Source organism: Coenobita brevimanus, chromosome 37 (genome assembly GCF_032717465.1).
Source record: "Coenobita brevimanus isolate Jiangsu-jjx chromosome 37, ASM3271746v2, whole genome shotgun sequence".
NCBI classification, from domain to species: Eukaryota; Metazoa; Arthropoda; class Malacostraca; order Decapoda; family Coenobitidae; genus Coenobita; species Coenobita brevimanus.
In genome coordinates this window covers 9191076-9335254 of record NC_136990.1, presented here as the reverse complement: position 1 = coordinate 9335254, position 144179 = coordinate 9191076, and the positions used below count along the sequence as shown (strand labels likewise).

Below are 144179 nucleotides of genomic sequence, written 5' to 3'. Positions count from 1 at the left end.
GTGCATAACCAAAGCCTGACTGTGTCTATATAATATTGTGTACAGTATATACTTACTGTTTATTGTTAAAGATATGAATTGAGGCAATATATGTATAAGGTTAGACTGCTGAGTGTTTATGCCCTGTTCCTCTTGTAGTGTGTTCTAGTTCCAGTCTCGAAAGAGAACCCCACTCAGTAGCTAGTGTTCTTAGGACGAGAAGCGACCTAAAAACACCTAGCATAACGATATATATATATTTGTTAAACTAGGTGTTTTTAGGCCGACTTCACACATCCAAGAAATACTAGCTTTTGAGCCGAGGTTCTTTTTCAAGACCGGAACTAGAACACACAACGAGAAGAGCAGGGCATGAAAATTCTAGACAAGAGCCTTACACGTGTATTATCTCAATTATAACTCGCAGTACACAATATGAATGTAAGTAACACAGTACACTATTCAGTCTCAATTAACCCGCCCCATCCCGACATTTTTGGACCTTTTTTTTTGGCTCAAACATCCACTTTTGTTGAGAAACATCGAAAATTCATAAAGAAATCGCTCACCTGAGGTTTAAAATACTCGATTTAGGTACGAGTACTTCCTTACCTGACTGGGTTTTCTAACAGGCTGGCACCAATGAAAACGAGTTCTATGGGAGGGTAACTATTTTATCCACTCATAAACAGTATTTATTTATTTACTTGGTACGAATTTATATGTAGTACAAGAGTATATTGGTTTTCAAACAGTAATATAGGCATTATAAGCATTGTTTCACTCACTAACTCATCACCATTCATGACCTTTTTTTTCCCACATTACCTGATCATTATTTCTGACTGTTTCTTCCTCTAATGCTATGTAAACTTTGTCCTCCACATTGTCGTCGATTGGGGAATCACTCTGGCCCTGAATGTCTTTATTGGCCAGGCCACTGGTAACAGGTGAATTGCTGAGACAATGGCGTGCAAGGGGGGGGAGAGGTTATGCGGTGTAAGGCATTGTTCCTGCTTGGCATCTTGTAGAGGAATAGAGGAAGGTGTCCCGTGTATACGAGCCAAAAATCACTAGCGAAATCACTCGCGAATTGAAAATTGTGCAAATTAGGGACCTTGCAATGTTGCCACGTTAATTCACGTCGCCGGGATGGCGCGGGTTAAACTAGGCAGACTAGAGGGCTCCGACTGGACTGCGGTTGTATCGGTATCACACAGGATGCTATCCAGTCACAAGGACACTAGACAGACACTGTACATAAGATGGATATAAGTCTCACACAGTATACTATTCAGTCGCGAGTGCACAATATGTACATCGGTATCACACAATATTCTATGCAGTTATAAGGGCACTAGACACACACAGTACACAATATGAACATGACACACAGTATACTACTCAGTCACGAAGGCAGTAGTCAGGCACAGTATACAATATGAGCACCATTATCACACCATACATTAGACAGTCACAAGTACACTAGGCAGACTGGAGAGCTCCGACTGGGCTGCAGGAGTCTGGTGGCCTCCAGGTGTCGGCCAGCTGTGGGAAGGGTCCCATCAGATATTCCTTCTTGCAAAGGCCATGGAACAACCCTCAGGGGTGATGTCATCTTCTGTGGGCTGCTGCAGAGCATGGTGAGAGGCCCTCCACTTGAGAGGCCTTGTTGAGTGGTCTGGTCCTCGGGGCTCAGGCCAAACAGAGCAAGTAGGCATGCTTGTCTGTGCCCATCCTGGGGAGGAGGTCGCCATAGTCTAGGGCTGGGAAGATCGCACCCTGAGGTTGCAGGGGATCCTCAGGGAGTCTGGCGTCTGCGGCCTCCCTCCCATTAGGCTGTCATCAGGCTTGAACTGCGGTGTCACCTCTGGTGGGAGTCCGTTAGCTGGTCGTCTTGCCTGGGCACCGGCTGTACTGCACACATTCCCAGGGACAGCACGGGGCCTCGCCAAACCTCCTCCAGACAGGAAAGCTCCTGCTGGGGGCTGCCTCTGTGGGGAGAAAAGGATGAGCATCTCGTTCGGCTACAGGAGGGGTAAGCCACAAGGGTCGTCCTCCACAGAGGAAGACTCAGGGGATGAGAGATGGTTGTTGGGGTGTCTTTCCCTGGTGCAGCTGAAGGCCATCGCTGAGGTCCCATGGGCAACAGGAGGAGGGCGGCTGAAGGCTGTCCTTTTCCTGTTAGTGCAACTGGAGGCCATCATCAAGGCCCGACTTCCTGGTAGGACCGTGGGCGAGGTGCGGCTGAAGGCTGTCACTGCTGTCCTGCACGGGGAGTGGCAAGCAGTCGAGGTGTGGCTGCAGGCCATCACCTGCCTGTGGGTGTGGCTGAAGGCCGTCACCAGAGTCCGACTCCCAGAGGCAGCTGCAGAAGACGAGGGGACGTTACCATCTCTCCCCGAGTGCGGCTGAGGGCCATCACCGGTTTCTGCAGGGGAGACGGGGGGGGGGGTTTGCAGCAGTTGAGCGGCTTAAGGCCGTCTCGGTATTTGTGCAGCTAAAGGCCGCCACTTGTTTTGTGTGGCTAAAGGCCGTCACGGTTTTTGTGTAACTATAGGACGTCACTTGGGTGCTGCTTGGGACTGAGTATTCAGCCCCACCCCGAACCTGGCGAGGGCTGGTCCTGTTGGAGGGTAATGCGCTCGGACTGCAACGTTCCCGCTGGGTCCGTTCCAGGGAATAAGGGCGCAAGGTAGTCGGGGACACAGGCTCATACTGCCTGGGCAATGCGTACGCCCTCAGAGCCCCTCCGTGGCCTCCTCCTGTGGGGAGTGTCGCCATGTCCCGGTGGTGCTCGGTTGCCACGGTAGGTATTTCAATATTGTCCTTTCGGAAACCTCTCCTTTATGGAAAAAAAATGTCTCCACTCCATTTTTTGCCAACTCAGTAATTTTTTGATCGTCAAAAATAAACATGGAGGTAACCCCCCACCACCCACCTCCGGTCGGGCCATCCCTGAGCTCAACTATAAGCACATTCAAGCAGTGTTTTACGAACCCTAAATGGCAGGTGATCGGTATATTTGTGTGACTGGGTGAAGGTTTTTAGGGTGTAGAGCGAGAAGTGCACGTAGACAGCGCCGTGACTGTGTTTGTGCGTACATGGGTTTATCAAAGTTAAGTCTAATCGCCACAGCTCGGGGAAAAAAAAAAAAAAAAAAAACTCTCTCAAGCTCAACAGAAGTCTGTAAATAGTATGAATCTATAAAAACACATAACCGAATTAAAAGTTAACTTACGGCTTGAAGTAGCCTACAGCAAAATCTCGTCCACCGTCACACGCACTTCCTGTCAGACTGTCGCAGTAATCTCACTGAGTTGCCACAACAAAATACAGAAATATTGCTAAACTTACTCTAAAATTCGTTAAACTCTCACCAACAGCAAGCATTTGCTGAAATTCGCTAGAAAAATTACAAGGTACAACAACCCTTAAACTGTCTAAAAATCCTTAAAATACCGCTCTTGTAGCCAACAGTTAAGAACTGTCGCTAAATGAAAATATCTCCAGATTTCGCAAAAAAAATGCTCAACTGACAACCCTGATTTGCCGTCCAGACACACCACTTTTTAAAACATGTATTTTCTATAATTTTACAAGAATTAACATGTCAGTCAATAGCGCTAGAGATGTGAATACCTTGAACTAACAACAAAAGCGCTAAATTGACAACCTTGACTTTCAGTTCCTGATGATGCCAGACCGCCTATAAACTTCCTCTCAATAAATATTAGAAAATCGCCAAACCCAATTATTTCTCAGTAAATCGGTAAAGATTAAGCTAAAAATGTGAGTACTTTGAAAACTGTCCCTTTAGAGTGGAAATATATCACTGGAAAATCTAGCAACAAGCACGAATCTCCTGCATCATACAGCCCGAGGTGCAGCGTTACCATAAATGAATTTAACCTTTACTTTCTCTGTACCGGGCTAATGTATGGTCCGGCCTTCACTATAGGTGGAGGAAATCTTAAAACGAACGAACTTTCTCAATGTCATTCAAAATCACTGTCAGCAAGAAAATTGTGTTTATTTTGAAAGAGTTTTTTGGGTGTTAGCAGATTTTTTGTTTGTTTTCAAATTCCTTGGCGTACGATACGTTTTCCTTCCAATGTCAATGAGGAATTACGTCACCTTAATGATACGTCATCCTATGGTACTTCTGGTATTTCCTTTCCGGGGCGGTTACGACGAACTCCTATCAGCCACACATGACTTATTAACGCAGACAATTAATACCGAGTCCTAGTCTTCCCTCGAGGCCTAGATTATGACCCGAAACATTAGAAATTACACTCAGGTAGCCAGTTGTACTGCTGGGTGAACAAACTACTGTAAATCCAAGAGTCAGACCGGCCCAGGAATCGAACTGGTATTTTCCCAGGTGCGAGCTGGGTGTGCGAACCATTACACCACCTGCTGCCTCCAAAACAGCACAGACAGGAAAGAACGGAGGTGGAAGGTGCGGAGGGAATGACGAGTGAGTGGTATACAGTATCGCCTTATCAGAAGCTGATTACTGTGTTGGGCTGAGGATCATGTGACTACCTGTAATGCTAGGTGAAATTAGGCTCGACTTCTCGTTCCTATTACACCTAACGTGGAGCGGGGTCCTCTTTCGAGACCGGAGCTAGTGCAATAAAGAGAGGCAGGACACAAAAACTCTAGGCAACAACCTTTACACGTATATTACCACAGTCAGACACAGGACAAATCAGCAGATATTACAGCACAATACATAGCAATCTAAAACCTTATCTAGGATATGGGTATCTCGCAAGATACTTGCTTCTCTGACAGTAATGACAACACAATCAATCCCAGCGTATCAGGAGTGCAGTAAATATAGGCGCGCGCGGGAGGCGCGGGGGAGGAGGGAGTCTCACGAGGAGGAGATAGGGGAGGGTGCGGGGAGTGACTTGTGACGGCTAGGGGAAAGTTATGGTAATACTGGAGAGCGGCAGATATTAGCCGTGAAGTTTATACGGTTTCCACTAGCCAAGGGACTTTGGTAATTGATTTTATTCTTGATTCACACTTACTCTGGATACTGGGATGAGAGAGAGTAATAAACAAGATTTGTGGGCAGCGTGGAGGGGGAAGGGAATACCATTAATACTCTCCTTCATAATATTCCTTTAGAGCTCGCAGTAGTAGGGGTATGTCACTACAGAGGAATCTCCAGGCGGCACAGGCTTACTAATTGTATGTAAGGGACGTCACTCATAAATATAGTTCATCAGATTTTGTTCCACACACTCGTCCTTTAGTTGCTCACTGTGATCTCATTCGCCCCGATATTCACTATATGAAGTCCCTGCACAATACTTACAGTATACTAGGGGAAATCACACTTAACCTAAATCACTCGTGCTGCAGTATCACACCTATTCATCATGGGGATAGGCGGGAACATGTGGTCGGCGATCCTGCCGGGCTAGGGGCACCGCCAGTGTGAGGCGTGCCAAGAGGGCACGGGATAACTCGTAAGGGCGTCCTCTCGCGTCCTGGGCTACCCGTGGCTTCCGGGCTGGGCTCAGGAGTGTGGCCCTCGGGACTGGGGCCGAACAGCTCCAGGAACCTCTGTTGTAAGTCTCGGCCTGTAGCGAGAGCCTTACGGCGTCGTGGGGGCGTAGGGAGATCGCGCCCGGGTGTCCTGGGGAGAACCAAGAGAGACTGTGGACTGCGGTCTCCAGCATCTAGGGGCGCCGACAGAGGAGGGCTGCGGCAGCGACTTCCACTGGGGCCCGTCAGGTGCGTCTGCTCTAGAGCCAGACGTACGGAGCAGAGGCCAGGGGAGGCTGTGAGGCCTGTCTGGGTCACTCTGGGATGGGAAGCCTGGGCTCTAGTCTCCTGCCGTAGTGACGTCTCTCTCCTTACCTCTTTCTGCACACCCTCGGAGCGACAATAGATCGTCTCACGAGGAAGGGAGCGACAACAGGCCGTCTCTACCAAGACACTCTCGGAGCGACAATAGGTCGTCTCACGAGGAGGGGAGCGACAATAGGCCGTCTCTACTGGAGCACTGTCAGAGCGACCATAGATCGTCTCACGAGGATGGGAGCGATAATAGGCCGTCTCTACCGAAGCACTGTCGGAGCGACCATAGATCATCTCACGAGGATGGGAGCGACAATAGGCCGTCTCTACCGGAGCACTTTCGGAGCGACCATAGATCGTCTCACGAGGATGGGAGCGACAATAGGCCGTCTCTACCGGAGCACTTTCGGAGCGACCATAGATCGTCTCATAAGGATGGGAGCGACCATAGATCGTCTCATGAGGATGGGAGCGACCATAGGCCGTCTCTACCGGAGGGACGCCGTCTGGAGTGCCTATGACAACTCCACCCCTAGCTATTCCAACATTTTTATTTTTTTTTATTTTTTTTATTTTCTGGCCTATCAACCATTGGGGCCGAAGCCCCTGGTTATTAAGGCCATGTATATATATATATGTATATACATTTAAATATATATACATATATATACAAACATATATATATACATACACACACACACACAAACACACACACACAAACACACACACACACACACACACACACACACACACACACACACACACACACACACACACACACTCATACACACACACACACATACACACACACACATACACACACACACATACACACACACACACACACACACACACACACACACACACACACACACACACTTCCATGCATACATACAGACACACTTTCATGCAAACGTACATATATATATAATAATTTTACTCTTATTTATTTTTTTGTATTTTTATCTTTTTAATTTTTTCTTGGTTTTATATTTTTTATACCTTATATTATAAAGGAAAACTAATCTAAAGACCCTAAAACTAATCACCTAACAGACAAATCGCTAACCTATACTAAATCCTACAGAGACAAATAGCTAGACCTACACTAATGGTAAAAATACCTCAACTAACAGAACACCATCGACTGCAGATATGTAATGCCTTTCTACATTACATACCTGCACTCATCACCTGGTGACTGTCAGTCGAGGCACAACCTAATATAGGGGACATCAATATATGAAAGGGAACCAGACGAGTCAGGAACATTTCCATATACGTCAGCTGTCGTCCCTAATTAGAACAACTTAAGCAAGATAATATAATGTATTTACATAATTTGTACAAAAAGTGAAGAACCTCGCCCAGCAGACCACCATCGACTGCAAGTGCCCAATACCTTCCTATATTGCACACTTGCACTCATCAGCTGGTGACTGTCAGGCGAGGAACTTGGCTTAATGTAGGGGACATCTATATTAGAAATAGATCGGTGGGAGGAGGAACTATTTAAAATATGTCAACTGTCAACCCTAATTAATATTACAATATATACATATTTACTCTTCATAAAAACCATAACCACGCAGTAAAAAAGTCACATCACTCTGATCAGTCCGGTCTCTCTCAAGAAAGCCATCAATTATTTATCAGTCATAACAATGTCCCCATCACCCAGGATGGTGGAAAGGGTGAAGGGGACGTCTACTGCGCCGCAGTAATTTATAAGTGAAGCACGTTCAAGAATAAATCGCCGACAGCGCAGGATGATATGACTAATAGATAACACCGCATTACAGATGTCACAGTGCGGTGGGAAGCGTCTTTCCATATATGGTTTTATGTGGGTTAAAATGGTGGCATTAAGCCGTAATCGTGCCAACACTTTTTCTTCCAGGCGACTGGGACGGTTGGCAGTGTCCCAGTCGCCCAGGTACGGCTTACAAGTTGGAATATTTAGTCTGGTCCACTGACCTTGCCACAGAAGATTTATTGATTTCTTTCCGAGAGATAGACTCGACCGTAGATCACGAGGAACGTCCCAAGTCTCCTTGAGCTCCACAGCCGACTTTGCAAGTAAGTCAGCCTGCTCATTGCCGTAGATACGACAATGACCAGGCACCCAGATCAGCGTGAATGACTTGTTGCATGAATGCAACTTATTAACGATGCGGCCCTGGATCTCATGAGAGTCCGTAGTGCAAGATGCAATTGCCTGAAGGGCTGATTTTGAATCTGAAAATATGACAAATGAGTCATGCCTAGAATTGAGAGCATAGTCTATGGCTTTGTCAATAGCAAAAAGTTCTGAAGTAAACACAGATGTATGAGTCGGCAACCGATACCTGAGGGCACATTCAGTCGACCACACACTTGCACCCACACATTCACTCGACTTGGAGCCGTCGGTGTACAATTGATGGGACCCCAAGTGACGAACAATGATGTTACGAAACAAGTGGTGGACCTCCGCCTCCGGCGCCTTGGCCTTTGGTGCTGGGAGCCATGTAACATCGACTGTAAAGCCAGGTGGCTCCCAAGGCGCTATATTTTTAAGCACCAACTTGTCACAGTCACTGGGGTCCACATCAAGCTCCTGAGTCAGTAAGTGGAGGCGAGCGGCAAGTGGCCGATGCACCCCCCGCAGAAGGTGGTGGTATTGACGCAGGGGGGTACAGGCCACATTGCTGATATTACTTTTCCTTAGCGTCCTTATACCATAGGACAAGGCCAGGTGGTCACGGCGAATACGGAGGGGAGGCACATTCGCCTCCACTTCCATACGAGTCACACGGGTACACCGGACGGCTCCAAGACACATTCGCAAACATTTATTCTGTAACACATCCAATCCTTTCAGAGTGGCATCGGATGCCGAGCCATACACCTGTGCGCCATAGTCTAGCTTTGATCGAATAAGGGACTTATACACCATTAATAAAGATTTTCTGTCGGCACCCCAGGTAGTACCCGCTAGGTACTTGAGGACATTTAACGGTTTATCACAACGAGCAAGCAAAGTATTAACGTGAAGTTTAAAATTCATTCTACGATCAAAATGTATTCCTAAAAATTTTACAGAATTTTGAAAAGGTACCGCCTGATTATCCAAAGTTAAGCACAAATTAGGTACGTTACGATTAGTGAAAACTATTGCGGCACACTTACGTACGGAAAACTTAAATCCCCACTGCAAGGCCCATTGGTGGACGGAGTCAAGGGCTGCTTGAATCCGCCCAGCCGAAAATTGTGCATTACGGGAAGAGTGCCATATTGCACAATCGTCAGCGTAGAGCGAGTATTTAAGATTCCTCGGGATGGGAGCTGATGACAGAATATCATTGATCATAATACTAAATAAAGTAGGACTAAGCACACTTCCCTGTGGCACCCCGTTTTCCTGGATAAATATATCCGATGTTACGTTACGGGGCAATTTGACAGAGAAAGTTCTGTCCCTTAAGAAATTTGAAATAAAAACAGGTAAATTTCCTCTTAAACCATAAGCATAGAGCTTCATTAGTATACCGTGTCGCCAGGTCATGTCATAGGCTTTATGGATGTCCAAGAACACCCCTATCATGAATTCTTTATTGGCAAATGCCTCTGCAATACAATGCTCCAAATTCATTAAATGATCTAGTGAACTTCTGTATTTACGGAAGCCACATTGTTGATCATTTAACAAATTCTTCGACTCTAAAACAAAAAGAAGCCTATTGTTAACCATACGTTCCATGACCTTACATAGACAAGAAGTCAACACAATAGGACGAAATGAAGTGGGATTCATAAGACGACCAGCCTCTTTGGGTATCGGTATGACGTGCGCAAAGTGCCATGAGTTTGGGAACGTTCGAGACGCCCAAATCTCATTGTACAGTGCTAACATCTTAATCAGGTTGTCCTGATTAAGATGCTGGATCATACCGTACGTGATGGTGTCTGGTCCAGGGCTGGTGTCTTTACAGGATTTAAGGGCAAGGAGCAGTTCATCTAGCGTAAACTCTTGGTTGTACGGGGAGTTTACGTCTTCTGTGGCAAAGTCTAATATCTGTAGCTCAGCCGTCCGTTTATGATGTTGGAAACGCGGGTCATAATTGGCTGAGCTACTTACATGAGAAAAACTCCTGGCGAGGATGTTAGCAACGTCCACGGGCTCGTCATAGATGTTATTATTCACCTGAAGGGTGGTGACTGGGAAATATGGGCCTTTATTATTTAATATTCTTATGGTGGACCAGACTTTACGTAATGGTGTTGTACGAGTCACCGTGGACACAAAGGACCGCCAGGAGTCACGTTTGGCCCTTCTTATTATTCTCCTTGCCTCAGCCCGTGCCTGTTTGTATGCAATAAAATTTTCCTCAGTGGGCTGACTATCAAAAATCCTGTATCTCCTATTGCGTTTTCTTAATGCTTGTCGGCAATCCGGCGTCCACCAATGTGCTCTATGCTTCACATGAACTGTAGAAGTCTTGGGAATAGCAGCCTCAGCTGCGTATAATATGGAAGTAGTTATATTTTCGACCTTAACGTCTATGGTCTCCCCAGATATATCTAAATTGGCGATCCTTGATAAGGATCCCCAATCTGCTTTCTTATAGTTAAATTTTGGAGGTGGAGGGTCCGAAATGATGTCGCGTGTATAAGAAAGACAGATGGGTAAATGATCACTTCCCAAGGAGTCGTCGTAAGGGTCCCATGAGAGATCTTGATGTATACCAGGGGAGGCCAAAGATAAGTCAATGGCCGAAAAGTTACCAGTACGATCATCTACACGAGTTGCTCTACCATCGTTCAGAAGACAAAGGTTGGACTGTAGTATTAGGTCGGCTACTTGCTCCCCACGACCATCAATCCTCAAGCTACCCCATTGATAGTGATGGGCGTTAAAATCGCCCAACACTAACTTATTTCCAGGGAGATGTTCCACTAGTGAATTTAAAGCATCACTATCAATGGGGCCATGTGGAGGACAGTACAGAGAGCAAATAGACAGATACGTGTTATTAAATTTTACTCTGCACGCGACCGCTTCCAGAGTAGAATTTAGAATCACTTCCGTTTGTGGGTGTGATTTGTGTGTGTAAATGGCAACTCCGTGACCTTCATATCTTCTATACGAGTGATAGTGTCTGAACTGTGGAGGATCAGGGTGATCCTCCAGGCGCGTCTCCTGTAAACAAACAACGTCTGGCCTGTGTATAGAAAGCAAGATTGCTATATTGTGTAACTTATTCCCAATACCTCTACAATTCCACTGTAATACAGTGAAAGCGACAGTTTAAGATTTTCGTTGGGGGCCAGTGTGCTTTGTCTTTTTTTGTCGCCCGCCGGCCGGCGAGCGACTACCGGGGGACCTATCCCGGTGCTTGATAATGGAGACCTCCATATTGTCATCAATAACTAGGTTCCCAGCCTCCCCCGAGGAAGAGCTAACCTTTCTCTCCCTCGCTGGAGTAGGAACCGGAAGGACATGAGGACGTGACTGTTTCGTGAGGGTGGTCATGTTACTTTTACTAGACTTGTCCGGCTTCGTTTTAGGCTGTACCGATGGAGAGGCAGCAGCAGCCTGAGAGTAAGTTGATGCCTTAGGGATGTCAATGAGAGAGTTGGAACGGACAGGAGGTCGAGATGGAGATGTACTGTGAGTGGCAGGAGGGAGAAAGACAGGGTCAGTCTGGGTCTCTACAGAGCACATCACAGGACGGGACATTACCGCCGAAGCATAGGACCTATTCGGCGTGGGAGTTGCATGCAACTCCTTCACCTTTTTCCTAGCTTCGTAATAGGAAATGCCCTCAGTTGCCTTCACTGTGCAGACTTCCTTCTCCTCCTTCCACTTGGGACAATCCCTAGAGGAAGTGGAGTGAGCGCCCTTGCAGTGAAAGCAACAGACCGTCTCAGATGTGCAATGTTCCGCATCATGACCCTGGCTTGCACACTTGCCACACACTGGCTGGGAAGCCCGACAAGTCTTCGAACCATGCCCATACAACTGGCATTTCAAGCAACGGAAAGGGTTAGGGATGTATGGTCGAACGTGAATGATTTCATAACCAACTTTGACTTGACTAGGAAGAGAAATTTTGGCAAATGTCAAGATAATAGTTGCTGTCTTCGTCCTTATGCCTTCCGAATAACGAGTTATGAATTTAGCTTCAATTACATCTTGCTGCGCCAATTCTTGTACGATTTCGTCCTCGCTCATCACCATGAGATCCCTGCAAGTGACAAAACCCTTGCAAGAATTCATGGAGACTGGGATTTTGGCTTCGACATCGTAACAGTGGAATTTACGCAGTTTCAGCAAATCTCTCACTTGTGACGAGTTAACAGTTTTTACCAGGAGATCTCCGTTAGCAAGTTTTTTCACTTGTTCGACTTCTCCTGCACAGTGGTCAATCACCTTCTTGATAAGGAAGGGATTGAGACTGGACAGGGGAGTCGAACCTAGAGCATGGATAATGACGAACGTGGCATTGTCAACAGGAACGTCAAGTGGGGCACGAGTTTGGCGTCCGTCAGTCTGGGGGTGGTCAGTCCGGTCGTTACATTCGTCAGGACCACCTCCCCCCCTGAAGGGGGGGGAGGCAGCAGGGGCGTCCGTCATAGCAACCACTTCCCCCTCACGGGGGAAGTGGGAAGAAGGAGAAAAACAAGCAAGGGACAAGGTACCTGGGAAAGACACACCTAGCCTGAGATTACCCTCTCAAACCACTCTCGGGAGGACGCGCCCGTGTATAACTCACACCCCAGAGCGATCAGTGGGGGGTACACTCCAGAGGTGAGTAAGCAAAGGCAATCTCAGGAAACAGATATAGACACTTACTATATCTCTAAAGGGCTGGGAGGAAAATTAGTACTAGCTAACCTAACTCTTAATCGCTTTATTTACAAAACTAATGCCGGTGGGGCAGCCCTGAAAGCTAGAGGAGAGCCAGGAAAACACGTCCGAACTCCCCACGACCATCCATCAAAGTCCTATTCCAACAATCCCACTCCGTGAAGGTAGTGTCTTTCTCCTAAGGTGGCGACAGCATGGTGGCTGCATGACATAGGGGCGCACGGCCCGGGCTGACATATGTCGCTGTTGCTGGGAGTGATTGTGACTGGTGGCGGCTACCCCGTGGGGTCCGTGTGGGGGTGTCGGTACATCCTCGGGCATACTAAGCTGTATTTTGCTTGCCCTGTTGTCGGGGGCACTGTGGTATATTTCGGGGCACTGTTCTTTAAGTCACGCATTTTACTACCTATGTGATTTCCTAACCCTTCTGTGTTGCCGATTTATTCTGAATATTGCACCTAAAAAAAAAAAAAAAAAAAGCCACTTTTGCGGTACTGGGGCAATCCACAGTTGGTCAATACTAGACGTATACAGCCTAAGAGAATATACTGTAGTTTATCTATCTGTTTATATGTAGTTTGACGTCTTAATCCTGGGTTCGGTAGCCATAAACAAATCGCCTCCAGCTCACCCTGTCATCCGCCATCAGTTTGTCCCTCCTCCTATTCACACCACCGTCATTCATGTGCCTCTCCACCTCATCCTTCATAAGGCTCTCATCTATGATCCCTCCATATCATCCTTGGTCTCCCTCCCCCCCTTGTTCTAGTCGGTCTCCTTTTCCATTCTCTCCACATGGCCAGATCATCTCAGGGGACTTAACCTAACACTTTCCAGTACATCCACATCAACAACACAATGCTCTCAAACCTTCCCATATGTCTGTCTATCTCTCCACGTAACTCTACATGATCCTTTAACTCTAGACTTGTGTCCTTCCATCAAAGACCAAGCTTCACTTCCATCCGTAGTGTGAGCAGAACAGTACCGTCATGCAACGATATTTTTTTTAACTCCCATGTTCACTTCCCTATTGTTTATTACTTCCCTTAATGTACTGTATGTGCAACGTGCCTTCCCTGCTGTACCCTTTGTAATGCTGAGTAGACTTTGGTTCGACTTCTCGTCCCAAATCAACTCAACACGGAGCGGGGTCCTCTTTCGAGACCGGAGCTAGTGCAATGAAGAGAGGCAGGACATAAAAACTTTCGGCAACACCATACACGTGTATTATTTCAGTTAGACACAAGACATTTCAGCAGACATTACATCACAATATAGAGCAATACAAAACCTTATCTAAAATATTGTGTATCTCGCAGGATACTAGCTCCCTAGATATTAATGACAATACAACAAATCTTAGTACTAGGAGTACAGTAAATACCCGTGCGCGCGGAGCGCGTGAGGGGAGAGGGGGGGGGTTGAGATCTTCATGGAGGGGGGGGAAGTAGGGAGACACGGAGAGTGACTTAGAACGGCGAGGGGGAAGTTATGGTAATATTTACTGAGGCCCGATATTAACAAGGGAGTTTAGGTGTTTTCTGTTGGCAAGAATTCTTTGACAATTAACTCTGGTTCTTATTTGGACTTTAAGAGCGGGGGTGAGGAATGGAGAGAGTTTTTAGGGGTAGCGTGCGGAACAGGGGAATATAGTTATTACTCACTAGGTTTCTGTCGGCACAACTTATATATTACACATCTCCCCGGTGGGTTATGTAGACTCGCACTTCCCAACGCGTAACAAAGTCGGAACCCTCGTAAATTCTATTCCACTATATTACTCAGAGCTTAGCCAATAGCACTCCAATAATGTGTTAGTCTTTCTTCAGGCTCTAGAGAGAAGTCCTTAGAAAACTTCGGGATGACACTCGCACGTATCTTCACTTGAGGTCTCTACCCACATTCTCGCCCGTTAACGGAGTATTATGTCCTGGTTTACCCCAATGGAAATTACATGAAATTACTGCACTACTCTTATTCTAAGAGGAAAGGAGTCACACTTAACCTACTTCACGATTATTACAGGATCACTCGTATTTCTCGTGGAGAGAAACACGGTTACCTCAGTGATGATCTGGTTGGACTGAGGGCGTCGTCAGGGTAGGGCGAGCCGGGAGGGCACGGGGCGACTCGCTAGGGCGTCCTCTCACGTCCGGGGGTTTCCGGACTGGGCTCCGGTGTAAGGCCCTTGGGACTGGGGCCGAAGAGGGCTGGGAACCTCTGGGCCAGGTCCCGGCGTCGCGGGGGCGTGGCGAGGTCTCGCCCGGGTGTCCTGGGGCGGGCCGGAAGAGGCGACGGACTGCGGTCTCCTATGAGCAGGGGTGCCGACAGGGGAGGACTGGGGCAGCGGCTGTCACGGGGGCCCAACAGGTGGGTCTTCTCAAGGGCCTCGCGCAGGGAACAGAGGCCGGGGGAAACAGGGAGGTCTTTCCTCCTTACTATACCCTGGGAGCGACCATCGATCGTCTCTACCAGAGTGCTGAGGGAGCGACCGTGGATCGTCTCTACCTGAGCTTTCAGGGAGCGACCATTGATCGTCTCTACCTGATTTTTATGGGAGTGACCATAGATCGTCTCTACCTTGTTTTTATGGGAGCGACCATTGATCGTCTCTACCGGAGTGCTGAGGGAGCGACCGTTGATCGTCTCTACCTGAGCTTTCAGGGAGCGACCATTGATCGTCTCTTTCTGATTTTTATGTGAGCGACCATAGATCGTCTCTGTCTTTTTTTTATGGGAGCGACCATTGATCGTCTCTACCGGAGTGCTGAGGGAGCGACCGTCGATCGTCTCTACCTGAGCTTTCAGGGAGCGACCATTGATCGTCTCTACCTGATTTTTATGGGAGCGACCATAGATCGTCTCTACCTTGTTTTTATGGGAGCGACCATTGATCGTCTCTACCGGGTTTTGATGGGAGCGACCATAGATCGTCTCTACCTTGACACTATTAGAGCAACCATAGATCGTCTCTACCTTAGGGGCGCTGCCTGGAGTATAGTTTCTGACTCCACCCCTAGCTAACTTGGTGATTCCGCCACGCGAAGGTAGTGTCTTTTGCCTACGGTGGCGGCGGCGTGGTGGTTGAATGTCACAGGGGCGCACGGCCCGGGCTGACATGCGTCGTTGTTGCCCGGAATGATGGTGGCTGGTGGCGGCTACCCCGTGGGGTCCGAGTGGGGGTGTCGGCATTCTCGTGGGCGAACTCCATTGTTTCTGGTTCGCCTCGTTGTCGGGGATACTATGGTATTCTCCGGAATATCCCGGAGTACCGTATGTGTGTCTGTTAAAGCCACGCATTTCACCACCGTGTTCTTGAAAAAAGTCACGTCCCTGTGGCTGGAGGTGGAACGCTAGAGTGTTGGAGGTGGTGTAAACGGGCTGGAGGTGCTGGAGTGTGTTCTGCCAGGCGACAGTGTAAGAATTTTCCTCCTGTGCTTGGTCATAGGTGAGGAAGAGGGCGGAGGGGGTGGTGGTGTGCTGGAGGATATTTAACAGGTGGTGTGGCCCGCGGAGCCGGTGGTTCTTGGTAAGGGTAGGGGCCCATACGGCCCGCTTGATTCTCATGTTGCTTGGTGTGGCTGTCGGTGTGGTTGGAGGTTGAATGCTGGATAGAGTGGGTGAAGGCCGGGTTTTGTGTCGCGGTAATGTGGCGTTGAGTCTCTGGCGAGTACAGGTAGGAGGGATTTGGGCCTGATGTAGCTTGACGGTGTGTGTGTGTATCGGGTGGGTGGGCATAAGAGTCGGCCGGAGGGGGTGGTGGTGGTGGTGGTTCTGAGGGTGGGTGTGGGTGGGGAAGCAGGCGTGCGGGGTGGGCGGGGTCGGTTAGCGCGGGCCGTCGCGTGCATTGGGGATGCGGAAGAAGGTGAGAACGTCGGAGTGGGCGTGCGTAGGTGTGGAGGGGAGAGGGCGGTGGTAGTGGGTTGCCCTGCGGGGGTGGCGGGGTGGGCGGGGCACGTGGGCTTGGGTGGAAGGGGTGAGGGTGAGCGAGGCGTGGCGGGTGAGATGTCAGGTGTGGTGCAGGGGGTGGTGGAGGCGGTGGAGGCTGAGGTGGTAGGGGAGGTGGAGAGGGATGGCGGGGAGGAACCATCGCACTCGTATGTGGAAGTGACAGGCGGTGCGGGAGCAGGGGGGGGTTGGGGTTGTGAGGTCGGTAGTGGTGGTGAGGTGGCAGGAATAGGGGAAGGTAGAACAGAAGAGATAGTGAGAGGGGGGGAAAAGGAAAGATAACGTTCTCCCCTGTCGTAGACTGGGGGAGAGGTGAGGTGGCCCCCACCATTACGGTGGGATGCCGGGGCAGGGGGGCGCTTTTTGTTTTTCCCTTTTTGTTTTTTCTTCCCCTGGGGCTTAGGGGAATTTGCGTATGGTGGGGAGGTTTGTAAGTGCCCTCGTGTCATTTGGCTGCACTGGGCAGCTTCTAGCTGCTCACGGATGTCGTGGATCGGACATCCGTGGTAGCACGGAGAAAATTCCCACGGGTTGATGGTGATGAGGTCAACGGGGAATTGATTTATTTCGCCGATGCGTTGAGGGGTGGCATGGACGGCTAAAAGGTGCCTCATTAAACTGATATCTCTATCCATGTCTCCTGTTGGATCATGGATAGTGAAGTGTTGTCTTACAACACTTGGGAGTACTCTGAGCAGAGTATTAAATATATGTTGATCCCGGGTTTCTTCATCTGCTTCCGGGTAGGCAGCAGTAACCAGGCGTCTTGCCTGTAACAGGGTATTATCTAAATCCCCGTCATAAGTAAAACTATCCAATTTGGATAGAGCCACCACTTTCCCTAGTGATGGGGTGATGGCTTGGACCGCGAACTTCGTAAAGTTCTGCCAGGTGAGTTCTGGGACAATTTTTGGCGCAATATTCGCTGCGGCTTTACCCAGTAGTGGAAGTGTGACTGCAATTTTTTGTTGGTCATTATCGAAGCCAATATCCAATAAGGGTTTAACTATTGCAAGATATGTATGTATGTCATACTGGTCAGGGTCAAACTTGGATAACTGGACGTGCGGTTTAGTTGCCATTTTTCCAAATATTTCCTATTTACCTCTCTTCTACGCTCGGATCTAGAACCATTGCTGGCCACCAGTGTAATGCTGAGTAGACTTTGGCTCGACTTCTCGTCCCAAATCAACTCAACACGGAGCGGGGTCCTCTTTCGAGACCGGAGCTAGTGCAATGAAGAGAGGCAGGACATAAAAACTTTCGGCAACACCATACACGTGTATTATTTCAGTTAGACACAAGACATTTCAGCAGACATTACATCACAATATAGAGCAATACAAAACCTTATCTAAAATATTGTGTATCTCGCAGGATACTAGCTCCCTAGATATTAATGACAATACAACAAATCTTAGTACTAGGAGTACAGTAAATACCCGTGCGCGCGGAGCGCTTAATGAGGGGAAGGGGGTTTGAGATCTTCATGGAGGGGAAGTAGGGAGACACGGAGAGTGACTTAGAACGGCGAGGGGGAAGTTATGGTAATATTTACTGAGGCCCGATATTAACAAGGGAGTTTAGGTGTTTTCTGTTGGCAAGAATTCTTTGACAATTAACTCTGGTTCTTATTTGGACTTTAAGAGCGGGGGTGAGGAATGGAGAGAGTTTTTAGGGGTAGCGTGCGGAACAGGGGAATATAGTCATTACTCACTAGGTTTCTGTCGGCACAACTTATATATTACACATCTCCCCGGTGGGTTATGTAGACTCGCACTTCCCAACGCGTAACAAAGTCGGAACCCTCGTAAATTCTATTCCACTATATTACTCAGAGCTTAGCCAATAGCACTCCAATAATGTGTTAGTCTTTCTTCAGGCTCTAGAGAGAAGTCCTTAGAAAACTTCGGGATGACACTCGCACGTATCTTCACTTGAGGTCTCTACCCACATTCTCGCCCGTTAACGGAGTATTATGTCCTGGTTTACCCCAATGGAAATTACATGAAATTACTGCACTACTCTTATTCTAAGAGGAAAGGAGTCACACTTAACCTACTTCACGATTATTACAGGATCACTCGTATTTCTCGTGGAGAGAAACACGGTTACCTCAGTGATGATCCGGTTGGACTGAGGGCGTCGTCAGGGTAGGGCGAGCCGGGAGGGCACGGGGCAACTCGCTAGGGCGTCCTCTCACGTCCGGGGGTTTCCGGACTGGGCTCCGGTGTAAGGCCCTTGGGACTGGGGCCGAAGAGGGCTGGGAACCTCTGGGCCAGGTCCCGGCGTCGCGGGGGCGTGGCGAGGTCTCGCCCGGGTGTCCTGGGGCGGGCCGGAAGAGGCGACGGACTGCGGTCTCCTATGAGCAGGGGCGCCGACAGGGGAGGACTGCGGCAGCGGCTGTCACGGGGGCCCGACGGGTGGGTCTTCTCAAGGGCCTCGTGCAGGGAACAGAGGCCGAGGGAAACAGGGAGGTCTTTCCTCCTTACTATACCCTGGGAGCGACCATCGATCGTCTCTACCAGAGTGCTGAGGGAGCGACCGTGGATCGTCTCTACCTGAGCTTTCAGGGAGCGACCATTGATCGTCTCTACCTGATTTTTATGGGAGCGACCATTGATCGTCTCTACCGGAGTGCTGAGGGAGCGACCGTTGATCGTCTCTACCTGAGCTTTCAGGGAGCGACCATTGATCGTCTCTTCCTGATTTTTATGTGAGCGACCATAGATCGTCTCTGTCTTTTTTTTTATGGGAGCGACCATTGATCATCTCTACCGGAGTGCTGAGGGAGCGACCGTCGATCGTCTCTACCTGAGCTTTCAGGGAGCGACCATTGATCGTCTCTACCTGATTTTTATGGGAGCGACCATAGATCGTCTCTACCTTGTTTTCATGGGAGCGACCATTGATCGTCTCTACCGGGTTTTGATGGGAGCGACCATAGATCGTCTCTACCTTGACACTATTAGAGCGACCATAGATCGTCTCTACCTTGACACTATTAGAGCGACCATAGATCGTCTCTACCTTAGGGGCGCTGCCTGGAGTATAGTTTCTGACTCCACCCCTAGCTAACTCGGTGATTCCGCCACGCGAAGGTAGTGTCTTTCGCCTACGGTGGCGGCGGCGTGGTGGTTGAATGTCACAGGGGCGCACGGCCCGGGCTGACATGCGTCGTTGTTGCCCGGAATGATGGTGGCTGGTGGCGGCTACCCCGTGGGGTCCGAGTGGGGGTGTCGGCATTTTCGTGGGCGAACTCCGTTGTTTCTGGTTCGCCTCGTTGTCGGGGATACTATGGTATTCTCCGGAATATCCTGGAGTACCGTATGTGTGTCTGTTAAAGCCACGCATTTCACCCTTCCTCGTACTTCTTCTTCTAAATTCCCGTCCTTGCTAATAACACTACTTAAATATATAAAGGCACTCACGTTCTCCATTTCCTAACCATTCAGCCTCATTACAAGACTTCAGATCTCTCAAAGACATTTTTCTCTTTGCTACATTCACTTCCAGATTTCGTTTCTTACACATGCGTGCACACTTACCACCAAGCCTTGCAACTCCCACTCATTTGTATGCGGGGAATCACACCTGCCACAAACCGATACATATCTAGCGCAGCTCGGAATATGACCTTAGCCTTGACCTACTTTCACCAATTTCGAACTTGTCCGAGATTTTCATCCCTACCACACACCAGTATAATTTTGTGATGATATTTGGAGTGGTTGCAAAGTTATCGTGCTAACAGACACACAGACAGGCAGACAAACTGAAAATAATTCCAGCTTCGCTATCGCGGCTGGTAATAAACTTGCAATTATCCACCCATACTGTTCGTTCCCTTCATTCAGTAGAATAAATTAATCAAGTTATGATAATTACTGTTCAGACAACTCTATTGATCACTGGTGATAAGGGGCGTGAACAGATAAGGTTCAAAGGAGCTACAACCCCTGTGTGAAAAATGTTGATTAGTTCTGGTAAACAAATCGGGGCCCTTTTTCTGGGCACCAAAAATGTGAGAAATGTTAAATGTATCCAAGTCGGTATCCCTGCCGGGACACCGCTATGCAAGAATTTTCTCGGTACACAACTCGTAGGTCGTTACTCTTCCCTAAAATTGTCTAAGTAAATCAAACAAGTCTCAGAGTTAGGTGATACGTAAATTAAATTTAACTCACCTACAATACTATTCTTCTAATCTCTCTCTTCGCTAATCCCCCCTTGAATTGGCCAATTCGTAAAGGTTACTAAGCTATATGAAGAGGGAGTGATCGTTAACCGATGACGATGAGGCAGCCTGGTATAGTTGCTTGGGCAAGCAAGCGTCCTTATGGTGTGTATGTACAACTTTGCTGACTCCACGAGAGCTAGGAGCAGAGTGAGTGAACGCGGCAAGCCCCAACCCTTCATCGAATTGTGGGTTGCCAACTCTTATTTAATTACAGTACTAAATACAGTTAAATTACATCATGATATGTACAGGGCAAATCTAACAAATTAATCTTAGTTTTACTTAAACTAAAGTTAGACCAAATATTCCCTTTAACTATGTAAATATCTTAATTCCACATCTGCCTTAACAGGGGAATCTTTCCCTGCTTGCCACGTCACCTATCGCGCAGACGCAGCTTAGGTCAGTGGAAAATACCACATAATTACATGTATTTACAATGCATAGTTGTTCACGGGGGTTAAATGCAGTAGCATTTAATCTATCAATAACAAGAATTATTAAAGAGAACGTCGTTTCTGGGTTATTAAAACCGCTTGAATAATTACGAGTAACAACAGTCTCTACGTCCTCTGCCTTTAACCAGGGATAACTATGATAAATTTAGAGAGCGCAACTGCTCTGGGGGAAAATATTTCCCACAGTTTTGGGGCCGGCGGAAAATACGTTGTATCATGTAATATGACCCTTAGCCAAGAGTTCCCTCCATAATTCTCGAGAACCCTGTGCTGCGGCCCTACTAGGTCGCGCCTCTTGACCCGTTTGATCTTCGCCATTCTCTGAATCCGGAGTGGCTGCTAACTTAAGGGATACAAGTTTATCAATAGTTTTTATACTGGTATGTCCCCTGCATTTTATTTTTACGAGTCTCAGCACCCCTTCAGAATCTGGGTGTGTGGAGATCACTTTAGCTAATGGCCACTGGGATCTTGGCTGTTCAGTCTTCACTAAGACCACATCTCCTATGTTAATAACCGATTTGTTGCTGGCAGCTTGAGCTCCATAAAACCTCTCGTGTAGGCTCAAAAGATACTCTTCGCTCCAATGTCTATTCCATGTATCCAGCACCCTTTTCAGACGTTGATATCCCTCCCGAAGGTGTTGTCCTAAATCATTAGTTTCTATGTTAGGATCATCAACTTCTTCCTGGATATCCACACGAGGCATCGGATGGAGCTTCCTGCCATATAACATGTGAGCCGGTGTTAAGGCCTCTAGCGAGTCGCTAGTGTCATCTTGATAAGTCAGAGGTCTATTATTAATCCTGGCTTCAATTTCAGTTATTACTGATCTTAAATCTTCTCTCGTGATCTTAGTTCTATGTAATGTTTTCCTCAGGCAGTTCTTGACAATACCAATCATTCTTTCGGTAAATCCATTTTGCCATGGAGCTCTTGGAGCTGTGAACTGCCAGGTACAATTTCGGATTCCCAGCGCCGACTTAACTTTTGGGTCGTTCATTATGTTCAACAGTAAGGGAGCTGCTCCAACGAAATTAGTTCCGTTGTCGCTTATTAACTTGCCAGGACAAGACCTTCTAGCGGCAAATCTGCGAGACATTGAGGAATGTCTCAGAGCTTAGGTCTTCTGCTAGTTCTAGATGGACTGCCCTTGTGTAGGCACAAGTAAATAAACAAATGTAAACTTTATGGGGAGTTTCCTCACCCGTAACAGTTATAGCCCCTGTGTAGTCCACTCCTGTTATATGGAAGGGCCGACTTATGTTCACCCTATCCTTCGGTAGGGCTGGTGGTCCTGGGTAGATATAAGGTCGCTGCTCATACCTCCTACAAATGATGCAGTTTTTGAGATTTTTTAATAACCTGTCTACCCTTAGGAATCCAGTACCTTTCCCGAATTTGGGCTAAGGTCTGCGGTACACCTCCATGGAGAGTGGAATCATGGGCTTCCTTTATAATAAGTTGTACAAAGCATCCACTCTTAGGTAATAAAATGGGATGTTTGGTTTGGATGGGCAAATCAGCCTTTACCAATCGGCCTCGACATCTTATCAGACCTTTTCCGTCTAAGAACAAGCCTAAATTCTTCATCAGCTTATTCCCTTTTCCAGTGTCTTGGCCTAAAAGTTGATATATTTCCCCGTAAGAATTTCTTTGTACTCTTTTCAGCCAGTATTCTAGGGGATCTAATTTCTGAAACCCCACCTTCTTATTCAAAAATTCAACAACCAATTTAGTAGTATTTAGAAATTGTCATCGATGAAAATCGGCTGATGTCAATTACTTCTGGCTCAGGTACTATAGGATCCAAGTTCACTACACTAACCTCGGCAATACTGTACTGTTTCTGTTCAGGCCAATCCTTAGTGAGTAACCATTTAGGACCTTTAAACCACAAGTTATCTTTGATCAGTCTCCTTACGGTCGAACCTCTCGAGAGCAGATCAGCTGGATTTTGTTTGGAGGACACATGCATGAATTTAAATTTGGAAGACAGCTCTTTAATAGTCTTCACTCTATTACGGACGAAAGGAATTTTGCTGTCTTCCTTCCCTATCCAGTAAAGACAAATCTCACTGTCAGTCCATATGTAAATGTCCTCAAACTGAGTATCAAGAGTAGTGGTTATATACCTGGCCTATTTAGTTCCTACTTCTATGGAAGCCAGTTCCATTTGAGGTAGGGTTCTTTCTTTAATTGGCGCAACTCTGGCTTTGGACATTATAATCTTACTATCCTCTCCTGTTGCGCAATAAGCTACTGTTCCATAGGCCCTTTGAGAAGCATCACAAAATATGTGTAAGTGCGACTTCTCATTACTGTTTATTTTCCTGGGAATACATATGCTTGATGTAGTTTCAAACTCCTTTCTAATCTGTTCCCATTGTTCCACATATGTCTCACCTAATTCAGTGTCCCAGTCTAACTTTTCTCGCCAAGCCTCCTGTACTAAACATTTGCCCCTAATAACTGTAGGACTGACCAATCCTAATGGGTCAAATAGCTTGGAAACCTGACTTAACAAGGACCTCTTTGTGAGAGTGGCATCAGAGAACTTAATTGGTTTCAAACTTATTACATCAGCTGTTGTATCCCAGTTAAGACCTAACACATTTTGAGTTTTGGGAATGTCAAAATCTGGATAGTCCTCTTGTATTTTATTCCTCAAAAGCGGTGAATTTGTATTCCAGCTCTGTAACGGCAAATTTGCCTTCCCACATTCGGAATTGGCTACTTCATAAGCCTTCAAAGCTTCCGACTCTGTATCAACAACACCTTGCAAATTATCCATATAAAAAGCCTGCCCTATTTCTGGACATTTGGCATTTTCAAAATGATGCTTTAAAGTGTTGCAAAGTAGGAAAGGACTAGCACAAGAGCCAAAGAGCACCGATCGGAAACAGTAAGTTTTCACTGGACTATCCTCATTTTGAGGATCATGAGGCCAGAGGAATTTTGTAAATTTCCTATCCTCATCTCTCAGTCCTATTCTGAGAAAAGCCTTACTAATGTCTGCTGTGTAAGCGTAAGGTTTCTCTCTAAATCTTAGTAACACATTCCCTAACTTCTCTGTTAATGTAGGTCCAGAGTATAGGCAATCGTTCAAGCTAGCTGATCCCTTGGACGCTTTACTACTACAGTTAAATACTATCCTTATGGGAGTAGTTACTGAATCCTTGCTTACAGCATGATGTGGTAAGTAGTGTCCTTCTTTGTGGTTAAAAGGGTATTCTACCTCTTCTATAAATTTATTCTTCAATTGATCCTTTATAATATTATCATATAGGATCAGATGTTCTGGTTTATCTCTCAACTTTCTTAGAAGAGAACTTAACTGAGCTTTAGCTGCTTGGTAATTTGTTGGTAACTCTGAGTGGTTTAGTTCCCATGGTAATCCTACCCAATACTGTCCATCCTTAAATTCCACAGACTGATTATACAGATCCAAAGTTATCTTATCTTCAGGGGTTGGTTCCTCAGAGTGTATACCTACACTGTCTAGGTCCCACAGTTTGTGTACAGGTTCAATGTTTTCATCCAATAAGTCATTTATCTGAGTAGGTTCTAATTCTGCACCTATTCTAGCTACCATCAATGACTGTGTGGGGGTAACAAAGACTGAGTCTACTAGTTTGGCCTCTCCTTTAACTTGTTTTGGAAAAGGCAACTGACCCATAATAAGGTTACCTCCTGGACTCTTGAACAACTGTACCTTATTCCTTTTGAAAGTCCTATGTAGGAATCTTCCACAATAATCAGAACCAATTATCATTTTTATGGGACCCACAGTATCTGATTCCACATTCTGTTTAGCCAACTTTATCCCTGAGCTTTGTAAATGATCAGAGGTTTCTTTCAATCCCTTTATGTATATACTTGTCTCCATAGTATCAAGCACAGCTGCTGTTATACGGCATTTATATCTGCCTAATTGTATTACAGGTCTAACTAAATCAAAGGACTGAGCCTTCCTAGTTGTTAAGAATCCTGTAATGGCTAGATTTACCTTGCCGATAACTGGTAACTTTAATTTCTTCACAATGTCTGCAGAAATGAAAGTTTTCTGAGCACCCGTATCAAACAGGGTACATACCAATTGGTTTCTATTCTCAAACAATACTTTCACATCTGCTATTGGTACTGCAGCTGGCATTACTAATGGAGCATTCCCTTTTGCAATTGTCATATTGACGCTTGCAGGTTTAGGAACCTCAATTTTCATCCTAGGGCATAAAGCACTATGATGATGATCCTTTTTGCATTTAAAGCAAAGATTTAATTTAGTCTTACAGTCCGCGGCAGTATGTCCGGAGTTCATACAGATTATACAACACCCCAGTTCCTGAAGCTTCCCTACTCTAGAAGCATAATCAGGGTAGTGTTGACAAAATACACTGGAATGTTGTTCACCACAAAAGACACAAACTTTCCTGTCTTTTACCATGGAAGGTTTTATTTCCTTAATATCTTCAGCATGTCTATTCCTTATCTTTAATACTTTATCCTCGGCCTTTGTGGAGCTAAGGAAAGTACCTATCTCTTCTTTAGGCACATACTTAGTCTTCTCTGACTTAACTTTCCCTATCAGTTGGTTAGTGGGTTTTTTCTTTACTTCAGTCTTCTGTTTGACCTCAGTAGTGTTTAATGTTCCTTGCAAATGTTTACAGAGTTGCATCAAGCCTTCCTCTATCTCTTCACAGGAGAAATTATCCTTCTGGTACCTACCATACAAAGCATCCTTGGTTTTCGGTGGTAGCTTTAAGGACACAATTCTTGAAAGCACCCAATCTGATGTCTTAATATCTTCGTAAGTACCTAAGGCCTTTAAATTACAACTTAGTGCAATTCTAAATTTTTGCAAGGAATCAAAATCGTGCCTAGGCGTGGGTAATTCTATTAGAGCCCGCAATAAATGGTTTATAATTTGTTCCCTGTCTTCGTAATTTTGTCTAAGGATGGTCAAAGCCACTTCATAGTTATTTTCTTCTACTGGTAATTCTTTTATCAGTTGATATGGTGTTCCCTTGACCTGTCCTAACAAATACCTAAGTTTGGTGACTTTAGGGAGATCTGTTCTATCGTGTACCAAATATTTGAACTGATCCCAGAAAGATTTCCAGTTCTGCTCTCCATCAAATTCCGGAAGTGTTATTTGTGGTAACACAGCTCTACTCTGCTGTGCCACAACATGTGTTTCCGCGGCAGTGTCAGCTAATTCTGACTCTAGTGTCTTTACTACAGTTAAGTATTCTTCTAATTGGTTTTCAAACTTCGTAGTTTTGTAGTGCCACACATTTGATATTCATGTATGTGTTTAGTAGTACTGTAATTTTAAGTTAGATAGGGTGTAACCTGAATATTAGTTTATAAGTTCCTACTCTAAGTAGTGATTCATATATTAATAATTACTGTAGGGCTAACTCTATTTTTATATGTATGTACCTCTGTATCTATGCAGTGGGTGATGTAATTGTAGATGTTGAGCTATGGGAATTCCTTAGTCAAGCCGAGTAATGAAAGACACATGCGAGCAGCTTATCCCCTCCCTTTGTGCGTCATTGCCGGGCGCCGAGTTTAAACCTTAAACAGAGTAATGATGAATATACAATTCTTTCCGTAACCTATTTGTGAAATGTTTGCTAATGAAGCTGTTAGAACACAAGTATGTAAGATTAACAGTCCAAAAGGCCTAAATCATGTCGTTGGTGAGGATTTAAAGTTCCGTTTATCTTGGCCGTCACTAGATGGCATGAGCTGCTCTCAGATTCAAATTGAAATAGTGATAGAATCAGTATCTAATTCAAGTAAGGATAAATCCCAAATTTTCCCCAATTCAATCAAAAGTCTTGTCGTCATGGGTACACTGCTAAATAAATTGTAAAGAGAATTGAAACCCCCTATATTTCAAAAACACCACCTCATTTGACTTGAGCAGTGGCGTCCTTAGTGCCCGACATGCCCCACTTGCTGCCCAGACATCGTGTGTAACAGACGTTCGTTTAGGTGAGTCGTCCACATTTCTTCTTCCTCCCCCTCTTTTTCTTTGTTTAATCCTTACTTATTATGAACTATGAGAAGTAATATTGTTGAGAGTTTAACGTAGTGACTTGCTGCCCAGACATCGTGTGTAACAGACGTTCGTTTAGTCCCCAGACACCGGCGGCGACGTCCGTGGGAGCACGCCATTATTCCCAAGTATTGCCCATAGACTTTTACACTTACACTTACAGCACTCACGAGTTATTATTACAAACCGAAGGTATTTGTTGTGTTATTAATGATTCTATCAAGGGAATTCTTTTTTTGTAGATAAGGAATAGAAGTATAGAAGTGATATGTTCTGTAACGGAAAGGAAAATTCAAATTCATCAACTGTTCTCTTTCTTTAAAATTAGTTTATTAGAAAAATTATAATCAGGAGCGTGGAAGGGAACTTACTGATTGTGAACAATAATGTGATATTTAAGTTGTACCTCGAGGCTAAATAAGCCCGAGTGATTGAGGTGTTCCTAGTGATTGTATTTCTTTTTTTTTAATTATTCCTCGAGGCTAGACAGGCCCGAGAGATTATGTATTTCTAGTGATTATATAACATTGTCGATGGTGAAACGTGAAAAACAATACTGATTTGATGTGAGAACCGAGAAAACTATATGAGGAGAATACCTTATATGGGTGAAAGATGAATACAAATAATCATTCTTATTGATTCGAGGCTATGCCAGCCCGAACAGACAATTCATACCCGTAAGAAAATGTCCCTGTCTTGAGGCTATTGTTGAGCCCAAGAGTAACGGCCAAAGAGAAAGTAAAGTACAACAACTCCATACCTCGCGTGTACCAAATTGTTTCGTCTGGTAATAATGTTAGAGGAATGATCACCCAAAAACCTTGGTAACATTTATAATCTTCTCTCATACTAAAAAGGGTCATGTAATAAAAAAATGTTTTTGTGGAAATTAACAATTATTAAAGTAGAGTATATAGCATTTTCTTTTCTTTATTAGTATACCTGATCAAGGAATTTATGTCCTCAAGCCAAATTCACTCCCCTTCCAATTCAAGATTCCTTCGCTGAGGGAACGACAACCACCTGAGGTACCGACTAAATCTAAACTCGGCCAAAAACTACAAACGCTACCACAATTCATTCTTTTCATAAATATTTATCATCCACTATACTAAGTCGAGTACCACTTGGATATCCATGGGTGAGTTGATCAATACCCACAACAGGTAAGAAAATACATTAAGGTATTACACTGGTGAATACCGGTGATACAACTTAATCAGCATTACACTGGTGTCAACTGGTGGGATAAAGTTTCAGCATTACACTGGTGGCAGCGGTGGGATATTCATCGTTCCCAAATTAGTGGCGTTGGTGAGAAAATGAAGGGAAGTGAAAAGTAAAGAGACTATTTCAAAATTTAATTTCCTTTTTTTTGTGAGTAAGAATAGTACATTAGTCACCATGTCTCTTTATGGACAGTTGTTTGCTCAGACGCAGTCGGAAGCTGATCGTCCGTCACAAGTAGGGCGAGATCATGTAACTATTCAATTGGATGAGGCTGAGGAACAGTTCGGTGCTACTAACAGAACGCTGCTTTCACACTCGACCCCTTGTTCATACATTATGAGTTCACACCACTCTCTCACAAAACCGCGCGATATCCCAATTTTGGAATTGAATCAGCTACAAGGGATAGAAGCTACATCTCGCCTCGAAATGTTTTGTGAGGCGGTGGAACAGACTCACACTAGCAACGCAACTAGAATTCAGGTTGCCAAGAGTCGAATGGGTTCTGAATTGGCCACTTTTATTCATAACTATCAAAAGAAACATTTTGCACTGTCATGGCCCGAGCTTAAAAAATTCTTGAATGCGGAGTTTGCCATCGAGTTGAGTGTAGATCGAGCTTGGCAAGAGTTAGAGAACATGACCTATGACTGGGAGGAATCACCCCAGGCGTTTGTACATAGGTTCATGTGTAAGCATGCGGCTCTCGAAACAAAGTTCCCGAAAGAAAGGTTTCCCTCGCGAGATAAACGGATCAAGAAGAAACTGTGGTATGGTCTTCCGCTTGAGTCTAGGGAAAAATTGGAAGCTTACCTTGATGATGGATATCCAATCCGTAAATTCATCGACAGGATCGAAAATGAAAGGCAGCTTCTCGAAGAGAGGTATACCACCAGAGTTAATGCAATGCCGGATAGAGACAATAAAAGTGAAAATCCCTCAGATACCAATGTAGTTGATAATCCACCAAGACCATCCCATGATAACTGCCAAGCCGAGTCAGACAAGGAAGTGACTGAATTGAGAGCTCAATTAAGGGATTTGAAAACAAATTTAGAACAACTCAATCAAAAACAATCTACTGAAACACCGAGGCGAAAATACTGTAGTCATTGTTTGAAGAGTTCACATACGTTGCGAGAATGTTGGGCCAAACCACCACCAGGCCACTGTTTTGATTGCCGTAGGTTGGGATGTCGTAGAGGCAGTAATGATTGCCCAGGGCGCATAAACCGCAGCGCAGCGATGCGGGGCAATAACAGATTTCACCCACCCAGTCCAAATGTGAGGCAGACTGCCACTCAAAGTAAGTTCCCCCATCAGGCTATTTGACTAACCGCCGGTATAACATCGCCCACAATAAGTGTCAACGTGAATGATAAAATAGTGGAAACTGTTGTTGACACAGGGAGTGGATATACCTTAATTAAAGAGGCCACCGCGAAGCGGTTAGGAACAGAAATAAACACGAGGAGAAATCCACCGAGATTACAGGGAGTCACAGGAGCGCCACTCCGTATCCTGGGTATGGTCAAAGTAGATATTAGAGTGGGAGATGAGAAAGTTCATCAACAGTGGTGTCCAGTCGTTCCGAACGCCTACTTGACTACTGAAATGTTGTTGGGATGTGATGTCCTCGGACAATCTCCGTTGATCTGGAATGGTGCACAACGAGCGCTAATGTGGGGAGGAGCCCCGTACGTCGTGAACTACGTTCCGCGGCGAAAAGGAAAAGTTGAACGAGTCCAGGCCACACCTATCAGAGCCGTCAGGAACCCTCAACAGTTGAAACAAATTAATCTTGTAACAGTAGAGAGACTCACCCCATATCAAACCAAATTCATTGCCGTGCCAGTGAGTGAGGAGCCTAAAACCACTTTACTATTTTACCCACAAGCACGTTTCAGTCACAATAGTCACCTTTACTTATTACAGGTGAATTCAGAGGGCTTAGTCTATTTGCCCCTCAATAATAGAGCCAAACAAGACAAACTGTTTCGGATAGGTACCATTCTAGGCTCATATGAAATCATTGACGATCCTCCTGTAAGTCCAGTCAACTCAGTAACCAAAATCCAAAATGATCTGATCCCTACCAGTGATCGAACAGATGAAAGTGGAACTCGTGTTCAACGACTCCGAAAGCTAATTGACGAACAGACATGGCCACACTTAGATTCGACTCAACAAGAAGAATTAGCTAATGTAATTCTGCAACACGATCCTCTCTTCATTTTGGAAAAAGAAGAACTAGGAACCATCAGCGGTCCCTCCGTTCACATTAAAGTAGCAGATCCACAGCCCAGCCGTGGACCGATCTATCGATACCCTGAACAAGCTAAACAGGTGATCGCTGAAATGTTGCAAGACATGGAAGAGAGAGAAATTATTGAAAGATCAACAGCTGCCTGGTTATCTCCTATTGTATTAGTTAACAAGCCGGACGGCAGCAAGCGCATGTGTTTAGATTATCGTCACGTGAATCAACACCTAGCCACGGATATCTATCCACTGCCCAGACTGGAAGAGTTAGTCGAGCAGGCTGCAGGTCATAAATACTATGTGACTCTTGATATGCGTGAGGCGTATTTTCAAATCATGTTGGACGAGGAAAGTCGTGATTTAACCACATTCAGTGATGGAGTCACACTTTACAGATTTAGGCGCTTACCATTCGGACTAAAATGTTCACCAGCCATATTTTCCCGACGAATGCAGGACATTCTTACTCCATTGTTGAAGCAAGGATGGGTAAAGAATTATTTAGATGATTTGATAATCTGGGCTGATGACTTCTCCATGTTGTTGAGTCGCTTACAGCAACTATTCACTTTACTCTCACAGAATGGGGCCAAGTTAAATTTAAGTAAATGTACCTTTGGGTTAAAAGAAGTGACCTTTCTTGGCCATAAAATCTCAGCAGCCGAGTACGCCGGACCCAAAAAACATAGAGGCTATCAACAAAATGAAAAGACCCACCAAAGTAAAAGAAGTCCGGTGATTCCTTGGAATGTGCGGATTCTACCGTAATCACGTACCTGCGTTCGCAAAAATAGCAGCTCCCTAACTAACTTAACCAGATCCAGAATAGCATTCGAATGGTCAGATGAGTGTCAATCTGCTTTTGATCAATTGAAGTCGAGCTTAGTGAATGCGCCAGTATTGGTAAGAGCCAACGTGACTCGACCATTCATTGTAACCACCGACGCGAGCAACACTCATATTGGTGGCGTATTGAGTCAGATCCAACCAGACAACTCCAACTTGCCAATTGGTTACTTTTCCAAAAAGCTCAATCCTTGCGAGAGAAAATATTCCGCAACAGACAAAGAAGCATTGGCAGTTGTTCTCACATGCCGTAACTATCACCATTACTTGTGGGGTTCTCATTTTACTATCTTGACAGATCATCAACCGCTTACTAGTATATTTAAGCGAAAAACCAAATCCCCACGTATGAACAGATGGATTCTCGAGATGCGTGAGTACGACTACAACGTGCAGTATGTCAAGGGTAAATATAATGTAGTCGCTGATCAACTATCTAGACCTGTCAGAGTGATATTCCACCAGTCAGAAACCAACTGGCTTGGATTTAGTCGAGACGAGATGAGAGCTAAGCAACGAGAAGAACCCATGTGGGATGAGTTAGTTAAGTACTTGCGTAGTGAGAAGCTCCTGCTAAAAGACTACCGAAAGCTATGTTGAGCCAGTTCGCATTGATTGATGAACTATTATATTTTGCCCGTGAAACAAGTGATGGTAGCATCCAATATTGTTTGGTGATTCCTAAGACAATCAGTAGAGAAGCAATCAAACACGCACACGAAACCTCAGGACATCTAGGTCAGAAGAAATCTATTAAGAAAGCCGAAGAACTATTCTATTGGCCAAATCTAAAGGTAGATGTATGCGAGTATGTGAAACAATGTCCCACTTGTCAAAGATTCAAAGGTGAAACTGGGTTACAGCAACCTTGGAAAGGTTTCCCGCCTGTAAGTAAACCATTGGAACGTATCGGGATTGACTTGACTGATATGGTTGCTGGATCTCAGGGTTACCGCTATGTCCTTACTGTGATAGATCATTATAGTAGGTTCGTCAAATATTATGCCATCAGAGATAAACATACACAACACATCATACACTGTCTTGGGCAATACTTCACCGACTTTGGGACGCCACGAGGTATCGTGCTGGACAACGGCGGAGAGTTCACGAGTGGAGAGTTCAAGAAGTTCTGCCGGAGGAACCAGGTGGACTTGTTCTACGTTACCCCTTATCATCCCCAGGGAAACTCTACCACTGAAAGGATGCATCGGACAATGAAAAGCATCCTAGCGTCTCTCTGCAATGGACATCCCTTACGTTGGCCTCAGCTGCTTCAATCGTGTCAAACCGTTATAAATCAAGCGGTGCACTCGAGCACGGGACAACAACCTTATTATGCCTTCTTTTCACGCCATCCCCCTCGCCTCATTGGTACCTTATTGCCTTCTGTGGATGCAGAGGACGACGACCTGGCGATAGCACACACACTCATAAAGGATACAACCCAACGGATGACGAGGCGATACCGAGAGGTGGCCAATAGGCGGAGGAAAGCACAGAAGGTTGAAGTCAATAGCTTAGTGTGGGCGAAAAAAGAGACCATACAGCCGGGTACCTGTAGAAAACTGAATGCCAAATGGGACGGCCCGTACAAAGTGATTGAAGTACTGCTAGATGGAAGTGTTTATATCATTGAAAATGTATTTAGTGGAAGAAAAATACAAAGGGCTGCTGAAAAGGTAAAACCATATTACGGTACCGAGGAATGGCTCTTAGAACCGCTGCAGCGGGAGCTCGCCCCGGAGCCCGAGGATGAGCGATTACCACCGCGAGTGAGGATTGCCCCTCGGAGACTCATAGAGGAGTGTTAGAAAAGTGGATAAGTGCATGTGACGAATGTTGTGAAACATAACTGCTTAAAGTTATGTTCCGGGTGGACTCATCCCGAGGAGAGGGTGTAAAAAGGAAAAGAGTGAAGAGTTCCTGTTGGAACAGGGAAGTGCCTTACTTCGAGGGGAGCAGCTGATCCCCTCACCTTACAGTTAGCACGGTTTGTGAGGTAGTGGAGTCTTCAGGACAGAATGAGCGCTCACCTCTCGCGGGTGGAAAGCTGGAAACGAAAGGACTGAGTGAATGTGATTGTGAATGGAAGAGTGTAAGGAAGCGCCTCCCGTGGTGATCTCAATCTCGAGAGACCCTGTCGAGCTCAGGTGAGCGACAAGCTTTCCTCCAAAACCTGAGGCTGACTGGGGCATAAATTCCCTCATAACATCTCGAGTAAGGAGTGATCATACCTCCTAATGTAGTGCGTAAGCGACCTTCCGAGGTACGCATCAGGTGTTTAATGTGGACCGACAGGTGCCACCGATTGAGGGGAAAGGTATTCCAAATTCAAAGTGTTTATAGCAGTTATCAGAGTAACAACATTCCATCCATGCACATGTCATAGAAAATTGACTTGGGTAAAATTTGTTTTCCGAACGTGGGAGCCGTGTAGTGCCACACATTTGATATTCATGTATGTGTTTAGTAGTACTGTAATTTTAAGTTAGATAGGGTGTAACCTGAATATTAGTTTATAAGTTCCTACTCTAAGTAGTGATTCATATATTAATAATTACTGTAGGGCTAACTCTATTTTTATATGTATGTACCTCTGTATCTATGCAGTGGGTGATGTAATTGTAGATGTTGAGCTATGGGAATTCCTTAGTCAAGCCGAGTAATGAAAGACACATGCGAGCAGCTTATCCCCTCCCTTTGTGCGTCATTGCCGGGCGCCGAGTTTAAACCTTAAACAGAGTAATGATGAATATACAATTCTTTCCGTAACCTATTTGTGAAATGTTTGCTAATGAAGCTGTTAGAACACAAGTATGTAAGATTAACAGTCCAAAAGGCCTAAATCATGTCGTTGGTGAGGATTTAAAGTTCCGTTTATCTTGGCCGTCACTAGATGGCATGAGCTGCTCTCAGATTCAAATTGAAATAGTGATAGAATCAGTATCTAATTCAAGTAAGGATAAATCCCAAATTTTCCCCAATTCAATCAAAAGTCTTGTCGTCATGGGTACACTGCTAAATAAATTGTAAAGAGAATTGAAACCCCCTATATTTCAAAAACACCACCTCATTTGACTTGAGCAGTGGCGTCCTTAGTGCCCGACATGCCCCACTTGCTGCCCAGACATCGTGTGTAACAGACGTTCGTTTAGGTGAGTCGTCCACATTTCTTCTTCCTCCCCCTCTTTTTCTTTGTTTAATCCTTACTTATTATGAACTATGAGAAGTAATATTGTTGAGAGTTTAACGTAGTGACTTGCTGCCCAGACATCGTGTGTAACAGACGTTCGTTTAGTCCCCAGACACCGGCGGCGACGTCCGTGGGAGCACGCCATTATTCCCAAGTATTGCCCATAGACTTTTACACTTACACTTACAGCACTCACGAGTTATTATTACAAACCGAAGGTATTTGTTGTGTTATTAATGATTCTATCAAGGGAATTCTTTTTTTTGTAGATAAGGAATAGAAGTATAGAAGTGATATGTTCTGTAACGGAAAGGAAAATTCAAATTCATCAACTGTTCTCTTTCTTTAAAATTAGTTTATTAGAAAAATTATAATCAGGAGCGTGGAAGGGAACTTACTGATTGTGAACAATAATGTGATATTTAAGTTGTACCTCGAGGCTAAATAAGCCCGAGTGATTGAGGTGTTCCTAGTGATTGTATTTCTTTTTTTTAATTATTCCTCGAGGCTAGACAGGCCCGAGAGATTATGTATTTCTAGTGATTATATAACATTGTCGATGGTGAAACGTGAAAAACAATACTGATTTGATGTGAGAACCGAGAAAACTATATGAGGAGAATACCTTATATGGGTGAAAGATGAATACAAATAATCATTCTTATTGATTCGAGGCTATGCCAGCCCGAACAGACAATTCATACCCGTAAGAAAATGTCCCTGTCTTGAGGCTATTGTTGAGCCCAAGAGTAACGGCCAAAGAGAAAGTAAAGTACAACAACTCCATACCTCGCGTGTACCAAATTGTTTCGTCTGGTAATAATGTTAGAGGAATGATCACCCAAAAACCTTGGTAACATTTATAATCTTCTCTCATACTAAAAAGGGTCATGTAATAAAAAAATGTTTTTGTGGAAATTAACAATTATTAAAGTAGAGTATATAGCATTTTCTTTTCTTTATTAGTATACCTGATCAAGGAATTTATGTCCTCAAGCCAAATTCACTCCCCTTCCAATTCAAGATTCCTTCGCTGAGGGAACGACAACCACCTGAGGTACCGACTAAATCTAAACTCGGCCAAAAACTACAAACGCTACCACAATTCATTCTTTTCATAAATATTTATCATCCACTATACTAAGTCGAGTACCACTTGGATATCCATGGGTGAGTTGATCAATACCCACAACAGGTAAGAAAATACATTAAGGTATTACACTGGTGAATACCGGTGATACAACTTAATCAGCATTACACTGGTGTCAACTGGTGGGATAAAGTTTCAGCATTACAGTTTCTGACTCTAAGCGTTCCTTATTCTCAGCCTTTACTATAGCCGCTTCTAAAGTTAAGTAACTCTCTTCGTACTTACTCCATCGATCTTTCAGAATATTTAGGAGACTATTTATTCTCTCCTTGGACAGAGGTATTTGGTCCAGCGACTGGTTACAGTCATTTATGGTTCTAGTTACCCATTCTGCCTTACTACTAGAAGATCTTTGCAATAAAGAAACAGACATGTTGACGGAGTTCTAATTTAATAATTTAATTATGAATTCCAACCACAATTTTACCTCAACTTAGTAATGATTTGATTATTTTAAATTTTGAAGAGGGTAGGGAGTAAGTTCTCATTGTGCAAATTATCCCCTCTCCCAATTTCGTAATATTCATTACAGCTCAGCTAATTATTTAGTTTAATTTTGAGGAGTGTAGGGATTAGGTCTATACTTTTAACCTATTTCCCAGGGTTATTAAACCTCAAGGGTTTTATTTCATCCCCACACTCAATTGCCAAAACACCCATATTCCCAGAGCTCAGAATTTATTACCTCAATACTCCATAGGCCCACCCATAGCTTGTACAGCATAGAACTCTCCTTTCTTATGTTCTACATAATTTTTAAATTTCTGCAGAACCGCTTCCCTACCATGATGGTTCCAATGTATACCATCAGATTTCAACATTGCTTGGAAGGGCTTGGCATTAAAATGTATGAAATCCCTTCCCTTCCTGGCCCGTTGCAACTTCCGGTTTACAGCTCTGCTAACTAATTTATATGTTCCATAACAAACTGGAGAGCCATATGGCAGGTTCCTTGGCTCGAGGAGGGTTATGGCTACTGAGGATTTACAAGAGCCCTCTATGGCTCCTACAACTGCTAAAATATTCTCCACAACTTCATTGACCTCCACGTCCTCATGGATATCATTTCCTCCAAGGAACAGGACCGTACGGTCATGCTCCCAGTCTAGTACGGCATTCAGCCTTTCATCTTCAGAGAAAAAGCTTGCCTTTCCTCCCGGAGCTCTATAGACACGTACGTCCACGTCTTCCACTTCAACCGAACGTGGTAGTAAACTGTGCCCCACAAAAGCAACTTTAAACACATTCAGCGCCTCGGCACACATCGGTTATCCTCACTCGGTCGGGGCACCAAAAATGTGAAAAATGTTGATTAGTTCTGGTAAACAAATCGGGGCCCTTTTTCTGGGCACCAAAAATGTGAGAAATGTTAAATGTATCCAAGTCGGTATCCCTGCCGGGACACCGCTATGCAAGAATTTTCTCGCTACACAACTCGTAGGTCGTTACTCTTCCCTAAAGTTGTCTAAGTAAATCAAACAAGTCTCAGAGTTAGGTGATACGTAAATTAAATTTAACTCACCTACAATACTATTCTTCTAATCTATCTCTTCGCTAATCCCCCCTTGAACTGGCCAATTCGTAAAGGTTACTAAGCTATATGAAGAGGGAGTGATCGTTAACCGATGACGATGAGGCAGCCTGGTATAGTTGCTTGGGCAAGCAAGCGTCCTTATGGTGTGTATGTATAACTTTGCTGACTCCACGAGAGCTAGGAGCAGAGTGAGTGAACGCGGCAAACCCCAACCCTTCATCGAATTGTGGGTTGCCAACTCTTATTTAATTACAGTACTAAATACAGTTAAATTACATCATGATATGTACAGGGCAAATCTAACAAATTAATCTTAGTTTTACTTAAACTAAAGTTAGACCAAATATTCCCTTTAACTATGTAAATATCTTAATTCCACATCTGCCTTAACAGGGGAATCTTTCCCTGCTTGCCACGTCACCTATCGCGCAGACGCAGCTTAGGTCAGTGGAAAATACCACATAATTACATGTATTTACAATGCATAGTTGTCCACGGGGGTTAAATGCAGTAGCATTTAATTTATCAATAACAAGAATTATTAAAGAGAACGTCGTTTCTGGGTTATTAAAACCGCTTGAATAATTAACAACAGTCTCTACGTCCTCTGCCTTTAACCAGGGATAACTATGACAAATTTAGAGAGCGCAACTGCTCTGGGGGAAAATATTTCCCACACCCTGCCCCTTTGCCCCAGTGGTTACTAAATGCCCTCCTAGCTCTCTCTCTCTCTCTCTCTCTCTCTCTCTCTCCGTAACCGAAAAGGTGTGTGTGTGTGTGTGTGTGTGTGTGTGTGTGTGTGTGTAACAGCGAGGGCCCCTGCCTCCCAAAACTGTGCACGCAGCTGCCACTGGTGATATAATTGTCTGGAGGTGTGTTCACCATACACAAGGTAAGCTGCATCATAATCTTGTTAGCAATATATTTCTAAGGAAGAGAGAGAGAGAGAGAGAGAGAGAGAGAGATCCCCCACTCACTACGCTCCGCACCACATGGCCTCAACCCATCAGTCAAACATCATTGGGGCTATTCATTAAATTTGTCAAGCCAGAGTTGTGTATACAATTGTTACCTCCGCCAACGAAATTGGAGGTTAAGAATTCACCTATGTTTGCCTGTCTGTTTGTCCTGACGATATCTCCAAAAGTTCTCAATCAAATTCAATGAAACTTGGTGGAAGGGTAGGCCATGGGCCAAGAAAGAATTAATTAAATTTTGGGGTGGATCCCGATCCCGATCCGGATAATATGTATAATATCTCCAAAACTTCTCAATTTCGATAAAATTTTGGGAAGAGAGAACCATGGGAAAGGAACAATTGCTTAAATTTCGGGGCGGATCCGGATCCTTTTTAATGGCAATGGCATTGGCGGAGGTATGCGCTCTCTGAGTGCTTTCTAGTTTGTTTATATACTTATCTTCACTCGCAGCGACAAAACCGTTCACAACCAAACTATACTGATTATTACAGTGAAAAATGGCGAGAGGAAACTCCTGAAAATAATTCCTTGTTACAGAGCCTTGCTTACCGTAGAAAAAGCTAAAAAGGCCCGTATTCTCATCGCTTGAGGAAGCTCCCTAACACATTCTCTTAGGTGATTTGTTTAATATATCTTACTCTCCTCTTCTGTGTTGAATATATCCTTCCATTATCGCCATACTCTGCAAATGTAACCTACAAAAGGACATTAACCAGCCATAACCAAAAATAAATCACCAAGCAATACGTGTTAGGGAGCTTCGTTACCGAAAACTTTTTATGAGAACTTGGGTGGATCTTATCACTTACGTGCCTCACACGTGCACGTCTTCTTAACTCATCATTTCTTACACTTTACAACTACTAATGCCCTCCAGTCACCTCGCTGTTTCCTGACCAGCCCAACATTGTTTTCTCTTGGGGACGAGGGCAAGACAACACTGTGTGGTCGATACTGCCAAAAGAAAACAATAACATTTCTAGGCCTGGATTCACAAACACTTGCAATCCATTCCGTGTTGTTGGTTAGTTTTTTCAGGACGAACTACAGTCACATGCATTCTCCTGTCCTTCTTCCTGCAGAAAACAGAGGGAATTTGACAATATTATTGGCGTAGGCAAGTTTTTTTTTTTTTTTTTTTTTTTAGTAGAACAGGAGGCACAACCGTCTCCTTGTCCTTCCTGAAAAAACAAATGTTGCCCGATTTCTTTTTTTAAGTAAATATTTTCTTTATTTCCACCTAGGTCGCGAATCCAGCATTTGGTAGTCCTGCTCTGTTCATTTTTTTTTCCAGTGACAATAACCTTGCATTGATCTATCTATCTATCTATCTATTGCCAGACGCCATAATCCCGCACGGGGTGGCCAATGACTCTGAGTTATTTGTTTTACAGGGAGGGGCACTAATCCTCCACCAACCCACTTGACACGTAGGGAGCACTGATAATACAAATTATATATATATATATATATATATATATATATATATATATATACACACACACACAGTAATGCTAGGTGTTTTAGGGATTGGCTTCCCGTCACTTAAACGCCTAGTGTGTACCTGGGTTCTCTTTCTAGACCAGAGCTTAGACAAATAGGAGAGAGGCAGGACACAAAAACTCAAGGCAACAACCTTACACGTGTATTACTAAGTTGTACAGTGGAACGGGTAGATGTCACGGATACAGATACACAACGCTTACGTCTAGATATAGGTTATCAGTATCACGCAGGATACTGCTCAGGTCAACACGAATAGCACTTGGGGCAGAGGTTTCTGTATTATTAGTTATATGAAGTCTAAGTTTTATATACTCGTGGAGTAGCTGGTACTGGGTCACTGCTGGTAAGTGTTACTTTAGCACTAGGGTCTGTGTACAGTTTTAGTATTAGGAGGTGTTATCTGATGGTAGCGTATTTGTAATGCTAGGTGTTTTAGCCTCGGCTTCCCGTTCCTTAAACACCTAACGTGTAGCGGGGTTCTCTTTCGAGACCGGGGCTTAGGACAAATAACAGAGGCAGAACACAAAAACTCCAGGTTATAACCTTACACGTGTATTACTCAGTCAGACAAGGGAAACAGCAGATGTTACAAACACAATATTCTGGTCGATTATAAACACTTATATCTAGATAATGTAAATAGTATCTTGCAGGATACTATTATACAGTGAAATAACACTCGAGGCAGAGTATTCTGGATTAGTACAGTCCAAGGTCTCTAAGCGCGTGCAGAGGTTAGAGATGATGCTCACTAGGGGAGGTTGTAAGGCACTGGGGTCTAATTATGGTTATGGTAGTGTGAGGCGTAGTTTACTGGTAGCATGTTCACTTTATTATTTTCTAGTTGCAAGGGACTTTTGGTTAATTATTATTACAAACTCCACGGCTTGGGTCTTTCCCGTATTGTTGTATGATGGTTACACTGTGTCAGTCTTTCTCATTAGCACTTAGGTTCGTGATTAACAATTTACTGTTCCGCGTTGTCACTGTTAGACCATTATTATTCCAATTCTGCTTAAAAACACTTGGGTCTATTAGTATTAATTCACTGTTCCGCTTCGTCACTGTTTCACTACAGTATTGGCACAGTCACTGTCCTATGGGTCACTGGGCGGCGGGTGCGGCGGAGAGACAACCCGGCTTTACTTCTGCCGGGGCTGGGGCACCGCCAGGGGATGCTGTACCGAGGGGGCAGGGGATCACGCGCAGGGGCCGTCTGCTCTCGTCCGGGGCTGCGGGTGGCGAAGGGGCCCGTACTCTCTGGGCTGGGGACAGGAATGTAGCCCTCAAGACTAGGGCCGAACAACTGCCTGAATATCTCGTCCAGGCTTCTGACGGAGGTGGAGGTCCTCCGCCATCAAGGCATAGGGAGTTCCCGCCCGGGCGTCCTAGGGAGGGCCTGGGGTTCCCGAGGGCTGTGGCCCCCAGAGCTGGGCGGCACCAACAGGGAGGGGCTGCAGCACTGGTCTGCGTCGGGGTCCATCAGGTGGGTCTCCTCCAGAGCCAGTTGTAGGGAGCAGAGGCCAGGGGAAGCTATAGGACCTCTCCAGTACACCTCTACACCCTCTGCGTCGGGGAACTCGTCTCACACTGGGGCGGCGGGGCGACTCTCTGCCGCTTCCAGCCGTGGGGCCCGGCTACTGGCCGTGGCTTCCCAGGGGTGCGACTACAAGGCACCAAGGCCCGGCTACTGGCCATGGCCAGAGAGGGTGAGTAACTGCCAGCAAACCCAGGGACACCTTTGGAGTGGCTACCAGCCGTCTGACGAAAGCGGGAGCAGCTACAGGCCAACTCCTTCAGGAGGGGTGTGGAGCGGCTACAGGCCGACTCAGGGGCAACACCTTTGGAGCGGCTACCGCCGTCTGATGAAGGCGGGAGTGGCTACAGGCCGACTCCTTCAGGAGGGGGTTTAGAGCAGCTACCAGCCGTCTCCTGGTTACCCTCAGGACGCCTACAGGCCGCTTCCTTACCGAGGGGCGAGCAGCTACCGGCCTTCTCAAGAAAGAAGACACCTTCAGAGAGGCTACCGGCCGTCTCCTGATGAAGGCGGGAGCGGCTACAGGCCGACTCCTTTGGGGTGCTGGCAGGAGCTGGACAGAGAGCTCCACCCCCTAAGCTGGTTAGTGGAGGCTCGCCCGGAAGGTAGTGAGGATTCCTGCCATGGCGACGGCGGGCGGGCTCCGGGTCATAGGGGCGTGCAGCCCGGGCTGACTTAGGCCATTGTCGCACTGAGTCTCAGTGTGCTGCTGCTGCTGGGGTCCTTGTGGGGGTGTCTGGGAGTTCACGGGGTCACTATGCTGAATTCCTGGTGGAGGTGATTGGACATTCGAAGGGGCACTGTGCTGTATTTCACTACCATCTGCTTGGAAAAAGTCACTTCCCCGTAACTGGAAGTGGTAGACATGAGTATCGTGGGTGGCGTGAATGGGCTGGAGATTTCTGAGGAGGGCACGCCAGGTAGTGGTAGCGGTGTTTTCGTCCTGCTCAGTGTCTCAGGTGAGGAAGAGGGTGACTGTGGTGGTGGAGGAGCAGAGGAGGTGGTGTGGTCCTCGGACTCGGCAGTTTTGACCGAGTGAAGGTGCCCATACAGCCCGTCGGATCCTCATGGTCATGGTTGTTGCCCGTGGTGTGGTGTGGTGTTGAATGCTGGACACCAAGGGTAGGAGTCGGGTTTTGTGCCGGGGTAATGCGGCGTGGCATCTCTGAGGAGTATAGGTGGCTGGGATTTGGGCCTGATGTAGCATGATAGTGTGAAGTTGTTGGGAAGTGGGTGGGGTGGGGGAGCGGGTGTATTGGCCGGGTGGGCATGAGAGGCGGCCGGAGCGGGTGGTTGTTGTTTTAAGGGCCAGCGTGGGTGGCGAAGTGGCCGTGTGGGGTGGGTGTGAGTGTGAGGTGCGTGTGGTTGGGTGCAGGGTGATTGAGGTGGGGTGTGGGGAGTTAGGAGTGGGGGTGTGGAGGCATAATGGGTTGGAGGAGGCGGTGGTGGGCGAGGGTGGTGGTGGAGGTGTGTTGGCATGGGTGGGACACGTGGTGCTGTGCGTGGGGGACGGGATGGCAGGAAGAGGTGGTGTGGGGGAGCGGTGGGGTGTTGGTGGTGCAGGTGAGTTGTCAGGTGAGATGCAAGGTGGTGTGGCGGCCAGGGAGGCGGAGGTGGCAGGGGAAATGGAGGGGGAGGGAGAGGAGGAGATGTAGCATTCGTAGGTTGGAGGGGGGGGGGCAGCGCTGGGGTAAAGGGAGGGACAGGGCGTGGGGATGGGCCGGTAGGGGCAGGAGCGCGGAAGGGACGTATGTGTCAGTTTTGGAAGGTGGAGGGGCGCTGTGGTAGTCAACAGTAACTTGATAGGGGTTGGGGAAGTGGGTGATAGTGTGGGGCCCTGTGAAGCGGTGCACGAGTTTGTGAGGGGTGGGGAGTTGGGCGATCATAACGGTGTCGCCTGGTCTGTAGGGGTTGGATGCTGTGTCGGGGTTGAGGTCCATGTTGTTTTGGAGTTGTGTCAAATGGCACTTGAGGTGGTGTAGTGGATCCGTCGTGGGAGCGGAAGTGGGCAGTTGCAGGTGCTGCCAAAGGGGCAGTAGGAGGGGTGCCTCACCGAATATTCGCTCATATGGCGAAACACTGTCTTCTCTGGGGCAGGAGTTGATGCCCCATTGCACAATCTTTACGTGGGCGGGCCAGTCGTCGTTCTTAGTGGCTTCTATTCGTGTGTGGCGCTGATTCATGAGAGTATGGTGGCTGTGCTCGCACACTGCATTTCCCTGTGGCCAGTAGGGGTAGGAGTGAGAGATACTATACCTGAATATTTTGGCGAGTTCCTCCCAGACTTTTACCGGTGAACTTGGGTGCGTTAGAGTGAATGGCTCGGGGAATGCCAAAGTAGGGGAAGACGTGTCAAAGAAGGGCGTCGGCTACTGCAACAGCTTGATATTCCTTTGCTGGGCAGGCTATGACAAACTTGGTATACGTGTCAATGAACGTAATTACGTACTTGTAGCTCGATTTGGGGGGCGGATGCCCTACCATGTTGATGGCTAACAGCTGCCAGAGTTTGAAGGCGGTGATGTGGCCCGGTGGTCCTACGGTACGCATGATGTCTTTTCCAAGTGCACAGGTGCGGCAGCTTTGGATAAATTCTTTGGCGAGGGCGTAAGGGTTGGGTGCCCAGTAGCTGTCGTTGAACACTTGTAGCAACTTTTTGGTACCCAGATGAATGCCGTTGTGGGCGTGAAGGTGGCGTAGGGTGTCGAGAGCGGTGTCAGGGACCAGGGGAATATGACCGGAGGGGGTTAGGAGGTGATTGCCTTGCCAGTGCAGTTTTCTGAACAGGTGGGGAGGAATCCAAGGGGGTCGCTCCTTGCAGTGCCATTGTTGCAGGAGGTCTGTTTCCAGCTGGGCTGCATCCATGGGGAGCCGGAAGAGGGCGTCCGCGTTGATATGGAGCTTGCCTGGTTAGTAGGAGATTTCGTAATTGAATTCCTCCAGGGTTTCACGCCATCTGAGGAGTTGGGTGTTGTGGGTGTTGGACTGTCTTAACCACTGAAGGGATTGGTGGTCCGTAATGACGGTGACTTGGGTCCCAGAGAGGTATGCCCGGAAATGTTCAAGCGCCCATATAATGCCCAAGCATTCTCGCTTGGTGGCGGCATAGTTTTTCTCTGCCTGATTCAGGATACGGCTGGTGCAGGCAATGATGTGCTCACGGCCTTCCTGGACTTGTGCCAACACAGCGCCTATGACGAAGAGGGAGATGTCGGTGTAGAGGCCAAAGGGGAGGGCGTAACAGGGAAAAGCCACAATGGGGGCAGAAACGAGTTTGTCTTTTAGCTGCTGAAAAGCATCTCGTCTCTCGTCTGTCCAGAGGAACAGTTCCCCCCTTCGGGTCAGGTCGTGGAGAGGTTTGGTGATGCGGGCAAACCCTTTCACGAAACGGCGATAGTAAGATGTCAAGCCTAGGAAGGCTCAGATGCCGTGGACGTCCTGTGGTGGTGGTATGTTCGCGATTGCGCGGAGTTTGTCAGGGTTGGGAGAGATTCATGCCTGAGAGATGACATACCCCAAGAATGAGATGGTCCGGGCAGCCAGGATGCACTTGGTGGGCCGGAGTTTGAGGCCTGCCTGTCGGATTCTGGTAAAAACCCGGCGGAGGCACTGCAGGTGGTCGACCCAGGTTTGGCTGAAGACGAGAACATCATCTAAGTACATGAGGCATATTTCCCACGTGAGGCCACTGAGGACAGATTCCATTAACCTGGAGAAGGTGGCGGGGGTGTTGCAGAGACCGAAGGGCAGGACATTAAACTCGTAATATTTGCCATTACTCATTGAGAAAGCAGTTTTGCCTCGGTCTTCCTGTTGCACGGGGACTTGCCAATACCCTGACTGGAGGTCCAAGGTAGAGAACCAGGATGCTCCGTACAGGGAATCCAGGGAATTGTCTATTCGTGGGAGTGGAGTGGCATCTTTGATAGCTACATCGTTAAGGCGGTGGTAGTCGACACAGAATTGCATCGTGCCGTCCTTCTTTTACACAAGGACGACAGGGGAGGACCAGGGGCTGGTGGAGGGGGAAATGACTCCTGCTTCTATCATCTCTTGTACCTGGTGGTCCTCCTCTTCCCACTATCTAGGGTTTTTTCGTCGGGATGGTTGTCGAATTCGCGGGCCGGTCATATGAATTTCATGTGACAAGTATGTGGTATGTCCGATGTCTGCTGGTCCTGCCGCGAACAGATCCTGGAAATCCAGGAGAAGGCTGGCGTAGGGTGTCTGATTGATGGGCGGAGAGATGGTCGGGAATGGGTGGCGGGGGGGGGAGTGAGGGAGGGAAGGGGCGCAGAGCTTGCCTTCTTCCATCTCTCCGATTACGAGCCCTTTTGGGAGGGTGAGGGATGAAGGGCCAAGGTTCACAATTCGGACTGCCGTGCGATGCTGGGGGAGGAAAGTTGGAGGCAAAAGGCAGGCCAAGAGGGCTCCCGGTGGCAGGAGGGGGGAGAATAAGACAAAGGGACCGGAGGGCCGGTTGAGGGGCACTCAGGCCTCGTGATGAGGGGGAATGGTAATGGCGGCGGAAACGGTGGTGGGGAAAGAGGAAGGAGGGGTGGTGAGGGGGGCATGGGAGGGGGGAGGGAGGGGGGGAAAGGAAGGAGGGAGAGGGCAAGTCTTCCAGCCGGGGCCAGGGCATGCAGGTGCAGACGGCCCGGGGAGGGTTGGGTGGGGCACTGAACTGGAGCTGTCAGTAGCGGCAATCTTTGGTGACCCCTAGCTTCTGTAACAGGTCCAGTCCTAGGTACCCGTTGTAATTCCGGCAGGAAGAGTCAAAAATTATAAACTGGTGCTGGGTTGACACCGGTTGGTGGGTGTCGACCCTTAAGGCCCGTGTCTCCCCACAGATGGGCAGAGGGCCATCCCCCGCGTCCACAAGGTGAGTGGCTGTGGGGCAGAGCGGGCCAAAGGTCGATCTGTGGCGGGAAAAGTAGTGGCTGTAAAGGCAGGATCTGGCCACTCCCGTATCGACCAGAAGTCTGGCTTTCACCCCGTTCAGTTTCATCTTGTGGTACACTGGGGGGCGATACTTGGGGGTAATGGCCCCTGCCACAGTGGGATGGCGCGGGGGCGGGCCTAAAAATCCAGCTGTGTGGAGCCTCCTTCCTCTTGCTCCAGCTCCTGTTCCCCAGGATTGGTCTCCTCTACAGGTGCCAGTTCATCTTCTGTGGCCTCGTCCTCCAGAGGGGAAATTTTGCATGGGCCTGGGGTAGTATTCTTGCGACGTGCAGCCTTCAACTGGTCCCGAATATCATACAGTGGGCACCTGGAGCTGCAGGCCATGAATTCCCAGGGATTCACTAAGATCAGGTTGGGGTTTTTCCTGTGGTCGGGGCGCCGTTGTATGGGGTGTGCCCTGGGTGGGCTCGGCGCTGGGGTGGGGCTGGTGTGAGGCATGGGTGGACATGGCTTGACTGGGTGAGCTGGAATTTTAGTGGAAAACTTTTTCACCACATTGATCTGCTGGGATGTAGGGCAGGAGGTCAGGAGGCGCCGTATTAGTTGGATGTCTCAATCCATGTCTCCAATCGGGTCATAGATCGTGAAGTGTTCTTTTACAACACTGGGAAGCACTCTCAGGAGAGTGTTAAAAGTATGTTGTTCCCGGATTTCCTCGTCTGCTTCCAGGTAGGTAGCAGTGACCAGGTGTCTTGCCTGAATTAGGGTATCATCTAGATTCCCTTCAAACATCAAACTATTCAGTTGGGATAGTGCCACCACTTTCCCTAGTGATGGGGTGATGGCCTGTATCACGAATTTCGTGAAATTCTGCCAGGTGAGCTCCGGAACGACTTTCAGTGCTATATTAGCTGCTGCTTTGCCAAGCAGTGGCAGCGTGACTGCGATTTTTTGTTGATCATTTTCAAGACCAATATCTAGTAAAGGTTTGATGATCGCCAGATATGTGTGTACATCATACTGTTCGGGGTTGAACTTGGGTAATTGCACGTCTGGTTTAGTTGCCATTTTTCCGGTATTTCCTGACTACCTTTCTCATATGCCTGGGTCAAGAACCACCGTTGTCCACCAGTGTAATGCTAGGTGTTTTAGCCTCAGCTTCCCATTCCTTAAACACCTAACGTGTAGCAGGGTTCTCTTTCGAGACCGGGGCTTAGGACAAATAAGAGAGAAGCAGGACACAAAAACTCCAGACTATAACCTTACACGTGCATTAGTCAGACAAGGGAAACAGCAGATGTTACAGACACAATAATCTGGTCGATTATAAACACTTATATCTAGATAATGTAATTAGTATCTTATAGGATACTATTATACAGTGAAATAACACTCGAGGCAGAGTATTCTGGATTAGTACAGTCCAAGGTCTCTAAGCACGTGCAGAGGTTAGAGATGATGCTCACTAGGGGAGGGTGTAAGGCACTGGGGTCTAATTATGGTTATGGTAGTGTGAGGCGTAGTTTACTGGTAGCGTGTTCACTTTATTATTTTCTAGTTGCAAGGGACTTTTGGTTAATTATTATTACAAACTCCAAGGCTTGGGTCTTTCCCGTATTGTTGTATGATGGTTACACTGTGTCAGTCTTTCTCATTAGCACTTAGGTTCGTGATTAACAATTCAGACTGCCCCCAGGACCCCCGGGCAGGATCTCCCCACACCCCGATGCTGGAGATCTTCGTCCCCCGTCACTGGGTGGCGGGTGCAGCGGAGAGGCAACCCGACTTTACTTCTGCCGAGGCTGGGGCACCGTCAGGAGATGCTGTACTGAGAGGGCACGGAATCACGCTCATGGGCATCTTCTCTCGTCCGGGGCTGCAGGTGGTGAAGGGGCCCATACTCTCTGGGCTGGGGACAGGAGTGTGGCCCTCAGGACTAGGGCCAAACAACTGCGGCGCGGGGCCTGGGCAGGGTTCTGACGGAGGTGGAGGTCCTCCGTCGTTGAGGTGCAGGGAGTTCCCGCCTGGGCGTTCTAGGGAGGGCCTAGGGTTCACGAGGGCTGCGGCCACCAAAGCTGGGCAGCGCCGACAGGGATGGGCTGCGGCACCGGTCTGCGTTGGGGTCCGTCGGGTGGGTCTCCTCCAGAGCCAGTTGTAGGGAGCAGAGGCCAGGGGAAGCTATAGGGCCTCTCCAGCACTTCTCTACACCCTCTGCGTCGACTGTCGGGGAACTCGTCTCACGCTGGGGCGGCTCTCTGCCGCTTCCGGCCGTGAGGCCCGGCTACTGGCCGTGGCTTCCCAGGGGTGCAACTACTAGGCGCCAAGGCCTGGCTACTTGCCATGGCCTGAGAAGGTGAGTAATTGCCAGCAAACCCAGGGGCACCTTTGGAGCGGCTACAGGCCGACTCCTGCAGGAGGGGTGTGGAGCAGCTACAGGCCGACTCAAGGGGAACACCTTCGGAGCGGCTACCAGTCGTCTGACGAAGGTGGGAGCGGCTACAGGCCGACTCCTTCAGGAGCGGGTTTGGAGCTGCTACCGGCCGTCTCTGGAAGGACACCTTCTGACAAAGGCGGGAGCAGCTACCAGCCGTCTCCTGGTTACCCTCAGGACGGCTACAGGCCGCTTCCTTAGCGAGGGGCAAGCGGCTACCGGCCATCTTAAGAAAGAAGACACCTTCAGAGAGGCTACCGGCCATCTCCTGATGAAGGCGGGAGCGGCTACAGGCCGACTCCTTTGGGGTGCTGGCAGGAGCTGGACAGACAGCTCCACCCCTAAGCTGGTTGGTGGAGGCTCGCCCGGAAGGTAGTGCAGGATTCCTGCTATGGCGACGGTGGGTGGGCTTCGGGTCATAGGGGCGTGTGGCCCGGGCTGACTTAGGCCGTTGTTGCACCGAGTCTCGGTGCACTGCTGCTGCTCCTCCGTGGGGACCTTGTGGGGGTGTCTGGGAGTTCACGGGGGCACTATACTGAATTCATGGTGGAGGTGATTGGACATCCAAGGGGCACTATGCTAAATTTCAGTATTCACTATAATAGACTGTGTGGCCACGTTCACGGTTGCACTGTCACTTTTACTCACTCCACCACTTTGATATTACCACTGGTGCTTTCTTACTGACTTCCGTTATGAGGTTAGTTCACTGCTCTGCCTTCATGTCACTGAGTCACAGACACTGTGCTATCACTGTTACTCCTTTCTGATCTGGGCGTCGTGGCGATCAGGTACAAGGGCGCCGGAGGTGTGACAGCCTTACTACTGACGGGGCTGGGTTCCGCCAGGGGCCTCAGTATCCAGAGGCCACGGGATCTCGCACGAGGACGTCCTCTCTCATCTGGGGCTGTGGGTGGCGAAGGGCCCCGTGCTCTCAAGGCTGGCGGCGGGAGTACGACCTTCAGGGCTGGAGATGAACAACTGCCTGAACTTCTTACTTGGGCGCGTGATGGAGGACGAAGATCTCCAGCATCGGGGTGTGGGGAGATCCTGCCCGGGGGCCCTGGGGGCAGTCTGAGGTTCCCAAGGGCTGCGGTCCCTGGTGCTCGGCGGCACCATCAGGAAGGGGCTGCGGCACCAGCCTATGTCGGGGTTCATCAGGTGGGTCTTTTCCAGAGCCGGTTGCAGGGAGAAAAGGCCGGGGGAAGTCATGGGGCCTCTCCAGTACTCCTCCAGGCTGGGGACTCCCTCTGAGTCATGGGTGGGAGAACAGGAGTCAGCTCCTGACGGAAGAGCAGCTACAGGCTGTCTCCTGCTGTAGGGCCCGGCTACCGGCCGTAGCCTTCTACGGGCGCAGCTACAGGTCGTCACCAAGGCCCTGCTACTGGCCATGGCCCGGGAAAGAGAGCAGCTGCCAGCAGACCCAAAGGCGCCTTTGGAGCAGCTACAGGCTGTCTCCTGATGAAGGCAGGAGCGGCTGCAGGCCATCTCCTGATTTCCCTCGGAGCGGCTGCAGGCCGTCTTCCTATTTCCCTCAGAACGGCTGCAGGTCGTCTCCTTCAGGAGGGTTGAGCGGCTACAGGCCGTCTTGGGAAGGGCACCTTCAGAGTGGCTACAAGCCATCTCCTGACAAAGGTGGGAGCGGCCGCAGGCCGTCTCCTGATTTCCCTCAGAGCGGCTACAGGCCATCTCCTGCAGAAGGATTGAGCGGATACAGGCCATCTCCTGCAGAAGGATTGAGCGGATACAGGCCATCTCCTGCAGAAGGATTGAGCGGATACAGGCCGTCTCAAGAAGGGCACCTTCAGAGCGGCTACAGGCCATGTCCTGATGAAGGCGGGAGCAGCTACAGGCTGTCTCCTTATTTCCTTCAGAGCGGCTACAGGCCATCTCCTTCAGGAGGGTTGACTGGCTACCGGCCATCTCCTTCAGGAGGGTTGACTGGCTACCGGCCATCTCAGGGGTGCTGGCAAGAGCTGGACAAACAGCTCCACCCCAATGTTGGTTGGGAAAGGCTCGCCTGGAAGGTAGTCTGGTATTCCTGCTATGGTGGCAGCGGGCAAGCTCCAGGTCATAGGGGCGCGCAGCACAGGCGAACTTATGCCATTGTAGCCCCGAGTCCCGGCGTGCTGTCGTTGCTCCTCTATGGGGTCCTTGTGGGGGTGTCAGGTCACCCCCTGTGGCACTATATTGCATTTTACCACCGTCTGCTGGGAAAAAGTCACGTCCCTGTGACTGGAGGTGGTAAACTTTGGTGTCATAGGTGTTGTAACACTGGCTGTAGGTGTTGGAGGAGGGCGTGCCAGGCTGCGGTGGTGGAGTTCTCATCTTGTCGTTCGTCGCAGGTGAGGAAGAGGGTGGATGAATCATTGGAGGAGTGGAGGAGTCGTAGGAGATGGTGAGGTCCTCGGACTCGTTGTTTTTGTTCAATGGGTGGCGCCCATATGGCTCGCCGAATCTTCATGGCGCTGGTTGTTGTCCTCGATGCAGGGATGTGTCGAATACTGGAGATGGACGGTGAGTGTGGCGTTTTATGCTGGGGTAATGCAGTGTGGTGTCTCTGGTGAGTGTAGGTGTGCCTGGTGTATCATGAGTGCAAGATGATTTAGGGCAGGGGTAGGGGTGTGATTTTGCAGCGAAGTGGGTGAGGTCGGAGAGTGGGTGTATCGGGTGGGTGGACAGGAGAGGTGACCGCAGCGTGTGATGATTGTTATGAGGGCGGGTGTGGGTGGTGATGTGGGTGTGCAGTGTCAGCGTGTGTGTGAGGTGCGCGGGGCATGCGAGGGCGGCTGTGGGGTGGTAGGGGTGTGGGCGGCACAGCACAGGGAGTGGGGTGTAGGGTGAGTGGGTTGTGGTATCGTGGGGGCGTAGGCAATGCAGTTGGAGTTGGGTGCGTGTGTGGGGGGCGGGCTGGGAGTTGTGGGGGCAGTGGTGGGTGGTGGCTCGGGCAGGGGTGTAGTGGGCATAAGGGGTGCAGGGGTGTGGGTGGGACACGCGGTGCCAGGCGTGGGAGAGGAGGTGGTGGGTAGTGAGGAGGTGGGGGAGCAGCGAGGAGTTGGTGATGTCGGTGGGTTGTCAGGTGAGGTGTGGTGCAGTGTGACTGAAGGTGAGGTGGAGGCGGCGGGGGAGGGGAAGGGAGAGAGAGATGGGGAGGGGGAGATGTACAGTTGTAGGTGGTAAGGGGGGCGGCACAGGGGTCGTGGGTGGGATGGGGTGCTGGGCCTGGGCAGGGGGAGCAGGAGTGCGAAAGGGGCGCACATGCTGGTTTCAGAGGGTGCGGGGAGTGCCGTGGTACTCGACTGTTACCTGACAGGGGTTAGGGATGCAGATGATGGTGTGAGGTCCTGTGAAGCATGGCGCGAGTTTGTGGGGGGTGGGGAGCTGGGCTATCATAACCGTGTTGCCTGGCTTGTAAGGGTTGAAGGCGGTGTCAGATATGGGCCAGCTCCTCCCAGATCTTACTGTAAGATCTGGTGAACTCGGGTGCATTATCTGAGTGGATTTCTTGCGGGATGCCAAAGTACGGGAACACATGCCAAATCAGGGCTTCGGCCACTGCAACAGCGTGGTGTTCCTTTGCTGGGCAGGCCACGTCGAATTTGGAGTATATATTGACGAAAATGATCTCGTACCGACAGCTTGATTTTGGAGGTAAGGGTCCCTCCACATCAATTGCCAACAGCTGCCAAGGCTTGTGGGTGGTAATATGGCCCGATGGACCTGCGGTACGGGTGATATCTTTACCAAAGGTGCACGCGCAGCAGGTTTGGATAATTTCCTTGGCAAGGGCGGAAGGATTTGGCACCCAGTAGGTGTCATTAAAGACCTGCAGTAGTTTATTCGTGCCCAGGTGAATGCCGTTGTGGGTGTGCAGGTGTCGTAGGGCATAGGGGGTGGCATCAGGGGCTAGGAGGATATGCCCTAATGGGGTAAGTAGGTGGTTGCCTTGGCAATACAGTTTCTTGAAATGGTGCTGGGGGATCCAGGGGGGTCGCTCCTTGCAATGCCACTGCTGGAGAAGGTCTGGTTCCAGCTGGGTGGCGTGGATGGGGAGCCGAGAGAGAGTGTCCGCGTTGGTGTGGTTTCCCGGGGCGGTACGAGATTTCATAGTTGAATTCCTCCAGGGTTTCGAGCCATCGGATGAGCTGGGCATTGTGGGTGTCAGACTGCTGCAACCACTGGAGGGACTGGTGATCAATGATGATGGTGACTTGTGTCCTGGATAGGTATGCCTGGAAGTGCTCAAGTGCCCAGATGATGCCTAGGCACTCTCTCTTGGTGGCGGCATAATTTTTTTCCACCTGATTGAAGGTATGGCTGGTGCAGGCAATGATGTGCTTGCAGCCCTCTTGGACCTGCGCCAGCACAGCGCTGATCGCAATGAGGGAAACGTCTGTATAGAGCCGGGATGGGAGGGCATAATCGGGAAAGGCCACAATGGGGGCGGAAACGAGCTTATCTTCAAGTTGTTGGAAGGTGGCTCGTCTCTCGTCCATCCAGAGGAATGGTTCCCCCTTACGGATCAGGTCGTGGAGTGGCTCTTGGCAATGTGGGCGAATCCCTTCACAAAACGGTGGTAGTAGGACGTCAGGCTGAGGAAGGTTCGGATCCCGTGAACGTGTTGTGGTGGGAGTATGACCGTGATGGCATGGAGTTTGTTGGGGTCGGGAGATATGCCAGCCTGGGAGATGACGTGCCCCAGGAATGAGACGGTTGTGGTGGCCAGAACACACTTGGTGGGCCGGAGTTTGAGGCCTGCCTGTCGGATCCTGGTGAAAACCCAGCGGAGGCGCTGCAGGTGGTCGGCCCAGGACTGGCTGAAGACTATGACATCATCCAAGTACAATCCCATGTAAGGCCGCTGAGGACAGATTCCATTAACCTGGAGAAGGTGGCGGGGATGTTACAGAGGCCGAAGGGCAAAACATTAAATTCATAATGTTTCTTGTTGCTGAAGGCAGTTTTATCTCTGTCCTCCGGGCACACCGGGACCTGCCAATACCCTGATTGGAGGTCGAGGGTCGAGAACTAGGACGTGCCGTACAGGGAATCCAGGGAATCGTCTATGCGCGGAAGTGGAGTGGCATCCTTGGCGGTTACGTTGTTAAGCCAGCGGTAATCGACGCAGAACTGCATCGTGCCATCCTTTATCTTCACGAGGAAGACGGAGAAGGACCAGGGGCTGGTGGAGGGGGAGACAACTCTGGCTCCGATCATCTCCTGTACCTGGCGGTCTTCCTCTTCCCGCTGTTTGGGGTTCTTCCACCGGGATGGCTGTCGGATCAGTGGGCCTGTCGTATGAATCTCGTGGGGCAGGTAGGTGGTGTGTCTGATGTCGGCCCGTCCCGCCACGAACAAATCCTCGAAATCCAGGAGGAGGCAGAGGAGGGTGTCTGATTGGTGGTGGAGGAGTGGGAGGGGGAGGGGACGCAGGGCTCGGCTTCCTCCATCTCTCCAATTATGAGCCCTTTAGGGAGGGTGATGGGCGAGGGGACGAGGTTGGCAATCCGGACTGCCGTGTGATGTGAGGGAAGGAAAGTTGGGGGCAGAAGGCAGGCCGAGAGGGTTCCGAGCTGCAGGAGGGGGGAGAACAGGACAGAGGTGCCAGAGAACTGGTTGAGGGCCACACAGGCTTCATGGAGGGGGGGAATTGTGACGGCGGAGGAAATGGTGGTGGGAAAAGAAGGCGAAGGTGGTGGGGGGGAGGGGGAGGGAGAGGAGGGGGGGCAGAGTCTTCCTGCCGGGGCGTGCAGATGCAGACGGCCCGAGGGGGGGATTGGGTGATTTTCGGAATGGGAGCTGTCTGTTGTGGCAATCAATGGTGGCCCCTAACTTCTGCAACAGGTCCAGCCGCAGGTATCCGTCGTAATTGCAACAGGAAGAGTCGAATATTGTGAACTGATGCCGGGTTGACATCGGTTGATGGGTGTCGACGCACAGGGCCCGTGTTTCCCCACGGATTGGCAGGGGGCCATCCCCTGCATCCACAAGGAGAGTAGCCATTGGGAATAACGGACCAAAGGTCGATTTGTGACGGGAGAAGTAGTGGCTATACAGGCAGGATCTGGCCGCTCCCGTATCGACCAGAAGTCTGGCTTTCATATTGTTCAGCTTCATCTTGTGGTAAACTGGGAGGCGATATTTGGGGGAAATGGTCCCCCCCCACCATGGGAAGGTGCTTTGGCGGTCCTGAAAATCCAACTGTCTGGGGCCTCCTTCTTCTTGCTCCTGCTCCTGTTGCCCGGGTTCGGTCTCCTCTGTGGGTGCGGGTTCATACTCTGTTACCTCATCCTCTAGAGAGGAAACTTTGTGTTAGCCTGGGGTGGTGGTTTTTCGTCGTGCAGCTTTTAATGATCTCTGATGTTGTGCAGTGGCCACCTGGAGCTGCACACGAAGAATTCCCAGGGATTCACTAGGATAAGGTTGGGGTTCTCCCTGTGGCTAGGGCACCAGTGAGTGGGGTGTGCCCTCGGCAGGCTGGGTACTGGGGTGGGGCTGGTACGGGGCATAGGGAGACGTGGCTTGACTGGGGGAGCCAGAATCTTTGTGGGACATTTTCTTACCACATTGATATGTTGGGGTGCAGGGCAGGAGGTCAGGAGGCGATGTATCAGTTGATCGTCCTTATCCATGTCTCCAGTCGGGTCATGGATTGTAGAGTGCTCTTTGACTACGCTGGGAAGCACTCTCAGAAGAGTATTAAAGGTGTGTTGCTCCCAGGTTTCATCTGCCTCCGAGTAGGCAGCAGTGACCAGGCATCTTGCCTGGATTAAAGTATTGTCTAAGTTGCCATCAAAAGTTAAACTATCCAGTTGGGATAGCCACCACTTTACCTAGCGATGAGGTGATGGTTTGGATCACGAGTTTCGTGGAATTCTGCCAGGTGAGCCCCAGGACGATCTTGGGTGCTATATTAGCTGCTGCTTTGCCCATTAGTGGGAGTGTGACTGCAATTTTCTGCTTGTCATCCTCGAAACCGATATCCAGCAAAGGTTTAATAATTGCCATGTATGTGTGTGAACATCATACTGTTCGGGGTCGAACTTAGGTAATTGCACATGCGGTTTGGTTGCCATTTTTTTTATTATTTCCTGATTACCTTTCTCGTATGCCCAGGTCAAGAACCACCACTGTCCACCAGTGTAATGCTAGGTGTTTTGGGGATTGGCTTCCCGTCACTTAAACGCCTAGTGTGTACCTGGGCTCTCTTTCTAGACCAGAGCTTAGACAAATAGGAGAGAGGCAGGACACAAAAACTCAAGGCAACAACCTTACACGTGTATTACTAAGTTGTACAGTGGAACGGGTAGATGTCACGGATACAGATACACAACGCTTACGTCTAGATATAGGTTATCAGTATCACGCAGGATACTGCTCAGGTCAACACGAATAGCACTTGGGGCAGAGGTTTCTGTATTATTAGTTATAGGAAGTCTAAGTTTTATATACTCGTGGAGTAGCTGGTACTGTTTCACTGCTGGTAAGTGTTACTTTAGCACTAGGGTCTGTGTACAGTTTTAGTATTAGGAGGTGTTATCTGATGGTAGTGTATTCACTATAATAGACTGCGTGGCCGCGTTCACAGTTGCACTGTCACTTTTACTCACTCCACCACTTTGATATTACCACTGGTGCTTTCTTACTGACTTCCATTATAAGGTTAGTTCACTGCTCTGCCTTCATGTCACTGAGTCACGGACACTGTGCTATTGCTGTTACTCCTTTCTGATCTGGGCGTTGTGGCGGTCAGATACAAGGGCGCCGGAGGTGTGACAGCCTTACTACTGATGGGGCTGGGTTCCGCTGGAGGCCTCTGTATCCAGAGGCCATGGGATCACACGCGGGGGAATCCTCTCTCATCTGGGGCTGCAGGTGGTGAAAGGCTCCATGTTCTCAGGGCTGGGGACACGAGTACGACCCTCAGGGCTGGGGCCGAACAACTGCCTGAACTCGCTCAGGTGCCTGATGAATGACGAAGATCTCTGGTGTCGGTGTGTGGGAAGATCCCGCCCGGGGGTCCTGGGGGCAGTCTGGGATTCCCGAGGGCTGCAGTCCCCAGTGCTTGGCAGTGCCGTCAGGAAGGGGCTGCGGCACCGGCCTACGTCGGTGTCCGTCAGGTGGGTCTTCTCCAGAGCCGGTTGTAGGGAGGAGGCTGGGGGAAGTCACGGGGCCTCTCCAGTACTCCTCCAGGCTGGGGACTCCCTTTGAGTCGTGGGTGGGAGAACAGGGGTCAGCTCCTGACAGAAGAGCAGCTACAGGCCATCTCCTGCCGTAGGGCCCGGCTACTGGGCGTGGCCTTCTTGGGGCGCAGCTACAGGCCGTCGCCAAGACCTGGCTACTGGCCGTGGCCTGGGGAAGGGAGCAGCTACCAGCATACCCAAAGGCTCCTTCAGAGCGGCCATAGGTCGTCTCCTGATGAAGGCATGAGCGGCTGCAGGCCATCTCCTGATTTCCCTCAGAGCGGCTGCAGGCTGTCTCCTTCAGGAGGGTTGAGTGGCTACAGGCTGTCTGGGGAAGGGCACCTTCAGAGTGGCTACAGGCCATCTCCTGACGAAGGCGGGAGCAGCTGCTGGCCGTCTCGTGATTTCCCTCAGAGTGGCTACAGGCCGTCTCCTTCAGGAGGGTTGAGTGGCTACAGGCCATCTCAGGGGTGCTGGCAGGAGCTGGAGGAACAGCTCCACCCCGATGTTGGTTGGGGAAGGCTTGCCTGGAAGGTAGTTTGGTATTCCTGCTATGGTGGCGGCGAGCGAGCTCCAGGTCATAGGGGCGCGCGGCCCGGGCGGACTTATGGCGTTGTCGCCCTGAGTCCGGCGCGCTGTCGTTGCTCCTCTATGGACTCCTTGTGGGGGTGTCGGGTCGCCCCCTGTGGCACTATACTGCATATATATATATATATATATATATATATATATATATATATATATATATATGCTGCAACACTCGTTATATGCCAACAGTGTGCTTGAAAATAACAACCTTTTCAATACAGGTGGTATTATACGCTGTGGTAATCGACAAATCACGTGCACAGTTTGCTGTGGACTAAAGAAAAAAAAAACACACGAGGACTTACCATACCAAGCGGAATATGCAATCCAGGCTGAATTTATGCCGTATTCCAGGTGTTATTGAAAGTGGAGTAGTGTTGCTGACGCAAAAAGTCGATAACATTACTTCCACACCCAACAATACTTAGGTAAAACAGACCATGAAAACGCGTAAGTGCAACAATTCCCTAAAACAGTGCCATTCAGTCCGATGACATATTTTTCTCATTTATTCTTTCTATGCGCCTTTATTCAGTGTCAGAGCGACTTTCCAGGGTGAGATGTTAGGTATAGCTTTCAATAAATCCTTCATTGCCATAATTATCTCTTCAGGTAAATATAATAAACTGGGAATGGCAAGCAGAAGAAAAATACGTCACCGAAAACGGCGGAAGAGGTTCTGAGCATGCACCAAAGCACGTACACGTAGGGAGTGTCGACCGTATGTTGCTGCACTTCATCTCGTTCCTACCTTCTACATAGATGACATCTTGATTAAAAAAAAGAACACTCACTCTATGTGTTAATATGATAGATATAAAGACTTAGTGACAAAACTGCCTGGAGAGATTCAAGATGTATACCGATTGAGAGACACTGCGCTTTGTAGTATCTGGCAAGCGGCGGCAGGATGAGATGTCCCACCCACCAGCCCGTTATGGATAAGTTGCCAGTTCAGCGTTCTATCCGCTCGATTGGGAGATACTCATTTCCTTACCGCAATAAATTTTATGTCTAGGTACAAGAAACTCAGGGAGGTTTTTGTGGATTTTTACAAGGTTTTATGGGTATTCTGGCGAATTTAGGACTTTTATTTTAGCACTTTTATTAGAGATTTTCTGTATGTCTTTGTACTCAATGACAGCGCCTTTTTAGAGCAAAATCAGCGCTACTAGTGTCTGGATTGGCAACTCTAGTTACGATATCATACACAGGTGTTAACATAATCACGCAGTATGAGCTAGAGAGTGAAAAAGGTAGGATGGTTGACATGCAGCTCCAAGGTGAGTTATTGCATTGCTGTATATCTCCCTGTGTAGAAGGGTTTGGTAATGTAGTGGTACAGCGCAGACGTGAATGATGCTGCTCCACGGTGAATAACAGTGTTACTGTAACTCTTCTTGCATGAAAAGGCCAAGATAAAATACAACCTGCATGAGACAGGGATAAGAGGCGCATTGCCTTTCTCATGCAAGAGGATAAAGATAGAAACGTGAGGATAAGAAGTAGTTATATATGAGGGAATCTGCATTTTTATACCAGTTAATATATAACCAGTTAATTATTATTATTATTATTATTATTATTTTGATTTGATATTTGTTGTGATAGGTAGAGTACAGTACTTATACAACAAAAGATGGTGGTGGATCTTGCCACACACCTTCAGCAGATAGTTATATACAGTCAGTCGTTATTGTTATGGGGATGTTTTTAGTCCGACTCGTCCTTAAAACGCCCGCGACTGAGAGGGGTCCTCTTTCCGGACCGAAAATAAAGCACCCACAAAGGAACACGGCATAAAAACTAGGCAGTACACCTTAACACATCTATTGTCTTAATCCAATACACTGTTACAATATAAACACAAAGAGTTACAGGATATGATGGAGACAGGTTTACAGAGTTAGCTTCTCAATATATTGTATCACACACAGCACAGGCAGAGAGTGGAGATCTCCAGTTACAGTATACATCGATGGTGAGTTACAATTTCTCGATACCCGTATTATGTCCATAGGCAGAACTAGCATTTAATAGTTAAAAACCAGATGTGCTAGGGGTAAAGAGGGCCAGGGGTCGAGAGAGTGAATATTACTATAACTTGTCAGAGCGCGAGTCGCGACATTCGGGATAGTTACTTAGTCACGGAGACACTGTTTGCAGGTTTCTGGTTTTTCCTCATGCCCCACTGTTTCCGTAGGTCTCTGTGCCCGTGTTTACTAGTCTTTTCTGTTGTGCCTGGGTATCTGTCTCACTGTGTGTCACATATTATTCTGGCCTTACTCTTTCACTGTCACTGTTCACTCCCGTCTCTGTGGTTTTTCAAGACACACGAGATGCGTTAAAGTCACTACTTGCCCTTGTTTCCTGGGCTTAACAGAGGAGGCGCCCGGGCGTGGGAGGGGGCTCTACTGGGGAGCCCTCATGCAGGAGACAGTACACTACCTGCAGGGGTGTCACTGCCTGGGCCTTCGTCAAGGGGGTGCAGGGAGGCTCTCCCGTCTGGGGGCCTCGATCTGAGAGGCCCTTGTGTTGGAGCCTCGTCGGTGGGGTGCAGGGAGGCTCTCCGACCTGGGGGCCTCAACATGAAGGGCGGCCCTCGGGGCTGGAGCCGAACAGCTGCAGGAGGCAGGCCTGTCGCCTCTTACTCCGGGCAGAGCCGTGGGGGAGTGGAGCCCAAGCGGCTTTGCTCTGGGGCCCGCTGGTCCGGTCTGGGAGCCCAGGTACTGCAGTCGCCTCTAGGGAGGGGCGCCGTCAGGGGCAGACTGTGGCACCTCTTCTGTCTGGTATCTGTCAGGGACCGGGACTGACCAGGGGGAGGCGGCAGGACCAACACAGGGCCACACCACCACTCTGGCAGCATCTCCGGGTAACGACACCTGGAAGGAGTAAGTAAAGGGTGTCCCACGCAGCCGAGAGGTGAAAGGCCAGCCGCGCAAGGGACCTCCTTCTCCAGGAGGACCCTAGGAATCACGAATGAAGGGCGTACAGTGGCCGCTCCTTCCCCCACACGTACAGTGGCTGTTGTGGCGGTTCCGCAATTCCTAAGGTCCACAGCTGAAGGGCATACAGTGGCCGCTCCTTCCCCCACACATACAGTGGCCGTTGTGGTGGTGCTGCTCCCAAAGGAGGAAGAGGCAGATGAGGGACGTACAGTGGCCGCTCCCTCCCCGGCACGTACAGTGGCTGTTACCACGGGTCTGCCTGCCCAATGGGAAGTAACTGAAGGGCGTACAGTGGCCGCTCCTTCCCCGGCACGTACAGTGGCCTTTACTGTGGTGTTACTCCCGTAGGAGGAGGAGGCAATGGATGAGGGGCATACAGTGGCTGCTTCCTCCCCGACATGTACAGTGGCCATTATCGTGGTTTCACTCCTTCTTCCTTTGCCAGTCAGAGTGTGCTCAATAGCTAACACTCTGAGGCCATCTCCAGATGTGGCTGTAGCTCAAGGGCATACAGCGGCTGTTCCTTCCCCCACACATATAGTGGCTGTTGTGGCGGCGCTCCAGGGGGAAACAACTGAGGGACGTTCAGTGGCCGCTCCCTCCCCGGCATGTACAGTGGCCGTAACCGCGGTGTCTGGGACTGAATCTGGCTCAGTCCCACCCCTAATCTGGTGAAGGCTGCCCAGCCCGCAGGGTCGTGTCTTTTGCTGGCGTAGCTTATGTCGGACCGGTTGGGTGACAGAGGGACTTAGGACAAGGGAGCACCGGCGCCCTTCTTGCCCTGGGTCGACCTCTCGGTGATCCAGCCCTCTGTGGTGTCCTCCTGGGGTGGTGGTGAGGCGGCGGCTCGGTGGTAGGGTGGGGGGTGGCAGGGTGGTCGGTCCGGCGGCGGCAGGTATTTTGGTTATTATTTATTATTATTTTTATTTTTATTTTTATTATTATGCTGGATGTTTTTAGACCGACTTCTCGTTCTAAAGACACCAGTGACTGAATGGGGTCCACTTTCTAGACCGGAAATAGAACACTTACAAAGGAAAAGGGTATAAAAACTCAGCAAGACACCTTAACACAAATATTGCCTTAGTCCAACTTCCTTACAATATACATACAATGGTACACTGAATGTGGATGGGGTATAGTGACACGTCAGTTAATATTGGTATGATATATCACATGGGCACTGCGCATACACCTGAGTTACTACATGGTATATTGGTCTCTTGGCCACACTCTAGTATATTACTATGGTTCTAGGGTGCTTAGGCATTAACACAGCGCTCTGGATAAACTGGGGTAGAGGCACTTTATGGGTGGTGTTTCTGTCTCACTGTTTCTATACCACATACAGTCACTGTCACTGTTAAGTCTCTAGCACGACACTGGGGTCTTGAGGCATCGTCACTGGGCTGCTGAGGTCTGGGCTTAACTGAGGTGGCGCCCGGGGGTTGGAGGGAGCCTTACTGGGAAGCCCTCGCTGCAGAAGGCATGGGACAGCTCTCGGGGGCATCACGGCCCTGGCGTGTGTCTGTTCTGGGGTGCAGGGAGGCCCTTTCCTGCTTGGGCCTCGACCTGGTGAGGGGCCCTCGGGACTGGGGCCAAACAGTGTCAGGAGTCGGGCCTGCCGCTTCTTGCTCCTGGCAGAGGGCTGACAGTGAGTGGGGCCAGAGTGGTCCCGCCTTGGGGTCTGGGGGCTGGCCCTGGGTGGCCTGGGACTGCGGTCGCCTCTAGGTTGGGATGCCGTCAGGGGTTCGCTGCGGCACCTCGCCTGCGGGGCGTCTGTCAGGATCCAGCGTCGTCCAGGGGCAGGCTGGAGGGCGTGAACCCCACCTTCAGTGACAGGACCTCGCCACCACTCCTGGAACAGCAGCACCTCTGGGGAACCACACCTGGAGGGAGAGACAGAAGGGCGTCCCACACAGCTGAGGGGTGGAGAGTGGGCCGTGCAAGGGACCTTCTCCTCCGGGAGAACCCTTGGGACTGTGGACGAAGGGCATACAGTGGCCACCCCTTCCCCGACGCATACAGTGGCCGTTGTCGCGGTTCCACAGCCCTTTGGGGTAGCAGCAGAAGGATGTACAATGGCTGTTCCTTCCCCAGCGCATACAGTGGCCGTCACTGCAGGGCTGCTCCCAAAGGAGGAAGAGGCAGATGAGGGATGTGCAGTGGCCGTTCCCTCCCCGGCACGTACAGTGGCCGTCACCACAGGTCTGCCTGCCCAACAGGAAGTAGCTGAGGGACGTACAATGGCCGTTCCCTCCCTGGTATGTACAATGGCCGCTACCGCGGTGCTACTCCCATAGGAGGAGGAGGTGGATGAGGGACGTACAGTGGCCTTTCCCTCCCCGACACGTACAGTGGCCGTCATTGCGGTTCCACTCCTGCCTTTGCCTGTCAGTGTGCGTACAGTGGCCGTCACACTGAGGTGGGCTCCAGATGTGGCTGCAGCAGAAGGACGAACAGCGGCCGTTCCTTCCCCGATGCGTACAGTGGCCATCGTCGCGGGGCTACAGGGGGAAGTTGCTGAGGGACGTACAGTGGCCGTTCCTTCCCCTGTATGTACAGTGGCTGTTACCACGGTGCTGCCTGGGACTGTATCTGGAGCAGTCCCACCCCGATCCTGATGAGGGCTGGTCCGGCTGTGAAGTAGTTTCGCATTCCTGCGACGTTGTGGTTGGGCAGGTTGAGGGGAAGAGGGACACAAGGTCAGGGCGCACTTGAGCCTGTCTCGCTCTGGGCCAGCGTCGCATTCACCTGGCCCACCATGGTGTACTCCTGGGGTGGGGGTGGGGCTGCGGCTCCGTAGCGGGGTGGGGGGGCCGGCAGCGGGAGCGAGCATTTTAATTACTTTATTATTATTATTATTATCATTATTATTATTAATATGTTATGCTACCTTGTATCTCTTTTATAATCCCATCCATATACAGATTGAACAACCATGGAGCCTTGACACATCCTTGTTTCAATCCAGTCTTCAAGTAGAAAAATTCACTCAGTTCACTATCCACATGCACTGCAGTGGAGGCTTTAGGAAGGGAAGAGGTTGTGTAGATCAGATATTCATTCTTAGATCTTTAGTGGAAAAGTTTCTAGAGAAGGGAAAGAAGTTGTGTGCAGCCTTCATGGATTTGGAGAAAGCATATGACAAGGTGGATAGACGAGGATTGTGGAAAGTATTAAGAATATAGGGAGTAAATGGGAAGTTGTTGATGCTGTGAAGAGTATGTATGATGGTGCTAAGGCTGCAGTGCATGTGAATAGTGAACTGAGTGAATTTTTCTATTTGAAGGTTGGATTGAAACAAGGATGTGTCATGTCTCCATGGTTGTTCAGTCTGTATATGGATGGGGTTATAAAAGAGATACAAGGTAGGGCAGTGGATGTTGGAGCGGCCCTAGTGAGAGAGGACAGTGTTTAGAAACTACCTGTCCTGTTGTTTGCAGATGCTGCTGTGTTTTTTAGTGAAGACAAAGGGGAGCTACGAGGCTTGGTGGGTTAGTTTGGGAGAGTGTGTAAGAAACGGAATCTACAGGTGAATGTAGGGTAGAGTAAAGTTATGGTTAAAATGCCGGGTATAGGCTTTGAGGATGACACAACACCCCCAGAAGGAGCCTACGGAGGGGCAGACAACATGCGGTCCAGCTCCGAGCGAGAGGGACGTAAGTCCGCCTTGACCGCGCGCCGCTGTGACCCGGAACTCACCCGCAGCCACCATAGCAGGAAACTGCAACTAGCTTGTGGGCGACCTGACCCTCAACAGGATTGGGGTGGAGCTACTGCTCTAGCTTCAGTCAGCATCCCTGAGATGGCCAGTATCCGATCAACCCTGCTACAGGAGACGGCCTGCAGCTGCTCTGGAGGTAATAAGGAGGCCGGTAGCCACTCCCGCCTTCGTCAGGAGATGGCCGGTAGCCAGTTTGAAGGTGCCCTAACAGAGACGGCCAGTAGCCGCTCGACCCTTCTACAGGAGACTGCTGGTAGCTACTCTGGAGGTAATAAGGAGACGGCCGGTAGCCGCTCCAGCCTTCATCAGGAGACAGCCAGTAGCCGCTTTGATGGTGCCCTAACAGAGATGGTCTGTAGCTGCTCGACCCTCCTGCAGGAAATGGCCAGTAGCTGCTCCAAAGGTACCCTAACAGAGACAGCCTGTAGCCACTCGACTCTCCTGCAGGAGACAGCTGGTAGCCGCTCAGAAGGTGCCCTCGAGTTGGCCTGTAGCCGCTCCCTTCCCCAGGCCATGGCCAGTAGCCGGGTCTTTGCGACGACTGGAAGCTGCGCCCCCAGAAGGCCACGGCCAGTAGCCAGGCCCTACGGCAGGAGACATTTGGTAGGCGGTCCTCTGTCAGATGCTGACTCCCCTATGTGAGACCATGACCCAGAGGGAGGCCCCAGCCTTGAGGACTACTGGAGAGGCCCTGTAACCACCACCGGGCTCTTCTCACTACAGCCGGTTCCTGAGAGGACTCGCCTGATGGACCCCGACGAAGGCCAACGCCGCAGCCCATTCCTGACGGCGTCCCTGACCACCAGAGACCGCAACCCACGGGACCTCCAGACCGCCCTCAGGACCCCTGGGCGGGACATCCCTACACCCCGACGCCAGAGACCCTCGTCCTCCATCAGGCGCCTGAGCGAGAAGTCCAGGCAGCTGTTCAGCCACAGCCTAGAGGGTCAGACTCCCGTCCCAAGCCCTGAGAGCGCGGGACCCTTCGCCACCAGCAGCCCCGGACGAGAGAGGATGCCACTACGTGTGATCCCGTGGCCCCTGAATACAGAGGCCCCCGGCGAAACTCAGCCTCGTCAGTAGTTAGGCTGAGTTGTTCCCACCACCCTTGTACCTGACCGCCATTACGCCCAGTCCCGAAAATAAGTGACAGTGAAAGCACAGTGACAGTGATACAGTGAAGCAAGGGCAGAACGGTGAATTATCAGAATACGGGAAGTCAGAGAATTAATAGCATCAGTGTTAGTGTAAAAAAAAGGTGGAATAAATAAAGTAACAGTAAGACAATGAATACGGCAGGGCAGTGGAATAAGTGTCTGTCTGAGTGAACACGCTACCATCTAGTGATATAGCCTCACACTAAGTTCATACGGAGGCTCCAGTGCAAGAACAATAATCATCGACACAACAGACAAACAAGTTAGACTGCCAACAGCGAAAACAGTGCCACGGCCCTAGTGAACAGAACTCCACCTGATAAATAAAACCTAGACTTCCCCTAAGTGATAATATTTGACCCCACTGTCCTAGGACTCCTGATTATAGTGCCATTCACTTTACCCGATCTTGTCCCGAGTAGTATCCTGCGTGATAATAACACCCACAGTCTATGCCTAAGGTTTATAATTGTTCAGTATAATTACTCTTGTGACATCTACAAACTCCACTTGTAGAATTTAGCAATACACAGGTAAGGTTGTTGCCTTGAGTTTTTGTGTCCTGCCCTCTCTCTTATTTGTATAAGCTCCGGTCTAGAAAAGGGAACCCAGCTACAGACTAAGCGTTAGAAGGACGGGAAGCCGAAACTAAAACACCTAGCATTACACTGGTGGACAGCAGTGGTTCTTGACCTGGGCATACGAGAGAGGCATTCAGGAAATACCAGCTAAGTGGCAACCAAACCTCATGTGCTATTGCCCAAATTCGACCCTGAACAGTATGATGTTCATACATACCTGGCAGTTATTAAACCTTCGTTAGACATTGGGTTCAGAGATGACAAGCAAGAAATCGCGGTTACATTCCCGCTACTGGGTAAAGCAGCAGCCAGTAGCGCACCTAAGATCGTCCCGGCACTCACCTGGCAGGATTTCACGTAGCTCGTGATTCAGGCCATCACCCCATCACTAGGTAAAGCGGTGGCGCTATCCCAATTGGATAGCCTAACTTTTGATGGCAATTTAGATGACACTTTAATCCAAGCCAGGCGCCTGGTCACCACTGCCTACCTGGAGGCAAATAATGAAACCCGGGAACAACACACTTTCAATACCCTGCCAAGCGTCCTCTCCAGGTTCATCAAAGGACACTTCATAATACATGACCAAATGGGATAAAAATATACAGCTAATAAGATGCCTTCTAGCCACCCACCCCACTCCTCAGCGCATTGCCGAAATCAATCAATTTCCCACTAACATCATCACCATCAGCCCGTGCGAATTCTCTGCCTGCAGCCACAGATGCCCCATCCACGACATCCGTAGGCAGCTAAGAGCCGCCCAGAGCAAAGCAACTACCCCAGAGCACCTACAAGCCTCCCCACCACACGACGAAGGCGCCGATGACAACGCCTCATACACCACTCACTCCCAAGCTCGATGAAAAAGGCACAAAGATCATCGCAAAAGACGCCCCACACCGCGCCTGCAGCACCCCATATCGGCATGGGCCACCTCCCAAACGCATTACCCCCCAGCCTACGACAGAGGGAAACAGAATGTCTCTTTTTCGCCTGTATCTTCTATTTTACCTTCTCCTATCCCTTGCCTTCCCGCTCCTCTACACACCCCTTTCTCCGCTACCATCACCTCTTCCTGTCCCGCTCTCTCTCAACCAAAAGCCTCTATCCACCTCAATGGGCTCCCCAGGACCCATATCTTATCCTCCTCTATCCTACCTCCTCCTACCCACTGCCTCATACCTATCATCCCTCACAGCCCACCTCATCTGCCGCCTCCTGACTAAGCCACACCCACTCTTCCACACAACACACCGCACCCCCACTCATCTTCCCTGCCAACACAACTAATACACTTACCCCATTACGCCCTCTTTCTCCCTACCCTTACCCACCTCCCTGTCCACACCCACCCCACTTCAACCCCACCATCCCCACTGACCCTCAACTCGTCCCCAATGACCTCCCAGAACACCTCACCACCTGCCACCCCAACACCATCACAGGCCCAACCACACAACCAAGAGATTCCCCTTCCACCCATGGCCACCTCACCTTGCCTCTACACACCACCTGCCACCCTCGACACCTCAGCTCCTGCTGCCCCACCACTTCCGCCAATACAACCACCCCCAACTACTCTACCATAGCTCCAGCACCACACGCCACCTGCTACCACTCCCACACCAGCACCATCCCCTCGCCCTGCAACCACCGCCCACCCCACATCACGAGTGCAGAACACTGCAACACCCAAGCCACCCCATCGCCAAACGCCTGGACGGCACCACGAGACAGTACTCCCCCCTCACCACCCACACCTCACGCCACCACAGCCGCTGCCTCACCCCCACCACAAGTTCTTTTCCACAGCCAGCCTCCCACCCCCTCACCCCCGGCCCCTTCACCCTCCACACCTGATGTCGCCTCACCTGCCACCTCACCACCACTACCCACCTCCAGTACCAGAGCATCCTCACACCCCAACACACCACCCACCTCGAGCCCCACCACTTTACCGACGCCCATCATCGGAGTGCCGCCCAAAACTACCCCACCTCGGCGCATCACCTCCACCGCCACACCACAAGCAACCAAAGCACCAAAGGGCCGCACACCCACCTCACCACAAGCAACCAAAGCACCAAAGGGCTGCACACCTACCTCACCACAAGCAACCAAAGCACCAAAGGGCCACACACACACCTCACCACAAGCAACCAAAGGGCCGCACACCCACCTCACCATTCACTCCCACCCTGAAACCTTCCATCACCTGCTCTGGCTGCCTTCCACACCCGCCTGCAAGATACACCACCACCTCCCCAACCCCAACCCCACCTTCCCCATCGCCAACAACCGCTGCCAACTCTCCCCCTGACTACCATGACTGCTACATCTAACCCTCGCCTTCTCTACCTGCCTCCCCCTCCCCGTTGTCCACCACACCGCTTCACACCTCACCTGACGGCCCGCCGACACCGCATATCTCTGATTCCTCACCCAAACCCTCACCGACGCCCTTCCTGCCCCCTCTGCCCATCACCCCGGCCCCAACTTCCTCACCTGCCATCCCAGGCCACCTTCCCCATGCCCGCCCTTCCCCACCTTCCACCCCTGCTGCCTCCCCCAAACCAGCCATCACACCACCGCCCCAGCACACCACCGCAGCACCTACAGCCCGCACCGTCCCATCAACATAATGCCGCATGCCCAACTCACCACCCACGCCCACCTTCAAAACTGCCATCACCCGCTCTGGGTGCCCATCACACCCAATCACAGGATACATCGCCACCTCCACCCCTCACGCTTCACCACCAAGCCCTGCTCCTTCCTCCATTTACAACAGCTATCACATTTATGCTACACCAGCACAAATCACATCCACCATCACTTCCAAAAGACATCATGCTGCATTACTCAGCCATAAAACCTCACCCTCTCCAGCCGTGTCCAGCATTCAGCCCAACCCCCAATCAGAAACAAGACCTCCAACCATGAGAGTTCGCCATGCTACTTGGGCCCAACCCTTTGGAGGCAAACACCGAGTCCGTGGCCCTCTCCACCTCCTGCAGCTCCTCCGCACCACCACCGACCCATCCATCCTCTTCATCACCTGCAACCTGACTCAGAGGAAAACCCAGCCATGACAGCCTGGACCACCCTGCTACAGCAACTCAACCGGTCCATCACACCAATACCGTCAAAGTTTATCATCTCCAGTAACGGGGACGTGAGTTTTTCCCCAATGAAGGTGGTAGAATGCTGGGTATAGGCTCCAAGGACGACACGACACCCCCAGAAGGAGCCTATGGAGGGGCAGACAACACGCGGTCCAGCTCCAGGCGAGAGGGACGTAGTCCGCCTGGGCCGCGTGCCCCTATGACCCGGAACTCGCCCGCCGCCACCATAGCAGGAAACCGCAACTACATTGCGCGCAACCCGACCCTTAACAGGATTGGGGTGGAGCTATGGTCAAATTTTACACGTTGCCCTCATCCGATTTTCGACTTTTCGTTAACATTTTCTAGTAAAATTGGTCATTCTAAGAATCTTTTCTTTTATGACATTTCTCTCGCAAATTGACAATAAACGAGTTACACGCGATATACTTCCTCCAATCACAATCACACATTGGTATTTTTTCGTACTTACACCCAACTCACTGACAACAAAAGTGGCTAACTCACCTTACACTTTACGCAATTCTAAGCATTTTTTCTTCTATGACATTTCCGTCTTAAATCAACCGTTGATGAGTTATGCAATTTATTACACTTATTATTTTCTATGGGAGAGAGATTTTCCCTGCCGTGGTCGGACAGTTGTGTGTGTTCGTTGGTGCGTGTTATGTGTGTGGGTGGATAAAGCGCATGCGTGGCACATGAATCAGCCAATCACAAAGTAGAATTTCAAATACCCTACGTTAGGGCCCGCAAGATTTGAAAGTCAGTTCGTCTCCAACCATGGACTGGGAAGCCTGCAAAATTTATTACTTCACTGGTATTTCACTGTTCTACCTGCAAGAAGATAAAACTGTAGCCTTTGTGCGATCGCATGGTGTTTTACCTTCAACAGGAACAAAGTACCCAAATCAAGGCAAAAGTCTCATTTTACGTGAGGATCAGAAAGTGTTGCACTGCCGCCAGTCACCAGTTGCTGTAACAGCTACAGACGACTCTTCAGATGCAGACGAGGAACTGTAAACTGCTAGGTAAATGCATTATTTCTTATTTACACCCGGTTAGGTTAGGTTAGATGAGGTGTGGTTAATGTCCCAGTTAGGAAGCACGGTCAGGGTTGGGGGGTCTGGGGGGCGAAGCCCCCCAGTTAGGAAACACGAACTCCCTAAGAAGTTTAAAATTATTTTCTTCCGAAGGATTTTAGTGTTTTTCGTTTGATTTTGATAACAGTTCCAGTAGGAAATCACTCGCTTTTGCGTTTTTCCCCCACCTAACACCCCGGTTTCCCACAGGTCCCCCAGTACCGTATTCTTGGGGGGAGGGGGAAGAACCGCAAAAAAATACGTTTCACATGATAACAGGCATCCAACCTGAGTGTTTTCTGTTGTTATTGGTGTGATTTTTGTTGATTTGGACCGGTCCTTTCCACCGGAAGTTGCTAGTGGCGTTCAACAAAAACTAGCGACTTGCGATAGAAATGAAGGTCAATATCGATCGAATCACACCAAAAACAACAGGAAACACTCAGGTTGGATGAAAAAATCGGATGAGGGCAACGTGTAAAAATGAGGAGTATGTGTAAAGTTTGGTCTTCTGGGACAAACTTTCAAATGTGAGCGGGTGAGCGGACAGAGCGTGCGCTCGTCTGTGATTGTTATTAGCGGAAGTAAATCGCGTGTAACTCGTTTATTATCAATTTGCGAGAGAAATGTCATAGAGGAAAAGATTCTTAGAATGACCAGTTCTACTGGAAAATGTTAACGAAAAGTCGAAAATCGGAGGAGGGCAACGTGTAAAAATTGACCGGAGCTATTACTCTAGTTCCAGTCAGCACCCCTGAGACGGCTGTTAGCAGCTCAACCCTCCTATAGGAGACGGCCTGCAGCTGCTCTAGAGGTAATAAGGAGATGGCCAGTAGCCGCTCCCGCCTTCGTCAGGAGACGGCCAGAAGCTGCTCTGAAGGTGCCCTTAAGGAGACGGCCTGTAGCCATTCGACAGTTCTACAGGAGATTGCCGGTAGCTGCTCCGAAGATGCCCTAACAAAGATAGCCAGTAGTCACTCGACCCTCCTACAGGAGACGGCCGGTAGCCACTCTGGAGGTAATAAGGAGATGGCCGGTAGCTGCCCCCGCCTTCATCAGATGACTGGTAGCCGCTCTGTAGGTGCCCTAACAGAGACAGCCTGTAGCCGCTCGACCCTCCTGCAGCAGACGGCCGGTAGCCACTCCGGAGGTAACCAGGAGACGGCTGGTAGCAGCTCCCACATTCGTCAGGAGACTGCCGGTAGCCGCTCCGAAGGTGCCCTCGAGTCGGCCTGTAGCTGCTCCCTTCCCCAGGCCACATCCAGTAGCTGGGCCTTTGCAATGGCCGGTAGCTGCACCCCCAGAAGGCCACGGCCAGTAGCCAGGCCCTATGGGAGGAGACAGCCGGTAGGTGGTCCTTCGTCAGGTGCTGACTCCCCTATGTGAGACCACGACCTAGAGGGAGGCCCCAGCCTGGAGGACTACTGGAGAGGCCCTGTAACCACCACCGGGCTCTTCTCACTGCAGCCGGTTCCTGAGAGGACTTGCCTGATGGACCCCAACGGAGGCCGACGCTGTAGCCCACTCCTGACGGCATCCCTGACCACCGGAGACCACAGCCCACGGGACCTCCCCCCCCCAGGACCCCCGGGAGGGACATCCCTACACCCCAACGCCGGAGACCCTCGTCCTCTGTCAGGCGCCTGAGCGAGAGGTTCAGGCAGCTGTTCGGCCCCATCCCAGAGGGCCAGACTCCCATCTCGAGCCCTGAGAGCACGGGACCCTTCGCCACCAGCAGCTCCAGATGAGAGAGGATGCCCCTACGTGTGATCCCGTGGCCCCTGAATACAGAGGCCCCCGGCAGAACTCAACCCCATCAGTAGTTAGGCTGAGTTGTTCCCACCGCCCTTGTACCTGATCGGCATTACCCCCAGTCCTGAAAGTGAGTGACAGTGAAAGCACAGTGACAGTGATACAGTGAAACAAGAGCAGAACAGTGAATTATCAGAATATGGGAAGTCAGAGAATTAAAAGCATCAGTGTTAGTGTAAAAGAAAGGTGGAATAAATAAAGTAACGGCGAGACAATGAATATGGCAGGGCAGTGGAATAAGTGTCTGTCTGAGTGAACACGCTACCATCTAGTGATATAGCCTCACACTAAGTTCATACGGAGGCTCCAGTGCAAGAACAATAATTAACGACACGACGGAGAAACAAGTTAGACTGCCAACAGCGAAAACAGTGCCACGGCCCTAGTGAACAGAACTCCACCTGATAAATAAAACCTAGACTTCACCTAAGTGATAGTATTTGGCCCCACTGCCCTAGGACTCCTGATTATAGTGCCATTCACTTTACTCAATCTTGTCCCGAGTAGTATCCTGCATGATACAAATACCCGCAATCTATGCCTAAGGTTTATAATTGTTCAGTATAATTACTCTTGACATCTACCCGTTCCACTTGTAGAATTTAGCAATACACGTGTAAGGTGATAAGGTAAGGGTGATAAGTATGAATGTACTATCTTTAGGGGTATAAGTTTGTTGAGTGCTGTAGGTAAGGTGTATGGTAGAGTGTTAATTAAGAGAGTTAGAGAGGGTACAGAGGGAGTGACTGGTGATGAGCAGTGTGGCTTTAGGAGAGGAATGGCATGCGTGGATCAGGTGTTTGCGTGAGACAAGTGTGCGAAAAGTATTTAGCGAAAGGCAAGGATGTGTTTTGGGCATTCATGGATTTAGAAAAAGAGTATGATAGAATTGATAGGGAGGCTTTGTGGACCGTTTTAAGATTGTATGGATTTGATGGTAGGTTACTAAAAGGGGTGAAAAGTTTTTATGTAAATAGTAGAGCGTGTGTAAGAGTGGGAAATACTGTGAGTGATTGGTTTTCCGTGAGAGTGGGGCTGTGGCAGGGATGTGTGATGTAACCTTGATTGTTTAATATTTATATGGATGGTGTTGTAAGGGAGGTGAATGCAAGAGTTTTACGTGGAGGTCTGAGTCTGGTGAATGTTGATGGTAGAGAGTGGAATCTGAAGCAGCTGCTGTTTGCAGATGATACTGCACTGGTGGCTGATTCACAGGAGAGATTGAGACAGTTGGTAGAGGAGTTTGGGAGGGTGTGTGAAAGGAGGAAATTGAAAGTAAATGAATACAAGAGTAAAGTGATGAAATGTATGAGGTTAGTAGATGGTAGGAGGATGAACATAGATTTGAATGGTGAGTTGCTTGAGGAGGTAGAGTGTTTTAAGTATTTAGGGTCACATGTTGCTTTGGATGGAGGAATAGATGCAGAAGTGAAGTTTAGAATGAATGAAGTAGGAAAGGTGCTGGGAGGAATGAAAAAAGTGTTTAGATGTCGTTCGCTTAGAATGGATGTAAAGAGAAGGCTGTATGAGGGTGTTGTGGTACCGACTGCATTATATGGGGCTGAAACATGGAATATGGGTGCAGCAGAGAGGAAAAGTTTGAATGTAATGGAGATGAGGTGTCTGAGGAGTATGTGTGGAGTGACGCGTATGGATCAAGTGAGAAATGATGAAGTGCGAAGGAGAACTGGAGTTGTTCGGGAGATGGCTGATCGAGTTGAGCAGAGGGTGTTGCGATGGTTTGGGCATATGGAGAGAATGGAGAATGAGCGATTGGTGAAAAAGATAACAAGATCTGATGTGAGAGGTGTAAGGCTGAGAGGGAAACCACGAATAGGGTGGATGGACAGCGTGAAGAGAGCATTGGATGCGAGAGGGATGTCTGTTGAGCAAGAAAGAATGGCTGTGCGTGACAGAAATAAATGGAAAGAAATTGTGAATGAATAAATGATGACACAGCCCTGAGGGGATACTCTCCTGCATTTGGTCTGATCAGCTAATCAGGTCAGATGCAGGTAAGGGGATGGGTCTATTATGAAGTGACAGGGGTAAACCAGCTCTGCTGTCGGGCCCTGCTGCGGATGTCACTGATTGCACTGCACAGTTGACCCTCGTGTGGTGTGGTGCGGTGAGGATCTGTCCTTTCTCCCCTTTGGCGCTAAGATGTGAATGAATGTATTTGAGTGAATGAGTAAATTGGGAGTGTGTCGTCCTGTCTCGGCTACCTCCCTTTTCTTGGGGGAAGCAGCCTAGGTATATAGATAGATAGATAAACGTGTAAGGTTGTTGCCTTGAGTTTTTGTGTCCTGCCTCTCTCTTATTTGTGTAAGCTCCGGTCTAGAAAAGGGAACCCAGCTACACACTAGGCGTTAGACGGACGAGAAGCCGACCCTAAAACACCTAGCATTACAATGGTCTTCGAGAGAAGTGAAGTCAGTGAATGCACAATGAGGCTGGATGAGGAGGAAATGGAAAATGTGAGTGCATTTAAGTAACTGGGTAGTGTGATAAGTAAGGATGGAAGTTTAGAGGGTGAAGTGCTTGAAAGCGTGCAACATGGAAGAAAGGTTGCCGGTTCCTTGAAAGCAGAGATAAGAAACAGGGAAGTGAGCATGGAAGTGAAAAAGCTGCTACATGGCAGTATTGTGATACCAACTTAAACGTATGGAAGTGATGCTCGGACCGTGTTGGAGGGACAGTAGTCAAGAGTGAAAGCAATGGAAATGAGTTATTTGAGAGGAGCCTGTGGAGTCACATGGAGAGACAGACTGACAAATGAGGAAGTGACAGACTGACAAATGAGGAAGTGAAGGAGTGTTGTGGTGTGAATGTCGATGTGATGGGAAGCGTTAGGAGAAACACACTGTGGTGGTTTGGACATGTGGAGAGGATGGAGAGTGACACTGATGAGGAGAGTGTATGTGAGTGAGGTGGAGGGGGGGAAAGGGAGGAGAAGGCCAAGGATGAGATGGAGGGATGAAGTGGAGAAGTATATGAGAGAGAAGGGTGTGAACTGGAAGCAAGGCAATGAAATGGCGGAGGACAGGGCGACATGGAGGCGATTTGTTTGTGGCCACCCCTTTGGGATTAAGGCGTCTGGCAATAAATAGACAGATAGACAGATGTTATGCTTTTATGTACTGTACGGTACCGCTGTATAGGAAACGTTGCAAATTTATCATACCGCCTGCGAGTTATAAGTTAACAAGAAAGGGTCCCGAAAATGTAAACTCATTTCATTCTTGCCACGTAGAGCAGGTTGTTTGTTATGTGACGATCTCAGGTTTTGCCCACCATGTTGGGCGATGCAGTCTTTTAAGTGAGTAGTATTAGCCGCAGGTTATTCCTTTTGCATAGAAGAAAATAACTTGCTCGTGTTTATGTCGCTTTTTCCTACTACTACTATACTGCTATCACCAGCACCTTCACTACCACTTACCTTCCTACCCACTGGAGATCCCTGCCTATCTTCCTACGTACCTCCTTGCCTGCCTACCCACCTTCTTATCGACCTACCTCCCTGACTACTTCCCAGCCTGCTTAAGTATCTATCTATCCACTCCCTATCTGCTACCAACATACCTACCTCCCTGGCTGCTTCCCTATGCATGCTTCTCTGCCTATCCCTCATGCCTACATCTCTACCTACTTCCCCGCCGACCTCCCTACCTACCCAGCTGACTCCCTACCTACCTGTACCTCCCTGCCAGCCTCCCTACCTTCCTCCCTGACTACTCCCTCCCAGCATGTCTACCTTCATACCCTCCTACCCATCTCCTTATATACCTACCTACCTCCCCTCCTGCCTACCTAACTGCTTGCCGTCACCTTCCAATGAGTTAGAGACACAGGGGCGTATTTTCTTTCTTTATGTATTATTCCAGTTTATATTTGGATGTATAAAAATTATGTTCGCTTGTTTAGTTAGTTCTTTTTGCGGGGTGGGGCACTAACCCACCATCAACCCTTTTAGTCGCCTCATACGACAAGCAGGGATACTGGGGGAGTATTCTTGAAACCCCCTTACCCCCAGGGGGACCCCCCTTACCCCCAGGGGGACCCCCCTATCCCCAGGGAGGTGAGTATGGAAGTTAAGAAGTCACTGCATGATAGTATTGTGATCCCAACCCTGACGTATGGAAGCGAGGTGTGAACGTTGCTAGAGGGGACCAAGTCAAGAATGAGATCAGTGGAAATGAGTTACCTGAAAGGAGCATGTGGAGTGACGTGGAGGGACAGGTTGACGAATGGAGAAGTGAAAGAACGTTGTGGGGTGGATGTGGATGTGATTGAGAAAACTAGGAGAAATACACTGAGGTGGTCTGGACATGTGGAGAGAATGGAGAATAAAAGACTGACTAAGAGGGTGTATGTAGGTGAAGTGGAGGGAGGGAGAGGGAGGGGGAGACCGAGGATGAGGTGGAGGGATGGAGGTGAGAGGTATATGTGGGAGGGGGGAGTGGGTTGGGGGGAGGGGAGTCAAATGGTGGATGACAGAGTGACTTGGAGGCGTTTTGTCTGCGGCCACCCTTTGCAGGATTAGGGCATCGGGTTATAGAGAGATAGATAAAAATTATGATGATGACATAAATTATTGTATTTTGAACGTCCTTTCTGGTGATACCAATTTTACACACATAGTTTTGTCAAGGAAACCATTTTTTGTCAGTGTGACCTTAGGGTGGCTCAGAGCGTGTTGACCACTCGGGTGAGGGCACACATCAGGTGGAGACGATTCCATTGACGCCTTAATCGTCAAAATTGATCCATAACTGCTGCAGCTACACCTCGCACAGACAGATGGACGGAAGACTCATCCTGAATCTTTTAAAATGAGTGCCAGTTTGAGGATGCAGTGGTGTCAGATCTGGCTACAACAATTGAACTCTTACATTTCTTTTTCTTTGTGCTTCATAACTAATGTTTTGATGAAATTTATATACAACCAGCTGTACAAGCACACAAAAAAGTGGTACCTCGCTATCCAACTCCTCAGCATTTTGTGTGGTACTACTGTATCCTATACAGCTTCAGGTGATTCGAGTTGGGTTTTGAGATCCTATGTATGAGGTTACTCTGATTCGAATTAAGTTTCACTTCCTGATGAAAATATGTAGCTGTGCCATGTGCGAGAATGCTTTTCATAATACTGCTTTGTATATGAACTAATCACATCATACTGAAAGCGGCAAAACCTTTGACCTCGGTAGATATTCTAATGTTGAACACATTCATAATATAGCATCTATCATTCACATTAAAACATGGTGAGTGGGTGCAGAAAAACAGTTACGATGTCGTATCTGCCAGTGATTTCCAACTATTCCCCACACAGTTCAAAACATTCCGTCGATTATTATTCCCGTAGCCTAACCTGCGACGTTACGTATAAAAATGTAATGTCACACTACCGAGCGGGAGTTGCTTTGTCGGTACATGTCCCGGAAAAAACAATAATTAATCTTGTACTGACATGCACATTATAGACATACTGAGGCTAAAAAATAAAATAAACAGATAAATGAAAAGGCGGCATGTCTTCATGATGTGTAATTTCGAGGTAGGCTACGGTACAACACCAAAGTGAAATAGGGACACCTCTTTGAAATTATTGTGGTTTTATTGTTTTGAGGAGGTTTGTAAAATAACAGATCTCGATGACCTCGTCAGAAGAAAATTTTTCATTGATACTTAATTTACATCCTATTTTATAACGTATTACTGGATAAACTATATTACCACGTGGATGATAAGTAAAACAGCAGGTTACCGCAAAAATAAAAATGAAAGTTATACTTCTGTTAGTTCCAGATCACTTTAGAAATACTGCATTAGGCTACGTGCCTCGTGACATTTTCACAAAATATGAATTTCTGCATTATTGTTCGTTTAGGCTATAGTTTTTTTTTCCTATGTTTATGGTAAGGAATTTAATGTTTCTCCAGAATATATATATATATATATATATATATATATATATATATATATATATAATGCTAGGTGAAAAATAGGCTCAACTTCTCAGTCCTAGAACACCTAATGTGTAGCGGGGTCCTCTTTCGAGACCGGGGCTTAGTGCAATAAAGAGAGGCAGGACACAAAAACTCCAGGCAATAACCTTTACACGTATATTACCACAGTCAGACACAGGACAAAGACAGCAGATATTACAACACAATATATAGCAAAGAAATAAAACCTTAACTAGGATATTAGTATCTCGCAGGATACTGGCTTAACTGATACTGATGCCAATACAATTAATTCTAGTGCACATGTGTAAAGAGAATATAAGCGCGCGCGGGTCGCGGGAAGTGAGGCTCACAGGGGGCGGGGGGGGGGGTGTGAAGAGGGAAAGAGATGGGCGATGGGAGTGACTTGCGGCGGGTCAGAACAGAGTTATGGTAATACTGGGGAAGAGCAAGTATTATTACTTTGAACTTAATATTTCCTGATAGCAAAAGGGTTTTGGCAATTGATTCTATTTCTTGTTTGCGTCCACACTAGTTACTGGGGCGAGGGAATGACATTGGGAATGTACCGGCAATACAAGTGGGGAAATATTATTAACACTTTCTCTATTATTTCCTTAGAGCCGAAAAGGTTGAAGTATCTTACTACAGAGGATTTCTCAGGGGGGAATAGTCTTACTGATTTTCTGTCTCTCGTGAGTCTGATTAACCTGAACTAAATTTATATAAGCACTCGTCCTGTAGTCATCCACCGTGATTTCACTTGCCCCGATATTCCACAAGTAGGCCTATTAAGTCACTGCATCGTTGTTACACTAGTTTGGGCAACATCACACTTAACCTAAAAACAGTTCACTATTGCTGGGGCAACACCACACTTATCATGAGTCACTCATCGTGGAGGCGGCGGGGAGACACGCCGGCGACAACTCGGCTGGAACGGGCACGCCAAGGGGGGGGTGCCGAGAGGGCACGGGACATCTCGCAGGGGCGTCCTCTCGCGTCCAGGGCTGCAGGTGGCGAAGGGGCCCGCAGTCTCCGGGTTAGGTTCAGGGGTGTGGCCCTCAGGACTGGGGCCGAACAGATCCAGAAATCTCTGACTCAGGTCTCGGCCGGAGGTGGGAGGTCTTACGCCGCCCCGTGGGCGTGGGGAGATCACGCCCGGGCGTCCTGGGAAGGGTCTGGAGGGACTGAGGGCTGCGGTCCCCAGAGTTGAGGGACGCCGACAGGGAGGGACTGCGGCACCAACCTGAACCAGGGTCCGTCAGGTGAGTCTTCTCCAGAGCCAGGTGTGGGGAGTGGAGGCCAGGAGAGACTGTAGGCCTGGCTGGGGCGCTCAGGTACGGGAGGTCCGGGCTCTTGTCTCCTGCTGGGGCGATGACTCACCCAACAGCTCTCTTTGGTCGTGGGACCCGGCAATTGGCCGTGGCTGCCCAGGGGCACAACTGTCAAGCACCATGGCCCGGCAATCGGCTGTGGCCTACGTGGGGGAGTCAGCGCACCTCTGTTCCCCTTCAGAGCAGCAGTTGGCTGTCTGACGAAGGTGGGAGCGGCAATCGGCCGTCCCCTTCTGCAGGAGGGAGGAGCGGCAATAGGCCATCTCAGGGGCAACGTCTTCGGAGTGGCAATTGGCCGTCTTACGAAGACGGGGCGGCAATAGGCCGTCTTCTTCTGCCGGAGGGAGGAGTGGCAATAGGCCATCTCAGGGGCAGCACCTTCGGAGCAGCAATTGTCCGTCTGGCGAAGGCAGGAGTGGCAATAGGCCGTCTCCTTCTGCAGGAGGGAGGAGCGGCAATAGGCCGTCTCTAGAGGGGCAACCGGAGCGGCAATAGGCTGTCTGGCGAGGGCAGGAGCGGCAATAGGCCGTCTCTAGAGGGGCAACTTCAGAGTGGCAATAGGCCGTCTGGCGAGGGCGGGAGCGGCAATAGGCTGGCTCCTGAGGGGCGCTGTCTGGAGCTATGAGAGCAGCTCCACCCCTAGCTGATCTGGCAATTCCACTCCCCAAAGGTAATGTCCTCCACCCGCGACGGTGATGGCGTGGCAGCTGAGTGTCATAGGGGTGCACGGCCCGGGCTGACATATGCCGTTGTTGAGCCGTATCCCGTCGTCTGGTTGCGGCTACTCCGTGGGGTCCAGGTGGGGGTGTCGGTGAGTTCCAGGGGGCACTGGGCTGTTCACTATTCGTCTCGTTTCTGGGGGCACTATTGTATTCTTCACTTGCTTCCTTCTCGGGGGCACTATGTTGTATGTCACGCATTTCAATATATAAATATATATATATATATATATATATATATATATATATATATATGTATGAGACAATGAAATGTGTGAGTGAGGGGATGTATCAGTGCCAGAGTAAACGCTAGCTTGTCCACCACTCGACAACATATGCGTGGGTTAAGGGGATGTGTCACTGTCAGTGTGAATGCTAGCCTGGCCATGACTCCACCAGATATGCGTGGTTTGAGATGGGTCAGTTCCAAAGCGAGCGCTAACCTGGACACACCTCTACTACATATGCGTGGGTTGAGGGAATGTGTCACAGCCAGAGCGACAGGTATCCTGGCCACAACGTTTCTACCACATATGCATTAGTCAGTGTCAGTGCTAAATCACATGCTAATCTAGCCATATCTCTGCCACGTATGCATAGATGATGGAAAGTGATAGTGCCTGATTACTCCTTTACTTGGACACATTCTGTCACATACAAGTTCATGGGTTACCGTAGCAGTGCACATATGAATTTCAGAAGGTTTAAGATCAAAAGGCCGGAGGACATAATTCGTGTGCTGGTTCAGTTTGCCCCATGTCATTTTTTTGGTGGCAATCGGCCCAGTAGGTTGCCCGTGAGTACACGTTTACGCACACACGCACGCATTCACACACACACACACACACACACATGTCATAAAGACTTTGTAGTTAATTGTAGAGAAGTATATTTTAGACTTGTGGTCGAGCGGCTTTTATATCTTGTAGTAGTTTCCCCACCAGATGTCATGTAGTGACGGGAGAGGTAAAGAATAGTATGGGACTATTTTTATTTGTCTTGGAAATATTAAACAGGTATAATAGTATAAGTCCTGGGTAGCTACCTCCCTGTCTCGCTATCTCTCTCTCTCTCTCTGTTCTAAAGCTAATCTCCGTCTCGACCTCTCTATAGGGTCGCTTGTCTCCTTCTAAACTCTCTTTCCTCACATCTCGTGTAGTAGGGTGTGTGTGTCACGTATCTTCCTCATGGCAACAGAACTTTCTCACGAGAGGACTGCTGACAGCTAACTGAATCATCTCCTTACTGGCCGCTGTCGTCAGCTTTCCCCCGTGTAAGCGTTTAGCGCTGCTCGCTTCTCGCAAACACAACACCTTCTCATCATTTGACTTCCTGCTTCTATCTGTCTCTCTATCTATCTATTTATCTATCTATCTATTATGTAGTCCTATATTTGCTCGGCCGCGCGAAAATGACGTACCATCGACATTTAATAGTTATAATATATTAATACATACTACATACACATTATAATGAATTTATAAGCTAATTAAGTGAAATACATAATATTGTAAAGTAACATAATTGTATGAATATTGTATACATATATTATGCATAGTAAATAGTGATTATTCAGTAATATTACATTTTAAATAAGTTGAATACATATTGGAATAAATGCATTAAAGTAAATTATTTAACTGTAATACAGTATGTACTTGGGTTATTATAGTGAAATGCATACATGCAAGAATAAAAATAGTTTAAAATTAAGATTATTGTAAGAGTTACTAATATTTCATTTAAAGATAATGGTACTGGTCTGCCATATATGGGTCATTCTTCTTTGTGTTATTATTATTATTATTATTATTATTATTATTTTTTTTTTTTTTTAAACATACCCACCAGTGGTTTATGGTCGGTGAATAAGTGGATTTCGTAACCATATACCAAATCTCGAAACTTTTGTAATGCAAAAATCACTGCAAGTGCCTCTAAGTCTGTAGTGCTATAATTTTTTTTCTGCACCTCTTGTTTGTCTGCTGGCAAATGCAATTGGTTGATTCTTTCCTCTTTTATCTTCCTGCATCAGTACAGCCCCTAATCCTTTAACTGATGCGTCTGTACAAATAAGAAATGATTTCGTGTAATCTGGATATGCTAAACAAGGTGCATTCGTTAGTTTAATTTTTAGATTGTTAAATGCCCTTTTTTGTTCTTCTTCCCATTGGAATACAGCATCTTTTTTGAGTAGTTGGAATAGAGGGAAGGCTATATGAGAGAACTGTGGTACGAAGGACCTATAGTACCCAGCCAGACCTAAAAATTGTCTAACTTCGTCAGTCGTAGTGGGTTCAGGAAAATCTCTCACTGCCTGTATTTTGTCATCAGTGGTGTGAATACCATCAGAGCTTAATTTGTGGCCTAAGAAATTTATTTCCTTAAAGCAAAATTTGCATTTAGAAAGTTTAATTTTTAATCCAGCATCACTAAGCTTTTGTAAGAGTAAGTCTAATTTCCTGAGATGATCCTTAATATTCTTCGTTGCGATAATAATATCGTCAAGATAAACAAATATTCCTTGTCCTAAAATTCCGGACAATACGTAATTCATAAGACGCTGGAACGTACCAGGGGCTGTCCTCAGTCCCATTGGCATTCTTGTATATTGATAATGGCCTCTGTTTGTTGAAAAGGCAGTGTATTTACGTGACTCCTGAGATACCGGAATCTGATAGTATCCGTTTAGGAGATCGATGGTCGAGAATATATTATTCTCAGGACCAATATTCTGTAGAACATCACTTAGCAATGGCATGGGAAATCTGTCTGGGATGGTGTGATTATTTAGTTTACGGTAATCTACTACCGCACGCATTTCTCCATTTCTCTTGGGCACAAAGAAAAGGGGAGCGTTCCACGGAGAAACTGAAGGCTCAATAATTCCAAGCTTTAACATTTCATCGACATACTGATTTGCAAGTGTACGTTGGGAGTGTGGTATGCGATAAGCTGGTACGAAAATTGGTGGTGTTTCTGGGTGCACATTAATCATGTGATTAATCAAGTTAGTACACCCTAATCGTTCTCCGGGCAAGGCTACGGTGTCCCTGTGTGTTTCCAGCAGGGTTAACAAATAATTTTCTTCGTCAAATTCACCTGAGTGAATTAAATTCTCTTTTATTCTTTCTCTATCCGTAGATTTTATCTCACTTGTTACTCCACCAATATTTATTTCCTTCACAGGGGCTAAACATTTTTCAATATTAACTATGCAAGTTCCCTTCTTCAACTGAACTTCCCCATTCATGTGATTAATAATGAATATCTGAGTTAGCCCTTCGTCGTTCGTATGACATAATGCGTTTTCTACTGACAATCCCTTTACTTTACATAATTCTTCTAAGACAAGAACAGTACTATTCCGTAATTTGCTCTTTATGGTAACCTTCATGTATGAATTAGGTGGTATAACCAAATCATTAGTGAGATGGGCTGGAAAAATTGATAAATCAGTACTGTTAGCTGGGTCACTAATTCTGGAGGATGGGGTTGCTGGTGTAAGTGGATCTATACACTCATCTGTTTGTGTATGTTTGTTAAAGCCTTTAATATTACCAATTCTTTTTGGCTCTCTTCTACCAATCGGTGAGGGCTCTGAAAGTATTTCCTCTATAAATTCATTATCAAAGTCTATTCCATTCATTTGTGGGAGTATAGTTATGTTCTCAGTTCTCATGGATCTTAAGCCCAGTAACATATGAGCTTTAATTGCTAAGTTTTCAACGATATAGAACAATGCAGAGAATGGTCTTGTAGTTTCTGTGAAACTGAGATTTAATCTTATCATACCTTTTACTGTAATCTCTTGACCATCTACTGTGTTTAATTCTAAATCAGCTTCATCCAGAAAAGTTACTTTCTTTTATTTTTAAGAATTCTATTTAGTTCTTCATGTGTTATTAAGTTCACTGGAGAGCCTGTATCTAAAAATAAGGAAACGTTTTGATCCTCACATACAGCTGGTATCAAGATACACTCATTTCCCAACATGCCTCCTATGTGAAGTTTAACCTTGTTTTTCTTTACGTTTGTTCGTTTTTTGTCATGACTTGGTCTTCCCCCGATTTGAACATAGACACAATTTTTTCTACTGTTTTGCAATCACTAGTCCAGTGCCCTTGGTATCTATGATGCCTACAGTAAGGACCAAACCCTTGTGTCTTTTGATTATCCTCTTTTGCCTTGATAAAGCATTCATACCTTGTGTGTCCTGGTTTTGCACAGTAATGACACAGAATGGACCTATCCCTTGACTGTGACCTACGAGGTGATTTCCCATTAAAAGTGTTGTTTATAGCGCGAGACCTGCTCGGGCTGCGCGAAAACTTATGAAACTGCCTGTAGGAAGGCGTGTGGGAACGAGGTCTAGGCGTCTTTGCTTGTTTGGGCTGCCTCATTTCAGGTCGCGATCGATTTTGTTCTCTGTTTGGGGTCGGTGTTGATGTTTTCACAGTTGATACTGTCTCAGGTACCCTGATTCTACCAGAATGTGCATGTGTGTCGACCACACCTGCTTTACTGCACTGCATCTCTACCTCGTTCATTAAGTCTAGTAAGCACATTCCAGGGATGTACGCGATTGTTTTGGCGATCTTAAGGGTTCTATCAGGTAATTTACACAAGGCAGCTACATAACCAATGATGTCCACGACGAGGTCTGGGGACATCTTTCCATCATCTGTTATCCACTTAGAATTCTCCAGAGTAGCTAATAGGGTTCTCTTTGATTGTGGAGACATCAGCAGTTATTTCACTGAGCACATGGTTTGTAGTGTGCTCCCTTACAAGATCTACAATTTTATGTAATTCTGGAATTATACCTGGCAAGAAGTTCATACCTCCAGAAAATTTCTTCAGAAATTCAGTTTTAAATTCATCATATGTCCTAGCACGATGTAGCTTATCGGAGCGCAATAAATTGCTTGCTGGACATCTTTCCTGGCTTATGCAAGATGAAAAAATAGCAATTTTCTCTTGTTCATCTAGTATGTGGCGCTTGATGAACATTTGTTCGCACTGACTGATTAATGAAATGACATCAATGCGATCCTTGTCTGTGCCAGAGAATTTTGGGGCAGTCTTATCCTCGTGATACACAAAAACGTGAGGTGTGGTTTTTAGATCAGCAGTATTTGTTTCTTGATTCATATTTAATGATTGCCCTGTTAATTCAACTTGTACGAGTTTATCGTTATGTGAGGGAATGGTAGAATATGTATGACCGGACCGGTGAACCCTGTTAAGTATATTGGCATACGTATTTAAGGCAGCTGCGAAGTCGATACTCTCAACGTCAGAAGGGGTTTCCCACTCATCATCCGAAACTCCCGTATTTGTTTCCTTATCTATAACGTGTGGTGTGGGTTGTACAATGGGTGGGCTGTCTCTTAATTGTGAGTCTGATGTTGTGGCAATTTGTGTGTCATCTGGTATTAACGTGGGTGGTTGCGAAAATATTCCTGTCATTAAGATATGATGTTATGAAATACGCCTCTTGTTTATTTATGTCCTAGCAAACTAGATGATTAAATAAGTTGAATATAGCTAATTTTAGCACTGAGAAGAAATGAGCAAGTATAATTTTACCCACTTGATACAGATCGTAGAGGTGTGTCGATACAAAAGTCGATCTCGGAAGAAAATACAGGTTTGATTGAAGATCTCTTGATAATTCTAGTGGTGTGTTGATGGACGATATTACTCAGGAAACTCCATGGCCTGGTATTTGTAGTGGTTAACGGCTGTCCCAGGCAAACCTCAACATAGAACGTCGAATTTCCAACTTAACTGTGAAAATAAGTGAATATGAGTAGGAGCTATGTGAATAATGAGTAATGAGTAGTGGGTGAGAAGTGCCTGGTGTCCGTCACACGTTGCTTGGCATGGCAGACTCGCGTTGTGATGTCATCTCAGCACATGGTGACGTCGGCTTCCCACACTGGTAGCTGTGGTGAGTGAATGAGTAGCGATGAGTAACTTGAGTGAAGACGAGTGAGTAAGATGAGTTGTAAATCGTGTCTCACTCTTCGTTTGTTTGTTCCCTTTATTCTATGTGGAAGTTTTCTCTGTCCTTTTCTCTAGTGATTTATTCGTTGTGGGATGAAGACTGCCGCTACTTGTAGGTGCGTGTAGAAGATTATACAGACGACGTAGAGTTGTTAATTGTAGTTGATTGTAGATGGCTGTAGACTTTGTAGAACTGAAGCTAACCTTGTAGTCTCGGTTGCTTTTGTAGAAATTTGCTTTTAATTCGGAGACGATGTCCGCAGATTTGCTGGTTTGTCGTTAAGCTACTTGCAAGGCGTCGAGTGATCTCTTGACCTCTGCATCAGCGTAATGATCTGGGAGACGGAGGGGGCAGGAGCTGATATTGTTGGTTGTTGTCAATCTTGATATTTTGTAGGAATTTAATGTTGATTCGTAGACGAGGTTCGTATATCGTTCGCTGCTACCAAATGTCATAAAGACTTTGTAGTTAATTGTAGAGAAGTATATTTTAGACTTGTGGTCGAGCGGCTTTTATATCTTGTAGTAGTTTCCCCACCAGATGTCATGTAGTGACGGGAGAGGTAAAGAATAGTATGGGACTATTTTTATTTGTCTTGGAAATATTAAACAGGTATAATAGTATAAGTCCTGGGTAGCTACCTCCCTGTCTCGCTATCTCTCTCTCTCTCTCTGTTCTAAAGCTAATCTCCGTCTCGACCTCTCTATAGGGTCGCTTGTCTCCTTCTAAACTCTCTTTCCTCACATCTCGTGTAGTAGGGTGTGTGTGTCACGTATCTTCCTCATGGCAACAGAACTTTCTCACGAGAGGACTGCTGACAGCTAACTGAATCATCTCCTTACTGGCCGCTGTCGTCAGCTTTCCCCCGTGTAAGCGTTTAGCGCTGCTCGCTTCTCGCAAACACAACACCTTCTCATCATTTGACTTCCTGCTTCTATCTGTCTCTCTATCTATCTATTTATCTATCTATCTATTATGTAGTCCTATACACACACACACACTAGAGATCTACACATCTGAAGGGAAAGTAATTGTAGCCAATTTGTACATGCCACCCAGATCAAACACATGGGAAAGAGACGAATATGAGGACCTGGCAGAGAGTACAATTCAGAGTTTAAGAGCATTACTACATAAAATGGAAGAGAAATCGGAAAGAATTATACTAACTGGAGACTTTAATACAAATATAAATTGGAATACTCTAGATATAATAAGCCAAGAAAGCTGTTGAGACCAAAGCTCCTGGATATTATGCAAGAGTTTTTCCTAACGCAACATGTGAGGGAAACCACCAGAAAAAGAGGACTCGGTGTACCTTCAATGCTGGATCTCGTATTTACTAGACAAGAAAATGATATTGACAGTTTAATATATCACCCTCCATTCGGCAAAAGCGACCATGCAGTACTATATTGCAACTTCAGGATAGCATATGACATAGTTAACAGCAATGAAAGTTACAAAAAGAGACTAAACTATAAAAAGGGAAATTATCATGACCTAAAGAAGTATTTCTTAGAAGTTGATTGGGAAAATGAGCTTAGAGGACAAGATTTAAATGCTGTATATAAAAAATTCTGTGAATTTTATGAAATAGGAGTCCAGAAGTACATCCCACAGCACAAAGAATCAAATAAGAAAATACAGAAATGGTTCAATACAGAATGTAAAAAATCAAAAGAAAGAAGAGAGTTGTTGCGGAATAGATACAGAAGACACAATAGTGAAAGGGCATATAATAATTACAAACAGGCAAGAAACGATTATACAAGAATAAGGAGGGAAGCCCCAAAACAGTTTGAGGAGGATATAATAAATAAAAGTAGTGATCAACCAAAGCTGTTTTACAGCTATATCAGAAGCAAAACCAAAGTAATAGATATAATACAATCCATTACGGACGAGGGAATCACTTATACACAAGAGAAAGATATATGTGAAGCACTAAATAAGATTTTCCAATTAGTTTTTACAGAAGAAAAAAATTTTGAGAGAGACTATGTGGAATACGCATGTCCACACATACTACCAGATATACAAATAGCAGAAAAAGTAATACAGGAGGAGCTAAGTAGATTAGACAGAGGAAAAGCAAGTGGTCCTGATGAAATTTCATGTTGGGTATTACGAGAATGTGCAAAGGAGTTAAGTAAACCATTATTTTTAATTTTCAAGAAATCCTTGAGTCAAGGGAAACTACCTGATATTTGGAAAAAAGCAAATATAGTCCTCTTATTGAAGAAAGGAATTAGACAAAATCCTCTCAACTACCGACCAGTATCACTGACCAGTGTTGTAAGCAAGGTATTAGAAAAACTTATAAGAAAAGCTCGGGTAAATCATCTAGAAGAACACAGTATGATAACAGAAAGACAGTTTGGTTTCAGAAAAGGAAAATCATGTGTTACTAATCTGTTGAGCTACTATGACAGAGTAACAAACACAATACCGGAAAGGGAAGGATGGGTGGACAGTATCTATTTAGATTTCAAGAAAGCTTTTGACACAGTACCACACCAAGGACTTTTATGGAAACTGTACCATCAAGGAGGAATTCGAGGCAAACTGTTTTGTTGGATGCAAGACTTTCTCATAAAAAGAGAAATGAGGACAGTACTAAGAGGAAACTACTCATCATGGAAAGAAGTGACTAGTGGAGTACCACAGGGTTCGGTGCTGGCACCAGTCATGTTTTTAGTGTATATAAATGATATAAACAGTAACACTGGAAATGAGAGCTATCTGAATATGTTTGCAGATGATACAAAAATACAAAGGAGAATTACTAGCACAGACTCTTGTAGGGAGCTACAAGAAGAAGTAAATAAACTTCATGAATGGAGTAGTACATGGCAAATGGAATTCAATGTGGACAAGTGTCATGTAATCAAGTTTGGTAAAAGTGGATAAAGACCTGATTGGGATTATAAGTCAGGAAATAAAACCCTATACACATCAGAAAGAGAGAAAGACCTAGGTGTGATTATCAATAACAGACTACCTCCGGCTGACCACATCAGCGAGAAGGTACGGAACATGTATACACTGCTTGCAAATATGAGAATAGCATTCACATACATAAATGAAGACATGCTAAGAAGGATAATAACATCATTCATTAGACCAACCCTGGAATAAGCATTAGTAGTCTGGAGTCCTCATCTCAAAAAGCATATAGACAAGATTGAAAAAGTTCAAAAGGCCGCTACAAGATGGATACCAAGCTTAAGGGACCTAAGCTACGAAGAAAGACTAAATAAACTGAATCTACCAACACTACAGGAGAGAAGGAAAAGAGGTGACATGATAATGCTATATAAGTGCATATCAGGAAAGGAGAATATAGACATAAATGATTACTTAACATATGGAGAAGCATCAGCAAGAGGACACTGCAAAAAACTGCATAAGAAGAGAGGTGATAAAGACGTAAGGAAATTCAGTTTCCCAAACAGAGCAATTGATCAATGGAATGCACTACCGAATGAAATGGTGTGTGCCAAAACAATTCACAAATTTAAGGATATGTACGATAAATATGGTTTAAGACACGGGACAGTTCGAGCTTGACTCATTCCTGTAAAGATACAATTAGGTAAGAACAATTAGGTAAGAACACACACACACACACACACACACACACACACACAGTTTTATGGAAATTGTACCACAAAGGAGGTATCCAAGGCAATCTGTACTGTTGGATGTGGGATTCTCTCAGAGAAAGGGAAATGAGAACAGTATCAAGGGGAAATTACTCATCATGGAGGGAAGTGACTAGCAGAGTTCCACAGAGCTCAGTGCTGGCACCAGTTATGTTTTTGGTATATATAAATGACTTAGTAACATTGGAAATGCATGCTATCTAAATATGATTGTGGATGATGCAAAAATACAGAGGAAAATTACTAACACAGATTCTTGCAAAGAGCTACAAGAAGCATTGTAATCCTAGGTGTTTTAGGGTCGGCTTCCCGTCCCTCTAACGCCTAGTGTTTAGCTGGGTTCTCTTTCTAGACCGGAGCTTAGGCAAATAGGAGAGAGGCAGGACCAAAACTCAAGGCAACACCCTTACATGTGTATTACTAAATTCTACAGTGGAACAGGTTGAGGTCACGAATACAGATATACTGGACAATTATAATTCTTAGGCCTAGATATGGGTTGTTAGTATCGCGCAGGATACTACTCAGGTCAAGGTCGGGTAAGGTGAATAGCACTTAGGGCAGAGGGGTTATATGCTATTATTGCAGGAAGTCCAAGTTTTATATATTGGTGGAGTTGATGGTACTATTTCACTGTTGGTAATTATTACTTTAACACTGGGGCCTGTGTATGATCTTAATATGATGCGGCGTTATTAGTTGGTAGCGTATTCACTGTAATAGACCCGTATTTCACTGCCTTGCCGTGTTCATGGTTTCACTGTTACTTTACTTATTCCGCCACTCTTTTATATTGTCACATGTTTTTCTCACTGACTTCCTTTATACTGTTAATTCACTGATCTGCCTTCACCATGTCACGGACACTGTGCTTTCCCTGTCATTCCTTTCGGGCCTGGGCATCGTGGAGCTCAGGTACAAGGGCAGCGGAGGTGACTCAGCCTCACTACTGATGGGGCTGGGTTCCGCCTGGGGCCTCTGTGTTCAGGGGCCACGGGATCACGCGTAGGGGCATCCTCTCTCGTCCGGGGCTGCTGGTGGTGAAGGGTCCCGTGCTTTCGGGGCTAGAGGCAAGAGTCTGGCCCTCAGGACTGGGGCCGAATAGCCTGAACTTCTAATTCAGGCGCCTGACGGAGGACGAAGATCTCCGGAGTCAGTGTGTAGGGAGGTCCCGCCCGGGGGTCCTGGGGACGGTCTGGAGGTCCTGAGGGCCGCGGTCCCCGGTGTTCGGAGACGCCTTCAGGAGGGGGCTGTGGTGTCAGCCTACATCAGGGTCTGTTAGGTGAGTCCTTTCAGGATCTGGCTGCAGGGAGAAGAGCCCGGTGGTAGTCATTGAATCTCTCCAATACTCCTCCAGGCTGGGGGCTGCCTCTGGGTCGTAGATTGGTGAACATGAGTCAGCACCTGACAGAGGAGCGGCTACGGGCCGTCTCCTGCCGTAGGGCCCGGCTACTGGCCATGGCCTTCTGTGGGTGAGGCTACCAGCCGTCGCTAAGGCCCAGCTACTGGCCATGGCCTGGGGTAGGGAGCGGCTACAGGCCAACTCAGGGGCACCTTCAGAGAGGCTACAGGCCGTCTCCTGATGAAGGCAGGAGCAGCTACCGGCCGTCTCCTGGTTCCCTCTGGAGCAGCTGCAGGCCGTCTTCTGCAGGAGGGTCGAGCGACTACAGGCCGTCTCTCCAGGGGCACCTTCAGAGTGGCTACCGGCCATCTCCTGACGAAGGCAGGAGCGGCTACAGGTTGTCTCTTGTTTGCCTCCGGAGCAGCTGCAGGCCCTCTCCTGTAGGAGGGTTGAGCGACTACAGGCTGTCTCATTAGAGGCACCTTCAGAGCAGCTACTGGCCGTCTCCTGACGAAGGCAGGAGCAGATACAGGCCGTCTCCTGTAGGAGGGTTGAGCGGATACCGGCTGTCTCCTGATGAAGGCGGGAGCAGATACAGGCCGTCTCCTGTAGGAGGGTTGAGTGGCTACCGGCCATCTCAGGGGTGCTGACTGGAGCTGGAGTAACAGCTCCACCCTGTGGTTGTTGCTGGTCAGCTTGCCCGGAAGGTAGTCTCGTATTCCTTCTATGGTGGCGGCGGGCGAGCTCCGGGTCATAGGGGCACGTGGCCCGGGCGGACTTATGGCCAAGCTGTCACCCGGAGTCCCAGTGCGCTGTATATGCTCCTCAGTGGGCTCCTTCCAGGGGTATTATGCTGCCCTCCGTGACATTATAAAGCATTTTAAGAATTAAATAAGCTTCATGAATGGAGCAATAAATGGCAAATGGAATTTAACTTGGACAAGTATCATGTAATTAAGTTTGGTAAAAATGAGAAAAGACCAGATTGGGATTATAAGCTAGGAGGATCAACCCTACACACACTGGTATCAGAAAGGCAGAAGGACCTAGGAGTGATTATTAATCACAGACTATCTCCAGCTGACCACATCAGTGAAAAGGTACGTAACATGTATACATTGCTTGCTAATATGAGAATAGCATTCACATATATAATAGCATTCATATATATATAATAGCATTCTGAGAAAGATAACATCGTTCATCAGACCAACCCTGGAATATGCATCAGTAGTCTGGAATCCTCATCTCAAAAACACATAGATAAGATTGAAAATGTACAATTGGCAGCTAGAAGATGGGTACCAAGCTTAAGGGGTCTAAGCTACGAAGAAAGACTAGAAAAAGTGAATCTACTAACACTACAGGAGAGAAGGAAAAGAGGAGACATGATTATGATACTTAAATGCATCTCAGGGAAAGAGAAAATACACATAAATGAATATATAACTATGGGGAAGCATCAGCAACAGGACACTGCAAAAAAAATATATAAAAAGTGAGGCGATAAAGACGTAAGGAAATTCAGTTTCCAAAGTAGGGCAATTGATCATTGGAATTGTAATGCTCAGAATTTTAGGTGAAACTGCTAATACAAACAGTGTAATGATGGGAATTTTGTGACAGGTGAAGTTCTGTAACAATTTTAGTTACCAATGCAACAATCAGAATTTATTAAAGGTTATGGGGAATGGGGGTAGCGTGATCTTCGTTATGGCTAAGCCACCAGTGTAATGACCTTGAAATACGCGGTTTTATAAATTACCATTGTGGCTGCCATTAGGATACCGAGCTTATTTTTGAATGTGAAATTCAAGACTATCTGGAGTGATTTAATTCCCTACTCTGTGATAGGTCCAAACTAGTTAGTCGAAACGTGGCCAACCATTTAGGCTCGAATTCCACTTAAGAGGGTAGCTTGAGTGTAGACTGGCTCGAATTTACGAGTCCATTTACTCCCTAGTACACCTTGTGTGCTGTGCAATTCATGTGTATTAGAGAAGGTAGTTGGAAAAGCCCGAGATAAGATGTTGCATTCCCTTTGATTATAACCCAGATATTCAAATTCAGTTTTCTCATTTCTCTGATTACTGATTCCTCTCACAAAGACTTACTTTGAATGATCTGTTTGGCTATATCAGGCGTCGTCCTCCTTGGTCACTGGTGGACTCGGGGAGGGGCGATATTTAACAATGTGAAACTCCACTATCTTACTAATAATGAGACATGTTTATAATCACTCATTTCAGTTAACAAGAAGACTCAAAAGTTACAACTGGTTTAATGCTTACAAATTCCCATAATCTAAGGAGTAAGTTTATAACAGTTAAATCCACTGTTTACATTATTCTATCCTTGAATTATAATAAAGGAACTTCTCAGACTATGTTAACCCGTCACGTCCCGAGGTTTTTCGCACCTCCGACACTCCCCAATCCCGAGCTATTTTGGAATATTTTTTTTTTTTTGGCTAAAACTTCCGCTTTTGTTGAAAAACAAAGGAAAATCACCAAGAAAGGGCTTACCGTGGTCCATAAGTGGTCGGAACGGGTGAGGTCCCCCGCGCCAGGTATCGTATTCTATCATTGACGTGTGAGTCGCTCACGTTTTCTATGGTAGGAAATTTTGGGAGAAACAACAAACAACACCTCTACATTTTTTGAATTTGAACTAATAAACAATAAGAGTAACAACTGAAATACACGCCGCCGCTGGACCACTCACCCCGCCACCCCCCCACCCCACCACCGAGCCACCACCACACCACCACCCCAGGAGGACACCACGGCGGGGTTAGTGACCCAGGACAAGAGGGTCATCAGGACACCTATTCCCAGAGCCCCTCTTCCCCGCAACCGTCACAACACCAGGTGAGCGGCAAAAGGCAACGACCCTGCCGGCGGGGGCAACCCTCGGCAGGTTCGGGGTGGGGCTGATCCAGAGTCAGTCCCAGGCAACACCGCGGTACGGCCACTGTACGTACCGGGGAAGGAGCGGCCACCGTATGCCCTTCAGTTGTTTCCCCCTGTTACACCGCCATCACAGCCACCGTACATGAAGGGGGAGGGAGCGGCCACCATACGCCCCTCAGTCACAGCCACTTCTGGGGACGGCCTCAGGGCGTTAGTTATTGAACGCGCCCCAACTGGCAGAGAGAGGAATAGAGGAACTGCGTTCACGGTCACCGTACGTGATGGGGAGGGAGCGGCCACCGTACGCCCCTCATCCACTATTACCTTCTATGGGAGTAATGCCTCAGTTACTTCCCGAAGGGCAGGCAGGCCCACGGCTACGGCCTTAGTACGTGCAAGGGTAAGCAGACCCTCGGCTACGGCCTCAGCACGTAACGGAGAGGCCACTGCCTCTGTGCACCCCTCTCCTGCCTTTTCCTCCTGTGGGGGCAACACCGCGTTCACGGCCACCGTACGTGACGGGGAAGGAGCGGCCACCGTACGCCCTTCAGTTACCTCCCAGCAGGTGGACAGGTACACGGCTACGGCCTTAGTGCGTGACAGGGTAAGGAGACCCTCGGGTACGGCCTCAGCACGCACCGGAGAGGGCGCTGCCCCTGTGCACCCATCTCCTGCCTCTTCCTCCTTCGGGAGCAGCACCGCGTTCACGGCCACCGTACGTGACAGGGAAGGAGCGGCCACCGTACGCCCATGAGTTGCTTCCCACCAGGTGGGTAGGCCCATGGCTACGGCCTTAGTGCATGAGAGGGTAAGGCGACCCTCGGCTACAGCCTTAGCACGTACTGGAGAGGGTGCTGCCCCCATGCACCCCTCTCCTGCCTTTTCCTCCTGTGGGAGTAACACCGCATTCACGGCCACCGTACGTGACGGGGAAGGAGCGGCCACCGTACGCCCTTCAGCTGCGAGCCCTAGGAGTCAGGGAACCGCATTCATGGCCACCGCATGTGACGGGGAGGGCGTGGCCACTGTACACCCCTCATTCGTGACTCCGAAGGCTCTCCCGGAGCAGGAGGTCCCTTGCGCGTCCGACCCCTTTCCTCTCGGCTGCGTGGGACGCCCTTTGTCTCCCCACCAGAGCGATTCCCCAGAGGTGCTGGCGGAGTGGTGGCGTGGCCCAGTCCAAACCCTACCACTTACCCTTGGGAGGTCCTTGTCCCTGACGGACACCCGACGGAGGCGACGCCGCAGTCCAACCCTGACGGTGCTCCTTCCTGCGGGCAGCCGCAGCCCCCGGACTCCCAGGTCCGGCCAGCAGCCCCCAGGCCCAGACCACCCAGGCTCTCTCTCTCCTAGGAGCCAGAGGCGCCAGGCCCGCCTCCTGCAGCTGTTTGGCCCCAGCCCCGAGGGCCACTCCACAGGTCGAGGCCCCCAGACCGGAGGGCCTCCCTGCACCCCATCGACACGGCCCCGGTGTGAGGGCCGCCTCTCAGGTCGAGGCCCCCAGAGTGAAGGGCCTCCCTGCAACCTGACGACGACTACCACCCGGGCAGTGACGCCCCTACGGACAGTGTGCTGCCCCATTCAGGAGGGCTTCCCATAGGGCCTCTCTCTCACGCCCAGGACGCGCAGCAAAGTGATACCCAAGGAAATAGGGGTACGCAGTGACAATGATACAATGAACAATCACCACAGTAGTGCATAGTGAGAGAGAATAAAGTACAGCCTGAATGACAAGCGAATAACTATAGACCCATTCAGAGTACAGTGACCTGATACCTGGCAGAACAGAAAAGACAGTATACAGGAGGGCGTAAAGAAAACGTGGGTTAGAGCAGGTGCACGCGGGGCTTATTAGAAACCTACGATTCAGTACTACTGGGACTAAGTAACTCCCGCGAGTGACGCGACCCGCATTCTACCCACTTATGGTACTATTCGTTTCCCCCACTCCTGATCCCGTCCTCCCACAGCGAAACAGACTCAGTGAATTAAACACCATCTCCGCCAAAGTGTATTATTCGGGTACTGTAATATCCCTACTAAATATCCCTGTACAAGTGAATAGTAACTTACTGTGTGTGCCATTTTGTCTAGTGTATTAAAGGCTAATTCTCTATTCTCTGTCTTTTACCAGTATCCAGTATCTCTTTGCGTATATTGTCACGGTGTCAGAATTAAAGTAATAGATGTGTTAAGGTGTACTGCCTGATTTTTATGTCCTGTTCCTCTGTGGGTGCTTTACTTCCGGTCCGGAAAGAGGACCCCGCTCAGTAGCTGGTGTTCTTAAGACGAGAAGTTGACTTAAAAACACACAGCATAACAACAATAAAATGAATTTCAATGACATATATGAAAAATAAGCATTGTACCTTCGCGCGAGCGTAGCGACTTGGGTCCGAGTGGAACATGCTACTGTATGTGCTAAGTTTCTTGTTTCAGTCAACATATCATTTTTTCTACTTGTATACTTCTGTTTCAGTGACATTTTACCATTTTTTACTGTTTGTAACTGTTTTCAGCTGTTTTCATTCATTACGATGACATGTAGCATAAATATAGCGCACATCTGCTTACTAAGCGCACTCGCTATGACTCGTATTTCAGCATACCCAATTGTTTTATCACTTTCCTATTATTTTTTTCTTTACATAGAACCTTTCCTTCACCAATGTAAATGTTTTCAATTATTTACATTCATTACGAGGGCATTTAACGATATGCTAGCGCATATTCACGTAGCAAGCACAATCTCAAACACTCGTGTTTCATCTTCTACTTTATTTTTTCACTCCAAATATACTTTCCCACATACATTACACACGTTTACACCCCTATACTGCACTATACATAGTTCTGTATATCTATCTATTGCCAGACGCCTCAATCCCGTTTGGGGTGGCCACAAACAAATCGCCTCCAAGTCGCCCTGTCCCCCGCCATTTCACTGCCCTGCTCCCAACTCACACCCCCCTCTCTCATATACCTCTCCACCCCATCCCTCCATCTCATCCTCGGCTTCCCCCTCCCTCTTCCCCCCTCCACCTCACTCACATACACTCTCTTCGTCAGTCTTTCACCCTCCATCCTCTCCACATGGCCAAACCACCTCAGTGTGTTCCTCATAACGCTTCCCATCACATCCACATCAACACCACAACGCTCCTTTATATCCTCATTCGTCAGCCTGTCTCTCCATGTGACTCCACAGGCTCCTCTTAAATAACTCATTTCCACTGCTCTCTCTCTTGACATGTGTCCTTCCAACAACGTCCAATCTTCACTTCCGTACGTTAGAGTTGGTATCACAATACTGTCATGTAACTTTTTCACTTCCATGCTGACTTTCCTGTTTCTTATCACTGCTTTCAAAGAACCAGCAACCTTTCTTCCCTGCTGTACCCTTTCAAGCACTTCACCCTCCAAACCTCCATCCTTACTCATCACACTACCCAAGTACTTAAACGTACTCACATTTTCCAATTCCTCACCATCCAACCTCACTGTACTGTACATTCACTGACTTCACCTCTCTCAAAGACCATCACTTTGCTCTTCCCTACATTCACCTTTAGATTCCGTTTCTTACACACTCTCCCAAACTCATCCACCAAGCCTTGCAGCTCCCCTTCGTCTTCACTCAACAACACAGTATCATCTGCAAACAACAGTACAGGGAGTTTCCAAACACTATCCTCTCTCACCAGGGCCACTCCAACATCCATTACCCTACCTTGTACCTCTTTTATTACCCCATCCATGTACAGATTGAACAACCATGGAGACATGACACATCCCTGTTTCAACCCAACTTTCAAAGAGAAAAATTCACTTAGTTCACCATCCACACGCACTGCAGCCTTCGCACCATCGTACATACTCTTCACAGCATTCAACAACTTCCCATCTACTCCATATATTCTTAACACTTTCCACAATCCTTGTCTATCCACCCTGTCATATGCTTTCTCCAAATCCATGAAAGCCGCATATAACTTCTTTCCCTTTTCTAGAAACTTTTCCACTAAAGATCTAAGAATGAATATCTGATCTACACAACCTCTTCCCCTCCTAAAGCCTCCCTGTTCTTCAACTAATTTCTCTGTTCTTTCACTAACTCTGTCAATAAGTATCCTACCATACACTTTTCCTATTATACTAAGAAGACAAATGCCCCTATGATTACCACACACTTCTATTCCCCCTTTTCCTTTGTACAAGGGAATAATTATACCTGACTTCCAATCCTCCGGGACTATACCTTCCTTCCAGGCCAATCTGCACATCTTCCACATCCATTCTACTACTATCTCTCCCCCATGCTTCAGCATTTCACCACACACTCCATCAATTCCTGGGGCTTTCCCGATTTAACTTTCTTCATTGATTCCACAACTTCTATCCTACTGATTTCTTCCTGTCTTCTCACCTCCCTCCTTCTCCCAGCCATTCCCCAGCCACTTATACTCGCATTACTTCCATCCTCTATGTTCAACAATTCCTTAAAGTGTTCTCTCCATCTGCTCACTTTTTCTCCCTTCTCCACTAGTAATCTACCATTTTTATTTTTCACTCTCCTGCTAACTTCACTTCCACCCTGTCTTACTCTTTTCACCTCTTTCCAGAACATTTTCTTACAGTCCCTCCACTTTACACTCAAATTCATTTCAAATTCCTCATCCACTCTCTTCTTACTCTCTCTTACTAATCTTTTCACCTCTCTCTTTCTTCTACATATAACTCTCTCTTCCGCCTCTCAACTTCTTCCACGCCCCTATTTCTCATCCATTCATTGTGTGCTTTCTTCTTTTGTGCCACAGCCTGTTTCACCTCTTCAGTCCACCACGCTGTTCCTTGCACCCCCCTCCGTCTTCTCTTCCTTCCACCCAGCACATCACATGCTGCACATATTTCTTCTGTAAATATCCTACATACACCTTCCACGTCTCCCATCTGCTCCAATTCATATTTGCCCAATCGTTCCTCCACTTCTCTCTCATACTCTGCCTTTTTCTCATCCTCTTGTAACCTTTCCACTCTCCTTGCAACTACTCCTTCCTCTCGTCTTTCCCTTCTTCTATTCCTCCATCTTACTTGAATTCTAATTCTGGCCACCACCAAGTAGTGGTCAGAAAGTCCACTCCCCCAACCTCTATACACTCTTGCATCCATTACACATCTTCGCATCCTTTCATCACACACACATAATCAATCATTGCCTTCCTTTCATTCAGTTCACCACCCACCCTTCTCATCACTCGCCATGTATACCTGTGAATCATTTTATGCTTGAAGAGGGTATTGGCTATCACCAACCCCCTAATATGGTTACTGGCATTATTTATTCTAGTGAGCGTCAGAATATCACACGAAATTACCCTTGCAATGAATATTACTCAAACACTTATATACTAATTTTTCACTTATATTACACCCGTTTCCACTTGCAGACTCCTATTTACATATTTACAGGCCTTATTCATTCCGCTGAGCGTCAGAAAATCGCATCTATGTACACTTTCTAGGAATATTTTGACTTAGAATATATTTCAGCACTTACAAAACTTTGAACTTATATTACACCCGTTTGCATTTTCCATAATAATATTTTCATATTTACGGGCCTTATTTATTCCACTGAGCGTCAGAATATCGCATCAAAATACCCTCGCTAGGTATGTTTCCACTTAGATCATATTTATACACTTGCATACTATTTTTGCACTTATGTTAGACCCGTATCCACTTTATACAACTATTTACAGATCAACAGGCCTTATTATTACACTGAGCTTCTGTTTGTCGCATTTACTTCAGAGTAACAGCGTCCTATCGCATTCACACCATATTAGAACTGCATCAAGGTGTGATACTCGCTGAAACATGGGTGAATACAGAGACCCACGTCACACTCGACGCACTCATAGTGGGTGTCTTTCCTCTGAGTGGTGAGTCTCACCCGGGAATTGCTACACACGTGACACCTGCGTTGGGGCCTAGGTCTATTTGGCTGGGAAGGGATAGGAGTGGGTAAATAGCGGCCGGATATTCTCAGGGGAGTTTGGGCAATAGGGGCAGTGCGGGTGCGATGTTGGGGCCTTTCAACAGCATACCGTGCAAACATCTCTCTTGTGAGCTCCCTCACAAACCCTTCAAAGGTTTCCTGAACTCCTGTTGTCATGGCGTGCAGGTGGTGGCAATTCAGAGCAGTGATATCTAGCAAGTGAAAGAACAGTTTCTTATACCACTTCATCGTGGTCCTGGCACACTCGACCGTCGATATCATGGAGTCTGACTGGTCCACCAGGCGCATGTTTATGTTATAATCTAGGACACACTCAGGTTTCCATATGTGCCGCCTGTTCTCGCTCCGGTAATCCACGGAATCTGTACGGTGCATCAAGGGGCGGTGAACCGTGGACAAGAGGCTTACTTCTCTATTATGGTTCCACACAGTTGCAAGTATGTTGTTGGTTTTGAAGAAGACAACCTCATTCCTGTCAAGTTTCTGCCCTACCTTGACCATGTGACGCCGGTTCACCTTGACGGTACCACAGATTCCCGTTTCATGCATGTGTAGATAACGAGCGAGAAGAGGGCTAGTGTACCAGTTGTCCAGGTAGAGGACGTGACCACGATGAAGGTAGTCTTCTATCATTGTCTTTACCACTGCTCCCGACAGTCCAATACTCCAATCTCCTATTATGTCTGTCTGTGCACCGGTGTACAAGACTATGTCTTGCACGTATCCAGTCCTACAGTCACACATAACAAAGATCTTGAACCCAAAACGGTGCCTTTTGCTTGGTATATACTGCCTAAATGAAATATTGCCTCTCCACAACACGAGACTCTCGTCTATGACGAGGTCTCTATAGGGATAAAATGACGAACGAAATTTCTGCCTCAGGTGATCAAAGACCAACCTAATTCGCCTCATCTTATCTGTGTCGTTCGCATTTGCAGGATCATCAGCATCGTAAAAGTGGAGGCAACTTAGAATTTGTTGGAAGCGATTACGGCTCATGACTTGGCCAAATATTGGTGTCAGCATAACAGGGTCCCTTGTCCAGTAGGCCGGAATTCTGTTCTTTCGTATAATACCCATCAAAAGGACCAGGGCAAAAAATAAGAACATTTCTGAAAGGGAGACAGGGTAATTATATATGATAGAATGCCTGCTCCTTGTTCCCAATCTTTCACTCTCACGGCGCTGGCTGCTTGCAAAACGGTTGGTTTGGTCAACTATCTGCTCCACGAAAGCCTCACTGAAAAACAGGTGGAAAAAATCCAGCCTGGTGGAATTAGGGTGAATTCCGGGAGCAATGCAGCCAGCGCACCCCTGCTCAGTGAAGGGGTGAATGAGGGGAGAAAAATCACTCCCATCCTCCAAATTCCATCCCACAAATCCCTCGTCCCCATCGTCCCCATCAGCACCTTCGTCTGGGTGGGGAGGAGATGCTGGTGAGGGAGGTTGGGGAGAAGGAGCACGGAGGGCTTCCCCACTCGCACTCCTCTTCCCTCTGCCTTTACCCTTTCCCTTTCCCTTACCCTTACGGCCTTGAGGAACATTAGGGGGCTGTGGGGATGAAGTTCGGGAATATTGGGGAGCATAAGACATGCTGGGGAGTGGTTCCTCCCCACATTCCCCCTCCATCACAACACCACGTGATTTTTCACGCACCCTCACTCGCCCACGTGTTAGGGAATATTGGGGAGCATAAGACGTGCTGGGGAGTGGTTCCTCCCCACCTTCCCCCTCCATCACAACCCCACGTGATTCAGGACGCACCCTCACTCGCCCACGTGATACACCCCGCCGCCTCACACCAACACGGGAGAGTGATGACTCACTCCCGCCACTTTCACTTTCCATACTCCTCCCTGCACTTTCCCTTTCACTCCCCACTCCCTCCACGGCACTTCCTACCTCCCCAAAATAAAAGACTAGGCCCATACCTGCTCGTCCGACGTGGTGTGCTCTCAGGGCCTCGATGAGTTATCACCTCATGTTCGTACCACGTGGCAGCACGTCCCACGGCTCCGTCCTCGTCCTCGTCCTCGTCCTCGTCATCAAATTTTGGTTCCACATCACGTTGGGGCTGGGCATAGGATGTTGCACGTGGTTTCTTGGCCGGCTGCCCCTCTCTAGCAGCACAGTAAGTCACGCACTGCCGCTTCCTGGGGGACGGGACTTCCTCATCACTGCTGGTGGTTTCCTCCTCCTCTGGCTGCACATAATCTTTGTCTACAACCTCGTCGTCCAGTGGGGAATCACTATCGCCTGTAAAGGCGTCCAGGGCAGCTTGAATTTCGTCCTCTGAGAGACCTCTCTTCACCATGTCTGAGCAGGATCGTTGCTGACAGGTGAGTGACCGAGCCGCGGGTAAGCGTGGGTCGTGCGGGGTCGCTGAGTGTCCGCACCTGGTGGCAGGTAGGGGAAGGTCGAGCGACCCTACGTACCGAAAATCAAGCGCGAAATTTGAAAATTGTGCAAATTATGCACCTTGCAATTGTGCGACGTACCGCTACGTTGCTGGGACTGGCAAATGCAAAATGTTGCAACGTACCCATACGTTGACAGGACGCTGCGGGTTAATGAACAACCGCACTCCAATACCTCAGTGAAACAGAGAAAGAAATTCAATCATTTGTCCATTTACATCCCAAACTAAATCTAGATTTAGGGGGGGGGGATGTAAGATATGGCTGACGACCCAACTCGGAGCCAACACCTACCATAGCCAGGGCACACCCTGCAAAGAAACGCCCCAACCCCAGGGAAAACTCAAACCTAATATCAATAAATCCATGGGAGTTCACCGCTTGCAGTCGCCCATTGGAGTTCACTGCCTGCAGTTGCAGCCGTCCCCTGCATGACATACATGAACAGCTGAAAGCCGCACGATGCAGGGCAACTGCACAGGGGTGCTGGAAGGTTTCATCCCTGGACGACGACGGACCCGAAGAAGATGCTCCACCCATCACCTACGCAGATCTTGGGGAAGTGGAACCCAGCAAGGAGAACACCGTGCAACAAATGGATTTTTAGGTCTGCCGCTGCACCTCCCCACGGTGGCGGGGGACACCTCACAAAAATACTGACCCTCAGTATACGACAAAATGAGGCTAAATGTGATCAAGGCGAGGCTGCTGGTTGACACTGGAGCAGCCAGATCCTGCCCCTACACCCATTTTTACTCCCGCCACACCTCCACCTTCAGCCCCCTTCTCCCCAGATCAGCCCACCTCGTAGACATGGGGGATGGCCCCGTGCCCATTCGTGGGGAAACCCGGGCTTTGCGGACTGACACTCACCAGAAAGTCTCCACCAAGCACCAATTCATTGTATTCTACTCTACCTGCTGTGCCTATGATGGCTGCTTGGGGCTGGATCTCTTACAGAAACTCCACACCAACATTGATCGCCACAAGCGCTGCCTTCAATTTCGTCCAGCCCCACCCCCCCTGCCCAGCCACTCTGCATGTGCACACCACCACCCTCAACATCCCCCATCCCACCCCTCACCACACATCCCCCCTTCCTTCTCCCTCTCCACCTCCTAGTTTTCCTGCTACCATTGCTTCTGCCATAACCACCCCCCCCAACACAAGGCTTCGCTGCAGTTGAACAGGCCCAGCAGTACCTCTGTCCTGTTCTCCCCTAATCTACCACCAGGGGCTTTCTCCTCCCTTCTTCTATCACCCACCTTCCTCCTCCCCCACGTCCGAGCAGTGCAAATCGCCGACCTCACCGCCACCCCACTCACCCTTCCCTGAGGCTTAATAGTAGGAGACGTGGAGGAAGCCGAGCCTTGCGATGCCCGCCTCCTCTCTCCTGCCACCCTGCCTGCCCTACCTGAACACCTCTCGACACACCAAGCTAACAGTTTTCGACAACTCCTTCTGGACTTTCAAGACCTATACTCATCTAGCCCAGCAGACATCAGACACACTACGTACCTTAACCACGAAATTCACACCACAGGACCACCCATCCACCCACCCTCACGACAAAAGAACCCCAAACAACGGATGGAAGAAGACCGGAAGGTCCAGGACATGCTAGATGCCAGCGTCATTTCCCCCTCCACCAGCCCCTGGTCCTCTCCTGTCATGCTCATCAAGAAAAAGGATGGCACACCATGTGGTTCCGTGTTGATTACCATAAACTTAACGATGCTAAGACCAAAAGATGCCACCCCCTTACCCAGGATAGATGACTCCCTTGACTCGCTACACGGCTCATCCTGGTTTTCGACCCTTAATCTACAGTCAGGCGTAGTCCCTGTCCATCCCGAGGACAAACAAAAAACAGCCTTCTCTACCCGCAATGGCAAGCATTATGAATTTAACGTCCTCCCCTTTGGACTCTGCAATGCCCCTGCCACATTCTCCTGCCTGATGGAGTCGGTCCTCAGCAAACTGACCTGGGAGATCTGCCTAGTGTATCTAGACGACGTCATCATATTTAGCCAAACCTGGGCCGACCGCCTCCAATCCTTTAAACAGGTATTCACATCCATACGCCAGGCCGGACTCAAGCTCAATCCTTCAAAATGCGTCACAGCTGAGAGATTCGTCTCCTTCCTGGGACACGTGATCTCAGCCGAGGGCATCTCCCCCGACCCAGACAAACTGCTCCATTGCTGACCTCCCTCTACTTAAAGATGTCCACGGTGTGCGCACTTTCCTCAGATTGACCTCATATTACTGGCATTTTGTCAAGGGCTTTGCCGATGTCGCCAAACCCCTGCATGACTCAACAAAGAAAGGTAAGCCTTTCATTTGGACTGAGGCCCAGGTCTCTGCTTTCAACACCTTGAAAACCAAGCTAATCACTGTCCCCATTGTTGCCTTCCCCGATTACAACTTACCTTTCCGCTCGTACTCCGACATATCCCTGGTCGCCATTGGTGCCGTACTAGCCCTAGTGCAGGACGGGCAGGAGCACATCGTCGCCTGCGCTAGCCGAGCTCTAAACTAGGCCAAGAAGAATCACACCACCACTAAACGCGAGTGCCTGGGCATCATATGAGCTCTGGACTATTTTCAATCATACATTTCAGGCACCCATGTCATCATCAATACTGACCACCAGTCTCTCCAGTGGTTGCAGCAATCCAACACTAACAATGCCCAATTAATCAGGTGGAGAGAAGCACTAGAATTTGATTTTGAAATCTCCTACCGACTCGGGAAGCTACATACAAACACCGACGTGCTATCCCGCCTTCTCATTTATTCCATCCACGCCGACCCTGACCTCATGCAAATGTGGCAGACCGAGCAACGCCCTCCCTGGATACCACCACAAACCTTCTTCAAGCTATACCAGCACAGCAAACACCCCTGTACCCAAGACGGCCACGTAGTACTAGACCCCAATGCCGCCCATAATGTCATGATGCATCTCCACACCCACAATAGCATCCACCTCAGCACCAAAAAACTCCTACAAGTTTTTAATGACATATATTGGACACCCAGCCCCTCAAACCTGGCAAAGAAGATTATTCAAACGTGCCAAGCATGTTCCTTGGGAAAAGACATCACCCACACAGCCGGACCCGCGGGGAAAATCACCACACACAAACCATGGCAACTACTGTCCATCAACGTAGTCAGCCCCTTACCACCTAAAGCAGGCTACAAGTATATCATAACTTTTGTCGACGTGTATTCAAAGTTTCTTGTCGCCTGCCCCACGAAAGAGCACAACGCCGTGGCAGTAGCTGACACACCAGTCTGCTATGTCTTCCCCTACTTCAGGATTCCCCAAGCCTTACCTTGCATTCAGATAATGCCCCAGAATTCACCGGGAAAGTCTGGAGTGAATTAGCCACCCTGTTTGGGTATCAATTATCCCACTCCTCCCCATTCTGGTCCCAAGGAAATGGCATATGCGAAAGAAGCCATCGCACCCTCCTCAAGCAGGTGCAGGCACAAATCATAGAAACGGGGAATGAAGAATGGCCCACACATGATAAGATCATGCAGTGGGGCATGAACACATGCCCTAGGGATGACGGGGTCACCCCACATGAGCGAGTATTTGAAGAAGTTCCCCTCCTTCTGCCCCTCTGACACTACCTCCAGCCCCCGTCCCCACCCCCAACCACCAACCCCCTCCACCATCTCAAGAGGTGGCTACATCACCTACAACAATAACAAGACCTGCAACCAGATACCATCACCTCCAATCCCTACAAACCAGAAGACTTGTCGTGGGACGCCTGCCTACCCCAAACAAAGTCTCACCCCAGTTCAAAGGCCCTTTTACCACAGCGAAAGTCCCTAACCCCTACCAAGTCGTCATCCAACATCACAGACAAACCCGTACATATTGCAATCGACATGTACGCCCCTTCCACCCCACACTCAGCAACACCCCTCTACACCGCATGCCTCCCGCATCTCGTCACGCCGCGCCGCATTCTCTCCCTTCTTGGAAACCGACCAGTGACTCATACCACTACTACTTCACACCTTCCTCCTCCGCCTCACCCTCCACAACCCCCTCCCCCTCTTCCCCTTCACCTGACCTCCCGCCCACCTCATCCAATTCAGATGCATCACCAACTCCCCTGCCCAACATGCCCCTGCTGGCCACCTCACCCTCGCCCTCTCTTCCATTCCATGACTCCCCACCACCGACCTACATCAACAACAACTCACCACCACAACTCTACACTGCCACCCCCGCAGAAACACCCACCCACACCGTACCGCACCTAGCACACCATCCCCCACCCCCTCCCGCTCCTCCTGCCCTGCACCTCCAATGAGCTGCCCACGTGCAACAGCACCAATACCATTCAACGCCACCCACACACCCTCATGCCCACACCACCAACCTACCGATCATGCCAACTACACACGTCCCCACCCCCTACACACACCCCCACCACAACCTACCAACAACCAAAACCAAGTACCAAAACCACCACATGGTCCCACCACCTCACCCCCCACGCCAGTCCTCACTACCACTACCACTAGATTTGGGCACCTCTCATGCCTGTAACTTGCAATACTTTGGTAATAGAAACTCCGTGTACAAACAGCTAGATAAGGAGTTTATTACAAGCTCACAGTAAAATAGTCTGCCCTTCTCGGCTGCCTGGTATCAACTGATGCAATAACGCCGTCTTCAGGCATGGGAAAGCATGCTGACCTAGCAAGTTTAGTGGGGGCATGTATGCATTGGGGGGGGACATATATACATCGGGGGTAGACATATTGTGGAGGGGGTACACTACTCCCCCGGGTAGCTGAGATGGTGTCTCCTGACACCGGGAGTTAAATGGCTTTTGATTATAGTAGTAAGGCAGGACCGGGAGGTGTGTACAAGGGATAAGTATGATACAGGGGCAGTAGGGGAGACATGGCCATGTTGAGGGGAGGGAATGAGAAGGATATATACATATAAGATATACAAGGAATAAGACATAATGGGAAGTATACAAGAATAGTTTGATACATGATAAACAAGGAGTAGATATGAGAGTTCTATTGTTGTTCTTTTCATTTTTTTTTTTTTTTTTTACAAACAGCTAGATAAGGAGTTTATTACAAGCTCACAGTAAAATAGTCTGCCCGTGTCGGCTGTCTGCTATCAACTGATGCAATAACGCCGTCTTCAGGCGTGGGAGAGCATGCTGACCTAGCAAGTTTAGTGGGGGCATGTATGCATTGGGGGGGGACATATATATATCGGGGGTAGACATATTGTGGAGGGGGTACATGCCCACCAGCCAGATATGTCGCAACGCCCTCACCTACACCCCCAACATCGCCTCCCACACCCTCAAACACACCAAACACCCCCAACACCACCCCCATCACACTGAGCCTACATCAAGCAAGATGGAAAGTTCCACCAGCCAAATTCCCCAGGGGGAACAGCCGCTCCTACCTCAAGCTCCCTCATAAAACCCTGGCCGCCTCACCCCTCGCCAGGATACAGCCAGATGTCTCACATCACACACCACAACCAGAGATGAGAGTACAACACATTGTCTGGCACCCTCCACAGGGACCCGGCCAGAGAATCTGAGGGACAAAACAACTACTCCGTTGCCTTCACCACACTCCACATACCTCCACTCTCCATATAACCTACAACCCAACCAAGAACCCAACCAAATTACATGACATTGGACAACCCTCCTCTGTCAACTCACACCAACACACCAGACCTCCACCACAAACACATACCAACTCCAGTTGTGGGGATGTGACTTCTCACCCATGGATGGTAGTGAGATATGCACTCCCGCCAAATCCCCCTCCCCAGGACAGAGCCGCAGCCCTGCCTCCACCCAAGGAAGACACCACAGTGGGGCAGGTGAGCACGACGAAGAATTAGGGCGAGACGGGCACAGGTACGCCCCGACCCTATGCCCCTCTTCCCTTCAACACGCCCAACCACATCTCACTAATGGCCACCTACATCTCGGCTGGACCAGCCTTCGTCAGAATCAGGGTGGGACTGCACCAGATACAGTCCCAGGCAGCACCACGGTAACAGCCACTGTACGTATTGGGGAAGGGATGGCCACTGTATGCCTTTCTGCTGTTTTCCTCTGCAGCACCACAGTAATGGCCACTGTATGTACCAGGGAAGGGACGGCCACTGTACGCTCTTTTGTTGCAGCCACAACTGGGGTTAGCCCTGGCATGATGGTCACTGTACACATGTCGGCAGGCAGGAGTAGGAGAGATGAAACTGCGGCGATGACCACTGTACACACTGGGGAGGGAACGGGCACTATACATCTCTCATCCACCTCCTCCTTCTACGGGAGTAGCACCGTGATAACGGCCACTGTATGTACCAGGAAGGGAACGGCCACTGTATGTCCCTCAGCTACTTCCCATCAGACAGGCAGAACCACGGCAATGGCCACTGTACACGCCGGGGAGGGAATGGCCACTGTACGTTCCTCGTCTGCCTCTACCTCCTTCGGGAGCAGCACCGTGGTAATGGCCACTGTATGTACCAGGGAAGGAACAGCCACTGTACATCCTTCTGCTGCTATCCTGAGGATCTGTGGAACCACGGTGACTGCCACCGTATGCGCCGGGGAAGGGACAGCCACTGTACGCTCTTCATCCACAGCCCCTAGGGTTTTCCTGTCGGAGGAGGTCTCTTGTGCAGCCCACTCTCCATCCAGAGGCTGTGCGGGACGCCCTTTTGTCTCTTCCTCCAGGTGTGGTTCCACGGAGGAGCTGCCGTTCGAGGAGTGGTGGCAGGGCTTGATACCCAAGGAGGGGATCCACGCCCTTCAGCCTGCCCCTGGACGACGCCTGGCCCTGATGGACGCCCCACGGACGAGACGCCACAGCTAACCCCTGACGGTGCCCCAGTCCAGAGGTGACTGCAGCCCCCGTCTTCCCAGGGACACCCCCCAGACCCCAGGTCGGGACAGCCCTGACCCTACTCATTGCCAGCCCTCCACCCGGAGAAAGAAGTGGCAGGTCCGGCTCCTGATGCTGTTTGGCCCCAGCCCTGAGGGCGACTCACCAGGTTGAGGCCCCACCAGGAGAGTGCCTCCCTGCACCCCCGACCAGAGATGTGTCTGGGCAGTGATGCCCCCAGTAGCAGTCCCGTGCTTCCTACAGGAGGGTGCACCTGTGGGCCTCCCTTCGACCCCCAGGCACCACCTTGATTGAGCTCAAAGATTGGCAGCCGAAGAGACGCCAAAGTGTATTCTCAGTGTTGTGACAAAGAACTAGAAGTAACACTGCCCGTTCAGACTCAAACAGTGATACGGTGAGAGCTGATAGTGAAGGTGTCTACAAACTGAATATTCTGTCATATTGTGTGAATTACCCAAGCTCAGGAACTAAGAACAATACACAAGGACTGAGGGAAAAAGACTTTATGAACTGTAGCTCCAACCCCTATGTATTATTTATATATGTTAATGACTGGAGGGCTATCGCATTGTGTATATAGTGTGTTGTGAATTCTGTCATAAACAAGCCTGTCACTGTACCTGTGCCTTATTTTATGTATCATTGTATGTATGTTGTAAGGAAGTTGAATTAAGGCAATATATGTGTTAAGGTGGCCTGCTGAGTTTTTATGCCCTGTTCTGGTCTCGAAAGAGGACCCCGCTCAGTCGCTTGTGTCTTTAGGACGATAAGTCAGCCTAAAAATATCCAGCATAACAGCAATGTTGAAGAAAATCGAAAAAAAAAAATAAATATGCACACTATGAAGTACCCCGCTGTTTGAGGGTTGCTTGGTAACTTGTGAATATCTTAAGGCCTATTACATGTGGTAACTGTGGGTATATACCTATTACAGAAATGAATCTCCTCCTACTGGTTCTCGCCACGTCTCCGTTTGTATCATCACAAAATGTTGAAAGGACAAGCCATGATGACACCACCATCGATTCCTGCCCTGAACTTGATGCTGGTCCCCCAGGCAAGTGTGATGTGATTTTGATTTCCATTTAACTTGGGCTAAAACTGCCAGCTTTCCATCTTTAATGTTGAGCTGTAACATTATAACACTGTAGTCGCGGCACGCGGGTCTGAAGGTGTCATTATTGTGCCCTGGCAACCTACATATCAACACTCAACACTGTGTCCGATTTCTTGTATATTATGAAAGCAGATGCACTTTTGACTGGTAGGTTGCCAGGGTACGATAATGACACCTTCAGAGTCGTGAGCTGCAGCTATAGAATATGGTGCAGTACTCTGCCCCTTTTAATTTGGCATATTATTGTTAGCTCTTAATCTTCAGCGTTGTTATAAACATGCCATCATGCTGGAATATGATGCTTTACTCTAGGCGCTGTAACCTTTCCGATTTGGTCTTCTTCTTTGTGTAGTGTATTCTTGCAGCCACTAGATGATTTAGGGTATCCCCATAGTAAAAGAGACAGAAGGTGAATGTAGGATACAGCTGTATAACCCCTTTAGTTTGAAAAAACTCCAAACTAAATTAAACTGTCTGGTGATAGTGATAGAAACTCATGACTATTTTAAACCCACAGATGCTGGGGAACCTCACCTCACCCTTTTATTCTTACCATACTATACAGCAGGGGTGGAGAACCTTCCTCCTATTAAGGGCCATTGGGATATTTTTAACATCATTCGCGGGCCAGACAAAATTATCAACTTAAAATCAACTATAGCCCAGTACATAATATATACAGTATACTGTATATATATATATATATATATATATATATATATATATATGTATATATATATATATATATATATATATATATATATCATCTCTCATCTCATCAGCCGTTTGAGAGTCCACTGCAGGACCGGCCTATCCCTACCGAAGTGGGGATGATACAGCCAATGTATCTCTACCAAATAGCTTAGGCTGTCTGGTAGAGATTGTATGTAGGGTGAGAAGTGCTTGTAAGTGTATATAATTGTTGTGTCGGAGTGGCTTTGGATGTGTGTGTAGTCTGTGAACCAAATGTAATTGGCCCATGCAAGCTGACTGGGTGCAAGCATACTTCATAGTATGTGACACCGGTTCAGCCACAGCACCCCTTGTGTCCGGCAATGAAGTACGTGGCCAGAAGAACGCCCTTGGTAGGACACGAACCCTCGTTCTTCCTTGTACGAAAATGCACACTTTACCACTGTACCACACAGGCTCATATATATATATATATATATATATATATATATATATATATATATATATATACTTATTCATGAGTTTATGAAATTGCATTTATGAATTGTATATATATATATATATACACTGGGGGTAGGGGGGTTTTCAAGAATACTCCCCCAGTATCCCTGCTTGTCGTAAAAGGCGACTAAAAGGGTTGGCGGAGGGTTAGTGCCCCTCCCAGGAAAACAACTAACTAAAAAAGCAAACAAGAAGCCTCGGACAAGGTCTGACCAAACGATGACGACCCAGGACCGGACAAAGGACTTGGTAATGAGTACATGGAATGTAAGAGGAGCGAATGATGAGGTGAAAGAGAGATTGTCCAGGTGCTTGAGGGTGTGAAAGTGGATGTATGTGGAATAACTGAAAGAAAATGGAGAGGAGAAAGTGTGAGAGAATGGGAGTATGGATGGGGTATATGTGCAGGAGTAGATGAGAATGAGAGGGCAAAGGAAGGAGTGTGTATAGTTGTGAGTAAAAGATGGAAGAAGAGCATAAGACAGTATGGATCAGTTGGGTCAAGGATTGTATGGGTAAAGTTGAAAGTTGGAATACAAATGTGGGCGATTGTGTGTGTGTATGCGCCAACGCAAGATCGTGCTAGAAGACTGAGAGAAGAGTTCTGGACAAATGTGGAAGTGTGCATGGAAAAGTTTGGAAGGAATGAGAGAGTGATTTTGATTGGTGATATGAATGGTAAAGTTGGTAATGTGAAGGTGGATGGAATAGTTGGTGAGTGGGGTGTGCCTGCTGAGATAGATGAGAATGGGAGTGCGTTAGTGGACATTTGTGCTGGGAGGGGGATGGTGATAGCCAATACCCTCTTCAGGCATAAAATGATCCACAGGTATACATGGCGAGTGATGAGAAGGGTGGGTGGTGAACTGAATGAAAGGAAGGCAATGATTGATTATGTGTGTGTGGATGAAAGGATGCGAAGATGTGTAAAGGATGCAAGAGTGTATAGAGGTTGGGGGAGTGGACTTTCTGACCACTACTTGGTGGTGGCCAGAAGTAGGATGCAAGATGGAGGAATAGAAGAAGAGAAAGACGAGAGGAAGGAGTAGTTGCAAGGAGAGTGGAAAGGTTACAAGAGGATGAGAAAAAGGCAGAGTATAAGAGAGAAGTGGAGGAACGATTGGGCAAATATGAATTGGAGCAGATGGGAGACTTGGAAGGTGTGTGTAAGATATTTACAGAAGAAATATGTGCAGCATGTGATGTGGTGTGTGGAAGGAAGAGAAGACGGAGGGGGGTGCAAGGAACAGCGTGGTGGACTGAAGAGGTGAAACAGGCTGTGGCACAAAAGAAGAAAGCATACAATGAATGGATGAGAAATAGGGGCGTGGAAGAAGTTGAGAGGCGGAAGAGAGAGTTATATGTGGAAAGGAAGAGAGAGGTGAAAAGATTAGTAAGAGAGAGTAAGAAGAGAGTGGATGAGGAATTTGGAAGGAATTTGAGTGTAAAGTGGAGGGACTGTAAGAAAATGTTCTGGAGAGAAGTGAAAAGAGCAAGACAGGGTGGAAGTGGAGTTAGCAGGGGAGTGAAAGATAAAAATGGTAGATTACTAGTGGAGAAGGGAGAAAAAGTGAGCAGATGGAGAGAACACTTTAAGGAATTGTTGAACGTAGAGGATGGAAGTAATGCGAGTATAAGTGGCTGGGGAATGGCTGGGAGAAGGAGGGAGGTGAGAAGACAGGAAGAAATCAGTAGGATAGAAGTTGTGGAATCAATGAAGAAAGTTAAATCGGGGAAAGCCCCAGGAATTGATGGAGTGTGTGGTGAAATGCTGAAGCATGGGGGAGAGATAGTAGTAGAATGGATGTGGAAGATGTGCAGATTGGCCTGGGAGGAAGGTAGAGTCCCGGAGGATTGGAAGTCAGGTATAATTATTCCCTTGTACAAAGGAAAAGGGGAAAAAGAAGTGTGTGGTAATCATAGGGGCATTTATCTTCTTAGTATATATAGGAAAAGTGTATGGTAGGATACTTATAGACAGAGTTAGAGAAAGAACAGAGAAATTAGTTGGAGAAGAACAGGGAGGCTTTAGGAAGGGAAGAGGTTGTGTAGATCAGATATTCATTCTTAGATCTTTAGTGGAAAAGTTTCTAGAGAAGGGAAAGAAGTTGTATGCGGCTTTCATGGATTTGGAGAAAGCATATGACAGGGTGGATAGACAAGGATTGTGGAAAGTGTTAAGAATATATGGAGTAGATGGGAAGTTGTTGAATGCTGTGAAGAGTATGTACGATGGTGCGAAGGCTGCAGTGCGTGTGGATGGTGAACTAAGTGAATTTTTCTCTTTGAAAGTTGGTTTGAAACAGGGATGTGTCATGTCTCCATGGTTGTTCAATCTGTACATGGATGGGGTAATAAAAGAGGTACAAGGTAGGGTAGTAGATGTTGGAGTGGCCCTGGTGAGAGAGGATAGTGTTTGGAAACTCCCTGTACTGTTGTTTGCAGATGATACTGTGTTGTTGAGTGAAGACGAAGGGGAGCTGCAAGGCTTGGTGGATGAGTTTGGGAGAGTGTGTAAGAAACGGAACCTAAAGGTGAATGTAGGGAAGAGTAAAGTGATGGTCTTTGAGAGATGTGAAGTCAGTGAATGTACAGCGAGGCTGGATGGTGAGGAATTGAAAAATGTGAGTACGTTTAAGTATTTGGGTAGTGTGATGAGTAAGGATGGAGGTTTCGAGGGTGAAGTGCTTGAAAGGGTACAGCAGGGAAGAAAGGTTGCTGGTTCCTTGAAAGCAGTGATAAGAAACAGGGAAGTGAGCATGGAAGTGAAAAAGTTACTACATGACAGTATTGTGATACCAACTCTAACGTACGGAAGTGAAGCTTGGACATTGTTGGAAGGACACAAGTCAAGAGTGAGAGCAGTGGAAATGAGTTATTTAAGAGGAGCCTGTGGAGTCACATGGACAGACAGGCTGACGAATGAGGATATAAAGGAGCGTTGTGGTGTGGATGTGGATGTGATAGGAAGTGTTATGAGGAACACACTGAGGTGGTTTGGCCATGTGGAGAAGATGGAGGGTGAAAGACTGACGAAGAGAGTGTATGTGAGTGAGGTGGAGGTGGGAAGAGGGAGGGGGAGGCCGAGGATGAGATGGAGGGATGGGGTGGAGAGGTATATGAGAGAGGGGGGTGTGAGTTGGGAGCAGGGCAGTGAAATGGCGGGGGACAGGGCGACTTGGAGGCTATTTGTTTGTGGCCACCCCAAACGGGATTGAGGCGTCTGGCAATATATATATATATATATATATATATATTCATTCATGAGTTTATGAAATTGCATTTACGAATTGCCTTGCAGGCCTGATCAAATGGTCTTGCGGGCCTTATACGCCCCGGAGGCCGGACGTTCCCCACCCCTGCTATACAATTTATTACACGTAGAGATCTAGTGAACGGGATACTCCAACAAAATAAGTTGTGCCACCATTAACTGAAAAATTTTATGAAGATGCGGAGGAAGACATATTAAATATAAAACACTGTAAGCTACATACTGTGTTGGGGAAACATAAATGCAAAAGTAGGCAAGAAAAAGGTAGGTAAGACTGCAGTAGGACACTGAAATAAGTGTCTGGAATGCGAGAAATGAGTGGAATGATCAGCATATGCAGAAAAGAACAATCTGAGGTTGATTAATACTACCTTTCAGAGAAACATAGTAGTAATTGGACTTGGAAGGAACCACATGGTAAAAGAAAGAAGAAAAAAGATTTCATCCTCATAGACAAATTACAGTGAAAAATATTGCTGTAGTAAATGTAGGAAGGAACCAAAGAATGGTGAGAAATGGAGTAATACTAGATCCGAGAAGGAAGAGGAGAGGCTAAATCAAAGGAACCCATCAGACCTTGTACCAGTGAGCAGCAGAATTCAGTACTCTGAGCTAAATACTAATAAATACCAACGGGCATTCTTTCTACAGGTATTGAATTTGGCGAACTCTATGCTAAGGTGGAAACCAACTCTGTGTTGCTGGTGGATGTGAGGGAGCCAGAGGAGCTGCAGGAGTATGGGCGGATACCCACCAGCGTTAACCTACCTTGTATGTCATTATTTGGTCTTGTGTTGTTTTTATTTGTCCACATGCTTCATGTAGTGCAACTTTAAGGTGACTCTGCATTGAATGACAAGCCAAATAGTAGGCCTATCACTCAGAATATTATTTACTATGTGAGGGAGGAGAATCTTGAACACCAAGTGAACACCTGGTGGCCTGGTAGGTTAAGACATTCCACCTGGATGTTTCACACAAGGATTAAATCTTAGTTATGGCTGAGGTTTATTGTCAATATAATGACACTCAGAAGCAAGAAGTTGATCACTAACCTTTAATATTTGGATTAAATAGGCTAACCCAGGGCCCATATACTCCAGATAGCATGATGGAGGATTGGATTATAATAACAGTAATGTAATAATATGATGAATATTATAGCACTAAAGCAGATGGGTGGGTGACAGTCACCATCACTACCATGTTACCAAAACAATATTCTGTTTCAGCTAAAGTAAGACAATTACGTTCAACTGAGAGTCAATCACATGAGTTTTGAGTATCGATATTGATATACTGACTCTTTCATGGTAGGGACAACTCTTTAATATTCTTATCCAGGAAATGCCAGATAGTTTTACTTAGATTTGAGCAAGTACTGTGAACCAATATGTTTTAATGTTGATACCCATAATTTTTTACATGGTGTTGTTTCACAGTGGGACAGATTGATGACATAGTAAAGCTCAGTGACAGAGAGTTTGAGGCTGAGCATGGGTTTGCCAAGCCTCGGCCAGAAGACCATAATGTGGTGTTGTCTTGCAAGTCTGGCGTGCGAGCCACCGAAGCTTGGCAACAACTCCAACCATACGGATACTGCAGCATAAGGTTAGACCACCCTATCTTACACTCTGTCTGCCATAACATGACATAAAATTATTTGTGTTATGCAGCGTAATCTGCGCCCAACTTCTTGGGTTCAGATACGGCGCGAGCCTCAGGTTCTTTTATTCTGGACCTGGCTAGAGTATGCAGACAAGGGATAAGGCTCAAACAAAAGCTAATCAGATCTACACGTATATTGCCTTACAAACAGAGTACAACTGTTCACACACTAGTTCATGGACAATCCTATATAAAATATAAGTGCACTATATGACACAGTATAATCTAAAACACAATTACACTATATAGCACAATAGAGTACACATATATACGTGGCATGAGCACAATATAACACACGACACTATATGTCACAATACAACATACATATGTGGCATGAACGCAATATAACACACAACACTGTATATCACAACATAATACACGTATGTGGCATGAATGCAATATAACATCCGACACATATGTGACATGAACGCAATATAACACAAGACACTATATATCACGATAAATAGAACACAGAGCCAGGTCAGGTATGTATTGCACAGAGAAGGAACAACATGCTTGACAAACCAGTTACGGTTTGTCACACTGAAATATACTCTAGATCAGATATATCACATGGGTGTTTTATATAGATGTATGCGTATCTCGGGGGGAGGGGGATGGATATTCCACTGCACTAGGATACTGTATGTCACCAGTCGTATGGCACAAGGATCACAGTACACATGTGAGGGGCCAGAGATATTACGCAGAGAAATGTGAGTATTGCCTGTGGGACAGAGGGTCACACACAACGGGGGGGAGGGGGACACACAAGGGAATGTACACGGGAATCACACGAGGGTTTGGTACGATCTAGGACACACAGGGACGTGACACTCTGGGTGAGGGGGAGGGGTTCGCACACTGGGTCTGTAGCACTGGAAATCGTTGGTGGGCACAAGGGGCACGCCCAGGGCTATGGCACAGGTAGCCGTAGGTGGCGGCTTGGTGTGGGAGGAGGACTGTCTGGGGTGTGCTCCCAGCACAAGTCTTGTACGGCGTGGTCAGGGGTCCGGGTCGAGCTGAAGGGCAGAGTGATGGGCGACCCTTTCCAGGTGGGGGCCCTGGGAGTGTGATGGCCCTCTGGGCTGAGGCCAAACAGGGCTAGGAGGCGGGTGGCATGGCACCTGCCCTTAGCTGAGGTGGGAGTCCTGGGGGCGGATCTCGACTGGCCCAGACCCGGGGCCGGCTGCTGGGCGCCCTTTGCTGTCTGGGGGCTGTGGTCTCGCCTGGAGGATGAAGCCGTCAGGGGTTGACTGCGGCCGCTCACCCGGGGGAGTCCGTCAGCTGCTTGGGGCATCGGGGGCTGCGCTGCAAGGTGCCCACCGTCATCCGAGGGCTGTGGTCTCGTCTGGAGGAGGCCGTCAGGGGTGGACTGCGGCCTCTCGCCCTGGGGGAGTCCATCAGCTACTGAGGGCGTTGGGGGCTAAGGCTGCAGAGATAGGATGCCTGGCCTCAGGGTGGTCCCGTCCCAGGTACTCTTTGATGGGGGCCCTGTTGGGGAGCAGTCTCCACTCTCCATGGGGGAGGGGAGGCGTGAGGGGCATCTTGCTTGGCCACAGGAGGAGTGGGCTGAGCCAGGGATGGTTCCCTTGTAGGGAGCCTTGGGAGTCACAGAGGAGGAACGACCGGTGGCCTGTTCCTCAGCCTGGCGGGCCTGACAATCCCTGCCGAAACTCCACACCGGAGGAAGGGGGTCCGGAGGACACTCCTTCTGCCTGGCAGGTCCGGGGGACACTGCCCAGGCTCCCTCCCGGGGTAGTGGTCGAGAGAGATCTGGAGGACACTCCCTTGGGCTGACAGGTCCAGGGGACACTGCTGGGGGACCATTCGTCCTGGGGACAACAGAGGAGAGGTCCCAGCGGGTCTTCTGTCTTCTGTGGCAGGTCCGGTGGACTCTGCTGCCTTCTTGCTGTCAGGGGAAGGTGCAGCTGGGGGATGACCAGTGGTCTCTACCCCGGTGGCAGATCTGGTGGATACTACCATGGGGCCCACTGCCCTCCTGGGGAGCACAGGTGATGGTCGTTGAGGTGACGGTCTGAGATGCCTGCTCCCAGAGGTGGGTGACAGAAGGAGGAGATCCAGTGGACTCTCCTCCTACAGTAGATCTGGTGGATACTACTGCACCGCTGCTTCCCTGGCGTGTAGTAGGACTGTGAGCACTCGCTGCGGCTCTCCCTCTTGTGAAGGCAGGTCCGGTGGACTCTGCGTCCGAGGGCCTACTTGAGACTTTCCTAGGGTAAGTCCCACCCCAATTCTAACGAGTGCTCTCTCTGTCAGAGGGTAATGCACTCGATTGAGGAACCTCCTGGTGGTCCGGCTGCATGGAAGAGTGGCGTCGGGTCACGGGGGATATATGCCGCTGTGGCACAGAACGCCGGTGTGTCTCCCCATTGCCTCCTCTTGGGGTGGGGGCTACCTCCCCATGTCCTCCTCCTGGGATGGTGGTGTCGGGATCGCTCCACCGGGTGGGTATTTCACCACCATCACAGGGATGGAAGTCACATCCTCATGACTGGAGATGGTAAACATCGGCGGTGGGGGTGCAATGGGCAGGTGTGAAGTGGCGGAGTAGATTTGCCCAGTGGAGTGTGGATTGATTTGGCGCTGGTGTGGACAATGCACGATGGTGTGTGTTGATGGTAGGTGCGTCTGCTGGAGGAGGTGGAGGAGTTGGGTTGTGCCTTTGAGGCGTCGCTTGCATCCTGCGGCTGGAGTCCAAATGACGTGCTTCATTTTCATCTCGGGTGGCAGAGATTGTGGTACATGATTTGTGGTGTCTGGCTGCAGACTGGAGATAGGTGAGGTTGCCTTGCTTTTACGAGGTCGTGGAGGGGTCGGCCTAAGTAGCTTAGTGGGGCAGGCCACTGGGATGTTCCATGTGGTGTGTTGTATTTTGAGGGTGAGGGGGGAGGTATTAGGGGTTGGGGTGGAAGGTGGGGAGGGTGTTTGGGCATATCTGGGTGGAGGACAGGCTAGGTGGCCTGATCTAGTCCAGGTAGTGGTTAGTACTGGTGTGGGACGTGAGGGGTGTTGTAGCGAGTGTGCTGATAGGGGGCGATGGTGATGGGTGTGAGGAGGTGGGCCAGGCAGGTGGTGGAGGAGCGGCAGTGTCGGGTTTGGGAGGTGACGTGGCCGGGGGTGGCGTGTGGGCAGAGTGGACGGCTGATGAGTGGGTTGGTGGAGTTGTGGCTGTAGGTGGTGATGGGGTGGGGGTGGGGGACAGGGAGTTGGGGTGACTAATGGGAGCAGGGGATGAGGTGGAGTGAGGAGCGTGTGGCAGTGATGGCATGAGGGAGTTAGACGGCCATGTGGTGTTGGGTTTGGTGGTGGCGGTGTGGTGGAGGAGAAGTGCGGTGAGGTCGTTAGAGGTGAGCAGGGGGTGTGGGGGGAAGGGGAGGAGTCTGGAGTAGGGGTAGTGATGGTGGCAGGGGTGCTGGGTGAGGATAGAGAAGGGGAGAGGTAGCAGGAGTATAAGTCAACGGGCTCAGGTGGAGGAGTGGGGCGTGCATTAGGCAGGTGAGGGTGGCGAGGTGGTGGTGTTGGAGGTGCATGAAAGCGGCGCACGTGGCGGTTCCGGTAGGTGCATGAGATGTTATGGTACTGAATAAGGACTTGGTATGGGTTGGAAATCTTTACAATTGTGTAGGGGCCGGTGTAGCGTGGAGCTAGTTTATTTGGTGTCAGCAGCGTGGCCACCATGACGGATTCGCCTGGTTTGTAGGGGTTAGCTGCAAAGGTGTCGGGTTTTAGGTCTTGGGTGTTTTGGAGGTGATGGAGTTTACGTTTGAGGTGTTGAAGGGGGTCGGAGGTGTGGGGGGTAGTGGGTGATTGTAAGTGGTGGCAGAGGGATAGGAGTAGGGGTGCCTCGCCGAATACTCGCTCGTGTAGTGCGATGCCATCTTTGCGGTGGCAGGAGTTAATGCCCCATTGCACGATCTTGACGTGTGCCGGCCAGTCATCATTTTGGGTTTCTTGTATTCTGGTCCGCACCTGGTAGAGTAGGGTGCGGTGACTCCGTTTGCAGATGCCATTTCCCTGTGACCAATACGGCGAGGAGTGGGAGATTTCATAGCTGAATAGGGTGGAGAGTTTGATCCAGGTTTGCTTGTAATCTCCAGGGCGTTGTTGAAGTGGAGAGCCTGGGGAATGCCAAAGTAGGGAAATACGTTGTGAACCAGTGCGTCTGTGATGGTGAGGGCATGGTGTTCCTTCACCGGGCAGGCAATCAGGAACTTGGAGTAGGTGTCCACGAACGTTATTATGTACAGCAAGCTCACCCCCAATGCGTGGGTTTCGTTCCTGATGTGGCACGTTCGGCGCGAAACTGCCTAAGTTTTAACTACTCCTTATTTTGCTCCCTAGGCCCCCCAAATGTGGTGTTGTGCTGTTATCTGCCATTGGTAATCAATATGAAGCACTTTAACTGGTTAGAAGGTTTATTTAATGTTATAACTTACAAATACAGTACTTCTCAGCAAAACCTCAACATACAAATACGTAAATACAAGGCAATATTCCGATGCCGAGTGGTTTCGGGACAATTTGCCGTCAAGTCAGTTCGCCATCACAACAAGACCAAGACAATTTGCCGTCATAAATGAAGACAGCTATGGGTGACGCTAGAAGATAATTCAAGGGCGACTACAGCGAGGAAGAAACAAGTTAATTATTGACTAAAGGTGCAACTAATAAATAATATCTAAAGCCTACACTACTGAACATAGACTTTGATGGATCCCCCTGAAATATAGTTATTAAAGTATTGATTAATTAATAATAAATATATTGATTGTAATGCTGAGTTGAATTTGGCTCGACTTCTCGTTCCAAATCAACTCAACACGGAGCGGGGTCCTCTTTCGAGACCGGAGCTAGTGCAATGAAGAGAGGCAGGACATAAAAACCTTCGGCAACACCATACACGTGTATTATTTCAGTCAGACACAAGACATTTCAGTAGACATTACATCACAATATAGAGCAATACAAAAACCTTATCTAAAATATTGTGTATCTCGCAGGATACTAGCTTCCTAGATATTAATGACAATACAACAAATCTTAGTACTAGGAGTACAGTAAATACCCGTGCGCGCGGAGCGCGTGAGGGGAGAAGGGGGGGGGGTTTGTGATCAACCAGGAGGGGGGGAAGTAGGGAGACACGGAGAGTGACTTAGAACGGCGAGGGGGAAGTTATGGTAATATTTAATGAGGCCCGATATTAGCAAGGGAGTTTAGGTGTTTTCTGTTGGCAAGAATTCTTTGACAATTAACTCTGGTTCTTATTTGGACTTTAAGAGCGGGGGTGAGGAGTGGAGAGAGTTTTTAGGGATAGCGTGCGGAGCAGGGGAATATAGTTATTACTTGCTGTCCTCGTTGTTTTGGTGACACTAGGTTTCTGTCGGCACAACTTATATATTACACATCTCCCCGGTATTCTATTCCACTATATTACTCAGAGCTTAGCCAATAGCACTCCAATAATGTGTTAGTCTTTCTTCGGGCTCTAGAGAGAAGTCTTTAGAAAACTTCGGGATGACACTCGCACGTATTTTCACTTGAGGTCTCTACCCACATTCTCGCCCTTTAACGGAGGATTATGTCCTGGTTTACCCCAATGGAAATTACATGAAATTACTGCACTAGTCTTATTCTAAGAGGAAAGGAGTCACACTTAACCTACTTCACGATTATTACAGGATCACTCGTATTTCTCGTGGAGAGAGACACGGTTACCTCGGTGTTGATCCGGTCGGACTGAGGGCGTCGTCAGGGTAGGGCGAGCCGGGAGGGCACGGGGTGACTCGCTAGGGCGTCCTCTCACGTCCGGGGGTCTCCGGACTGGGCTCCGGTGTAAGGCCCTTGGGACTGGGGCCGAAGAGGGCTAGGAACCTCTGGGTCAGGTCCCGGCGTCGCGGGGGCGTGGTGAGGTCTCGCCCGGGTGTCCTAGGGCGGGCCGGAAGAGGTGACGGACTGCGGTCTCCTATGAGCAGGGGCGCCGACAGGGGAGGACTGCGGCAGCGGCTGTCACGGGGGCCCGACAGGTGGGTCTTCTCAAGGGCCTCGCGCAGGGAACAGAGACCGGGGGAAACAGGGAGGTCTTTCCTCCTTACCATACCCTGGGAGCGACCATCGATCGTCTCTACCGGAGTGCTGAGGGAGCGACTGTGGATCGTCTCTACCTGAGCTTTCAGGGAGCGACCATTGATCGTCTCTACCTGATTTTTATGCGAGCGACCATAGATCGTCTCTACCTTGTTTTTATGGGAGCGACCATTGATCGTCTCTACCGGAGTGCTGAGGGAGCGACCATTGATCGTCTCTACCTGAGCTTCAGGGAGCGACCATTGATCGTCTCTTCCTGATTTTTATGTGAGCGACCATAGATCGTCTCTGTCTTTTTTTTATGGGAGCGACCATTGATCGTCTCTACCGGAGTGCTGAGGGAGCGACCGTCGATCGTCTCTACCTGAGCTTTCAGGGAGCGACCATTGATCGTCTCTATCTGATTTTTATGTGAGCGACCATAGATCGTCTCTACCTTGTTTTTATGGGAGCGACCATTGATCGTCTCTACCGGGTTTTGATGGAAGCGACCATAGATCGTCTCTACCTTGACACTATTAGAGCGACCATAGATTGTCTCTACCTTAGGAGCGCTGCCTGGAGTATAGTTTCTGACTCCACCCCTAGCTAACTCAGTGATTCCGCCACGCGAAGGTAGTGTCTTTCACCTACCGTGGCGGCGGCGTGGTGGTTGAATGTCACAGGGGCGCACGGCCCGGGCTGACATGCGTCGTTGTTGCCCGGAGTGGTGATGGCTAGTGGCGGCTACCCCGTGGGGTCCGAGTGGGGATGTCGGCATTCTCGTGGGCGAACTTCGTTGTTTCTGGTTCGCCCTGTTGTCGGGGATATTATGGTATTCTCCGGGATATTCTGGAGTACCGTATGTGTGTCTGTTAAAGCCACGCATTTCACCACCGTGTTCTTGAAAAAAGTTACGTCCCTGTGGCTGGAGGTGGAACGCTAGAGTGTTGGAGGTGGTGTAGACGGGCTGGAGGTGTCGGAGTGTGTGCTGCCAGGCGGCAGTATAAGAATTTTCCTCTTGTGCTTGGTCATAGGTGAGGAAGAGGGCAGAGGGGGTGGTGGTGTGCTTGAGGATTTTTAACAGGTGGTGGGGTCCGCGGAGCCGGTGGTTCTTGGCAAAGGAAGGGGCCCATACAGCTCGCTTAATCCTCATGTTGCTTGGTGTGGTTGTCGGTGTGGTTGGAGGTGGAATGCCGGACAGAGTGGGCGAAGGCCGGGTTTTGTGTCGCGGTAATGCGGCGTTGAGTCTCTGGGGAGTACAGGTAGGAGGGATTTGGGCCTGATGTAGCTTGACTGTGTGTGTGTATCGGGTGGGTGGGCATAAGAGTCGGCCGGAGGGGGTGGTGGTGGTGGTTCTGAGGGTGGGTGTGGGTGGGTGTGGGTGGGTGTGGGTGGGGAAGCAGGCGTGCGGGGTGGGCGGGGTCGGTTAGCGCGGGCCGTCGCGCGCGTTGGGGACGCGGAAGAAGGTGAGAGCGTCGGAGTGGGTGTGGAGGGGAGAGGGCGGTGGTAGTGGGTTGTCCTGCGGGGGTGGCGGGGTGGGCGGGGCACGTGGGCTTGGGTGGAAAGGGTGAGGCGGCGGAGGGAAGGGGTGAGGGTAAGCGAAGCGTGGCGGGTGAGATGTCAGGTGTGGTGCAGGGGGTGGTGGAGGCGGTGGAGGCTGAGGTGGTAGGGGAGGTGGAGGGGGATGACGAGGAGGAACCATCGCACTCGTATGTGGAAGTGACAGGCGGTGCGGGAGCAGGGGGGGGTTGGGGTTGTGAGGTCGGTAGTGGTGGTGAGGTGATGGCGGTGGGTGGCGCGGGGTGGGAGGTGGAAGGCAGTAGACGGGGGGAGGTGGTTTTAGGAAGTAGGTTAGGGGAAGATGTGGAGAGGGTCCTAGGAGGCCTGTGAAGAGGGAGGCCGGTTTTGTGTTGCGGGAGTATAGTGGTGTGTGGGGTGGGAAGGTTAGAACTAGGGGCAGGAATAGGGGAAGGTAGAACAGAAGAGATAGTGAGAGGGGGCCAAAAGGAAAGATAACGTTCTCCCCTGTCGTAGACTGGGGGAGAGGTGAGGTGGCCCCCGCCATTACGGTGGGATGCGGGGGCAGGGGGGCGCTTTTTGTTTTTCCCTTTTTGTTTTTTCTTCCCCTGGGGCTTAGGGGAATTTGCGTAAGGTGGGGAGGTTTGTAAGCACCCTCGTGTCATTTGGCTGCATTGGGCAGCTTCTAGCTGCTCACGGATGTCGTGGATCGGACATCCGTGGTAGCACGGAGAAAATTCCCACGGGTTGATGGTGATGAGGTCAACGGGGAATTGATTTATTTCGCCGATGTGTTGAGGGGTGGCATGGACGGCTAAAAGGCGCCTCATTAAACTGATATCTTTATCCATGTCTCCTGTTGGATCATGGATAGTGAAGTGTTGTCTTACAACACTTGGGAGTTCTCTGAGCAGAGTATTAAATGTGTGTTGATCCCGGGTTTCTTCATCTGCCTCCGGGTAGGTAGCAGTAACCAGGCGTCTTGCCTGTAACAGGGTATTATCTAAATCCCTGTCGTAAGTAAAACTATCCAATTTGGATAGAGCCACCACTTTCCCTAGTGATGGGGTGATGGCTTGGACAGCGAACTTGGTAAAGTTCTGCCAGGTGAGTTCTGGGACAATTTTCGGAGCAATATTCGCTGCGACTTTACCCAGTAGTGGTAGTGTGACTGCAATTTTTTGTTGGTCATTATCGAAGCCAATATCTAGTAAGGGTTTAACCATTGCAAGATATGTGTGTATGTCATACTGGTCAGGGTCAAACTTGGGTAACTGGACGTGCGGTTTAGTTGCCATTTTTCCAAATATTTCCTATTTACCTCTCTTCTACGCTCGGATCTAGAACCACCGCTGGCCACCAGTGTAATGCTGAGTTGAATTTGGCTCGACTTCTCGTTCCAAATCAACTCAACACGGAGCGGGGTCCTCTTTCGAGACCGGAGCTAGTGCAATGAAGAGAGGCAGGACATAAAAACCTTCGGCAACACCATACACGTGTATTATTTCAGTCAGACACAAGACATTTCAGTAGACATTACATCACAATATAGAGCAATACAAAAACCTTATCTAAAATATTGTGTATCTCGCAGGATACTAGCTTCCTAGATATTAATGACAATACAACAAATCTTAGTACTAGGAGTACAGTAAATACCCGTGCGCGCGGAGCGCGTGAGGGGAGAAGGGGGGGGGGTTTGTGATCAACCAGGAGGGAAGTAGGGAGACACGGAGAGTGACTTAGAACGGCGAGGGGGAAGTTATGGTAATATTTAATGAGGCCCGATATTAGCAAGGGAGTTTAGGTGTTTTCTGTTGGCAAGAATTTTTTGACAATTAACTCTGGTTCTTATTTGGACTTTAAGAGCGGGGGTGAGGAGTGGAGAGAGTTTTTAGGGATAGCGTGCGGAGCAGGGGAATATAGTTATTACTTGCTGTCCTCGTTGTTTTGGTGACACTAGGTTTCTGTCGGCACAACTTATATATTACACATCTCCCCGGTATTCTATTCCATTATATTACTCAGAGCTTAGCCAATAGCACTCCAATAACGTGTTAGTCTTTCTTCGGGCTCTAGAGAGAAGTCTTTAGAAAACTTCGGGATGACACTCGCACGTATTTTCACTTGAGGTCTCTACCCACATTCTCGCCCTTTAACGGAGGATTATGTCCTGGTTTACCCCAATGGAAATTACATGAAATTACTGCACTAGTTTTATTCTAAGAGGAAAGGAGTCACACTTAATCTACTTCACGATTATTACAGGATCACTCGTATTTCTCGTGGAGAGAGACACGGTTACCTCGGTGTTGATCCGGTCGGACTGAGGGCGTCGTCAGGGTAGGGCGAGCCGGGAGGGCACGGGGCGACTCGCTAGGGCGTCCTCTCACGTCTGGGGGTCTCCGGACTGGGCTCCGGTGTAAGGCCCTTGGGACTGGGGCCGAAGAGGGCTAGGAACCTCTGGGTCAGGTCCCGGCGTCGCGGGGGCGTGGTGAGGTCTCGCCCGGGTGTCCTAGGGCGGGCCGGAAGAGGCGACGGACTGCGGTCTCCTATGAGCAGGGGCGCCGACAGGGGAGGACTGCGGCAGCGGCTGTCACGGGGGCCCGACAGGTGGGTCTTCTCAAGGGCCTCACGCAGGGAACAGAGGCCGGGGGAAACAGGGAGGTCTTTCCTCCTTACTATACCCTGGGAGCGACCATCGATCGTCTCTACCGGAGTGCTGAGGGAGCGACCGTGGATCGTCTCTACCTGAGCTTTCAGGGAGCGACCATTGATCGTCTCTACCTGATTTTTATGCGAGCGACCATAGATCGTCTCTACCTTGTTTTTATGGGAGCGACCATTGATCGTCTCTACCGGAGTGCTGAGGGAGCGACCGTTGATCGTCTCTACCTGAGCTTTAGGGAGCGACCATTGATCGTCTCTTCCTGATTTTTATGTGAGCGACCATAGATCGTCTCTGTCTTTTTTTTATGGGAGCGACCATTGATCGTCTCTACCAGAGTGCTAAGGGAGCGACCGTCGATCGTCTCTACCTGAGCTTTCAGGGAGCGACCATTGATCGTCTCTACCTGATTTTTATGGGAGCGACCATAGATCGTCTCTACCTTGTTTTTATGGGAGCGACCATTGATCGTCTCTACCGGGTTTTGATGGGAGCGACCATAGATCGTCTCTACCGGGTTTTGATGGGAGCGACCATAGATCGTCTCTACCTTGACACTATTAGAGCGACCATAGATCGTCTCTACCTTAGGGGCGCTGCCTGGAGTATAGTTTCTGACTCCACCCCTAACTAACTCAGTGATTCCGCCACGCGAAGGTAGTGTCTTTCGCCTACGGTGGCGGCGGCGTGGTGGTTGAATGTCACAGGGGCGCACGGCCCGGGCTGACATGCGTCGTTGTTGCCCGGAGTGGTGATGGCTAGTGGCGGCTACCCCGTGGGGTCCGAGTGGGGGTGTCGGCATTCTCGTGGGCGAACTCCGTTGTTTCTGGTTCGCCCTGTTGTCGGGGATACTATGGTATTCTCCGGGATATTCTGGAGTACCGTATGTGTGTCTGTTAAAGCCACGCATTTCATTGATAAAAGTATTGATTAATTAATGATAAATATATCTATAGAATGATAGGGAATCGTTCGGAGTGCGAATTGTCCTGACGGGAATCGTCCATGTTTTGACGGGGAATTGTCTGACGGCGAATTGACGACGCCGATCATGAGTAATCAACAAGTTAACTGGTTACAAGGCATTATTTAATGTTTTAACTTTATTTAAGTGCTTTAACTTACAAGTACATACCAGAACAGAACTTACAAATACAGTACTGTGGAAAAGCAGTACAGCAAATCTTTAATGAACAAATAAAAAAGGCAATATTCCGATGCCTATCAGGTGAACTGGTTATAAGAGTTTATTTCTTGCTTTAATGTTATTTACTAGTACTCTAACTTGCACATAAACTTACCGGAACAGTAATGTAATTATTTAACTTACAAATACAGTACTGTGGAAAAGCGGTACAGCGAATCACATGATCACGTGATCAAAACAAACATTACGTGCTGCGTTGATGTTCAAGGATTTGGCCTTTCAAAGGCCTCTCTTGCATAAATTTATAGTTTTCGTAATGGTTCTGAAATCTTACGTTGTCTTATATCCCAGGACTTACTGCATATAATTGCGAGTGCATCTGACGAGAACGTGTTCCGGGCGAGCTTACTGTATCTGTAGCCGGACTTGGGTGGGAGAGGCCCGATGACATCTACTGACAGCAGCTGCCAGGGCTTGCTGGCTAGGATGCTGCTGGACGGGCCCTGCGTCCTGGTGGTGTCTTTGCCCAGAGCACAGACTCGGAACATTTGGGCGACTTGCTTAGCAAGTTGGGAGGGGTTTGGGACCCAATAGATATCACTGAAAATTTGTAGTTTCTTTGCGCCAAGGTGAATCCCATTGTCGGAGTGGAGGTGGGTTAAAGTGTCTAGGGTGGTGTCTGGGTCTAGGGCGATGTGTCCTGAGTAGGTGCGCAGGTAGTCACTGTGTCTTTGTAATTTGGAAAACACGTGGGCAGGCATCCAGGTGGGGTGGTCTTTTGCTTGCCTTTGTTGTAGGAAGGTGGAGGTGCCATGGATGGAGTTTATGGGAAGCCGGGGGAGGGCGTCAGCATTTGTGCTGAGTTTGCCCAGCCAATAAGCTATATCGAAGTTAAATTTTTCCAGGGTCTCTCTCTAGTGGATGATATGGGTGCTGTGTGTCTCCGACTGTCGTAACTGTTGTAGGGATTGGTGATCGGTGATGATGGTGACGTGGGTGACCATCAGATAGACCTGGAAGTATTCCAGGGCCCAAATGATGCCCAGACGTTCCTGCTTCATGGCGGCGTAGTTTTTTCTCAGCCTGGTTAAGCGTGTGGCTGGCACAGGCAATGATGTGTTCTCTGCCGTCCTGCACTTGGGCCAGGACAGCTCCGATCACCACTAGTGACGTGTCCATGTATAAGTGGAAGGGAAGGGTATAGTCTGGGAATGCTACGATAGGGGCGGTGATGAGTTCGTCTTTTAAGGTATTGAAAGACTGTATGCGGTCCTCTGTCCGTGTGAAAGGTTTCCCCTTTTGGTTAGGTCATGTAGTAGCTTGGCAATATTTGTGAAACCTTTCACAAAGCGTCAGTAATATGAAGCCAGGCCAATGAACACGCGGACCTCGTGGACATTCTGGGGTAGGGGGAGATCCACTATTGCCCATAGTTTTTCTGGGTCAGGGGCTATGCCTTCTTTGGATATGATGTGCCCCAGGAAGGAGACAGAACGCAGGGCCAGGACGCATTTTGATGGTCAAAGCTTGAGCCCAGCTTGTCAGATCCTGAGGAAGACTTGTCGTAGGCGGTGGAGGTACTCAACCTAGGTTTTACTGAAAATGATCATGTCATCCAAATAGGCTAGGCATATTTCCCAGGTGAGACCGCTAAGTACTGACTCCATTAGGCTGGAAAATGTGGCTGGGGTGTTCCAGAGGCCAAAGTGGAACACGTTAAACTCGTAGTGCTTCCCGTTGCTGGTGGAGAATGTGGTTTTGCCTCTGTCGTTGGGGTGGAAGAGGACCTGCCAGTATCCTGATTGCAGGTCGAGGGTAGGAAACCAGGATACCCCATAGAGGGAGTCAAGGGAGTCGTCAATTCTGGGTAGAGGGGTGGTGTCTTTGGTTGTCGCATCGTTTAGGCGTCGGCAATCTACACCAAAGCGCAGGGTACCATCTTTCTTTTTCACCAGGATGACAGGGGAAGACCAGGGCCTGGTGGTGGATGGTGATATTGCGCTGGTATCTAGCATGTCCTGGACCTGCCAATCTTCCTCAGCCCGTTGGTTAGGGTTTTTTCTTCGTGAGGGTTGGCAGATGGGTGGTCCCATTGTGTGAATCTCGTGGGACAGGTAGGTGGTGTGGCCGATGTCCGTTGGTCCCAACGAGATGTCTTGGAAGTCCAGGAGGAGGCACTGAAGGCTGTCAGTTTAGTGTGGTGAGAGGTGGTCAGGGATGGGGGGTAGGGCCAGGGGGACAAGGGGGGGAGGCACAGGGCTTTGCCTCTTCCATTTCTCTGCCTACTAATCCCTTGGGAAGAGTGAGGGGAGTGGTGGAAAGGTTGGCCATGTGCACTGCTCCGACATGGGGGGGGGTGGAGGAAGGTGGGAGACAACAGGCATGGGGCTGTAGCGCCCATCAGTGGGTTTGGGGAGAACACTACGGAGTTTCCAATGGGGCGGTGCAAGGGGAGCCAGGCCTTGTGGTGGGGAAGGACGGTGATGATAGAGGCTATAGTAGTGGGGAAGGTGGAGTAAGGGGGGTGGTCATGGTGGGGAGGGGAGGGAATGGGGGGGCTGGGGTGGGTCAGGGGCAGGTGGAGGAGTTATGGTGGTACACGTGCAGAGGGGCTGAGGGGGTGGATCTGGAGTTTTGTTGAAATGTAGTCACCGCTTGTGGCAGTCTTTATTGGCATGGAGCTATTGTTGCAGATCCAGCCCCAAGTAGCCGTCATATGCACGGCAGGTGGAATCAAATATGATGAATCGGTGTTGGGTAGTCACATGTTGGTGGGTTTCAGCACGGAGAGCCCGTGTCTCCCAATGGATAGGCAGGGGGCCATCCCCTGCATCTAAGAGATGGGCAGAGGTGGGGAGGAGAGAGCCGAAGGCTGTGGAGTGGTGGGAGTAAAAGTGGTAGTAGAGGCATGATCTGGCTGCTCCCGTATCAACCAGAAGCCTTGCTTTCACCCCATTCAGCCTCATTTTGTCGTAGGCTGGGGGGCGGTATTTATGTGAGGTGGCCCCCGCCACCATGGGGAGGTGTGGGGACAGTCCTAAAAATCCAGTTGTGGTGAGGCGTCCTTCTCTCTGAGCTCCATTTCCTCTGGCTTAGGGTAGTTGGTTGGAGGGGTCACATCCTTGATGTGGCCGACCTCAATAGCTGAAACTTTGTGGTGCCCCTGGTTGGCCGTTTTGCAATGGGTGGCCTTTAACTGCTCCCTGATGTCATGTATGGGACAGCGATGGTTGCATGCAGAGAACTCCCACGGGTTGATAGAGATTAAGTTGGTGGTATCTCTGGAGTTGGGGTGCTTCTTGGTGGGGACTACCCTTGGTTTGGTGGGAGGGTTTGATGGAGCGGTGTTTCTGGGAGGTGTCGGGGCTTGTTAGGGGGCGGTTTTCGAGTGGGGACTCGGCTAGCCACCCCGATTTGCTGAGGAGTAGTGCAAGTGGCGAGGAGGCGCCTCACCAACTGTATAGCCCTAACGAGGTCCCCAGTTGGGTCATAGATTGTAAAGTGCTCCCTGACAACACTGGGAAGGATCTTCAGGAGGGTGTTGAACATATGCTGGTCCTGGGTGTTGGCACCAGCCTCCGGGTAGGCGGTGGTGACAAGCCGCCTGGTCTGGATGAGGGTATCATCCTACTTGCTGCCATAGGTGAGGGCATCTAGCTGGGAGGTGACGACCTTCCCCAGTGAGGGTGTGATGGCTTGCGTCACGATTTGCCTAAATTGATCCCATTTCAGCTCTGGGACGATTTTTGCCGCAATGCTCGAGACAATTTTCCCAAGGTGTGGGGGTGCAACTGCAATTTTTTCTCAATCATTTTCGAAACTTATATCCAATATAGGCTTAACCATAGACTAATATGTGTCTATGTCATACTGCTCAGGGTCAAACTTAGGTAATTGGACGTGCGGTTTGGCAGCCATTTTTGTAACTTTCCCTTTTTGTCCCTTGTTGCACTCTGCCGGATCGAGAACCACTGCTAGCCACCAGTGTTAAACAGCGTAATCTGCGCCCAACTACTTGGGTTCAGATATGATGCGGGCCTTGGGTTCTTTTATTCTGGACCAGGCTAGAATATGCAGACAAGGGATAAGGCTCAAACACAGGCAAATCAGATCTACACGCATATTGCCTTACAAACAGAGTACAACTGTTCACACACTATTACATGGACAATCCTGTATAAAATACAAGTGCACTATATGACATAGTATAATCTAAAACACAATTACATTATCTAGCACAATAAAGTACACATACGTGGCATGAGCACAATATAACACAGGACACTATATGCCACAATACAATACACATATGTGGCATGAACACAATATAACTAGTGGTGGGCGGTGCAAACGAGGAAGGACCTTGCTCAAGCGCAATGCGCAATCCACAGTTCACTACCTTGCACAAGCGCAAGTGCGCAATCTGACAAATATTTAGCTTGCCAAAGGTCGCAAAGCGCAAGCGCAAACCATTTGCATATATTTGTGGGAAAAACTGTAAAATATTGAGATATCGAAATAAAAGAGCATATTACTTTTATTTATTATTATTATTTTCTATTATTTGTAATTTGCGCAAGTGTGCAATCTAATATTTAGCTTGCGCAATGTCGCTAAGTGTTAGTGCAAACCATTTGCATATATTTGTGGAATTACTGTAAAGTATTGAGCTATTTAACTAAATTAGCATACTCACTTTTATTTATTATTATTCTCTCTATCTATTGCCAGACGCCTTAATCCCATAACCGGTGGCCACTGGCCACAAACAAGGAACAAAGCGCCTCCATGTCACCCTGTATCCCGCCATTTCACTCTCCTGCACCCGGCTCACACCCCCTTCTCTCATATACTTCTCCACTCCATCCCTCCATCTCATCCTTGGCCTCCACCTCACTCACATATGTAATGCCAGAAATTTTATCCCCACCTTTATTGTTCATCCAGTATAAAGACGGATTTATAATCTTACCGGTTGTTGGTACTGGTCAACTTACCCATTGATAATACAGGTGGTACTTGACTTAGTATGGTAGATGATAATTATTTAAGAAAAAATTTTGGTAGCGTTTGTAGTTTTTGGCCGAGCCTAGATTTAGTCAGTACCACAGGTGGTCGTCGTTCCCTCAGCGAAGGAATCTTGAATTGGAAGGGGAGTGAATTAGGCTTGAAGACATAATTTCCTTGATTAGGTACACCAAGAAAATGACATATACTTTACTTTAATAATTTTTATGCTGGTTTTCAAAAGACATTTTAATTACATGACCCTTTGTTGTATGAAAGAAGATTGTACATTAAAACCATGGTTTGGGTGATCATTCCTACAACATTGTCACCAGGCGAAAACAATTTGGTACATACAAGCGATTTATGAGGTCATTGTACCTTACTTTCTTTTTGTCAGTTATTCTTGGGCTCGACAATAGCCTCAAGACAGGGACCTTTTTACGAGCCTGGGTTGTCTTTTCGGGCTGGCATAGCCTCGAACCAATAAAAAAAATAATTACTCGTGTTCTATTTCGTCCGAATAGTATACTCTCATCCTGTAATTCTCGATAATCCACAATCACTTTCAATTCACAATTATTAATAGTTCATAATCATCATTACTACATAATCACCAGAAATGCATAATCACTCGGGCTTGTGTAGCCTCGAGGTACTATTCAAAATTACATTATTGCTCACAACCACTAAGTTCCCTTCCACGCTCCAAATTTTCTAACATTAATTTAAGAAAGAAAACGGTTAACGGTTTTGAATTTCGCCTTTCCGTTACCAGATTACATCACTTTTAAATTTCTATTCCTTATTTACAAAAAAAAGTTCACTTGATAGATCAGTAATACTATTACAATTACAATTGGTTTATAAAATAATTCATGGGTAGTGTAAGTGTGTATGTTCTCGTCTATGGACAATACCACGGAGAGGCCTCGTACTCACACTGACGTCGCCGGTGTCTGGGGACTGAACCAACGTCCATTTTGCACGACGTCTGGGTAGCGAGTGGGCCTCCCGGCACGCAAGAGACGCCACTGCTAGATCAAATGAGGTGGTGTTTTTGAAATATGGTGGGTTTCAATTTTCTTCACAATTTATTTAGTGGTGTACCCATGACGCCAGGACTTTTGACTGAATTGGGGAAAATTTGGGATTCAATCCTTACTTAATTTAGACACTGATTTTACCACTATCCCGCCTTGAATTTTGGGGCAGCTTATGCCATCTAGTGACGGCTAAGGTAAGCGGGACTATTAAATCCTCACAAATGACATTATTTAGGCCTTTTTGACTGTTAATCTCACATATTTGGGTTCTAGCAGCTTCATTAGTAAACATTTCACAACTAGGATACGGAAAGAATGTTATATTCATCATTATTCTGTTTAAGGTTTAAACTCGGCGCCCAATAACGACAGAGAAAAGCTGCGCGCATCTGTTATTCATTACTCGACCAGACGGAGGAATTCCCATAGCTCAACATCCACAATTACATCACCCAATGCATAGATACAGAGATACATACATATAAAAAATAAAGTTAACCCTACATTAATTATTAACATATGAATTACTACTTAGGATAGGAATTTATAGACTAGTATTCAGGTTACATCCTATCTAACTTAAAAATTACAGTACTTCTAAACACATACATGAATATTAAATTTGTGGCACTACACGTACACTGTCCTCATTAGTCTCTCACTCTCCATCCTCTCCATGTGACCAAACCACCTAAATGTGTTTCTCCTAACGCTTCCCATCACATCCACATCCACACCACAACGCTCCTTCACTTCCTTATTTGTCAGTCTGTCTCATCATGTAACTCGGACTCCACATGTTCCTCTCAAATAACTCATTTATTTCCACAGCTCTCACTCTTGACTTCTGTCCCTCCAACAAGGTCAAAGCTTCACTTCTGTACATTAGAGCTGGTATCACAATACTGTCATGTAGTAACTCTTTCACTCATGAAATTCAGAGGAGTGAGCGGGCGAAGGAACGGAGGGACAGAGAAACAAAGGCTGTGATGTTGCCAGTTTTACTTTTATCTGCATTTTCGCAAGACGTTTTATTTAGTAATTCAATATAGATATACAATAGCATGTGAAACACAGTATGGTGTCCCTTGGAACGTCCAACCACCTCCACCAGGAATTCAGCATAGTGCCCCCGTGAACTCCCAGACACCCCCACAAGGACCCCACGGAGGAGCAGCAGCAGCGCACCAAGACTCGGTGCAACAACGGCCCAAGTCAGCCCGGGCCGTACACCCCTATGACTCAGAACCCGCCCACTGTCCCCATAGCAGGAATCCTGCACTACCTTCCGGGCGAGCTTCCACCAACCAGCTTCGGGGTGGAGCTGTCTGTCCAGCTCCTGCCAGCGCCCCTAAGGAGTCGGCCTGTAGCTGCTCCCGCCTTCATCAGGAGACGGCCGGTAGCCTCTCTGAAGGTGTCTTCTTTCTTGAGATGGCCGGTAGCTGCTCGCCTCTTGCTAAGGAATCAGCCAGTAGCCAACCTGAGGGTAACCAGGAGACGACCGGTAGCCGCTCCTGCCTTCGTCAGAAGGTGTCCTTCCAGAGACGGCCGGTAGCCGCTCCAAACCCCCTCCTGAAGGAGTCGGCCTGTAGCCGCTCCCGCCTTTGTCAGACGGCTGATAGCCACTCCGAAGGTGTTGCCCCTGAGTCAGCCTGTAGCTGCTCCACACCCCTCCTGCAGGAGTCGGCCTGTAGCCGCTCCCGCCTTCATCAGACGGCCGGTAACCACTCCGAAGGTGTTGCCCTTGAGTCAGCCTGTAGCCGCTCTCCACCCCTCCTGAAGGAGTCAGCCTGTAGCCGCTCCCGCCTTCGTCAGACAGCTGGTAGCCACTCTGAAGGTGTCCCTGGGTTTGCTGGCAGTTACTCACCCTCTCAGGCCACGGCCAGTAGCCAGGCCTTGGCGCCTTGTGGTCGCCCCCCTGGGAAGCCACGGCCGTAACCAGCAGAGAGCTGCCCCGCCCCTATTGAGCATCATCTCTAATCTCTGCACGCACTTAGAGACCTTGGACTGTACTAATCCAGAATACTCTGCCTCGAGTGTTATTTCACTGTATAATAATATCCTGTAAGATACTAATTACATTATCTAGATATAAGTGTTTATAATCGACCAGATTATTGTGTTTGTAACATCTGCTGTTTCCCTTGTCTGACTGAGTAATACACGTGTAAGGTTATTGCCTGGAGTTTTTGTGTCCTGCATCTCTCTTATTTGTCCTAAACCCCGGTCTCGAAAGAGAACCCCGCTAAGTGTTAGGTTCTCTCTTCATAAGTGTTAGGTGTTTAAGGAACGGGAAGTCAAGCCTAAAACACCGAGCATTACACTGGTGGACAGTGGTGGTTCTTGACCCGGGCATACGAGAGAGGTAGTCAGGAAATACCGGAAAAATGGCAACTAAACCGCACGTGCAATTTCCTAAGTTCGACCCCGAACAGTATGATGTACACACATATCTGGCGATCATCAAACCTTTACTAGATATTGGTTTTGAAAATGATCAACAAAAAATCACAGTCACACTCCCACTGTTGGGCAAAGCGGCGGCTAATATAGCACCGAAAATCGTTCCGGAGCTCACCTGGCAGAATTTCACGAAATTTGTGATACAAGCCATCACCCCCATCACTAGGGAAAGTGGTGGCACTATCCCAACTGGATAATTTGATGTTTGATGGGAATCTAGATGATACCCTAATTCAGGCAAGACACCTGGTCACCACTGCCTACCCGGAGGCAGATAATGAAACCCGGGAACAGCATATCTTTAACACTCTCATGAGAGTGCTCCCCAGTGTTGTAAAAGAACACTTTACAATCCATGACCTGACTGGAGACATGGATAAATACATCCAAATGACAAGGCACCTTCTAGCCATCCACTCCACCCCTCAACACATCGGCACAATCGATCACCTTCCCACGGGCATCATCGCAATTGACCACTGGGAACTTTCTGCTTGCACCCATGGATGCCTCATTTTTGACATCGGCAAGCAGCTCAAAGCTGCCTGGCGTGGCAGAACCACCAGGGGGCGCCTACAAGCCGCCCCACCACACACCGATTGCCCCGAGCCTAGGGGAAACAGGAAAAACGGAACCAAAAGCACAGAAGGCGTCCACCACCGCCCCCACACCCCCTATCCTAATTGGGGCCACCTCACATCCCCCCCCAGTCATAGACTGGGGGGGGATGTGAATAAAGGGATGTGAATAAAGGGAAACGTGAATAAAGGGAAACGTGCCGTTTCCCTTTATTCTCCTCCCTCTATCTCTTCTCTTTCACCCCCCTCTTTCTCTGATCCACCCTCACCCACCTCATCTTTCTCGTTCACCCTCCCTACCCCACCCTCCACCTCACCACCCCTACAGACCCCCAACTTGTCCCTAATAACCTCACCAGATACCTCGCCGCCCACCACACCCGGCACCTCACCACCCACTACTCTATCACGAGCTCAGCCCCCTGCTACCACCTGCACCACCCCATCACTGAACATCCAGACAACACCGCGAGGCTGCACCTCCCCAGCACCACCGGCTCCTTCTCCTCCCACACCTCACCCCACCTTTCCTCGCCTCCGACGACACACCACCCGCCACACCCCACTCCTCAGCCCCTGCCAAGCCACCATGGTTCCAGCACCACACACTGCCCGCCACCACCCCCACACCTGCACCATCCCCTGGCTTCGCACCCACCACCCACCCCACCTCTTGAGCACAGAACCCTGCTACCGCCCAAACCACCCCACCACCAAACACCGAGATGGCACCACAAGACTGCACTCCCTCCTCACCACCTACACCTCAAGCCACCTCACCTGTCACCTCACCACCGCTACCGACCTCCAGTGCCAGATCACCACTCACTCCCACCCTAAAACCTGCTCTCACCCACTCTGGCCCCATCCCTCCCCCGCCCGCAAGACACGTCACCCCCTCCCCTGCCATCTCCACCTCCCAGGCTGTCATGCCACCTCGCACCTCACCTGACAACTCACCTGCACCACCAACACCCTGCTGCTCCTCCACCCCACCTCTTCCCGCCACCCCCTCCCCCACGCCCAGCACCACGTGTCCCACCCATGCCCACACACCTCCACCGCCACCCTCACCCTCTGCCACCTCCTCCAACCCACCGCACCCCCACACCTCCACTCCTGACTCCCCACACCCCACCTTAACCACCCGTCGCCAAACCACACCCGCATCATGCCCACACCAACCCCACACACCCACCCCGACCCTTAAAACAACCACCACCCGCTCTGGCCGCCTCTCCCGGCCACCCGCCCGATACACCCACTCCCCCACCCAACCTGCTTCCCCACAACTTCACACTCTCATGCTACATCAGGCCCAAATCTCAGCTACCTATACTACCCAGAAACACTGCATCGCATTACTCCGGCACAAAACCCGACTCATACCCTCTGGTTCAAGCATTCAACACCACACCACACCACGGGCAACAACCATCACCATGAGGATCCGACGGGCTGTATGGGCACCTTCACTCGGCCGAAATCGCTAAGTCCGAGGACCACACCACCTCGTCCATCTCCTCCACTCCTTCACCACCACTTCCATCCTCTTCCTCACCTGTGATGCAGAGCAGGACGAAAACACCGCCACCACTGCCTGGCACGTCCTCCTCAGGCATCTTCAGCCAATTTACACCACCCACGATACTCACGTCTACCACCTCCAGTCATGGGGACGTGACTTTATCACAGTGGACGGTAGTGAAATACAGCATAGTGCCCCCTGGAATATCCAGCCACCTCCACAAGGAATACAGCATAGTGCCCCCGTAAACTCCCAGACACCCCCACGAGGAGCCCACGGAGGAGCAGCAGCAGCGCACCGAGATTCGGTGCAACAACGGCCTAAGTCAGCTCGGGCTGCATGCCCCTATGACCCGGAGCCCGCCCACCGTCGCCATAGCAGGAATACTGCACTACCTTCCAGGTGAGCCTCCATCAACCAGCGAAGGGGTGGAGCTGTCTGTCCAGCTCCTGTCAGCACCCCAAAGGAGACAGCCTGTAGCCGCTCTGAAGGTGTCTTCCTCTTTAAGACGACCTGTAGTCACTTGCCTCTTGCTAAGGAATCAGCCAGTAGCCAACCTGAGGGTAATAAGGAGACGGCCTGCAGTCGATCCTGCCTTCGCCAGACGGCCTGTAGCCACTCCGAAGGTGTTCTTCCTAAGGAGACGCCCTGTAGCCGCTCCAAACCCTCCTACAGGAGACGGCCTGTAGCCGCTCCAAACCCCTCCTACAGGAGACGGCCTGTAGCCACTCCCACCTTCGCCAGACAGCCTGTAGCTGCTCTGAAGGCTTTCCCCCATAGACGGCCTGTAGCCGCTCCCGCCTTCGCCAGATGGCCTGTAGCCGCTTTAACACCCTCCTGAAGGAGATGGCCAGTAGCCGCTCCCACCTTCGCCAGACGGCCTGTAGCCACTCCGAAGGCACTCTCACAGAGACGGCCGGTAGCTGCTCTGAGGGTAATGAGGAGACGGCTTCTAGCCGCTCCCGCCTTCGCCAGACAGCCTGTAGCCGCTCTACACCCCTCCTGCAGGAGACGGCCTGTAGCTGCTCCCACCTTCGTCAGACAGCCTGCAGCTGCTCCGAAGGTGTAGTCGGGACTGATAGCAGACACACACCCTCTCAGGCCATGGCCAGTAACCAGGCCCTACGGCAGGAGGTGGCCGAGAGCCACCCTGTCACCCAAGTTTGACGTCCGTTCCCCGACCCCCAGCACCAAAGGTGTGGAGGAGTATTGGAGAGGCCCCATAGTCTCCCCGGACCTCCGCTCCCTACGACTGGCTCTGGAGGAGACCCACCTGACAGACCCTGACTCAGGCCAGTGCCACAGCCCCCTCCTGTCGGCGCCGCCCAGCCCTGGGGACCGCAGTCCTCAGGAACTCCAGACCCTCCCCAGAATGCCCAGGCAGGAACTTCCTACACTTCAACGGCAGAAGACCTCCCCCTTCGTCAGGAGCCTGAACGACAGGTTCAGGCAATTGTTCGGCCCTAGCCCTGAGGGCCGCACTCCAGTATTGAGTCCCGAGAGTTCGGGCCCCTTTGCCGCCAACAGCCCCGGACGAGAGTAGATGCCCCTGCGCATGATCCTGTGTCCCCTGAGCACGGGGACTCCTGGTGGTGACCAGCCCCGTCAGTAGCGGGGCTGCGTGGCCCCTGAGCCGCACCCTTGGAGCCGGGAGAATTATAGTGACTGTACTGTGTAATAATAGTGATTCAATAGTGCCGAGGTGGAATAGTGAACTTACAGTGATAGACCAAATACCAGAAACAGATGCAGTGACGGGCTATACGATAATGACTAACACCAGGGCCATGGAGTAAGCAAAGATAATTGGCCAAAAGTGACTCTAAGGCAGAAAATAAAGTGAACATGCTATCATCAAACCCTGCCTCATAGTACTATATAATCAAACCCCAGTGCCTTACACTCCCCCCCTTGTGTGAGAGATAGCCCTAGGCCCCTCCACACGCATAAAGACCCTAGACTATACTAAATCAAAACATTCTGCCTCGAACATTGTTTTAATATATTTTCCCGACAGTATCCTGCGAGATACTCTTCACCCTATCTAGTTGTAAGAGTTTATGATCACCCAGAATATCGTGTCTGTAACATCTGCTGTTTCCCTTGTCTGACTGAGTAATACACGTGTAAGGTTATTGCCCGAGTTTTTGTGTCCTGCCTCTCTCCTATTTGTTTAATTCCTGGACATTCCTCTCTACCATTTTCTCCACTCCTGCAACTCTTGTTAGATTCAGTTTAACACTTCCTTCACCCTTATCCTCGTCGGTAAAACCCTCGAACTCATTGCCAACAGGTGTAAACAGTTACCTCCTTCCGCCATAATACAACCTACAAAAATTTTACACTTCCACTGTATTATATACTCTTACTAGACGAAAATCTGCGCTTTTTTCACAACTGTCAGACCGGACCACCATTCACGTATTCATTTACATAATCACACCACTAATTCAACGATTATATCCCCACGATCCAGGAAGAGCTCTGTCTTTGTCGGCGACCTGTGTGTGTGTGTGTGTGTGCGCGTGAAACTATGAAATTATCAGATCATCACTCCTACGCTCCTCATGGGGCAACATAGGATAGGATGATGGATGAATTGATGGATCACTGCACGGTAATATTATGCAAATTGTATCATACCCATATTTCCACTGTAATATACAGTCATTGAGCTTTGAGGACACTGCCACCTTAAAAAATTAATTTTTGTTGTAAATGTCCATTGTGACAAGTTGGAGCAGCCACCAGCCACTTTATGTAGTGCTACCTTCAAATAATTGTATATTGACTGACAACCAATCTCTTTCCTGTAACACAGGAAACCTTTTGACAACCATATAACCAAATGATACCTGGTGGTTTAGTGGGTAAGAGTATTCCAACCACATGGGTCCTGCAGGGATTTATATCCAGTGGATGGTTGGGGTTTCCAAGCACATACACTAAGACTGTCCAGGAGTTAGAGAGGCTGGCCACCCTCACCATAGATATTAGGTCTGAGTAGCCAAGCTCTGAGCCCCTATGCATCTGATGGGGAAGAAAAGGATTGGAAGATGGATGGAAATATCTTTGATAGACTTTGGCATTTTATTTCTTTTTAAACAGTACTACTGTAGTTATCACTCACCTGGTCCCTGAACCACATCCCTGATACTTGAAAGAAAGCAGCCATTATCCCAGTACTCGACCAGGCAAACCATCTCAAAACCCAACACATTAAAGAGGAGAATCTGCATTGCGTATACTGCATCTTGTATATAGGAGGAATTTTTCTTTTGAATTTAATCTTCAGATGAATGCTAAGTACATGAATACAGCTGTAGCTAATATTTCTTTTTAATATTTCAGGGTATACGTTGGATCATACCTGGACTGGAAAGCCAATGGTGGACCTCTTGTGTAAAACGGCAGCTCAGATCTAGCCTACTTCTTCAAAGTCTGGGCTGTATTCTTGGTTACAAGAGTCTTTGTAGCACCTCCAGTTTAGTGATTTATTTAACATATTACACTTTAACATTCTGTTGTGCTATTACCTTCGCCAAGGAGGTTATGTTTTAACCCTTCTCCATTTGTTTGTTTGTTGGTTGGTTGGTTTGTGAGCAAGATTACACAAAACTACTGGACGAATTTCCATGAAACTTGGTAGAAGAATGGGCCTTGGCCCAGAATAGACCTCAATAAATTCTGGTGCGGATCCGCATAAAGGTGCGGATCCAGTATTATTTTTCTCTCTTTCTTTAACATTGTGAGATACGGCGTTTTTCAATATATTCATATATTTTTCTGTGAATAATGCATGGATCTTGATGAAAAAAATCAGGCATATTTAGGATGTTGGTATCTACGAATGTGTACAGTTTGGCACAGATCCATATAAAATTCTTGATCTAACGGATTGAAATATGCTTTTATAGGGGGGGTAGTCTTTTTCCATATTGGGTTAGACTTAACCGAATTACAAGGAACTGCATGTTGGGCCTTGGCGGAGGTATGCACTCTATTCAATGCCATTCTAGTTTATCCTGTTTTATTTAATGAGGTGTAATGTGCAGAGTAAATAGCTAAGATAGATGTGTTAAGAAATCTCCCAAAGCCACTCAGAATATGACTTTAACAACTACACAGTGTTCAGTTCATGACACAGCTGGTAAAGGAAGGCATCAGTACTGTTTTCAGTTCATGGCACAGCTGGTAAAGGAAGGCATCAGTACTGTTTCCTATCATTTCATCTCACTGGATATATTTCAGTAGGGAATTAGCAACTAAAAACCAGTTCAGGCAGTCCTCAGTATTAACCCATATCGCACTGGGCAAAAACAACATAAATAAATAAAATAAAAATGTTACCCCTCTACACTGACCAGTTTTGGATTTTTTTTTTTTTTCCTGGGTAATGGGCTTAATAGATCAATATACGATCCCTGGCACTAATAAAAGTAATCACCAAAGCCAGAAAGTGGATTGAATTGAGTCAGGTTGGAGCCATTCAACCTCTGAAATCTTCAAGGTTACTGAGAGAGCAGAGTGGCTGTGAGCCTGTGAAAACTCACTCCCCTCCCGCACTCCTAAGTCAGTGTTGTATCAGCAACTAAAAACCTCTACAGGCAGTCGTCACTGTTAAGTATCAGCAACTAAAAACCTCTACAGGCAGTCATCAGTGTTAAGTATCAGCAACTTTTCTCATACAAAGGGTTCTGTTAGTTGGGGGAAACTAACAAACAGACTAAATAGCTAACAATGGAACTTTCACAGGCAATTTTTCTTTGAGGAACCACTAACTCAATAACCAAAAGGAATGTAAAAAAGGAGACTCAAAATGGGAGGTACTGTATGCTTGTTTTGGAAAATGCGTACACAGAAAAGATTCCATTTTCAGCTTGTTTGAAATTTTGCCAAAAAATAACCCCTTCACCCAGATGATGTACATTGTACTTTATTCTTGCTGCATATTCAGCTTAGGGTGACTTTTTCTAAGCAAAGTGGTTCAGTATAGCCTTTTACTGCTAGACATCATTCCAAAGTTGAATAAAATTATCTTGAAGTAACAAGAATATATTAAAATAATATGTCCTCATAGTATCGGGGTTAAACAATTGAATAATAAAAAGTGTTATTTTCTGAACACCCTTTATAGTTACCAGTACCTGTAACATGTATCTCCTAATTAAATACATAAAAAAAAAAGTGTCAGTTTTTGACAATTTTATAGTAACCAGTACCTGCAACATGTATCTGTTGGCTTCACAGATTTAAAAAAAAAAAAAAAAAAAAAAAAAGTTTTTGAACATCTTTTATAAGTTACCAGTACCTGTGATATGTGTCCGAGACTTGGGCAAATAAACTCTCATTTTCTAGCCATCTGTATTTAACACTCACC

General features: G+C 48.5%; 1 protein-coding gene across 1 annotated transcript; it reads left to right on the top strand.

The window, feature by feature from the left end:
* The first annotated feature begins 58977 nt into the window (after window positions 1–58977).
* Window positions 58978–142612, top strand: LOC145396373 (rhodanese domain-containing protein CG4456-like). Its single transcript, XM_080269766.1, has 5 exons — window positions 58978–59005; window positions 110436–110558; window positions 115738–115857; window positions 116529–116697; window positions 142151–142612. The coding sequence occupies exons 1-5, from the start codon at window positions 58984–58986 to the stop codon at window positions 142203–142205; spliced, it is 489 nt and encodes a 162-aa protein (XP_080125892.1). The 5' UTR covers window positions 58978–58983; the 3' UTR covers window positions 142206–142612.
* The last annotated feature ends 1567 nt before the right edge of the window (window positions 142613–144179 follow it).

Excerpts from the sequence above, each read along its gene's own strand:
- LOC145396373 (XM_080269766.1), top strand. The coding sequence starts at position 58,984 with ATGGTTGACATGCAGCTCCAAG. Across the intron at positions 59,006-110,435 it reads GGTTGACATGCAGCTCCAAG|AAATGAATCTCCTCCTACTG; the intron begins GTGAGTTATTGC and ends TACCTATTACAG. Across the intron at positions 116,698-142,150 it reads TACGGATACTGCAGCATAAG|GGTATACGTTGGATCATACC; the intron begins GTTAGACCACCC and ends TTAATATTTCAG.